The sequence below is a fragment of the Miniopterus schreibersii genome, assembly GCF_964146895.1.
Source record: "Miniopterus schreibersii genome assembly, chromosome: 2".
Lineage (NCBI taxonomy): Eukaryota > Metazoa > Chordata > Mammalia > Chiroptera > Miniopteridae > Miniopterus > Miniopterus schreibersii.
The window spans coordinates 81008819-81152997 of NC_138102.1; the positions used below are offsets into that span (position 1 = coordinate 81008819).

The 144179-nt window shown below is 36.1% G+C and overlaps 1 protein-coding gene and 3 pseudogenes across 4 annotated transcripts; 3 read left to right on the forward strand and 1 right to left on the reverse strand.

Annotated features, from left to right (window-relative positions):
- Window positions 1–6144: 6144 nt before the first annotated feature.
- Window positions 6145–6477, reverse strand: LOC308552456 (transmembrane protein 263 pseudogene; annotated as a pseudogene). The gene has a single exon. The product of its transcript is annotated as a transmembrane protein 263 pseudogene (transcript).
- Window positions 6478–10843: 4366 nt separating this feature from the next.
- LRRC63 (leucine rich repeat containing 63) lies at window positions 10844–97279 on the forward strand (the record flags this gene model as incomplete). Its single annotated transcript, XM_081127744.1, has 9 exons — window positions 10844–10928; window positions 20713–21384; window positions 21860–21928; window positions 38971–39122; window positions 54405–54503; window positions 63543–63679; window positions 82935–83018; window positions 87227–87466; window positions 97123–97279. 9 exons carry the CDS (start codon window positions 10844–10846, stop codon window positions 97277–97279), a joined length of 1695 nt encoding a protein of 564 aa, XP_080983870.1.
- On the forward strand, window positions 58560–59136 carry LOC308553541 (ataxin-3 pseudogene; annotated as a pseudogene). The gene has a single exon. The product of its transcript is annotated as an ataxin-3 pseudogene (transcript).
- A 2909-nt stretch (window positions 97280–100188) lies between the features above and the next one.
- On the forward strand, window positions 100189–101986 carry LOC308552458 (cell division cycle 7-related protein kinase pseudogene; annotated as a pseudogene). Its single transcript has 2 exons — window positions 100189–100237; window positions 100782–101986. The product of its transcript is annotated as a cell division cycle 7-related protein kinase pseudogene (transcript).
- Window positions 101987–144179: the final 42193 nt, after the last annotated feature.

The following is a 144179-nucleotide window of genomic DNA, read 5'->3' on the forward strand; positions in this document are numbered from 1 at the left end:
GTGCTGGCGAGGGTGTGGAGAAAAGGGAACCCTGGTACGCTGCTGGTGGGAATGCAGACTGGTATAGCCACTGTGGAAAAACAGTATAAAGTTTCCTCAAAAGATTAATAATTGACCTGCCATTTGACCCAGTGATCCCACTTGTAAGAATATATCCTTAGAAACTCAAAACACCAATCACAAAGAACTTATGCACCACTGTGTTCATAGCAGCACAATTTACAATAGCTGAGATGTGGAAACAGCCCAAGTGCCCATCAGTAGATGAGTGGATAAAAAAGCTGTGGGACATTCACACCATGGAATACTATACAGCTGTATAAAAGGATCTTTTATCCTTTGGCACAGCATGGAGGGAACTAGAAAGTATTATGCTAAGTGAAATAAGCCAGTCAGAGAGAGACAAGTGCCACATGATCTCACTTACATGTGGAATATAATAAACAAAATAAACTGATGAACAAAAGGGATCCAGAGACATAGAAGCATGCAGCAGACTGAGAGATCTCAGAGGGAAGGTGGGGAGGGGGAAGTGAATGGGGAGAGGTTAATCAAAGAACTTACACATTTATAAGCATAACCCATGGACACAGACACTGGTCTGAAAAAGGCCTTGTGGTGGGTTGGATACTGGGTGGAGGGGATCAATGAGGGTAAAAAGTGGACATCTGTAATATTTTCAACAATAAAGATAAAGAAACTAAAAAAAGAGAAAATAATAATGATCAGAGCCGAAATAAATGACATAGAGACTAAAAAAAATATGAGTGAAAACAAGAGCTTGTTCTTTGAGAAGATAAACAAGATTGATGAGCCTTTAGCCAGACTTATCAAGGAACAGAGAGTGGGGACCCAAATAATTAAATTAGAAATGAAAGAAACGATGTAACAAATAACATCACAGAAATATAAAGGATTGTAAAAAATTACTTTGAGCATCTATATACCAACAAAAGCTGGATAACCTGGGCAAAATGGACAAATTCATAGAAACATACAATCTGCCAAAACTCAATCAGGAAGAGTCAGAAAACCTGAATAGGCTGATAACACCCAATGAAATTGAAACTATGAAAAAAAAAAATTCCAGTAAACAAAAGCCTTGGACCAGAGGACTTAACAGGTAGTTTTATCAAACTTTCAAAGAAGAATTAACACCTATCCCCCTCAAACTTTTCCAAAAAATCCAAGAGGGAAGACTCCAAGCTGTTTTTACAAGGCCAGTTTTATCCTCATTCCAAAATCAGATAAAGACATTACAAGAAAGAAAATTACAGGCCAATCACTCTGATAAAAATAGGTGCTAAAATCCTCAACAAAATATTAGCAAATCAGATCCAGCAATATATTTAAAAGATCATACATCATGGCCAAGTGGGATTTGTTCCAGGGATGCAAGGCTGGTACAATATTCTCAAATCAATAAATGTGATACATCACATAAACAAATTGAAAGACAAAAATCACATGATCATATTGGACAAAATCCAACACCTGTTTCTGATAAAACCTCTTAGCAAAGTGGGAATAAAGGGATCATAACTCAATGTAATAAAGGCCATATATGACAAACCTATAGTCAACATCATACTCAATGGGCAAAACCTAAAAATATTTCCCTTAAGATCAGGAATGAGACAGGGGTGTCCGCTTTCACCACTTTTATTCAACATAGTACTAGAAGTCCTAGCCACAGTGATCAGACCAGAAGAAGAAATAAAAGGCATGCAATTTGGAAAGGAGAAAGTAAAACTGTCATTATTCACAGATGACATGATATAATACATAGAAAACCCTAACGACTCCACCAAAAAACAACTAGACTTAATAAGTGAATTCAGCAAAGAAGTAGGATACAAAATTAACACCCAGAAATCGATGGCATTTCTATACACCCATAATCAACCCTCAGAAAGAGAAACTGAAAAAATCCCATTGACCATTGCAACAGAAAAATAAGATACCTGGGGATAAACTTAACCAAGGAATTAAAAAGACTGCACTTGGAAAACTACAGCACATTGGAAAAAGAAATTGAGGAAGATACAAACAAATGGAAGAATATACCATGTCTATGGACTGGAAGAATTAACATCATTAAAATGTCCATACTTCCCAAAGCAATCTGTAGATTGAATACAATTTCTATTAAAATACCAATGGCATATTTTGCAGATATAGAACAAATACTCCAAAAATTTAATGGCACCGAAATAGACCCCGAATAGCCACAGCAAATTTGAGAAAGGATGACAAAGTTGGAGGGATCACAATAGTGAATATCAAACTATACTACAACGCCATTGTAATCACAGCAGCCTGGTACTGGCACAAGAAAGGCATATAGATCAGTGGAACAGAACAGAGACCCAGAAATGGACCCACACCCATGTGATCAATTAATATTTTACAAGGGAAGTAACAGCATACAATGGAGCATAGATAGTTTCCTCAATAAATGGTGCTGGGAAAATTGGACAGGTATATGCAAAAAATTTAAACTAGACCACAAACTTATACCATACACAAGAATAAACCTAAAATGGATAAAAGACTTAAATGTAAATCACAAAAACATAAACATTCTAGGAGAAAACATAGGCAGTAGATTCTCTGACATCTCACATATCAGTATTTTCATGGATGCATTGCTTAGGATAAGGGAAACAAAGGAGAAAATATATAAATGGGACTACATCAAACTAAAAAGCTCTGTACAGCAAAGGAAGTCGTCAACAAAATGAAAAAGGAACCTACTGTAGGGTAAAACATATTTGCCAATGATACAGCTGATAAGGGTTTAATTTCTAAAATGTACAAAGAACCCATGCTATTCAAAACCAGGAAGATAAACAATTTAATTATATAGTGTGGAAAGGATCCGGACAGACACTTCTCCAAAAAGGACATACAGATGACCAATAGACATATTTTAAAAATGCTCAGTGTCACTAATCATCAGAGAGGTGCAAATTAAAACAAAAATGGGGTATCACCTCACACCTGTCAGAATGGCTACCATCAATAAATTGACAAACAAGTGCTGGTGGGAATGCAGACTGGTGCAGCCACTGTGGAAAACAGTATGGAGGCTCCTCAAAAAATTAAAAATGGAGCTGCTGTTTGACCCAGCTATCCCAATTCTGGGAATATATCCTAGGAATCCTGAAACACCAATCAGAAAGAATATTTGCACCCCTATGTTGAGAGCAGTGCAATTTACAATAGCAAAGATCTGGGAACAGCCAAGTGCCCATCAGTAGATGAATGGATAAAAAAAGCGCCGTGATACATTTATAGCATGGAATACTATGCAACTATAGAAAAGGAAGCTCTTACCCTTTGAGACTGCATGGATGGACTTGGAGACTATTATGTTAAGCGAACTAAGCCAGTAAGAGAAAGACAAATATCACACGATCTCACTTATGTGTGGAATCTAATGAACAAAATGAACTGACAGAAAAAATAGGTCCAGAGGTATGGATGCATGGAACAGAATAACAGATCTCAGTGTGGTTGGTGGGTGGGTGGTGCTAGAGGGCAGGAAGAGATTAATCAAAGGACATACGCATATATTCATAACCCACAGACACTGACAATATATAGGGAAGGCCTGTGGTGGGGTGGAGGTTGGGTGAAGGAGGGAAAAAGGCAGAAAATGGGAGACATCTGTAATACTGTGAGCAAATCAAAACAAATAAACAAAACAAAAAAATAAAATCCTCAATGAAAACACACAAAATAAATGCATAAATTTTAGCCTTTATGCTGGTGAAAAGTAAAGACATTTCCCAGTATACATATTAAATAATCAGGTAAATTCAAATCAAACAAATACCTCTTTCTTAAAAGCATTTCAGTGTCCTGGGTTACTGTGGGGACTCAGTTTACCCAGTGTATACTCAAAAAGAACTATTCATTTTTAATTATTTTATTTTTATTTTTATTGTGTGTGTTTTTTACAGTCAATGAAAGTCTATACTTAGAAATTCAGGTACAAAGCACAGTAGAGCCGGAGACAAGTTCTCCACTACCATCATTTAGATAATTCTTTGTGTTCATCTATTAATTTTGGATTTAAAAACCCTTTGCTAATTAATGACATCTGACCAGATATACCAATAAGTATACCTTAATTAATACATGAAATAAGTGACCATTTAATTTCTGATGACTTGAACTCCTTAATGACATTTCAATTTTATAGATTGTAGAAAGGTTCAAGAACCTTTGCAGATTTGCTTAAAATCCCTGCTGGTATTTAGGAAATCTTCAAAAAGTTATATTCTTATTCATTTGTTAATACATATTATTAGTGTAAAATTCTTAGTCATTTGCAAACAGACATTTAAACTTTGGGTGTTGGAGTGATCTGTTTTAAGTTCTCAGGGATGTTATTTGACTTATTTACTCCAGAGCATCATACCTTTCCTTCCCTTCCTTGAAAGGAAAACAAAAACAAAAACAAAAAACAAATACATCTGCAGAATGGAGGCAAATTTCCAGACTTAAGTATAAAGAAAACTAAGATTCTTTAGGCTTGGAGTATAACCCTTAGTTAAGAGGGCTGCCTACACACACACACACACACACACACACACACACATATACACACATATATATGCCACTTTAAAAATTTTTATGAAACAAAAGATGAATTTCAGCTAAGTCATATTCTTTGAGATATGATGAGATATGTTAAGACATGACACACTTATCATCCATAATCAAAAACTTCAATTCCCTACCTGAAGTTGACTTGGAAAATGGTACAAAGTCTATAACTGCTTTAAAGAATGGTAAGATAACATATTTTAAAAGCCTACAAACCACTGAAAACATATGTATATATATATGTATATACACACATATATACATACACACACACATTCAAAACTAATCTATGGAGCCCATTTCATTCCATTTAAAAGTCAGTCCCCACATATTTGTGGTTCCTCTACTATGTTTTTAAAAAGGAATAGTTTAAGCCATCCTAGAGATAACATAGGTGTGAAGAATTATTTTTATATCTTGGATGTTCTAGGTAATTTTTAATAATTTACAATTATTTATTTATTCCTCTTTAATCTGAAACTCTTTCAACATAGTTTTCTGACCAGCACAGAAATGTTCCTTAGGCATTATGAGGTGTATTGATGATGGAACATGAACCCAGGTTGAAGCATAAAGTTTGGTTATAAGTACTAACAGTTAACAAAATGTTAACAAGCACTGTCTTATCTGTTAAGAGTAAGAAATGCCTTTATCCCACAACTTCCAAGGTTCTTAAGAAGGAAACTAATTTCACAAACAACTTTTAAGAGAATCCATATATAATTCGAAGAACTACACATTAGGGTATTAGAAAAGATGTTTTCTTTTGTAAGGCATCAATGATTAAATTAATATAATGCATATCTAACAAAAGATGGTTAACACTCTGGATCATAGAACTATTCATCTTTTCTTTGAAATTTCTCTAAATTCTGCCCTGGTCAGGGCACGTACAGGAGGCAACAGATCCATGTTTCTCTCTCACATCGATGTTTCTCTCTCTCTCTGTCATCAATATAAAATATATCCTCGGGTTAGGATAAAAAATAAATAAATAAATAAATAAATAAATAAATAAATAAATAAATAAATAAATAAATAAATAAATTTCTCTAAATCCTGTAACTTTTACCAGATCAAATAAAAAAAAGAATACCTCTTGGCCTAATCAACTATAATTATTTAAAAACATACACCCAAAAAAACCTAAGACATCTAAAACTATTAGTCATATCAAAATTACAGTTTATGTAGCTCAAGGTTCCCTTTTTAAGGGGCAGCTGAGTTACCCAGCGCATTATACATATGGAACTGTGAAGATCGTCCACTAAATTCAACTTTCATATTTTCAGTTAAACTAAAAAACTTAGAGTAGCTATTCAAATATATCATATGTTCATTTACACCTGAATAAGTGTAACATTTTGACAGATAAAAAGCTGGTATTTAAGTATGAGAACTCTTTATACCCTGTGCTAGTATTGATCTTCTCTTTTTTAGATGGAAGGCAGTCATCAATACTTTCAACACAGCAGTTTAAAAGATAAAAGTCCAAAACAGTGAACTTGTAGTCCATAATTTAGCAATTCAATGAATGCTACGGGCATCATAATGCTGTGGCAAGTGTCTCTCCATGTGTTGGTCAGATTTGTCTTTCTTCTTTCCTGTTGAGAGCACTTTGTTTACAACAGCCCACCCAGCAGCTGAACACCTCTAGCCGCTGCAGACACGCACGCCCCTTTCAACAGCCCCAGTCCTAGGGAAGGCACAGTTGTAATAGCTATTTTGGTCACCTCCAGGCTTTCCACCAACCCAAGCCACACAACCAGCGGTGGCACCAACAACTCCGTCTGTAACTCTGAAGATGCCCCAGGTTGCACGGGACAGCAGGCCTGGTTGCTGCTGTGGGTGATCTTTCATTGAACCTTCTGTTGGTTCGTCACTAAGGTAAGATGGGATTTCTTGATGTTTATCTGCCTGGTTCAGGATCTCCCGGATGGCGGGTGGGGGGCGCCGCCTGGGGCTGGGCAGGGGCAGAGAGAGGAGACAGCACCTAAAAGAGCCCGGGCGGCCTGAACGGCTGGCACAGCCCCCTGCGGCTGCGGGCTGCGGGCTGCGGGGACCAAGACCCGCCCCAAGCGCTGGAGCCGGAAGACGGTCTGAGGCGGCGCCCACTTCTGGCTGCCCACCTGGTGCCGGCCGACCCGCCTGCTCTGCGGCCACCTCTATTATTTTTAAAATAGCTTCTAAAAACTAATGAGTATCAAAACAAACTACTCCAGATATTTCCATAATGTAAAATTTAGATTAAATCTACACCGACCAAATTGCTTAGTGTATATCTCTGTTCTGTTTTAAAACAAATAAAGGAGAGGAGAGGTATATATCGAAAATATTGAAGATTTCTTGCAACAATTTCTACAGTTTCCCAAAAGAGCTGTCTGTGTCCTTTCCACAACAGTGAATCTGAGATTCCCCAAGTATTCCCCATTATTTAAGAAAATCAATAGCATTACTTGCGGGGTGCCTAGGGTTGCTTTTGCATAAGGCTTTTCATATCATTTTAGCAACATAATAAAAACAAAAAAGCAGAATGTGTATCCTTGGTGCTCACTATTACCCTGGCCTCCTTAATACAATGTGCTAAAGAATGAAAGTGTTGTGATTCAGTTTGACAAGATTGTTAATGTGGCTCTGCAGCTTGCAGTGTTAATGGGACAAATAAATAAGCTGTAATACTCATCAGGTAGACTCTCAAAATCAAAGAGAGAACTATATTAATTTGAAAGATTATTTTTTTTAAAGGAAATTGAGGTAGTAATATTTTCAAAAATAATAAAAATAAATTAAATTAAAATAATAAAACAATCCATATTGACTCTGATTTGTGCCTTCTAAATCCAGTCTTCATTTGTACATCATTTCTATAGATGAAGCAAGTAAGATATGTTAGAATAACTGATATATACATAAAAAACACACCAAACCATGGATTTTTATAATAACCGCTTCATTTGCCTAAATGGTGCTAATAGACGTACTCAGTAGTAGAAGACAAAATATCCACACCTAAGGAGGTTACATATTAAAAAGCTGTAGGTTGTGTGTGCCTGATAGTACTTGCTAAAGGAAATCTGCAGGGAAGAAATTAAGAGCATAGGAACTGAAAGGTTAAGGTTGGTGGTGCCAGGGCAAGCTAAATAGCCATCTCAGATGGTGGATAAAGAAAAATTGAATTTATTTAAGGAAAGGGGGGTGGGGGATGGGGATATCTAAAGGGAAGGGCTACACAGCACTGAGTCAAAGGTTATTGGGTCCATGACTGCAGCAAAAGTATACTTGGGGCAGTGAAACAAGAGCATAGAAGAGGCAACAGGAGAACCTAGGCTGGGTTGCTTTGGCTCACTGAGAAGTCAGAGAGAGGGGGGCCTTGGAGAGGGTCAGGGTCTAAGCCCCGGAGGAGCTCCCTATTGCTCCTTCAGTTGTAAGTCTCCTGGGGTCCCCTCAAAGGGAAGAAGGGGATGAAGATGGCACTGGTGTACTCCCTTGGCAGGGAGGGCTCATTGGGTTCTTTGTCCTGAGCGTATATATCTTTTTCTTGCAAGTGGGAATCCTAGGGAAGGTCTCAGGTCAGTGTTGCAATAGAATATTTATCAGCTTTCCAGGTGTGCTCTTTCAGAGTCGTGGTCTCGACTGATTGGTTGGTGCCAGGGCAGGGGGTCATTAGTCAATGTATCTGGTCCTGAGGCAGCCATGGCGCCACTTGTCTGGTTTTGCTGCTTTTCTGAGCCTGGAGCTGAAATACAACTGAGACCTAGATGTTATCTTTAGGGAGGAAACTCTCCAAGGGTCTAAACTGCTTAACCAGCAATATGCTGGTAGAGAATACGTTACCCTGGGGATAAGGTTCTTGTTTTCCCAGTTTGCCCCTTGCTAGGCACCCAGGGCTTCCTGCCCTGGTGAGTTTCTGTACCTGGGTTTCTGTACCTAGCTCATCTATCAGGAACCTGACTCAATTTCTATATTGGGACATATACATTTTTATGCTTAAAAATATGAACATTTTTCACACTTATAAAATATGCACAACAAATATTACTTGAGAAAAAATCTAGCAATCAGACTTGCCTATTGTCAACTTTCTTGTCTTTCTGAGAAGCTAATCAATCTATGAAATAGGCACAGGCAAAGGGGAATAAATTCATAATTTGAGGAGGCAGTCTAGTTGGAACACTGTAATCTTACAAGGAAATACTATGCTAATATTCTAAAGGAAAACACCGTGGATAATACTTCCCAGAGTCTGATGAAATACTTTTTCACTTCTTCATTGACTATTTTAAAATATATGCTTGCTTTAAGGAAGAAAAAGGAAGACTTGGTTAGGGAGTAAATCTTGAAAAATCCCCAAATCTATACAGAAGTCTCTCATCTTTCAACTCCTGTTACTAAAGTCTCAACACTTGCACTTAAAAAAAAAAAAAAAAAAAAAAGACTGGAAGGGAGCTCCATCTAGTTTACTTTCTGAGTTGGGTACATACCTACCTAATTAGTTCTTTCCCGCGCTTTCGCCCTCAAATCTCTAGAGCCACATGCACGTACAAGCAGCACACACGATGTATTATTGATCAATGTACCTGTTCGCAATACAGGTTCATCAGCGCTATGAGAGATGAGACAAGTTACAAAACGAATGCCTATGACAGTGAGAAACGGGTTTCTTTTAAAGTCCCGCTTGGATCCTTACCCTATTCCTACACAATTCCTTTCATCCAGGAGCTTTAAAGGATCAAAAAGACAAGAGTTTGTATCAAAGGAACAGAAAGAAAACATAATATTGGCTTTCCAGGGGCACAGCGAACTCAGCAAGCTGACGGGCTGCGCGGACGCACAGCATGGAAGGATGCCCGCTCCGCCCCACCCCCGGGCTAGGTGCAGTCCGGGAAGGAAGCCAAGCATCGTGGTCACTGTCACTAAGAGTAAAATAGTGAACCGGTTGTCACGGGCGGTTCCGCACAGCAGCTGCAGGCGGAGGGGGCGTCTCCTCCAGCCCTCGTCGCCCGCGGCCTCCCTGGCAGCCCCCCAGCGGGGCTGCGAAAGGGGCCTGGGCTCCCCCCGCACCCCACTTTGGGGCGGGCTGCCGCCAGGACCCCGCCCACACGCGCCCCCCCCTTCCACAGCGCCCGGCGCCCGGCTCCGGCGCCCCCCGCCGGCAGGGGGAGGGTATGGCTTCCGGTTGCCAAGGCGAGTCCCCCGACTTCCGAGCGCCCCGCCCTGCGCCGCCTGCTGCTTTCTCGTCCCTCAGCGTCGGGCCGGCGGAGCGGCCGCCTCGCTCGCCCAGTGTCTCTTCGCCTGGCTCCCAGGAAAGGGAGGCAGATGGAAGGGCAGAGCCGGTCGTGTTGAGGAGCAGCCGATGGCCCTCAGCCTAAGGGTGGTAGGAGCCCAGTTTCCAAGCCCCTCTCCAGATAATACGGAGGGAGAATAACCGTCACCAAGAGGGAAGCACCACCGGGGGCGTACCTTGAACGCTTAGTTCACAGTTATCTTTGGGGGTAAAACGGCCCATTTTTGCAGCTCCAAAGCGTTTCCTCCTAGACTGTCAACAGAATAGTGATGCACCAGGCACTTTGATGTTGCCCTGAAAACTAAGTGCCCATTTTTGGGGTCTATCTTCTGGCATCATTTCTAAACAGTACGAATTGGGACAGAAATCCTGGACAAACCTCATTGCACCAAAGACCATCTTATTTTTGGATTACGTAGTTATGGCCCCAGCTTTAGTGATTGAAATTTAAAATAAGTCATTATTACAGAAAGAAAACAACTCAGATATTGTGAGTCTTCAGAGCCTATCATGGAGGGGTGACTTTCTCATCTTTTGACCAAAAACTTTTTCCAAATTTATAAAGTGGTAACGTTTTGGAGGTAGAGAAAAAAAAGTGTCATTTCTACTGTTCTGTATTTACTAGCTGAAAGAGCACTGGCATATTGAACTTTTTGCTAACATGGAAATTTTAGAATGATTGGTAATAGCATACATACTTAAAAATTCTGTATTGATTATAAACCTAAATTTTGCCTAGATTCTCTATAGAAGTTTTAAAGGATTATTTTCTTACCCTCCTTTTCTTTCATAGAAATTCTGCTTAGATTCACCCAGAATGATTTTCATTAAGATGTAATCTAGATTCGAATGAATTATTTTTCAACGACGATTCAAACATATTCCAAAGCTTTTCAATCCTCAACTAATAGCTGTGAAAAACAGTGCTTATTATTAATTAAAATGCAAAACCACCCACCACTTCTTCGAAGACCTTTACCTCCAAAGCTCCCTAAGCTGCCTTTATATAAGAAGAAAGTCCATACGGGTATGTATGTTAATCAGATATGTTATTAACTATTTTTCATAGAAAGTTCTCAACCTGCACAACTCAGAATCACAATAAAGACACTAATAACCAGTAACTGATAAATGTTTGTTGTAAGGTGATAGCATCCAGTTTAACTCTACAGGTACAGCTAATTCTCATTATTTGTGGATTCAGTAGGTAAAATTTACCTAACTGCTAAAATTTTTTGGTAACATTCAGATCAGTATTGTTCTGTATTTTCTTTTTTAACTCAATACTATATCATGAAGAACACTGCAGAGCAGCATATAGCGCTCCTTCTCATTCCTTTTATAATAGGTGAAACTGTGTGCAGGAGAAGGGTATATATGGTGTGTATATGGTAACTCTCAGTTATTCTGGATATGCTCAGGACAGTGAGAACAGAGATGTTCCCAGCTGAGGTTGCACAGGATATATTCTGCCTTCTTGTTTCAGCTGTCATACTATAAACAACTGTCCTTTCCCTAGCCTATTTAGTGCCATGTTTTTTTTAATATTTGTGCTTTTTGTTGGTGATTTTGCTGCCTAAAATGCCCCCCAAGCACAGTGCTGAAGTGCTGTCTAGCCTTCTTAGACACAAGAAGGCTGTGATGTGCCTTACAGAGAAAAACATGTGTTAGATGCACTTCCTTCAGACATGATTTACAGTGTTGTTGACCATGAGTTCAATGTTAATGAATCAACAATATATGTTATATAAGTTGTCTTTAAAATAGCAACACATATAAAACAAGATTATGTGTTGATTGGTTGTTGATAATGTTGAGACCAGAGGCTTGCAGGAACCTAACCTTATTTTCCCTAGGAGCCATGGCTCAGTGCTGGGTAATTCAGTATTCACTGACACTTTATAGAACAGGTTGGCCACAAATGACATGAGTTGACTAGTTATGAGCACAGGATTAGGAACTGGAGATATAGTGAGCAGAATAGGCCTGCCAATTCTTTTCATTAGTTACCCTCTGGTGGGATCAAGTAATTACATATGTAAATGTAAAATTGCCTTGTGATAAATTCTCTGAAGTAAATAGGAGCCATTTTTATAACTATAACTTTATACAATACCTTTAATCCTCTTATCTGTAATAGTATCTATTGACTTGGTAAAATTATCATATGTCATTTTCTTTCCCATATTTTGGTTTCCTCTCCTACCTGATTTTAGCCGATTGTTTCAATTATTTTAGTGTCAATTTGTACTTTTAAAATATGCTTAGTCTATAACTTGATTTACAATGTTAAATTATTATCTCTTGATCCATGGCTATTAAAGATGTTTAAATCAACACACCTATACTTCCACCAATTTCCTCTCCCACTTTCCCTACCAACTTTTGTTATATCATTTCTATGTTATCATTTCTACATTTCTATAATTTCCTACATTTACAAAATGTTCTGTAATAGATATAGCCACAGTTATGTAGATTCACTGCTCACTATCAGATCTTTTGTTGTAGTTTTTCCATTCGCCTTTTGATTGAAATTTATGCTCTAGTATAGAATTTCTTACTATTGAAATTTTGGGCAGGTAACTCATTTCTGTAGGGGGTGATTCTATTGCTTTTGGTACCTTGGAGATTCTATGACCTTGACTATTATTAATCTTATGTCTCCAAAGGCTTTTGGCAGAGTGCTTTGCACATAGTGAGAGTTCCAAATATTTGTTGAATAAGTGAATTAATACTTAAAATGACTGAAATGTAGTTTATAAAAATGAATACTCAAACACAAATAAATCTTTGAAATAAATATCTACAATTTGCATACAATGCTAAGTGCCGTAGAGAATTAATGATATGATTGATCTGGTCCCTGCTTTTCAAGATCTTTCAAGACCATTAACTAAGCTTTAAAGATGAGATACACATAAAATAAGAACCTTAAATAGCCATACAAAGCAGCATAGAATTAGTGTCCAATTAATAGTAGAGACAGTAGTAGTTCATAGATGTGAAAAAGCACTAGAGCAAGAATGGTACTTGAACTAAGGCTTGAAGAATTAGTAAAAGTGGAATGAAATATGTTTATTTATAGAGGACACCTGTGTAGTTTTTGCCAAGGAGAGTCCATTGGAAAAATAGAAATTTAATATACCAGAAAAAAAGAAAAGCAATCACGGGGAAATGTGTCAAAAAATAAGGAAGAATGGAATTGAGAAGACATATCATTTTAATTGGGAAGATTTTACTAAATATCTCTTTCCTCTTCACCTAGTCACCTAGAGTGCCTTCATTTATGCTTCCATAGTATCCCAGAGTTACCTCTATTGAGCACTTATACTCATTCTCTAGTATAACTGTTTACCTGCCTAGTTTCTATACTAAATTGTGAGATATTTGATTGTAGTAAGGTTAGTTCTGTGTGATTGTACCCTCAGCACTAAGTGTACAGCTGGCACGTGGTAGGTGTTAAATGTTTGTTGAATTAACAAGAACAGTAAGTGTGGGTTTTATTAATCAAAAAAGATGGATTGCATAAAGTTTAAGGTACATTTTGAAAGAAGAAAATTATTTAAATTGGTTAGTAAGAGAAAGTATTCCGCACAGTTTGACCAACATAAGAAATAAAGTTATAAATGAGCAGTATGACTTTGTGATTGTCAGCAATAATTGGAGTACCTAAGGGTTCTTGTGGGAAAGTAACCAGTCATCACACACAAAGTTAGGAGAAAGGGATCCAGTTCACATAGATTTTTTTTTTTTTTACCAAACTAAAAAACCTGAATTGTCATTAATATGATTCAGATAATTTGATGAAAACACTATAAAGTTATGCCAAAATATCAAGGGAAAATTTAAGCTGATGTAGACTAGGATGAAGGTAGTGAAAATCAGAAGGAAAAATCTGGGGTTTTTTGATGACTTAACTATGAAAGAAGGTTAAAATGCAATAGTCTTTGTGAAAGTACTTTATAAACTATAAAACCACTCTGTAGTGGTATTTAGAAAAATGTTATGATGCTTGTAATACTTCTAACTTGGTGCACAATTATTTACTGACTTTCAGCAACCTGGAATGATGTAAAATGCCTTAGAATAGGTGTCCAGGGATATGAATTTTGGTCTTAGCTCCAACACTATTGTGATGTATGGCTTTAGCAAGTCATTTAGTCAATGGATCTCATCTTTCTATTCTGAAACAACAGAACTTAATTAGATCACTGATTTTCAGTCCTTGTCTCCACTCTAAACCAAATGATGATGGTACACAAGTCCATGAGAACAATAGCTTGCTTCTTCAGTAATTTTCATGGTGGAAAAGGAAAGAGGGCATGCCTTTGATGGACTCATCTGCAGCCTGGACATTACTGAGGAAAGAATCTGTGAGCTTGAAGATAGGCCAATTAAAAATTCTCAAATGTTTTGAAATGCAAAAAATAAAAAGAATGAAAAAAACAAAAAAGGCAAAATAGTCAAGGCCTATGGGAAAATTACAAAAGGTATAACATATGTATAATGGCTATACTAGAGGAGATAAAAAAGTGAAGAGTGCAGAAGAAATATTTGAAGTAATAATGGCTGAGAATTTTCCAAAATTAATGACACACCAAACTACAGGTCCATAAAGCTCAGGGAACACTTACCAGGAAAAATAACAAAACAAACAGAACGAACAACACTTAGGCATATTACATTCAAAATGCAGAAAACTAAAGACAAAGAAAAAGCCTTGAAAGAAGTTGGGGGTGGGGGGTGAATATTTATTTATAGAGAAAAAAAAAAGAATTACATTGGATTTCTTGTCAGGAACCATGCAAGCAGGAAAAGAGTAGAGTGAAATATTTAAAGTGTTGAAAGAAAAAAACTTCAGCAAACTAAAATCTATAAACAGTGAAACAATCCTTGAAAAATGAAGGAGAAATATAGATCTTCTCGGACAAACAAAAGCTGTGAGAATTGGTTGCCAGTAGACCTGCCTTGTAAGAAATGTTTAAAAGAAGTTTTTTTTATGTTAAAAGAAGGAAAATCAGTTTTATCCTAGGTTTCATCACACACACACACACACACACACACACACACACACACACACCACAGGAAATAATATAGGTCAGAAACTCACATCTACCTAAGGAAAGGAAGCATGTCAAAGAAAGAGTAAGTGAAAGAAAATCAAAACTTTTACTTCTTTAGTTCTTACTTAATCTCAGAGTTAACTGTTTGTTCTAAACAATAAGAGCAACAATGTATTAGGTGATTTTAACATAAGGATAAATGAAATGAATTACAGCAATGTTATAAGGATTAGGAGGGAGGAATTGAGAATAATCTGTTAAAAAAATACCAGCAATACTCATTAAGTAGGACAGTGTTATTTGAAAGTGGACTTAGATTAGTTGTAAATGTATATTGCAAGAGGAATCTTGTGTAAGAAAACAAAACCAAACCTCATCACCAGTAAACTTTAGGGCAACCACTTAAGAATGTGAGTGAAAGAAGGGAGGGGGGAGAGAATGGTCACAGCCCCAAGATAATTCTGTTTAGTATTTTAAGATAAAATTTAAGTTTTTGAAATATCACTGAATTTGTTGATTCATAAAATAAGTTCTTAAATATAGCACAATTTTAGAATGTTTTAAAAGTATAATTGATATGCTAAAAGAGGAGAGAAACTAAGGAGCTGGAGAGAAACTGAATCATAAAGTGTTCAATTAAAATCAGAAGAGGCAGAAAAATAAGGGAAGATTTTTTTTAAAGAAGCAAAACAACTACAATGAATAAAAACTTTACAGATGTGGCAAGTATTAGCCAAGTATGTTAATAATTCAATAAAATGTGAATAGTCTAAGTACAAAAATTAAAAGACAAAAACTGTCAGAAGAGGTACAAAAACAAGGCCCATCTATATGTTGTCTATAAAAAACTTATTTTAAATATAAAAACGCAAATAGAGTAAAAGTAAAAGGATAGAGAAAGATATACCATACTAACACTTATCAAAATAAAAGTGGAGTTGATATATTAGTTTTAGACAGAGCAGCCTTGAGAACAAGAAAAATTAGGGATAAACAGGGGCAATACTTACTGATAAAGGGATCAATTATCTAAGAAGACATAACAATCCTTAACTTATGTGCATCTAAAAGAGTGAAAACATTTGAGATAAAAACTTCTAGAATTGTAAGGAGAAACAGAGAAATCAATTATGATAGTTGTAGGCTTCCACACCCTTCTATCAGTAATTGACAGATCCAGTGGGCAGAAAATCACTAAGGATATAGTTGAAATGAATAGCACCTTCAGTCAACTTGATCCAATTGCCATTTATAGAATACTTCATTTAACAGCAGAAAATGCATTCTTCTCAAGCTCACATGGGACATTTACCAAGACAGACCACATTCTGAGTTATAAAAGAGCAGAAATCATATAATATTTGTTCTGAGAACATAATGGAATTATACTAAAAAAATTAACAAAAGATATCTGGAAATACCAAAATATTTGGAGATTAAACAACTCACTTAAATAGCACATGGGTCAAAGAAGTAACAATATTTTTAAATGTTTTGAACTGAATGAAAATGAAAGCACAACAAAATTTGTGGCATGCAGCAAAAACAGGGTTTACAGGTTGTGTTTTGTGTTGAATGCATATATTAGGAAAAGAAGATTGATCTAAATTAAATAATATAAAAAGAAGAACAATGTAAACCTAGAGCAAGCAGAAGAAAAGAAATAATAAAAATTAGAGCAGAGTTCAATGAAAATTAAAAAAAGGAAATCAATTTAAAAAATCAATAAAACCAAAAGCTACTTCTATGAAAAGGTTAGTAAAATAATAAAACTCTAACTAAACTAAACAAGAAAAGAGAGAGAAAAAACAAATTATTAATACCAGAAATGTAATAGGGTTCATCACTTCTGATTCCATGGACATTAAAAAGAAAATAAAAAACTATAAACAACTTTTGGCCCACACATCTGGCAACCTGGATGAAATGGACAAATTCTTTGAAAGATATAAACTACCAAAACTCACACAAGGAGAAATAGATAATCTACTATAAATAATCTTTATTTTAAAAAATTATCTAATACTATAGGCCTATATCTTTTAAAGAAATTGAATCAGTAATTAATAACCTTCCAAAACAGAAATTACCAGGTTCAGATAGGATCACTGGTGAATTCTACCAAACATTTGAAGAAGAAATTAAATAAATTCTCTACAATGTCTTCCAGTAGATAGAAGCAGAAGGAATACTTCCTATAAAGATAGCATATACTAATACCAAAACCAGACAAAAACATTACAAGAAAAAGCTATAGACACATATCTCTCGTGAACACAGATGCAAAAATCCTCCACAGAATATTAGAAAATTGAATCCAGCAATGTATAAAAATAATTATGCACTACAACCAAGTGGGATTTATTCTAGATATGAAGACTGGTTCAGCATTCAAAATTCAATCAATGTAATTCATCACATCAATAAGCTAAAAAAAGAAAAATCACATTATCATATCAACAGATGTAGAGAAAGCATTTGTTAAAATCCAACATGCATTCATGAAGAAACTCAGCAAACTAGAATAGAGAACTTTCTCAACTTGCAAATAAAAATCTAACCCAAATCCTACAGAAACCAGGTGCTTTCCCCCTAAAATCAGGAATAAGGAAAGGGTGTCTTCTCTCACCACTGTTACTCAACAATTGTACTAAAAACTCCTAGCTAATTCAATAGGAGAAGAAAATGAAATAAAAGGTGTACAGGTTGAAAAGAAAGAAATGGGACATTTTTTCTTTGTTCTATGTAGAAAAATCCCAAAGAATCAACAAAAGAACTCCTGGAAATAATAAGCAATTAAAACAATGTTATAGAATATAAGATTAATATATAAAAATTGCTTTTCTATATATAAACACTGAACAAAGAGAATTTGAAATTCAAAACAATATTAATGTAAATTTACAATTTACATTAATATTAAACACACTACAATTTATTTAAGCATGACTCTAACAGTACAGGGTGGAACAAAAGTCGGTTTATAATTGTTCATATGGAAAATAATACCATAATAATAATATATGTGCAAGATTGATATGAGAAAAAGTATAAAATTGTGATGAAAAACCTAAAAGAAGATCTATAGTAATGGAAAGATATTCATGAATAAGAAGACTTAATATTGTTAAGATGTTCTAAACTTCATCTATAGATTCAGTACAATCCTGGTGAAAATACCAGAAGGTTACTTTGTGTACATTGACAAAATTATTCCAAAGTTTATATGTAAAGGCAAAAGCCCTAGAATAGTCAATACAGTACTGAAGTAAGTAAAGGAAGTGGGAGGATTGTCACTACCCAATTTCAAGACTTTATAGTAATACAGCTACAGTAATCAAGACAGCGTTATATTGAAAAAAGAATAGACATATAGATCAATGGGTGAGAATACATAGCTAAGAAATAGACACACACAAAAATAGTCAACTGATCTTTGACAAAGGAGCAAAGATAATTAAGTGGATAAAGTATAGAATCTTCACAAAGGAGAAAATAAACAAATGGGACTACATCAAAATAAAAAGCTTCTGCACAGCAAAAGAAACCATCAACAAAACGAAAAGGGAGCCCACTGTATGGGAGAACATATTTACCAGTGATACATCTGATAAAGGGTTAATATCTAAAATATATAAGGAACTCATACAACTTAAAAGAAAGGCAAACAATCCAATTAAAAAATGGGCAAAGGACTTAAATGGACACTTCTCCAAAGAGGACATACAGATGGACAAGACACATATGAAAAGATGCTGAAAGTCATTAATCATCAGAAAGATGTAAATTAAAACCACAATGAGGTATCACTTTACACCTGTCAGAATGGCTACCATCAACAAATCAACAATTGACAAGTCCTGGCAAAGATGTGGAGGAAAGGGAACCCTAGTGCACTGCTGGTGGGCATGCAGACTGGTGCATCTACTATGGAAAACAGTATGGAGCTTCCTCAGAAAATTAAAAATGGAACTGCCCTTTGACCCAGTGATCCCACTTCTAGGAATATATCCTAAGAAACCCAAAATATCAATTTGAAAGAATCTATGCACTCCTATTTTCATAAAAGTGCAATTTGCAATAGCTAAGATCTGGAAACAGCCCAAGTGCCCATCAGTAGATGAGTGGATAAAAAAGCTGTGGTACATTTACATCACGAAATACTATGCAGCTGTAAAAAACAAGGATCTCTTACCCTTAGGGCCACCATGGATGAAAATGGAGAGTATCATGCTAAGTGAAATAAGCCAGTCAGAGAAAGACAAGTGTCACATAATCTCACTCATATGTGGAATCTAATGAACAGAATTAACTGATGAACAAAATAGATACAGAAACATAGAACCATGGAAGAGTCTGAGGATATTCAGAGGGAAGGCAGTGGTAGGGGAGTGGGTGGGGAGAGATTAATCAAAGAACTTATATGCAAATATGCATTGCCAATGGACACAGATAATAGTGTGGAGAAGGCCTAGGGGTGGGGTGGGGCCTGATGCTGATTGGAAGGGCTCAATGTGGGGAAAAAAGAGGACATCTGTAATACTTTCACCAATAAAGATAATTTAAAAAAAAAATTAAGGAGTTTAGAGTTAAGGTGAGAATCGGGTATCAATCTCTGAACACTCCTGAAATGCCAGGAAATACAGATCAAGTAATTTCAAGGATTCTCTTTCCTTTTTCCAGTTTGAACACAGTACTGGGTGAGCCAATATATTTTTGCTATTCTGTAGATATTGGTAGGCAAGGTGGGTAGGGGAATAGTGAGGTTTTATTTTCTCCTTATGGCATATAGTCTGTTGTCTATAAATGGTTTTCTGAGAATTCCCCCTCACTTGGATTGTGGTGCTGGGGGGTGGGGGGTTATCTTTCTCAACCCATCACAGGGAGGGAAAGAGAAAGATCAGGGAAACACATAACACTAATCAGAAGAAATCCTCTCACTGAACCCAGATTGAGCTTAGCCATGTCTTATGTATAGACAATAGGGAGGTGAGAATTAGACTTTTTTGGGCCATCTCTTTGAAGTAATGCCTTAATGAATCTATTATCTCCTTATTGGAATGTAGAGGTCCTCATCATTTATTGTACTCAACTGAGAAAATAGAAAATAAATGTCATTTAACATTCTGTCACATAGGAAAAATAAAACATTTGATGTAGTGAGGTACCTAAAAATATAAGCACAGTGCATTTTCTGGATTTAAGAGAGAAAATAATACTTACTTTTGGAACCTAAATGAACTTGTGGTACCTTGTAGACAGTAACAGAATGTTATCATGTTCAAAACACACATTGGTCTGACATCTGGCATTGAAAAGAAATGTAATCTTTGCTCAAAGAGTTTCAAATAAGGAAGAGATGATGATATATAGTAAACATTTATCAAGATTATTTTTATCCATCAGTATTGCCAGAGTTTTAGTGGCAACTGCTCAAAAATCTCTTATATACTCTACTTTTTTCTCCATCAATTCTGTGTGTTTTTTTTCCAAGCGTAAACTCCCTACCATCCATAAATCTAATACAATTTAGCCTCTTCACATCTCCAATTATTCATTCAAACTTTATCTCAGTTAGTTAAACAAAAGTCCTGATAGCTGAGTGAATATATACAGAAATATTTCTAGAAGGTGAGAAAGGGGTGAGTAAATAAAGCTATGAGTGCTAAGACATTATAGTTTTGTCCCTGACACCTTGATGAATATAATCAAATTGTGCTTTTTCTTTTTCTTTTTCTGGTTTAGCCAAGACTGATAAAATTGAGCCACCACATGAGAAGTTTGCTCAAGATGAAACCACTTTAGTTGAAAGAGATAAAACAAGTTTTCCTTCTGTTGTTTCAAGACAGCAACCACAAACCTCTGTCAATATCCAAACTCTCTCTCTCAATTATAACATACAAAGCAGAGTGGCTACTATTTCAACACCTCACAAATTTAAGAATGTTTATTGGAGCATTCCAGAGACTGCTACTGGTTCCATATTTTTTCCAAGTTTTCATCCAGCTTCCAGACGAGTCTTGGGAAAAGAAACAAATCAAATGGAAAGATCAAGAAAACTGAAAGATAAGCCATCAAAAATAAGAACAACTTCTGTTGATAACATGCTGAAAGACATTCTGATTTTTTCCTCAGAGTTCTCCAAACCTTCAAGTGCCCCTTCCCCAGTTATCACTCCCAAACCCAAGGAAGTTCACTCTGAGTATTGCAGGACCTATACTTTTAAGCACTCTCTGATAGATTTAAGTGCAACAACGCCAAGACGTCTCCCAAGAACTATGCCTGTTCAAGCAAAAAAACATCAGCCTGACCATTTACAACAAAATACGATGGTGATAAATATTTCTACTTTTCCTGGAACTATTATCATACCAGCAGCAGTTTTACCAAGAAAACCTCATAGACAGTCTGAAATAGGTATATCCATTTTGAACATGGTCTGTAATAATGTGGTTGAGAAAAGGGAAAAGAAAGGCATGCAAGCAAATGGTACCCCCCACTTGAGTTTGCAGAGTGGAATGGTAGTATTGCTCTTTGCCTATACATTTAATGTATGGGTCAGAATGGTCAGAATGCGGTAACAGAAGTTCTGACCTTGCAGGTCTGCTAAGGCCAAACTGGGTACTCACCCAAATGGTGGTTGTGGGAAACAGATAAGGGAGTTCAAGAGATCAAAAAATATAAAGGACAGTGAGAATAAGGACTCATTCAGGAGGTAATCTAGATGAACTCTAGAAGCAGAATGTCAATGCTATGGAATGCCTTTATAGACAGATTACCATAGATAATTTTAATTCATTAAAAGATGAACAATTATAATGAAATCATAACAGCCTCAACATGAATTTTCACAAGTATCCAAAGATTGTTCCATTTTTTAAATTTTTTCTAGAAACTCATTTATCAGAAAATGAAAATCTAGAAATTGTTCCAAAGCAAAGCACGCCAACTTCATTTGAAGGTAAGTGCTATGTTTATGCCATTCTTTCAAAAACTGTATGTAAGATTATTTTGCTATAAAAGTATTCATGATTTTGTGTGTTTGTGATTCACACATATATCTCACCTCATTTTCATTTCCTTAAGTCGTTTACTCAGCAACTTATTTTTAAGTATTGACTATAAATCAAACTTTGTACTGATGTTGGGAACATAAAAGCTGCAATATTTTTATTTTTTATTTTATTTAAAAAAAATATATCTTTAATGATTTCAGAGAGAGGAAAGGAGAGGGAGAGAGAGAGATAGAAACATCAATGATGAGAGAGTCATTGATCGGCTCCCTCCTGCACGCCCTTGACTAGGGATTGAGCCCACAATCCTGGCATGTGCCCTGACCGGGAATCGAACTCTCATCGCCTGGATCCTAGGTTGACGTTCAACTGCTGAGCCATGCCTGGCTGGGCTGCAATATTTTTAAATGAACAGGTACATATTTTAAAATAACACAATGACTTCTGGTTTTGTCCAAGATTGAGTAACTTGTATTGAAAAGCCCTTTCACCAAAATCATATACTAAAACTGCCCAAAATATACAACATATCTCATAAAGGTATTGGAGATTAACGATCACAGAGAAGACTACAGTGGCTATGAGCCTTAAAATAAGGCAAACCTATGAATGAGTTCTACATTTACCTTGGCATTTTGCCAGGGGCATTTGTTGGTTTATAGGATAGAGCACAAATAGAAATTCATAGTACTACTGGATTGAGGTGATAGCAATCAGACTTTAGGACTGCTAATATAGCTGGGACTTGAGGGGGAAAATCTCAGAGAAGAGACAACTGAATCCAAATATCTGCAAATTCCTTTAAGGGTGTTGGCTGATTTCTAAGCTGTGCAAATACAGGAAAATACTCTAAGAAACATAGCTGAAAACATCAGCTGAGATGCTAAAAAATGGCACAGATTGTCACAGTTGCACAGGAGACAGTTATTGAAGTTCAAGTTCTGCCAAAGTGAAGGGGCCTTTGTAAACACCGTGGGTTTTCATTTGAAGACTGAGAGAACCCATGTCTGAGGAATAAGAATGATGTTCTACAAGAAAGGACAAAACTAAATTATATAACTCCTAATGAAGTTCAAAACCAATTATAAATCAGAGTGATACCTTGTGCCTAATCAAAGAAAACCTAACACTTGGTAGAGAGAGATAGCATTGTCCAGTCCCTTTAAATTTTCATCTTCAATGTTAGCATCAAAATGAAATTTTATAAGGGATCTTAAAAACAGGATAAAATGTGTGAGAAACCAGTAGAAAAAACAAACAATAGAAACAGACCCATAGATTCAGATATTGAATTTTTCAAACAAGGATTTAAAAACAACTATGATTATTATATTCAGGAAATTTTTTTCAAAGCTGGAGAATTTTCCCAAAGATTGTGATATTTTATTTTTAAAAATAATGATCAAATAAAATTCTAGAACCAAAAAAATAACAAAGTGATTCAATAGATGTCTTTAATAGGAGATTATACAAGGAACACTTCAATGATAGAACTTTCTTTTTTTCTTCAGTTTTACAGAGATATAATTGACATATAACACTGTATAAATTTAAGGTATACAACGTAGTTATTTTATATAACTGTGTGTGTACACACACAAACATACATGCATACAGCGTGGAGCAAAAGTCAGTTTACACTTTGTTCACATGAAAAATAATACAATAATTAATAAATAATAATACAAGAATAAACTCTGGGGGAGGAAAAATGGCAGCATTCTGACAAGAAGCAGAGCCCCCTTGCTCCCAACCACAGAATGGATTTACCACTAAAGTACTGCATAACAAGATTGGAAAAACAAGAGAGATATACCTGAGTGGACAAATTTGAGTAAGGAGCATTAAAGAAGCATCATAGAGTCTGGTAGAAAGGGGGAGTTCTCCCTGAAGCCAGTGCTGGGCTGCAAGGCCTGAGGGTTAGAGGCTGCAAAGCTCCCTCCCCTTGGGAGTGTGAACTGGCACACAAAAGCAGAGATCTCAAGCCTGGAACAGAGGAGAAGGGAAGGAGAGCCCATGCGTGGAGGGCAGAGAGAACCAGGGGAACAGTGTGCCTATGAGGAGGGGACCACAACTGCCCAGTGAAACAAATCTTCTAATGGCGGCCATGACAAGCATCTTTCACACCAGGTGCTGACCATAGGAAAGGCTGTTGCACAGTGTATGGCTCCCAAATATAAAGGGTCTGGAGGGCTGCACTAAGCAGCCACCTACAGAGACCCTCTGCTATTCTGTAAGGCATTGTGTAGATCCCCAGAAAACATTTGAACTGTGTGGTGTGGGGAAGGAGAAGAGAGATCTCCTGCTCACAGGGAAAGCCTGGAGACACCAGTGGGGAGGATCAGGACTCTAGCTACCAGAGCTGCTGGTGGGGTGAATTGGAGATTTTTGACCTCCACCGAGGGAAACTGGGATAGCATACACTACACTGGGTCCCACTGGGTTACATTACAAAATCCCACCCCACAAGACTGGGAGACAGCAAATATATCTAAAATACAGATACAAACACTAAGAGTCACTAAAATGGGGAGACAAAGAAACAACCCCCAAACTAAAGAAAAGGAAAAATCACCAGAAAAAGGCCTTGATGAGATGGAGTTAAGCAAGTTATCAGAAATAGAGTTTAGAGTAATGGTTATAAAGATGCTCAAAGAAATTAATGAGAAACACAAGACAATGTGAAGGTCCAGGACCATAGTGAAAACATGAAAAAAGAACTAGGTATGATAATTAAGAGCCAGGCAGAAATGAAGAATACTATATCTGATATCAAGAATACACAGAAAGGAAATAAAAGCAGGCTCAATGAAGCAGAGGATAGAATAAGTGACTTAAAAGATAAGGTAGAAAAAATTACTCCATCAGAGCAGCAAAAAGAAAAAACACTTTAAAAGCATGAGAAAAGTCTAAGGGAGCTTTGGGACAACATGAAGCAAAACAACATTCACATCATAGGGGTTTTGGAGGGGGAGGAAGGTGAGCAAGGAATAGAGAACTTGGGGGAGGAAATAATGACAGAAAAATTCTCTACACTGGTGAAGGAGAAAGCCATACAGCTTCAGGAAGCACAGAGGGTTTCAAGCAAGACGAACCCAAAGAGACCCACTACAAGACATATCATAATTAAAATGGCAAATGTTAAAGACAAAGAGACAATATTAAGGGCTGCAAGAGAGAGACAAGCAGTGACCAATGAAGAAACCCCCATAAGGCTGAGAACAGATTTCTCAACAGAAACACTTCAAGCCAGAAGGGAGTGGCGTGAAGTTCTCAAAGTAATGAAAAGCAAGAACATGCAACCAAGATTTCTTTATCCAGCAAGGCTCTCATTTAAAATTGAAGGTGAAATGAAGAGCTTTCCAGATAAAAGAAGGATAAAGGAATTCAGATCACCAAACCAGCACTGCAAGAAATACTAAAAGGACACTTTAAGAAGAAATATTTAGGGAAAAGTACATCAGCATAAAGGGGAAAAAATGGCATTAAATAAGTATATATCAATAGGAACCTTAAATGTAAAAAAGAATTAATGCTCCAATCAAAAGACATAGGATAGCTGACTAGATAAAAAAACAGGATGCAAATATATGCTTTCTACAAGGGACCCATTTGAGAACAAGAGATTCACACAAGTTGAAAATGAAGGGATGTAAAAAAATATTTCATGCAAATGGAAACCAAAAAAAAAAAAAAAAAAAAAAAAGCTGGAGTAGCAATACTTATTTCTGACAAAATAGAATTAAAAAGAAAGGTCATAACAAGAGACAATGAAGGTCAGGTCATAATACTAAAGCAATCAAACTAAAGGAGAAAATAACCCTTATAAATATACCAACACCCAATATGAGAGCACCTAAATATATAAAAATTCTTTTGGTGGACTTTAAGGGGGAGATTGACAGCAACACAATCATATTGGGGAAATTTAACACCCCATTGTCATCATTGGACAGATCATCACAACAAAAATATCAACAGGGAAACAGAGACCTTAAATGACACACTAGAGCAAATGGATTTAATTGATATATTCAGAAAATTTCATCCCAACGCAGCAGAAAACCCATTCCTCTCAAGAGCACATGGAACAATCTCAAAAATAGAGCACATGTTAGGGCACAAAGCAAGTCTCTACAAATTCAAGAAGACTGAAATCATATCAAGCATTTCCTAGATCACAATGGCATGAAACTAGAAATCAACCACTATAAAAAACTCAAAAACATTCAAACACATGGTAGCTAAATAGTATGTTACTAAAGATTGATTGGGTTACCAATGAGAGCAACGAAGAAATCAAACACTTTCTGGAAAAAAACAAAAATGAACAGACAACAACCCCAAATCTATCCTACACTGCAAAGACAGCCCTGAGAGCAAAGCAGTACAGGCATACCGCAAGAAAAAGCTTTACTAAACCATTTAATACAGCACCTAAAGTATTAGAAAGAGAACAGCAAGAAAATCCCTGAGGAAGTAGAAAGAAGGAAATAAAAAACAGAGCAGAAATTAATGATATAGAGACTTAAAAAACAATACAAAAATCAATGAAACCAAGAGCTGGTTCTTTGAAAAGATAAATAAGATTGAAGAACTTTAGCCAGACTCACAAATAAACAAAGAGAGAGGACCCAAATAAATAAAATCAGAATGAAAGAAGTGATATTAAGAACTGACTTAATAGAAATACAAAGGCTTGTAAGAAAATACAATGAGCAACTATATGCCAACAAACTGTACAACATGTATGAGATGGACAGATTCCTAGGAGCATACAATCTTCCAAAGCTGAATCAGGAAAAATTAGGAAAACTGAATAGGCCAATAACAACTAATGAAAATGAAACAGTTATGAAAAACTCCCATAAAAAAAAAAGTCCTGGACCAGATGGATTTACAAATGAGTTTTACCAAACATTCAAAGAAAAATTAATACTTATTCTCCTCAAACTATTCCAGAACATTCAAGAGGAGGGAAAACTCCCAAGGTCTTTTTATGAGGCAAGTATTATTCTAATCCCAAAACAAGATAAAGACACTACAAAGAAAAAAATTACAGGCCAATGTCCCTGATGAACATAGATTCTAAAATCCTGAACAAAATACTAGAAAACTGGATCTAGCAATACATTAAAAAGATCATACCCCATGACCAAGTGGGATTTATTCCGGGGATGCAAGCCTGGTGTAACATCCACAAATCAATAAGTGTGATACATCACATAAACAAAATGAAGGACAAAAATCATATGATCATATCAATAGATGCAGAAAAAGCATTTGATAAAATCCAGCATCCATTTCTGATAAAAACTTTCAGCAAAGTGGGAAGCAAGGGATCATACCTCAACATAATAAAGGCCATATATGACAAACCTACAGCAAACATCATGCTCAGTGGTAAAAAATTAAAACCATTTCCCTTAAAAACAAGAAAAAGACAGGGTTGTCTGCTTTCACTACTCTTATTCAACATAGTCCTGGAAGTCCTTGCCATAGCCATCAGACAGGGAGAAAACATAAAAGGTATCCAAATTGGAAAGGAAGAAGTAAAGCTGTCATTATTTGCAGATGACATGATATTCTACTTAGAAAACCCTAAAGGTTCCACCAAAGTACTATTAGATTTGATAAATGAATTCAGCAAGGTAGCTGGATACAAAATTAACATCTGAAAATTGATGTCATTTTTATACACCACCAATGAACTCTCAGAAATAGAAACTAAAAAACCAATACCACTTACCATTGCAAATAAAAAAATAATATACCTAGGAATACACTTAACCAATGATGTAAAAGAGCTGTACTCAGAAAACAACAGGACACCGAAAAAAGAAAGAGAGGAATATATAAACAAGTGGAAGAATATACCATGGTCATGGATTGGAAGAATTAATATCAATTAAAATGCCCATACTACCGAAAGCAATCTATAGATTCAATGCAATTCCTATTAAAATACCTACAACATATTTCACAGAGCTAGAACAAATATTTCAAAAATTTATGTGGAACCAAAAAAGACCCTGAATAGCACAACCATCTTGAGAAAGAAAAACAGAGTGGGAGGAATCACATTACTGGATATCAAACTATACTACAAAGCCATTGTAATCAAAACAGTCTGGTCTTTGTACAACAGGCATATAGATCAATGGAACAGAGAAGAGACCCCAGAAACAGACCCACTCCGTTATGGTCAGTTAATATTTGACAAAGGAGGGAAGAGCATACAATGGAGTAAAGGCAGTCTCTTCAACAAATGGTGCTGGGAAAATTGAACAGGTAAATGCAAAAAAAAATAAAACTAGATCACCAACTTACTTCATACACAAGATTAAATTCAAAGTGGATAAAACTCTTAAATGTAAGTTATGAAACCTTAACAGTCCTGGAAGAAAATATAGGCAATAAAGTCACAGATATCTCATGTAGTGGAATTTTCACTAATACATCTCCTAGGGCAAGAGAAACAAATAAAAATAAACCAATGGGACTACATCAAATGAATAAGCTTCTACATAGAAAAAGAAATCAGCCTGAAAATACAAAGGAATCCCACAGTATGGGAGAACATATTTGTCAATGATGCATCTGATAAAAGGCTAATTTCCAAAGTGTGCAAAGAACTTATATAACTCAACAAGAGAAAGACAAACAATCCAATTGAAAAATGGGCAAAAGCCCTGAATAGACAATTCTCCAAAGAGGACATGCAGATGGCCAAGAGACATATGAAAAAATGCTCAGTCACTAATTATCAGAGAGATGCAAATTAAAACCACAATGAGGCATCACTTCGCACCTGTCAGAATGGCTACCATCAACAAATCAACAAACGACATGTGCTGGCTAAGATGTGGAGAAAGGGGAATCCTTGTGCACTGCTGGTGGGAATACAGACTGGTGCAGCCACTATGGAAAACAGTATGAAGGTTCCTCAAAAAATTAAAAATGGACTTCCCTTTGATCCAGGGATCCCACTTCTAGGAATATATCCTAAGAATCCTGAAACACTAATCATAAAGAATATATGTACCCCTATGTTCATAGCAGCACAATTTATAATATCTAAGATGTGGAAACAGCCCAAGTGCCCATCAGTAGATGAGTGGATCAAAAAGCTGTGGGACATTTACACCATGGAATACTATGCAGCTGTGAAGAAGAATAATCTAGTACCCTCTGGGATAGTATGGATGAACCTGGAGAATATTATGCTAAGCAAAGTAAGCCAGGCAGAGTAAGACAAACATTGAATGATCTCACTTATATATGGAGACCAAAGAACTTAATAAACTGATGAACAAAATAGGTTCAGTGACATGGAAGCAGAGATCAGACTGATTAACCTCAGAGTGAAGGTGAGGGTGGTTTGGTGGGTGGGTTGGGAGAGATAAACTGAAGAATTTATATGCATATATACATAACCCAAGGACACAGACAATAGTATGGTGAGTGACTGTGGGTTGGGGGTTGGGTGTGGATGGAAGTGGTCAATGGTGAGAAAAGAGAACATCTGTAATATTTTGAAAAATTAAAAAAAAAGTAATTTAATTTAAAAAAGAATAAACTATTTTGAGTATTCACAACTGTAAACCTACTTATATTGCACTGTGTATGATTACCACAATTAGTTCAGTTAACATTCAGCACTTCACATAGTCATAATTTTTTTCTTGTCATGAGAACTTTTAAGATTTACTCTCTCAACAACTTTCAAATATAGCAATAATATGAATTTCTGAACTCACTACTTCTTCTGTTATCACCATCTGTGACATAAGTTATCTTCTGGATCTTTTCCATATCATAAGTCTAAATAAGTCATGCTGCCATATTTGATTTATTAAATTTTTTTCACCCTGGTGGTCCCCTCTTTGAAAAATTTTAGGTGAGTTTAGGGGCCCTTAGATTCTTCAGTGATCTGTCAGGCTATTTCTAACCACCTCCTTACCTAATCTCCCTCCTTTCCCCTCAAAACCAAGTGCTTGGGCTTAGACTGTGAAGGACCCAGTACAGATTTATGTCTTAACTCACTCTTCTCCTTGCTCCATTTCCTTTCCTAAGACAAGGAATCTCTATGGCATGCCATACATCATCCTTCTTTATTCTGTGGTTAGCTTTCACACCTATTGATCTGAAACAGGCACATATGGCCTATTTTAGAAGTTAAAAACTGAACATTGTTTTCTTTGTTTCAGGATTTGTTATGAACTCTCTCTGCAGCAATATCATAAAAATTACCTAGATTTTAAAATATGTTGCTGCAAATAATTAGCAAAAATGGCTGGGAAAGTAAAAAATATTTAATAAAATTTCAAAATATTTTCTTGCCACACTTGGGTGTATACTTGGACAAGCCATTTTTTTTTTCTGTTTTAGATATCCTTTATTTTTTATTATTAAATTTATTGGAGTGACATTGATTAATAAGATTATGTACGTTTCAAGTGTACAATACTATAATACGTCATGTATATATCGCATTGTATGCACTTCACCCAAAGTTTACTCTCCTCCCATCACAGTGTATTTGTCCTCCTCTACCTTCTCCAACCTCCTTCTACCCTCTTTCCCTCTAGTAACCACTATACTGCTGTGTGTTGTCAGTGTGATTTGTTTGTTTGTTTTATTTGTTCATTTGTTGCTTTATGTTTTATATCCCACATATAAGTAAAATCATATGAATCTTGTCCTTTTCTAAATCTGATTTATTTCAGATTTAGCATGATACTTTCAGTATCCATCTATGTTGTCTCATAAGGCAGTATTTTATCTTATGGCTGAGTAGTATTTCATTGTATATATGTACTACATCTTCCTTATCTAATAATCCATCTAAACACATTTAGGTTGTTCCCATGTCTTGGCTACCAGGAATAATGCTGCAATGAACATAAGGGTGCATGTATTTTCACAAAATGCTTCAAATTTGAGGGGAGATAGATATCCAGAAGGAGGGTTTGGTTACTCTTTCTTAATTTTTTTCAAGATCCTCTATACTGTTTTCCATATTGGCTGTACTAACTTACATTATCACCAGCAGTGTATGAGGGTTCTTCTCAACATTCTCTCCAACACTTGTTATTTCTATTCTTGTTGACACTAGCCATCATAACTGGTGTGAGGTAGTACCTCATTGTAGGTTTGATTTGAAATTGCCTTATAGCTAGTAAATTAAGCATCTTTTCATATATTTGTTGGCCATTTGCCTGTTCAGGTCTTCTATCCATTTTTTTTTTTTAATGAATTCTTTGCTTTTTGCTGTTGAATTGGATAAGTTCTTTATATATTTTCGGTATTAGTGCCTTATTGGAAGTATTGTTTGCAAGTATGTTCTCACATTCTGTTGATTGCCTTTTTAAAAAAATATTATTTATCTTTATTGTTGAAAGTATTACAAATGTCCCCTTTTTTCCCCATTCATCCCCTCCCCTCTGCACCCCCCCCCATGCCTTCACCACACTATTGTCTGTGTCAATGGGTCATGCATATATGCATATAAGTTTTTAAGTTGATCTCTCCACATCCACCTACTTTTGCCTTCCTCCTGAGATTTGTCAGTACGTTCCATGCTCCTATGTCTCTGGAATGATTTTGTTCATCAGCTTATTTTGTTCATTAGATTCCACATATAACTAAGATCATGTGATATTTGTCTTTCTCTCACTTGCTTATTTCGCTTAGCATAATACTCTCCAGGTCCCACTATGCTGTCTCAAAGGTAAGGAATCCTTTGTTTTATAGCTGCATAGTATTTCATGGTGTAAATACCTGAGAAGATGCTTGATATGATTTCGATATTCTTGAACTTGTAGAGACTTGTTTTGTGTCCTAACAGGTGCTCTATCTTTGAGAATGTCCCATGTGCACTTGAGGAGAACATATATTCTGCAGCTTTGGGGTGAAACGTTCTGTAAATGTCAATAAATCCATCTGATCTAGGGTGTCATTTAGAATCAGTTTCTTTAATTTTTTTGTCTGGAAGATCTATCCAGTAAAGTCAATGGTGTGTTAAAGTCCTCTACTATGACTTTATTGCTGTCAATCTCTCCTTTAAAGCCCTCCAGAAGTTCATTCTTCCTTCCTTCCTTCCTTCCTTCCTTCCTTCCTTCCTTCCTTCCTTCCTTCCTTCCTTCCTTCCTTCCTTCCTTCCTTCCTTCCTTCTTTCTTTCTTTCTTTCTTTCTTTCTTTCTTTCTTTCTTTCTTTCTCTTTCTTTCTTTCTTTTCTCTTTCTTTCTCTTCTTTCTTCTTTCTTTCTTTCTTTCTTTCTTTCTTTCTTTCTTTCTTTCTTTCTTTCTTTCTCTCTCTCTCTCTCTCTCTCTCTCTCTCTCTCTCTCTCTCTCTTTCTCCTCCCTCCCTCCCTTCCTTCCTTCCTTCCTTCCTTCCTTCCTTCCTTCCTTCCTTCCTCCCTCCCTCCCTCCCTCCCTCCCTCCCTCCCTCCCTCCCTTCCTTCCTTCCTTCCTTTCTTCTTTTTTTCCAGCCTGTGTGAGTCCTTTGTTCTGAGGTGGATCTCTTGTAGACAACATATATTTGGGTCTTGTTTTCTTGTCCATTCAACAATCCTATGTCATTTAATTGGAGCCTTTAATTCATTTATATTTAAGGTTATTATTGATAGTCATAAAGAAGTGAAATGGCAATGGATTAGTACCTGTGTTTCTCATTTTCTCTATTTCAACTTCTTAATACAGCAGTCCTTTTTTAAATTTCTTGCAATGCTGGTTTGGTGGTCATAAACTTCTTTAGCCTTGTTTTGTCTGGGAAGCTCTTTATTTCACAATCTATTTCTAGTGATAGCCTTGCTGGATAGAGTAGTCTTGGTTTCAGATCCTTGTTTTGCATTACCTTGAATGCTTCATGCCATTCCCTTCTGGCCTGTAAAGTGTCTGGTGAAAAATCAGCTGACAACATTATGGGAACTACTTTGCAGGCAACTTATTGCTGTCTTTAATATTCTCTCTTTGTCTTGAATTTTTGTCATTTTAATTATGATGGCTCTGGGAGTGTGCCTCTTTGGGTTCTTGCTTGGGACTCTCTGTGCCTCTGGAACTTGTGTGACTTTTTCCTGCACCAGGTTAGGGAAGTTTTTCTGTCATTATTTCTTCAAACAGGTTCTCTAAGCCTTGCTTACTTTCTACATCTTCTGGATCTCCTATGATGTGAATATTGTTATGTTTCATGGTGTCCCAAGGCTCCCTTAAACTGTCCTCCCATTTTTGTTTTTTTGTTTTTGTTTCTCTGATTGAGTGATTTTTTTCTACCCTGTCTTCTAATGTGTTGATCCATTCCTCAGCTTCCCTTAATCTGTTATTTACTTCTTCCAATATTTTTCTTACTTCTACTATGTCATTTTTAATTTCCTTCATAGTTTCCATTTATTTTCTTATGCTGTTGAACATCCTTATGATCAGTATTCTGAACTCTATATCTGCTAGGTTGCTTATCTCCATTTCATTTAGCTGTTCTTCTGGAGATTTCTTTTGTTCTTTCATTTGGGACTTGTTTTTTTGTCTCCCCATTTTGGCCATGTATTTGGATTTGTTTCTATATATTAGTTAGATTTGCTAGGACTCTCAGTCTTTTAGATGGTCACTGGTGCAGACCAATGTCAGATGCTTCTTGTGACTGGCCTTGAGTAACCTGTTTGACGTTTTCTGTACTCCACAGCTTGTGGTTTTCTCTGCTGGGGCTGGGGGTGTTTGGACAGGACCAAGATGTGCATCAAGGTCTGCTTTGCTAAGCCCTGGATCCAGAAGCATATCAGAGAAGGATTCAAAGCACCCAGAGGTTGTTATTCAGTCTCTTAATGAGCCTCAGGCTGTAGAATCCTCACAAGGTGGGGTGAAATGTTTTCTAGAAGGATGGTGCAATTGCTTCCCTCCCAGTAAAGAGCAGTTTGGAAGGTAAATGTCTGCCTGAGAAAGATGTCCTCTGCCTTATGGGGGAATGATGCTGCACAGGAATCCAGATGCCTGCCCTCTGAGCTCTACTCCCCAAAGCCAGCAATCCTGGACTCTCCTCACACAGCTCTAGTTCACACTGCCCTCTCTCTGCTTGAGCCCAAGGTGAGTGGCTGCACATAAAACTTTGTACATTTGCCCTTTAAGAGGTTACCTGCACTTCCAGCTGTCTCTCCCTGGAAGATGTAAACTCTGCTGCTTTTCACAGCCAGATGTTATGTGGGCATGTTTCTCAGTTCTAGTGTTCTTGAATGGGAAGCCCAGCTTGGGGGTTATACCCCAGAGTTGTCAGTGGGAACTCCCAACAGTTGAGATATCCTTTCAGGCCTTCAGCTGCTTCCTGTGGGAGCCCAACCAGTGCTCTAGGGCCTTTGCAATTCCTACCAGTCTCTATGTGGTCTCCACTTTTCCTCTTTGGTTATGAGAGTGCGCTCCAGCTAGTTTTCAGTTGCTGTTGACTAACCAGGATGTTTTTCTATGTTTCAGTTGTAATTCCAGTTTTGTCCTGGGAGAGTGTCAGTGTAGCTTCCACTCAATTCACCACCATCTTAGAATCTCCGTTGGTTGCCTTTTATTTTGTTGATTATTTTTTCTTGTTGTTTATGGGTTGCTTTTTTTTTTCCTATGCAGAAGCTTTTTAATTTGATATAGTCCCATTCATTTATTTTTACTTCCCTTGCTTTGGGGGCCATACTTATAAAATCCTCTTTGAGACCAAGTTTCATAAGTTGAGCACCTATGTTTTCTATGTATATAATTGTTTCAGGCCTTATATTTAGGTCTTTGTTCCATTTTGAATTATTTTTTGTGTATGGGGTCAAATAGCAGTCTAGTTTTATGCTTTTGCATGCGACTTTCCAATTTTCTCAGCACCATTTATTGAATAACTTTTGTTTTTCCATTGTATGTTTTGGCTTTTTTCTTTTGTCAATAATTAGTAGTCCATATACATGTGGGTTTATTTCTGGGTTCTCAGTTCTTTTCAGTTGGTCCATGTGTCTGTGTTTCTGTCAATACCATAATGTTTTGATTATTGTAAATTTGTTGTATAATTTGAAGTTAGGGAGTGTGATAATTCCATCTTTTGTCTTTTTTCTCATGATTGCTTTGGCTATGCAAGGTCTTTTGTGGTTCCATTGAAATTTGGTGATTTTTTATTCTATTTCTTTGAGAAATGCCAATGTGATTTTCATGGGGGTTGCATTAAATCTCTCTATTGCTTTAGGTAATATGGCCATTATTACTATGTTGATTCTTCCAATCCATGCACTCAAATATCTTTCTATTTCTTTGTATCTTCTTCACTTCCTTTCAACAGTGGCTTGGAGTTTTCAGTGTATAGGTCTTTCACATCCTTTGGTAAATTTGTTGGTAGGTTGTTTGTTTTTTAAAAATATATCTTCATTGATTTCAGAGAGAGGAAGAGAGAGAGAGTTGAAAAATCAGTGATAAGAAAGTCATTGATCAGCTCCCTCCTGCACTCCCCCAACTGGGGATTCAGCCCACAACTTGGACATGTGCCCTGACTGAAAATAAAACAGATCTCCTGGGTCCTAGGTGATGCACAACTGCTGAGCCATGCCTGGCCATGTTATTGCTTGGTGTTTTAACCTTTTTGTTGCAATTGCAAAGGGATTTTTTTTTTCTCCTTTTTGGAAATTTCATTGTTACTATATAGGAACACAATGGCTTTTTGTACATTGATTTTGTATCCTGTAACTTTACTGTATTTGTTTATTGTTTCTAATAGCTTTTGGTGGAGTCATAAGGGGTTTCTATATAAAGAATCATGTCATCTACAAAAAGTGGCACTTTTACTTCTTCCTCCCAATTTGTATATCTTTTATTTCTTTCTCTTGTTTGATTGCTGGCTAGGACTTCCAGTACTATGTTGAAAAACAGTAGTAAGAGTGGATGGGCATCCTTGTCTTGTTCCTTATCTTAGAGAAAAAGCTTTCAGTTTTCCACCATTGAATGTGATATTTGTTGAGGGTTTGTCAAATATGGCCTATATTGTGTTGAGGTACATTCCTTCTATTCCCACTCTATTGAGCATTTTAATCATAAATGGAAGTTGTATCCTGTCAAGTGTTGGTTTGGGTTTTTTTTTTTTTTTTTTTTTGCATGTATTGGGATGCTCATATGATTTTTATCCTTTATTTTGTTAATGTGGTGTATCACATTGATTGATTTGCATATGTTTAACCATCCTTGTTTCCCTGGAAATAACACCATTTCACCATGATATACTATCTTTTTAGTGTATTGTATTTGATTTTCTATATTTTGTTTAGGATTATTATATCTATATTTATCAGAGATATTGGTCTGTAATTTTCCTTTTTGTGTGTTGTCCTTGTCAGGTTTTGGTATCAAGATAATGTTGGCCTCATAAAATAAGTTGGAAAGTATTGCTTCATTTTGATTTTTTGGAAGAGTTTGAGAAGAATAGGAATCAAATCTTTGAGTGTTTGGGAGAATTTACTGGTGAAGTCATCTGGTCCTGGACTTTTACTTGTTTGGAGATTTGTTTTTTGTTTTTTAAAAATATATATAACTTTATTGATTTCAGAGAGAGGAAGGGAGAAAGAGAGATAGAAACATCAATTATAAGAGACCTGTCATTGATCAGCTGCTTTCTGCACCTCCCTCCACCCTGCCTGGGGATAGAGCCCACAACCCTGGCATGTGCCCTGACCAGGAATTGAACTGCAATCTCCTGGATCCTAGATCAACACCCAACTGCTGAGCTGGGCTGTTTGGAGGTTTTTTTGAATTACTGTTTCAATTTTCTTAGTGTCAATTGGTCTATTTAGTTTTACCAGTTCTTCATGATTCAGTCTAGGAAGGTTATATATTTCTAAGAACTTGTCCATCTCTTTAAGGTATTAAATTTGGTGGCATATAGACTTTCATAGTATTCTTGCATAGTTCTTTGTATTTCTGTGGGGTCCATTGTAACTTCTCTTTCATTTATGATTTTGTTTGAGTCTTCTCTTTTGTCTTTAGTGAGTGTTGCCATAGGTTTGTCATTTTATTAATCTGTACAAAGGACTATTTGTTCCATTAATTTTTCTATTGTCTTTTTGTTTGCTATGTCATTTAATTCTGCTCTAATTTTTATTATTTCCTTCCTTCTACTGACTTTGGACTTTGTGTGATCTTTTTCTAGTTCTTTAAGGTAAAATTTTAGGTTATTTATTTAAAATTTTTCTACTTGTTTACTTTATTTTATTTCATTTTTCCATCACCATTTATCCCCCCATACCCTCTTCCACCTCTACCTCCCACAGTCACAACACTGTTGTTCATGTCCATGAACTCTTTCTCTTTTTCTTCTATTTTGCTCAATTCCTCCATCTCCCCCACTGCCCTGCCTCCCTTAAGACCAGAGTTCTCTATATATATGAGTTTGTCTCTATTTCACTTGTTAGTCCAGTTTGTTCATTAAATTCTACATATGAGTGAAATCATATGGTGCTTGTCTTTTTCTGACTGGCTTATTTCACTTAGCATAATGTCCTCCAGGTCTCTCCATGCTGTCTCAAATGGTAAAACTTCTTTCTTTTTATAACTGAGTAGTATTCCATTGTGTGATCTACTCACTTACTGATGGACACTTGAGCTACTTCCAAATAATGTTGCAATGAACATCAGGATGCATATATTCATTTGAATTAGTGTTTCAGGTTTCTTTGGATAAATTCCCAGAAGTGGAATAGCTGGATCATAAGGCAGTTCCATTTTTTATTTTTTGAAGTGATTCCATACTGCTTTCCACAGATTATTTATTTAATATTTTTCTTGTTTTTTGAGATAAGCTATAATGATATAAACATCCCTTTTATTATTGCTTTTGCTCTATCCCCAAAATTTTGATATGTCATATTATCATTCTTATTTGTCTTTATGAATCTTTTAAATCTCTTCTTTTATTTCTTCTTTGACCCAGTCATTATTTGGTAGCATGTTGTTTGATCTCCACATATTTATGTTTTTTCCACTTTCCTTTTGCAGTTGATTTCCAATTTCAAAGCATTGTGGTCAGAATATATGCTTGGTATGATTTCAGTCTTCTTAAATTTGTTGAGGCTGGCTTTGTGTCCCAACATATAGTCTATCCTTGAGAATGTCCCATGTGCACTAGAAAAAAATGTATTTTCTGGTGTTCTGGGAGGAAGATCTCTGTAATATCAATTATGTCCATTAGGTCTAATGTGTTATTTAAGACCAATATTTCCTTATTGATTTTCTGTTTGGATAGTGTATGGATAGCTGTAAATGGGGTATTTAGGTCCCCTGGAATAATTGTATTTTTGTTAGTTTCTTCTTTTATTTCTGTTAGTGGTTGCTTTTTATATTTTAGTGCTCCCAAGTTGGTTGCATATATATTGAGAAGTGTTATTTCTTCTTGACCTATTGTCCCCTTTATCATTACAAAATGTCCATCATTGTCTCTTATTACATTTTTATCTGGAAATAAATTTTGTCAGATATAAGTATGGCTATACCTGTTTTTCCCTGGATGCCATTTTATTGGAGTAACATTTTCCATCCTTTCACTTTGTTCTATGTTTGTCTTTGTAGCTGAGATGTGTTTCATGAAGTCAGCATTTTAGCTTGGTTTTGTTTTCTATTCAGTTCACTACTCTGTGCCTTTTAATTGGTGAATTCAGTCCACTGAGGGTGATTACTGATATATGAGGACTTCATTTTATCTTTATTTTCTGGTATTGCTGTGTCTCCATTATTTCTTTTCCATTGGGTTTATTTCTGTTTTAGTTTGGTGGTCTTCTATGATGTTTTCCTCCATTTCCTTTTTTGTTATGTTTGGTGTTTCAGCTCTAAATTTTTTTTTTTTTTGTGGTTAACATTAAGTTTATGCAAAAGAAATATTCATATATATAATAGTCTTATTTCTTTTGATTTCATCTTATCTCCATTCACCAATGTAAGTTCTTTCAAATTTCACTCTAAGTGATGACACATTTGTTTCATGTATTCTTTTGTTTATTTAGGTATTAAATCTAGAAAAGATGATTCAGAGGCAAAAGTTATGCATGGTGAAGGTTTTAAGACTGTTGCAACAAAATATGAAACAATAACAGCCATGACCAACCTGGCTGTAGTAAACTGTCAAATATATGGAAGAAATGCACTTAATCTTAAGGTATGGTAGATCTTTTTAATGGCATGTTTTTGTTGTATTATCAATTATTTTTGCTTTAAGTTTCTTAACTTAAGCTAGTGTGCATAGTATTAAAGAGATCTTTCTTGTTACAGTAGAAATTTACCAGGAATATGTTAAAATTGCATCTCTAAAACTATCTGCCTAGTTTGCCTTCATTCCAGCTCTTAAAAATGCTCATATCCAAAGCAATTATAGTGCTTTCTTTATTACCTGGCATGATTTAAAAAGTGGTATTCAGAATTATTATATTTTTAAGTTATCAACAATTTTGCCGTTTGTGCAACTCTAGCACCAGGCTAGCTTTTCACTGAACATAATCACAGTATAATTAATGACAGTAATAACAGTTACCATTTATTAAACACCAACTATGTGCAAAGCAAATGTTACTCTTAAAATTCATAATTCAAGACAGAAACAATAACCTTATAATTTAGCAAAGTAGGTATTATAATCTTCATTTTACAGATGAGAACACTGAAACTCAATGAAAATAACTTGCACAAGATCACACAGCAAGCGACAGAGCTTGGGTTTGAACCTAGAACTCTTTGACCTCAAATCTATAATATTTTATATTAAATTTTGTTTTGAAATAAGTTCAAATTCATTAAAAAAGTACAAAAATTGGAAAAGTTACAGGAACAATTTTTTTTGGGGAAATTAAGACATTCAAAAATGCCTATGTATACTGATAAATTTTGAAAACTATGTGCATGCTCAGGGCAGGATGCATTCTCAAAAAAGACCTGAGAATACCCTAAGCTTCTAGCTCTGTTAATCTCTAGGTGCAGCACAAATGGGAAGTAAAAACTAAAGCTGAGTTTTAAGTGGCTTGGGTAAGCACTGAAGGGATGTCCTTTCATAGAGCCAATCTGAAATAATCTGACAGAAGTATTGTTCTTTCTCTCTCTTTTTCTGTGTGTGTGTGTGTTCAAAGAAATCTCTGTCAAAACAGTAACTTAACACAAGCTAAAGGAAAAGACATTTCAAAGAAAACACATAAAAAATAGAGACAACAGAAATAGTTTAGAAAAATCACTAAACAAACCAACAACTATAGCCCACAGCAAGCAACAAAAACAAACTTTAAAGAGGAAGGAATCTGATTTTTATAATTACTACATTATAATATTCAAAGTGTCCAGTTTTCAACAAAAAATTTTAGAGCATGCAAAGAAAAATAAATATGGCTCTGAACAAGTTAAAAATGGTCTCTGAGGAAGCATTGAACTTACTAGAAAAACACTTTAAACCACCGTCTTAAATATGCTCAAATAGAGCCCTGGCCTGTGTGGCTCAGTTGGTTGGGCATCATCCCCTGCACTGAAAAGGTTGTCAGTTCAGGTTGTAGGTTCAATCCGGGTAGGGGTGGTGCAGGAGGTGGCTGATCAATGTATTGTTCTTACATAAATGTTTCTCTCTCTCCCTTTACCTTCCTCTCTCTCTAAAAGTCATTTTAAAGAAATGTTTAAATAGTTAAATAAAATCATGATCAGGAAGTTAAAGAAAACCAAGAGACTGGTGTGTGATCAGAGATTATCAATAAAGATATAGATATTACAAAAAGGAACCAAAAATAAATTCTGTATCTGAAAAATACAATTACTGAAGTGAAAAACTCACTGGAAAGTTTAAATTGTAGATTTGAACAACTAAAAGAAAGTATTAAAGAACTGGAAGATAAGTCAATTGGAATCATCAAGTATGATGAAGTGAAAGAAAAAAGAATAGAGAAAAACAAATAGAGTCTAAGGGAACTGTGAAACACCATCAAGTGTTTGATTATGATTAAATTTGATTAAAGAAATAAATCTATACATCTAAGAAGCTCAACAAACTCCAAAAAGAATAAATTCAGATGTTCAACCAAGACACATTGTAATCAAAATATCAAAAGCCTTAGAGAATCTTAAAAGCAGCAAGAGAGGAGTGATTGTCATGTATATGGGATCCTCAAAATTAAGGACCAATTTGTCATCAGAAACCATGAAAACCAGAAAGGAATGGGATGGCATTTTTAAAGCAATGAAAGAAAAGCAATCTCTCAACCAAGAATTCTATGTCCCACAAAACTATCCTTCAAAAACAAATGAGAAATCACGATGTTCCCAAATAAACAAAAGTTTAGTGAGTTTGTTACTTGTGTATACTTGTTTCATATGAAATGCTAAAAAGAGTACTTCAGACATTAGACAGCAATTCAAAGCCTCAAGAAGAAATAAAAGACTCTGGTAAAGGTAAAAACATAGACAAATATAAAAGTCAATATTATTCTATTTTTAGTTTGTAAAACTTTTAATTTCCTGTATTATTTAAAATACAAATGTATAAAACAATAATTATAAATTGATGTTAATGTATAGGTATAATTTGTGACAAAACAACATAAACTCTGTATGAGAGAAGAAGATGGAATCATACTAAAACAAGTTTTGTGTGCTATTGATGTTAACTTGACATCAATCCAAACTAGATTGTTATAAATTTAGAATGTCAGTTGTAATCACAATTGCAAACACTACTAAGAAATTACCTTAAAAATATACATGTAAGGAAATGAGAAGGAAATCAATATAGCATATTATAAAAAAATTAAATAAAAACCAAAAAAGCAGTAATAAAGTAAACAAGAAACAACAACAAAAACTTTTTGGAAAAGAAAAAACTATGGAGACAGTAAAAATATTAGTGGTTGCCAGGTATGTGGGAGAGCAAGAGTGAAAAATGAATTAGAGGAACACTGGGGATTTTTAGGGCAGTAAATTTACTCTGTATGATACTGTGATAATGGATACATCTTATTTTAGGTTTGTCAAAACCCATAGACTATACAACAGAAAGTCTTAACTCTAACATAAATGATGGGCTTAGGTTAATAATAATGTACTAATGTTGGTTCATTGACCATACCAAACATATTGATGTGTGAGATGTTGATGTTGGAGGAGGCTATGGAGAAGAGGTATGTGGAGGAAATAATAAAAATTAAAACATATAAATAGAGAGTAAAAAAGCAGTAAAGAGAATCAACAAAACCAAAAGTTAGATCTTTGAAAAAAATCAACAAGTTTGACAAGTGTTTAGCTAGATTAAGAAAATAAAAAGAAAGGAGATACAAAAACTGAAATAAAAAATTAAAATGAAGATATTAATGTTATCAGTGGAAGTGGGGCTCTTGAGGTACCACTGGAATAAGAATTTCCAGAGGCCCCATGGGAGGATGAGATATTATAGAAAGATTTATTTCTATGGAATCAAACCCCAGAGTTTCCAGGGTCTGCCTCCTTTAGTTCCTCTACAGAAGTCCCATTTTGCTTTTAGCAGAGCTAAAATCAAAACCAGTATCCAGAGTTTTTGCTCTATATTAGGGCCTAGTCCAATCCAGCATCAGGCTAGCTTAGTTTGTGTTTCCTGCTACAATCCATCAGTCCATTGCATGTGGGATCTGCATGGAAGGAACACAAGCAGGAGCAAAGCCAAAGGAACCAGAGAGCCAAGAGAGCCACAAGCTGAGAGAGAATTCCTTTGTTTGGGGGATTATGCATCCCCCAATTTTTGCAGGATTGCAATGGCCTTGATTCTCTAGACAATGATCTCTGTTTCCAGTTATGACTGACAAGCAAGTACTTTCCCTATGTCACCCTGGCTCACTGTGAATGTGCCCATCTTCCCCTTTGTCCAGTCCCTACCCTTAGTAATCTGCAGGGAATGGGCCAATGATTCCCTGAGGAGTGTGAAATTGCAGCTTCCTGGTGAAGCTGCCCAAATGACATACCTATAATTTCTGGCTTTCACATTTCCATTTCTATTATTAATAACTAGCTAATTACAATGGCATCATTACTAATGGCCTTACAGAAAAAAAAGTGATTATAAGAGAATATTATAAACAATTGTATACCAACAAATTAAGTATCCTAGACAAAATGAAAAATTTTCTAAAAAAACACAAATTACCTAACATGACTCAACAACAAATAGAAATCTGAACAGACCTATAATAAATAGAGTGAATAAATAATCAAAAAACTCCCCATTCTTAGGTGCTTTCCAAAAGTGACCTGATTAACATAAATCCAACTGTGGAAGAAAGGGGCTTTGTTATGAATAACAAGGCATTTATTTAACCTTTATGGCTCTGAAGCAATTTCAGGAACTGAAGACAAGAGACTAATTATTATGATAAAAGATATATCCGTTGCTCTTATTGCTCAGGAAATTCCAAGGGTTTGGGGAGCTGTGAGTCAAGTACCATAGGTGAAGACCAAATATATGTAAGAATGACCAAATATACATTTCTTGTAAACCAAACTATCACAATCTCTAACACATTTTATGCTGTCAATGTAATCCAGATACCAAAGAAAAAGACACCACAACAAAACCATAGACCAATATCCTTTATGAATATAGATGAAAAATATCAGCAAAATATTAGCAAACTAAATTTGAAAAAATATTAAAAGGATCATACTTGATGAACAAGTGACATTTATTATTGAAATGAAAAGATGGTTGAACATAATAAAATCAATCTATGTATTAAAGCACATTAATAAATGAAGGGAAAACACATGATTCTCTTAATTAAAACACAAAATGTATTTGCCAAATTCCAACTAAAAAAAGCCACAGAAAAGAGAGCATCCAAGAAGAGTAGAATACTAGCAAATCTATATGATTGTGATGACATGAATATAATTACATACCATACTTATAAGTGGAATCATACAAGGAGAAGTAAAAGATTGTGGTAGAACAAACATTTCAAGAAATAATTGCCGGAGCCCGCCGGCAAAGTTGAACGGTCCTGAGGAAGGGGTGAGGATGGAGAAAAGACAGACACAAAAAAGATGGGATCGGGAGGACTGCAGCTCGTGACTGCTGCAGCCCCGAGTTTATTTTCCAAGCTCAATTTGTACCGGCGCTGTTGTTTTTGCTGAATAGCACCCTGCCCCGCATTCCTTCCCCTTGCCCGATACAAAGTAGTTCTCTCCAGGCTGCACAAATACACTTTCAGTGTAAACGTCCTGTGCCTCCTGCAGGAGCTCAGACCTTGGTAACTATCTTTGTCTCGGCTTCTAATGGGAACTTTTTGGGAAGGATTGAGTCCTTGGCCTGGTATGTGGCTTGACTGTCCCTTAACCCTTCAGGCCAGGGCCAGCTTCCTAATAAGCCTTTCTAGAATTTAAGGCAGCAAACTAAATTAGAATTGCCTTGGTGCCTCAAGGTCTGGGTCAGGGAGCAGGGGAGCACATCTGCAGCTCACCCAGGCACTGTGCCTGGGGCCACAGCAGCTCACCCACATCTCCCAGGGAGCAGGGGAGCACAACGGCTCCCCACAAATAATGACTATAAATTTTTCAATATTGATCAAAGATGGTAACCCACAGATACAAGAACATCAGTGAATGCCAAACAAGATGAATATAAAGCAAATAGCCACTAGAATACCATATTCAAATTTCAGAAAACCAAAGGTAAAGAAAACATTTTTAAAACTGGATAAGGTAGAAAAATATATACCAGGGAGAACAATACAAATAATGGCTGCATTCTCATCTGAAACAATGGAAGCCAAAAGAAAATGGAACGACATTGGTCAAGTACTAAAATAAAATAAAATTTCAACCCAGAATTCTATAGCCAGCAAAAATATCCTTCAAAAAATGGATATATAATAAGACATTTTCAGACAAAGAAAAGCTGAGAACATTTCTCTCCAGTAGATCTCTTCCGCAAGAAATGTTTAAAGAAAGTCTGAAGGGAAATGATATCAACTAGAAACCTGATTATGCAGGAAAAAATAATGGCACTGTAAAAAATATATAAATGGTATGTCAGTAAATAGAAATAACCTATTAAAAAATCTTTACATCTCTTTAACAGACTACTGAGGGGAGTAGAGCCAAAATAAAAATAAAATATTTGGCAATAGTATTACAAAAGGCTAGGAGGGGCTAAATGTATGTTTCTGTTGTAAGGCTCTTATTTTCTTCATGAAGTAGAATATTATTTGAAGGTTGGTTGTGATAAGTGAAGGTGTGTAGTGTGATATTTAAAGAATCCACTGTAAAAAAACACTAATGGGAATAACTAATAATTTTTAAAAGTGAAATAAAATCTTAAAAAATACTTGTTTACAAAAAAGCAATAGAGAAGCAAAGAATAGATGGGACAGATACAAAACAAGCACCAAAATGGTAAACTGAAGTCTAAACATAATAGTAATTATGTTAAATGTAAATGGGCTAACCATTAAATACAGGTTATCAGGCTAGGTAACAAAGTACAACTCAATTATATGTTATTTACAAGAAATACACTTTAAATATAAAGGCACTGATGGTTAAAAATAAAACTGTGGTGAAAGATCTAGGCATTCATTATAAAGCTGTTTTGGCTATATTGTCACACAAAGTAAAAGATAATGCTAAAGGCAAAGAGTATTTCCAAATATAAGGAGAGAAATTTCAAAATGTTTGCAGGACCAATGCATCAAGAAGATGTGACAATCTAAATGTGGATAGATGTGATCAGAATACTTCAAAATTCATAAAGTAAAAATTGACAGAACTAAAGGAAGAAATAGACCAATTCACAACCATAGCTGGAGATTAGAGACACAGAATTAATGCACAAGTAGTCAAAAACAATTCAATAAAAATATAGAAATCCAGAAGTAACTCAATCAACCAATTTGACCCAGTTAATATTTAAGGAACCCTACACCCAACAACTGCAGAATATAACTGTTTTTAGGTGCACATGGAACAATCTCAAAATGGAATACATGTTGGGCTATAAAACATGTCTTGAAAATTTCAAAAGATGGAAATATTACAGAATTTGTTCTCTGCCCACAAAAGAATTAAAACAGAATCCAAAAACAATGAGATGTCTAGAAAAGTACTAAACATTTAGTAATTAAACAACACACTAATGACAAGAAAATTTTTTTTAAAGAAAACACAAAGGAAATTAGAAATATTTCAAACTGATTGAAGACACAACATATCAGAATTGGTAAGAAACAGCTAAAGGAGTCTTTAAAAGGAAATTTATAAATTTAAATGGATATATTAGAAAACAGAAAAGGTATAAAAATCAGTAATCTATACTTCCATCTTAAGAAGACAGAAAAAGGAAGCATTTAAGATCTTGTTTCCCAGTATGCCATCAGTTTGGTTCAAATAAGCTCTTAAAAAAATTCAAAAGAAGAAATAAAGAGAAGGAGGAGGAGGCAGTAAAAGGAGCAAATTAAAGCCTAAGTAAGTAGGGAAATGGAAATAAGAATGAAAAATCAAAGAACCAGAAAATGTACAAACAACATAGAAAAGAATCAATGAAGCCAAAACTTGGTTCTTTTAAAAGATTAGAAGAATTATTAAATCTAGAACATGACTGATTAGTGAAAAAGAATGAAAACTCTAAATACCAAGTTCAATTTTAAAAAGGGGGAAGTCACTGCATTCCCTACAGACATTAAAATGGAAAATAATAAAATATTAAGAACAACATTTTCCCAATAAATTCAACAACTTTAACAAAATGGAAACATTAAAAAAAAAACACAACTTGCTGAAACAGGGACAAGAAATATAACATTAGGTAGTCTTGCATCTATTTTAAAAAATCTAATTGAAATTTTAATTAAAAGACTTTGCACTGAGAAAGCTCCAGGCACAAAGGACTTCACTGGTGACTCTATCAAACACATAATAAAAAAAAATACCATTTTACACTCCCTCTTTAAGAAAGTAGAGGGAGAAAGAACACCTGCTAACTTATTTTACAGATATGTATATTACAAGAAAGGAAAATTATAGACCAATATTTTTCATAAGTATAAATGCAAAAATCCTCAACAAAATATTAGCAAATTAAATCCATCAATATTAAAAATTAAAAATGAAGATTAATGTATCATGACCAAGTGAGGCTTTCCCAAGAAATTCAAAGTTGTTTTAATATTTGAAATCAATGTTTATTCTCAACAATATTATCTTAATAGATGAAAAACTTGAGAAAGTTCAACATCCATTTAAGATTAAACATATAACTCTTTACATAAGCTAGGATTAAGAGGAAATTTCATAATCAAGGGTGTCTACAAAAAATCTGCAACCACGTCACACATAATCAATAAGGATTGAATACTTTTTCCCTAAGATTGGAAGAAAGACAAGAAAATTTTTCCCTTCATTTTTATTCTACATTGTAATGAATGTCTTAGCCACTTAAGATAAAGAAGAAAAAAACATAAAGATTGAAAAGGAAGAAGTAAAGTTTTCTTCATTGCCAGATAACATGATTGTGTATGTAGAAAATCTTAAAGGATCTCAAAAAAAATCCTACTAATAAATAAATTTAGCATGGTTGCTGGAAACAAAGTCAATATTTTAAAAATTGAGACAAGTGTGATCAGGGGACAAATTCATAGGGGCCTTCTATAATTCTTCCTTTCACATAATTAAAAAAACTAAAACAGAAGACTTCAATAAATCTTTTACAAGAGATGATATGCTAATATGAATATGGTCATCACTGATTTTCAGCCTTTCCTTTTCTTATGTATATAATTAAGGCAATAATTTTTTCTGTAATCATGCTTTTAACTGCATCTCCCAAGGTTGCTTCATTATCCCTGAACACTTTAGTACATATTCCCTGCAAGCCAAGACATTCTCCTGCATAACCACAGAGCAGACCTTCAAAATCAGAAAATTAATATTGATTCATTCATTTCTGTATCTAATTAAATTGAGAGGTCTAAATAAAATTTTGCTGATTTACCCAGTAATGTTCTTTATAACAAAATATTAAAATCCAGGGTAACATGTTGTACATAGTTGTTTTAGTTTTTTTCAGCAGGTTTGTTTCCAGCTTTCTTTGACTTTCATGAGTTCAAAACTTGAAGATTACAGGCCAGTTATTTTGTAAAATGCTCATTAGTGTGGGTTTGTCTTATATTTTCTCATGATTAGATATAGGTCATTCACCTTTGGCATTAATATCTCAAAAGTTTTTTCTCATTCTATCTTATCACATGGTGCATAATTTCAATTTATCCCAGGGCTAATTATGTTCACTGATGACTTGTTTAAAGTGGTATCTTCAGAACTGTTACTCTTTTTCTCTCTGTACTTAATGAGTATATTGTGGTACTTGGAAACTGTGCAAGTAATTCTATTTCTTATCAAACTTTTAATTTATTTATTCATTAATTTACACCACTATTTTATTTGATGAGTATAATTTGCTATACTATTATTTATCTTTATTCATTAGTAAAAGCCCAGTCAAGTTGGTTTCCGTGTACTTTTCACATATCTCCATCATTCTTCCAGGCTTATCCTATACTCTCCCTGCCCTAGCGCTATAATCTGCCATTTCTCTAAGGATTCTGGTTATTTTTAATGGGCAATCCAAGATCTGGGCACTAGGTGTACTCATTGATATTAGGGTTTTATTGAGTCTTTCAGTGGGCAAAGTTAGGTAATAGGTGTGCATACAGGTGCACACACAAGTAGTACATCCGAGTCTAATATAACACTACAAAAATTGCTCTAATTTTTTCTTTTGTTAAATATGTAACTCTCTTCTCCAACAATGAGAAATTTGGCTTCCATTATATTTACATTATATATTCATTCAGCCAGTATGTAACCATCCTGGTTTCTTTTGCTGTCATCCCTCACCCATGTGTACTCTCTCCTTTCCTTGCTTGGGATCTGAAACAAGCTTCTACGTTGACATCCTCCTCACATTATTTGGGTTCTGTCCCCCTATACTGAAATTTCTCACCTGTGGAAGTCCTCCTTGCTAGAAGTTCTACTTAAGTAACAATGGATTTTGTCCAGGTGTTCTTTTCCTGGCCACATAGATGTCTTTTGTTTTGGCTAATTTTTGTCTTTGAATTTAAGCAGCTTTACTGTGATATGCCTAGGTGTATTAGTTAAAATATTTAACTTCCTATGGTTCATAGCATTTTTTGAATATATGGCTTTATATCACTCATCAATTCTGGCAACATTTTGTCAGTATCTCTTCAAATATTACTCCTGCCCCACTCTTCATGTCCTCTTTTTATTGTAATTCAGATGCATGTATCTAAAACTTTTTCACCCTGCCCTTACCCTTTTTCCTGTATTTTCCTTTTACTCTCTGTCCTTTTTCTGAGTATTTTCTTCTTATCTAAATTCTAGCCTAATTTTATTCTCTTTTCAGCCTTGTGAAATTTGCTAAGTCTTTGATTTTTGTTATTTTATAATCTAATTTTTTTATTTAAATATTTTTTATTTAAAATTTTACTTTATTATTTAAATTTTTGAGCCTATTAATCAGTTATTTTATTTTTAAAAAATTATTGATTTTTACAGCGAGAAGAAGGGAGAGGGAGAGAGAGAGAAAAACATCAATGGGAGAGCAAGACCTCCATCTGTTGGTCTCCATACCCCACCCCCTGGGGATCTAGCCCACAACCCAGGCACATGCCCTGACCTGGAATTGAAACAACAACCCCGTGCACAGGAGACATCCAACCAACTGAGCCACACCCTCCAGGGCACAGTTATTTTTTAATACATCGTATACATCCAATATGTGGATTCTCTGTGGACCTGTTTCTATGGTCTGTCATTTCTCTTGATTTTTGTCCAATTATTGTCTTTTTTCATATCTTTTTATTTTTTGGTAGATGTTGTATAGAGGGAGTTGGAGGACCTTGATGATTTCTTCTTCCAGAGAATTTTTTATTGTTGCTTCTAGAAGACAGAGAAGCTAGGGAACATTCATCTTAATTCAGTCAGACAATAAGCTGGTTTAATGCGGGCTACACCCTTTGCAGAAGTTTTCTGTTAACCCCTTCTCTCAGGGCAGTAGCCTTTCAGCCATCTCATACCAAGTCTGTGGCCCCACCTCCTTGGTAAACCCTGAATTCCATGTTTTGTCTCCCTAGCCCTATTAAACTAGTTATAGTTCTTTTTTAAAAAAATATATCTTTATTGATTTCAGAGAGAGGAAGGGAGAGGGAGAGAGAGAGAGATAGAAACATCAATGATGAGAGAGTCATTTATTGAGCCTGAAACCCGGGCATGTGCCCTGACCAGGAATCAAACCCCGATCACCTGGATCCTAGGTCTACACTCAACCGCTGAGCCACGCCCGGCTGGGCTAGACTAGTTATAGTTCTATTCAGATTCTTGACAAAAGTTTTGGTTTAAGCAAAAGTCTTTTTGAGAAAAATAGTGTTGAGTTGTGTTTATCACTCTGAGATTTCCTTCTCTCTGGAGTTTTGGCTTATTAAGTTCTAACTACCTTTGTAATTCCCCAAGTGTTTATTGTATTGTGTTTGGTTTTTATTTTTGGTTTTAGTAGAATAATTGGTTTGAAAAAAGGTCAATAGTAGAAGTGAAAAAATCAGTTTATCTGGTTGTAAAGTGAATTCTCTTAAATCAGAGATTGTCAAGTTTTTTTTTGTAAAGGGCTAGTTAATAAAATTGTAGGCTTTGAGGGCTACATGTCTCTGTCACAACTACTCAACTGTGTTGTATAGTACAAAAACATTCATATACAATAGCTAAACTTACAGCATAGCTGTGTTCCAATAAGAAGTTATAAAAAAAAACATGTGGCCAACTGTATTTTGCTAATCCCTTCTTTAAATGGGGGAAGAATACAACTTTTAAAAAGATGGTAGGATTTAGTCAAGAAAACATTTATTTCCACAGCCATCAATATTATTTTTTAAAATATTGGACTCCAGAATAGGATCTTGAGTTCTGTAGGGTGATATAAAAGAATTAAAAGTCATAATTTCTAATCTATCTCAGGGACTCATTAAAGAAACAGATTTTATATAAATAAAAATGTATACAAAACAAATGTACTGATTAATATAATATAGACTAAGTGCATAAGTGCTTAAAGGTTACTAGTTCAAAAACAAATAAAGCTGTTTCAGTCTCTTTATTCCTCACCACTAGTCTTGTTACCTTCCCTATAACTTCCCAATTTGAGCAAATATGAATGTGATTTGAATATGAAGGTGCCCTTCAGTAGTCAGGATGATAGGATGGGGTCCTGCCTCCCGGGAGAGCCAGCTCTTTGACAAACCCTCCACCCTATTAATAAATCACCATGATATGCACTACTTCTTTCACATCTTTTATACTAAATTTATACTATACAAAAGAATGAATGGATCTCTCATTTTCACCTATAATCTTGCCTACCTATCAGTAAACCCAGACTTTCATTTAATCTGAAGAGGATTTGAACTTGAAGATTAAAATCCTTTGTTTGTCGTTTTCTGTTCTCCAGACATAAGCCCTGACTTCCACCTCAGCCTCTTTTCTAGCCTTCTTATTTTCAAACCACTATTTGAAGCCCCCCCACCCCTAATGTACCAGGCTGCTTCTCACCTCATCTGCACTTCTTATTTTTTCTGGGAACTTTTCCCTCGAGATCAAGTAAAATCTTGATCATAAAAGTCAGCTCTATTATAATAGCTTCTTCAATAAATATTTCCAATTCCTTATTAATCACTATAATCACTATATTTTAAAAGTGTTTATTGAGAAAGCCTTCACATTATTATTTAGTTCTTCACATCCCTTCAATGATAAACACAGCAAACAGATTTTATGATGGAGAGATCTAGTGTACCTGGGGTACGCAGGCTTAATGTTTGTTATATCCACAGTCAAGGTCCCTGGGATTCCATGAGGCAAAGCAAAGGCCCTAGACATTCACCTATTCAGCCAATATTTATTAAGAACCCACTATGTACCAAGGTAAACTATGTATCTCACTATGTATCAGTGTGCAAAACAAACAAAAAAGTCTATTTCATGGAGCTTATACTTTAGTGGGGTGAGATTATTCAGTACATATAGTTATATGTATAGCCTGTCCTATGGTGATAAGAGCTATGAAAAAATGAAGCAAGTGGAGGGTCAGGAAGGCGTCAATGGAACACTGGTTTGAGAGGTTGCTATGATGTGTTGGTCAGGAAAGGCCTTTTTCATCAAATGATTTATGAGTATACAGCTGGCTATAAGCATATATAAGGCTATAAGCATATATAAGACTATAAGGCTGCTGACTGAGGTGAGAAGATAATTCTTGGGAATAGATGGGGGGGAAACTATCCAGACAGAAGGAAATGTAAAGGCACTAGTTATGTGAACACACTAAGCTGAATGATTAGAAACTGTACCAGATACATTTCTGCTACATAATTTAGTGTGTGACTATTTCCACCAAGAAGAGAAAAATGTTTAATAACAGAAAGAACACCTACTTTTGTTAACTACCAACACATAAACATTTACAAATATCAATAATTTATTAAAATGTCAGTCTTGAAACCAGTACTGTCAATTCTAAGATTTTTTAGCCATGAACCTTTCATTTTTACATAGCGTATGCCATAGACTAACGCCTGGTGACAATATGTCCCTTCACTGAAAGCTTAGGTTTGATTCTCCATCATTAGAGTTCCTTGGTTCATTCAGTTGGTCACTACTGATTTTATGATCCTTAAAAACAAAATGTTCCAGCTTTCCTGAAGCATTAAATATACTTGGGGCACTGGTCATGCTTCAGTCAATTCAGGTTATGACAACACAACATAGATTGAGTGGCTTAAAAAACATTTTGTATTACAGTTAACATGGTGAGAAAGTTTAATATTGAGGAGTTAGCTGATTTTGTTCCTAGTGAGAGCCCTCTTGTTCATGGCTGTCTTCTTGTTGTATCACCCATCACATGGCAGAAAGAGAGAGAGAGAGCACACTCTGGTCCCCTCCATTTCTTGTAGGGCTCCACCTTCATCAGGGCTCCACTAGTAAGACCTCATCTAACTCTAATTATCTCCCAAAGACCTCACCTCTACGAAACATTACATTGGGAATTAGAGTTTCAACATATGAATATAAGGGGACACAAACATTTAGTCCATAACAAGACATAAGTTTTCCTCTTTCAGAAATTTGTATATTTAAGCAAGAAATTTTATATAGATATCAGGTTAATAAAAGATAACAGAGAAATTTAAGTGATGGCGATGATGTGGTCTCTCGGTTCTTGACTTTGTACAGGAAAAATTTCGCATTACGAGTCCAGGTGATTTTGAGAGTACTTATTAAAGCTGAGGACAGTGAAACAAAGGAAGGACTTAAGATAGAAGAGGAAAGATCATAGCCACAGGAGTGAGCCTAAGTGGAGCTGTTTTGGCTCTTTGGAAACATGAGGAAGAGTTGAGCCTGGGCGTGGCCGCCTTGGCCCTTTTGAAAGAAAGTCACAGAGGCAAAAGAAGCAAGCCAGCTGGACTGCATAAACACAAGAAATAAGTTACAGAGGCAAAAGAAGGGCCACTGAAGACAGGTTCTGGGGGTTAGCCCAGGATGAGCTACTCCCTGGTTGTAATATTCCTGGGAACCTTTAGAGCTTAGGAGAAAGAAAAGCAGACACAAACCTGAGGAAAGAAGTGGGGAAAGGCCACAGGCACGAGAGAGAGAGAGAGAGAGAGAGAGAGAGAGAGAGAGAGAGAGAGAGAGAGAGAGAGAGAGAACTGGGTCCTTTGCCTTAAGAGGTTTTATCTGTTTTCTAAAGGCAAGAATTTTAGGGGAGGTCTCAAGGGAGAATCTCAATAGAATATTCATCAACTTTCCATGTGTGTTCTTTCAGGGTCATGGTCTCCACTGATTGGTCAGTGTTATGGTAGGGAGTCATTGATTAATGCTTAAGGGAGTGGTGGTACAAGGGAGAAGGAGGCAGGTGAGTCAGGGTGCTGAATAAGGCCAGTTTGAATTAGCTGCCTCAGTTTCCCCATTCAACTTGCCAAGGAATTTTCCTCACTTCTTACTATTCTGTCTCAGAACTAGAGCCATGAAAAAATCCAGGTGGTGAAAAGAAAAATTAAATACAAAATACATTTAATTACTTATATTTCAACTTGTAGTGAACACTTAATAAAATGTTTGCTCATTATTAATTGATGTGCTTGTCACACACGTCACTATACTTATTACATACATACTTACTAGTGTTTCTATTTTGTTTATATCTTTTACATATTTAAGAAATTATTATCATGACTGACTAAAAGGAATGAATGGAAGATGAGTATAGGCTTATTAGTGTATTGTGTCAACCACTGTCACTCAGAATATGTGATTTTTAAAAATCTTGTATAAAATACTTTGTGCATTGTTAATAATTAACCTTTTATCTCTTGTCACTTTCTTTTAGGGATTTTTTATCCTGAATTGTCCAGACTTAACACCTTTGGCTTTCCAATTGATATATCTTAACTTATCATTTAATGATATCAGCTCCTTTCCCACAGAAGTAAGTCCATTTTTATTATTGTATATACTGTAATAATTTTTATTATGAATAATAATTATAATAAAAAATAGGCACAGGATACCCTGGAGTTAAAATATGTAAATATATTTTGGATAGCATCCCAAAAGGCTTATTTTCAGAACTACAAAAAGTACAGTACTTTCTTATGAAGTCCCATGACATTATCTGCAAAAACTGTAAAATAGCCAGGCTCTCAAATAGTTCTCATAATTGTACTGTGTATAGGAAATAACTTATTTTATTCTTCTAAGCCTGAATAAAACCTAAAATAAACCTATTTATGTGTTAATCAGAAGGTTTAAAAACAAAGTTTAGTGACCAGGTAATATGATGCTGTAACAAGTTTTAGTTATCATAGGTCAAAATAAGATATTCTGCATAATAAAACATATGTAGAATAATCACATATGGGAATGAGGTAGTTCATTGTCATTTTAAATAAATGGGTCATTATGAGTAGTTAGGACAGATTATGTTTTCTGTGTCTTTATACAGTTCATTGGTCACTTCCTTTTTATTTCAAATATATAGTATTAAAAACATTCTTCATAATTTCTCTGCAATAAAATATATGTGTGTGTGTGTATATATGTGTATATATATATATATATATTTGTCTTTATTGTTGAAAGTATTACAGATGTCCCCTTTTTCCCATCTTGACCCCTTCTACCTACACCACCCTACTGTCTGTGTCCATGGGTTATGCATAATATGCATATAAATTCTTTGGTTAATCTCTTCTCACTCACTCACCCACTCCCACCTTCCCTCTGAGATTCCTCAGTCTGTTCCATCCTTCATTGCCTCTGTATCTATTTTGTTCACCAGTTTATTTTGTTCATTAGATTCCACATATGAGTGAGATCATGTAAAACTGAATCAGGAAGAATTAGAAAGCCTGAATAAACCAACAACAACTGATGAAATCAAAGCAATAATCAAAAAGCTCTTAGCAAACAAAAGCCCTAGTTTGGATGGCGTCACAGCAGAGCCCCACCAAGCATTCTACTTCTTACTACAGCAGACCCTTTAACATTTCTTGCATTGCTGGTTTGGTGATAAACTCCTTTAGCCTTGTTTTGTCTGGGAAGCTCTTTATTTCACCATCTATTTTGGATGATAGCCTTGCTGGATAAAGTAGTCTTGGTTTCAGATCCTTGCTTTTCATTACCTTGAACACTTCATGCCATTCTATTCTGGCCTGTAGAGTTTCTGATGAGAAATCAGCTGACAGCCTTATGGGAGCTCCTTTATAGGTAACAGATTGCTTTTCTCTAGCTTCCTTTAAGATTCTCTCTTTGTCTTGGATTCTTGGCATTAATTAGTATGTGTCTGGGCATGGACCTCTTTGAGTTCTTCTTTCTTGGGACTCTCTGTGCCTCCTGAACTTGTGTGGCTTTTTCCTTGAGCAGGTTAGGGAAATTTTCTGCCATTGTTTCTTCAAACAGGTTCTCTATCCTTGCTGACTTTCTTCACCTTCTTGCTTTCCTATGATGTGAATATTGTTACATTTCATGTTGTCCCAGAGCTCCCTTAAGCTGTCCTCCTTTTTAATTGTGTTTTCTTTTTGGTTCTCTGATTGATTTTTTCTACCCTGACTTCCAATTCACTGATCGGATCCTCAGGTTCTTCTAATCTGTTTATTCCTTCCAATGTATTCTTTATTTCTTCTGTGTCATTCTTAATTTCCTTCATAGTTTCCATATCTTTTCTCATGCTATAGAGCATCCTTACAATCAGTATTCTGAACTCTCTATTTGCTGGATTGCTTATCTCCATTTCATTTAGCTTTTCTTCTGGAAAATTCTCTTATTCTTTCATTTGGGGCTTCTTTTTTTTTGGTCTCCCCATTTTGGCTGCCTGTTTGGGTTTGTCTCTATGTATTAGGTAGATCTGCTAGGACTCCCAATCTTTTGGATGGTCTTTGGTGCAGATCAATGTAAGATGCTGTTTGTGACTGGTCCTAAGTACCCTGTTTGGAGGCTTCAGCAATTCACAGCTTGTGGCTTCCCCTGCTGGGACTGGGTGCTTTTAAAAGGACCCAACTGCACACCAAGGTCTGCTTTTCCTAGCCCCAGGTCCAGAAGCAGATCAGGCAAAGACTCAAAGCACCTAGAGATCCACCTTTACCTGCAGGCTGATTGTTATTCTCAGTCTTTTAATGAGCCTCAGGCTTTAGACCAAAGCAAGGCATAAACTTTACAGGGTAAGGTGAGAGGTTTTTCAACAGGGTGAGGCAGTTGCTTTTCTCTAAGGCAAAAACTGCATGGATGGTCAAGGTTTGCCTGAGAAAGATGTCCTCTGCTGTATTGGGGAAAAACTCAGCACAGCAATCTGAGCCTTATCTCCGGAGACCCCAACCCTGCCTTCTCCTCACACAGCTCTAGTCCATTCTGCCCTCCCTCTGCCAGAGTTCAAGGTGAGTGGCTGCCATGGAATTTTGTGCATTGGCTCTTTAAGAGAGTGCTTGCATTTCCAACCATCTCTTCCTGGAAGACAGAAACCCAGCTGTTTTTTACAACCAGATGTTTTGTGGATACCTTTCTTAGTTCTGGTGCTCTGGGCTGGGAAGACCAGCTTGGGGTTTAGACCCCAGAGTTCTCAATGGGAACCCCCCCAAAGCTGAAATATCCCTCCCAACATTCAGCTGCTGCCTCTAGGGGCCTAGCCAACCCTCTTGTGCCTCCATACTTCCTATCAGTCTCTAAGCAATCTCCACTTTACATCCTTGGTTGTGAAGGTTCTCTTCAGCTAGTATTCAGTTGATTATTCAGGATGTTTTTTCTATATTTTAGTTGTAATTCCGGTTTGGTCCTGGGAGAATCACTGTAGCTTCCACTTAATTCACTGCCATCTTTGAATCTCTAGTAATATTATATTTTTATTTTTACTAGAATAACAACTCTTTTATAAATTTCACTAGGGCAAATTGACAATAATTTCCAAGCAATATAGGTTTTTTTTTATGTTAATTTTAACTTTTCTTCTAAATAGTTATAGATGAGGCCTTATGTCTTCCAAGCATACTCTATCCATTAAAAGAAAAATTTATAAATATAAGAGAGCTCTTTAGATGTAAAATTTAAAGTGCTCACTTTTTAAAGTGATAGAAATCAATAGAACTTGTCATTAACATAAAAAACTGTGTTATAAAACTATAGATAAAATATTCCAACCAGGATGGTAATATCCAGGCTTGGAAGGGCTGTACTGGGGGTAAGCTAATGATACCTATTTATCAGCATAATGTAAATGCAATCAATAGAAGACCAGAGGCTGACATAAATGTGGTGACTGAAATTGTTACAAGTTTCATGGAAAACTCAAGATGGTAGACTAAGGCAGAAGACGGGCTCTATTAAAATTGTTTTGGACCAAAAAAAAAAGGAAAGCAGAAATGGTAAACAAGAAGGTTGATATAACAAACCCTGTAAATATATACTCGGTCTTTTTTTTAAATCTTAGATTCTTTAAAAACACATAAACAACAATAATTATAATAATGTGTTGTTTATCTTCCATGAGAAACAAGAAGACACATTTTGTGTTTAACATTGCTTGAATAATCTATTGCAATGATAATATTTTAGTCTTGTGGAATTATCTTTCATTGAACATCAGCTAGATAAAGAAGATAAGAAATGGCAGAAGGAGGAGTTACTAGTGAAGACTATCACACATTTTTACAGCAGCCTTCTGGAAAAATGGATGATAGTGGTTTTTCTCTATTTAAGTTATAAATAATGCCTTAAAAGTGTGGGTTTTACAACTAATCCCATTTAACAGTCCAGCATATAAGAGGCTCAGGATCAATCCCATGAAAGATTATTTATATTCCATTAATAGAGAACACTGGTTTACAGTTAAAAAATTAGAAAAACAATGGTTCAACTTGAATTATTTCTTGACAGGTTCAGAATTAATATCAAATACATATCTTGCACTTTTCTTGGATCAATTACAACAGGAGGTTGTTCTACATTTGTTGTTAAGGGTGACCTGCCAGACTGTGAAGCTGACCAACCCCTGCAGATGATCAGGGTCCAACACATGCGTTGACCAAAAGTTATTGGAGAAGAATTAGTACAACTAAAATAACAGAATCCAGAAAACAAATCTGGAACAAGTCTTAGAAGGAGATGAGTCAGGAGTGTTAGATAAAGATGAGGGTGTTTGCAGCAGGCTTTGGAACTAAGTCACCAACAGATTGACATGGAAGTTGAAGAAGCAGATCTCTCTAGGGCTATTCAGCTCAGTATACAAGGTAGTTGCAAAAATATATCTCAAGATATTCCACAGACATCAAGTACACATCTTACTTCAGAAGAGCTATGGAAAAGAAGAGAAGCCTACTTTGAAATGCAGCAGCAGTAGCAGCAGGATCCACCAGGACAGCTTTCACACCCATGTGAAACACCAACTACAAGTTCTGGAACACTTGGCAGTGATCTTGGTGATGATGAGTGAAGAAGACATGCTTCAGGCAGTTGTCACCAGGACCTTAGAAACTGTTAGAAATAGTTTCATAACAAAAGAAAAAATAATACATTTTACAAAATCTTTAGACTACTCGTACTTTCCAACATTACCCTGCATGACTAAAGCATAGGGTCCATTTTGATAATATATCAAAGAGAACAATGTTTATCAGGCGAAATAAGACTTTTAACTGGGTGGTTTTCAAACAAAAAGGTGAGAAAGTGGAAAAATGAATCAGTTGTAGGACTAAATAATGCTCCTTCAAATACTAGTCAAAGAGGCATTCAGCAATTAAAGAAATTTAAAATCATTTTCTAAATATTCCTTTTTCATTTTTGAGTGTGAAATATCTAACATGTCTAAAATTAGGACTTTTGGGGGGCCCTTTTTGTAAACCAACTAATAAGCTCTTGCTACAGAACATTTTCCATACAGTTTGTTTTCTTTTCCTCCCTTCTATGTTGGTAATTTGGCTCATTTTCATCACTTAATAGTTGATTCCATGTCTCATTAACTAAATTAACCTTTTAGGACAGTGTCTCTTCTCTATGTTGATAATAGTAATGATTCCAGAAAAATAAATGTTCTCCCTCCAACCATGTATTGTGCACTTGGGTGTCTTCTCATGTTATTGTCTCTGATTACAATTTATCTGCTACCTTGTTTTTGTTATTTTTCTACAACTCTTTTAAAAGATGGTAATCTTTTGTGAGGTTTTGCTTCTTAAGCCCCCCACGATGGGATCATTATTTCATAATTCTGGTGCATTCCTAAACTCCGAAATCAGCTTTGCACACGTTTTTAAGAACAAATGAGCATTAAAAAAATAATAATGTATTGTTAGGTCTGTAACATATATGGATGTAGTATGTATAACAACTACAGTGCAAAAAAGGAACACGGAATAGAGCTATTTGGGAACATTTGCATATCTCACTGGAATTAAGTTAGTGTAAATCTGAAGTAGAGTATGATAAGTTAGATGTTTATTACAACCGCTAAAACAATTGCTAAAAAAAATAACTCAAAAGAATGTGGTGAAAAAACCATTAAGGTAATTAAAATATTATACTAACAAATATTCAGTTGATGCAAATGAAGGCAGTAAAGAGCAAATGAAGCATGATATATAGAAAACTAAATGCACTATATGTAAAATGGCGATGTAAATCCAGTATGTCAATAATATTAAATGTGAATACATCAAACAATCCAAAGGTACAGATTGTCAGACTGAATACAAAAATCAAGCTTCCATGACATGCTGTCTACAAAAGATATACTTAAGATAATAGATACAAAGAGGTCACAGGTAAAAATGTGGAAAAAATATATCATGTAAACAGCAACCATAAGAAAGCTGGAGTGACTATACAAATATGAGACAAAATAGATTTTAAAACAAAAGTTACTAGAGATAAAAGGGGACATTTTGTCAATCTATCAGGATAATATAATTTTATATATATATATATATATATATATATATATACATATACACACATATATATATACATACATATATATACAAATATATATGGCCACAGAATACAAAAACTGAAATAATTGAAAGAAGAAATTAGAATTTCAACAACAATAGTTATAAGCTTCAATATCCCACTTTCAATAATGCATAGGAAAACTAAGCAGATCAACAAAGAAATAAAAGTCTTGAACAACACTATAAATCACTTAGACCTAATAGATCTCTATGGGACACTTCAACCAATAGCAGAAGAATACATAATTCTCAAATTCACGTAGAGTATTTTCCAGGACAGACCATATGTTAGGTTACAAAGTAAATCTCAATACACTTAAACAATTGAAAATCACAGAAAGTATATTTTTGGCCACAGTGTAATATAATTAAAGATCAACTGATTTCTTTCAGTATAACTGAAAGAAATTTGGAAATATATAAAAATTAAGCAACACATTCTTAAATAACTAATGATTCCATTAAAAAAATTAAAAGGGAAATTAGAAAATACTTTAAGATGAATGAAAATGAAACGACAACATACCAAAATTTATGGGATACCTCTTCACCAGTGCTCAGAGGGAAATTTATAGCTATAAATACATATATTTAAAAAGAAATATCAATAACCTAATCTCCCATCTTAAGCCACTATAAAAAAGAGCAAACTAAGCCTAAAGAAAGAAGAAAGTAATAAAAATTAGTACACAAATTAGTGAAATTAAGAATAGAGCCCAGCTGGGTGTGGCTCAGCAGTTGAGCATTGACCTAAGATTCTGGTCAGGGCACATGCCTGGGTTGTGGGCTCAATCCCCAGTTGAGGGCCTGCAGGAGGCAGCTGATCAAAGACTCTCTCATCATTGATGTTTCTCTCTTTCTCCCTCTCCCTTCCTCTCTCTGAAATCAATAAAGATATTTAAAAAAGAATAGAAAAACAATAAACAAAGATCAAAAAAACTGAGTTGATACTTTAAAAGATCAACAAAATTGACTAACCTTAAATAAACTTACCAAGAAAAAAGAAGACCTGAGTTACTAAAGTTAGGAATGAAGGAGTGGATATTACTACCAAACTTACAGAAATAAAAAAGATTTAAGAGAATACTACAAATAACTGTAAACAAACCAACTAGATAACTTTCACAAAATGGGCACATACCTAGAAAGACACAAGAAAGGACTCAAAAAGAAATAGAAAATCTGAATGTCTCTAAAAAGGAAAGAGTTCAATAGTAATTTTAAAACTTTCCACAAAGAAAATTCCAGAACCAGATAACTTCCTTGGTGAATTTTACCAAACATCTTAAGAAGGATTAGCACCAATCCTTTACAAACTCTTCAAAAAAAAAAAGAAGAGAAGGGAAAACCCCAATTCAAACTAGTAAAGCAGTAATACTCTGATACCAAACTAGACAAAGATATGGAAAGAAAAACAAACTACAGAACAATATCTCTTATGAATATAAATGCAAAAATTCTCAACAAAATGCTAGCAAAACAACATAGAAAGAGAATTTTACACCATGACCAAGTGATGTTTATCCTGGGAATTCAAGGTTGGATAAACATACAAAAATCATTCAATGTGATATAACATTTTAACATAGTAAAGGGGAGAAACCATACAGTTATCTCAATAGAGACAGAAAAAAACATTTTACAAAATCCACCATCCTTTCATGGCAAAAACATTCAATATCTAGAAATAGAGGTGATGACTTCAACTTGATAAAGGGCATCCTCAAAAAACCCACAGCTTATATCACTTTTAATGATGAAATACTCAAAGTTTTCCTCCTAAGATCAAGAACCAGATGAAGATGTATATTCTTGCCACTTTGTATTTAACATTGTACTAGACTTTCTAGCCAAGGAGATTAGGCAAAAAAGAGAAATAAAAGACATCAGATTTAAAAAGAAAGTTAAACTATCTCTAATTGTAGATGACATGGTCTTATATATAGAAATCCTAAAGGGATTCACTAAAAAAAGAAAATTAGAACTAATGAATGTTTTCAGCAAGGTTGTAGTGTACAAGATCAATAAACAAAAATCAATTTTATTTCTACAAAATAGCAACAAACAATACTGACAATAAAGTAAGAAAGAAATTTTATCTACATGAAAAAGAGTAAAATTTGGGGGAGCAAATTTAACAAAAATGCAAAACTTATACTGTGAAAACTATAGAACATTGTTAAGCAATTAAAGGCAACCTACTCAGATGACAAGGCATCCCATGTTCATGGATCTGAAGACTTAATATTTTAAGATGGCAATACTTCCAAATTGATCTACAGATTTATTGCAATCCCTGTGAAAATTACAACTGTCCTATTTTGTAGAATTTGACAAGCTGACTTAGAGTCTGTAAGGAAATGCAAGGGATTCCAAATAGCCAAAGCCATCTTGGAAAGGGAAAGACAAACTTGGAGGACTTAACTTCTAATTGCAAGAATGAGCATGATTTATTCCACCAATTTAGATCTTTATGATTATAAAAAGGTTTAATTTAGTGTTAAAGATAGTTAATGTAAGATCTTATTATGATTCACCAGAGAGAAAGAAATATATTAATCAAGTAAAGATCATAAATTTAAGTGGTATATTCTAAATTTTATATGAAAAGTCAGTGTGTATGAGTACTATGATGTGAGAATGAAACAACCTGGTTATGATAACTCATTGATTACTTAGATTAATTCCACTTATATTTTTGGTTCTGCAGACACCTCCTTCCTCCCTCCTCCTTTGAGTAATTGTCTCTTATGAAACCGTAGGTTGATTAAATAAGATGACTTTCCCATTTAGAAAATAGTGCTGTACACATGAGTCAAGTGATATGTGTACAGCACTATTTTACATATCATGCATATTATGCTGGTCAGTTATTTTTAAAGCTTTCCAAAGGTATTTGATATATGTGATACATACAATTAATGTTACTATACTGACTCTACTACTTTAGTTTAAAGGGTTTATAAAATGTAACAAATAAGAATTTGTATACTTTGTTATTCTACTCATGTTTGTTTCTCTTTTCTGTTCCTCAGATATTTTGTCTTAAATATTTACAAATACTGATCCTGAGAAATAATCCTATCAAAGTAATCCCTTCTGAAATTCAACAACTTAAGTACCTTAGAGTTCTCAACATTGCCTTTAATTTGATTATGACTCTTCCTCCTGGGTAAGGTTGACGATTTGAAATTATAAACATAGAAAATGAAGAGCTTATGATTTAGAAAAGGATCAGTTCCCCCTTTGAAAGCAGTTAGCAACTTTTTAGCTATTTAAAAATTCTTTTTAGCTATTTAAAACAATGACTTGTTTTTCATTGTTGTGTTAAAAATAATCCTACCAACCACATAGATGGCAATTAACCATTCTCAACTTCAATTTTCTAATGTGTGAACATAAAGAAATTAGTCTTTATGATATCTAAGATCCTTTAAACTCTAATAGGAATGTTGATATTTGGTTTTAAAAGAGATGGCTTTTCCCCACACAATTATTTAATTACTAATAAAAATTAAAATCAAAACATTTATCAAGTGCAAAAACAATATACCTCTTCCAGTAAATGTTTAACTAATTGAATGTAGGTTAAGGACAAAGGAGCAGGGACCCTTAAACAGCTGAACAATATTTCTCAAAGAAGATTCTTGTACTAATTAAGGAAGTGCATCAAAATTCATTTCTAAAGTTCTTCATTGAGCACAGTTTGTAATTAACAATCCAACAAATTCTATATTCATAAACTTTAACATTACTTAGTCATTTAAAAGAATAAAAAAGTATGTAAAATATTATACCATTTCTGTATAAAAATGTACATATACAAATCACACATTATAAATAATATGTAAAAAGAAAGAATAAACATTAAGGCAGTAAGAAAATTGCATTATGAGAATTTTATTTCTGTTTGATTCATCTATATTTTTCCACGGTAGCATAAATTGTATTTTCCCTACCTTGATAATAGAATCAGCCATTTCTCTAAAAAAACACCGTTTTTGTTTTTTTTAATCCTCACCCAAGGATATGTTTTGATTTATTTTAGAGAGAGGGAGAGAGAGAAACAGCAATTGATTGCCTCCCACATGCACCCCCACCAGGAATTGAATGCAAAACCTGAGTATGTGCCTTGCCCAGGAATTGAACCTGCAAGCTTTTGGCACGTGGGATGATCCTCCAAGCAACTGAGCCACACTGGCCAGGATCCTGTCTTCTTTTTATTGAAGAATGATATTTAAAAACTGATATCTAAGTATTGAATGTCCCCATTGCTATTGGGATGACATTGCTTATAGAGACTCTCAGTGAACTGAGCTAAGTAATATATATACGTACTAATCTGTGTGTACACATATCTATAATTATTTCTCTGTGAATGTTTATTTATACACATACCTATATATACACACATGCAACTATATACCATACATATATAGACATATGTACGTATATGCATATAAACAAATTAATACTGAATAATCTACAATCATAATCATATACTTTATATAACCATAACTCATTTAAGCAAAATGTAAAAATGCTTAAAGCAACTAAAACCTGATCATAATTACCTGGTCAACATTTTTCATTGCTTAGACATTAAGCAAATTAGTTTGAATTATTGGTTATAAACTAAAGTTTTAAGGAGACCTCACACTTGTCCCCATGACTATCATCTGCAAATTAATCCACAAATGGTGAGTGTTGGTAAGGATGTGGAGAAAAGGGAACACTTGTGCACTGTTGGTAGGAATGCAGATTGGTGCAGCCACTCTGGAAAACAGTATGTAGTTTACTCAACAAAATTAAAAATGATCTGCCTTGTGACCCAGTGTTTCCATTCCTGGGGATTTATCTGAAAAAATCCAAAACACTAATTTGAAAAAATATATGCAACCCCATGTTCATTGCAGTGTCATTTACAATAGCCAAGCTATGGAAGCAACCCAAGTGCCCATAAATAGGCAAGTGGATAAAAAAGCTGTGCTACATATATACAATGGAATATTATTAAGCCATAAAAAAGAATGAAATCTTATCATTTGAGACAGTATGGATGGACCTAAAGGGTATTATACTCAGTGAAATAAGTTGGTCAGAAAAATACAAATACCATATGATTTCACTGATATGTGGAATCTAAAGAACAAAACAAATAAAATTGAAACAGACTCATAGGCACCGAGTGAGACCTGATGGTTGCCAGAGGGGTGGGAGTTGAGGGACTGAGTGAAAGATGGGAAGGTGCTGGTGGAATAGGTGAAAAGATGAAGGAATTAAGAAGTATAAAATAGTCATAAGATTGTAAATACAACATATGAAATATAGTCAATGATATTGTAATAACTATGTATGGTGTCAGATGGGTACTCAATTTATCAGGGTGATCACTTAGTAAGTTATATAATGTTCAACCCCTGGGTTATACACCTGAAACTAATATAACATTGTATATCAACTATAATTGAAAAAAATTATTAAAAACCAAGTTTTAAGGAGGTATTTCTCAAAAATATTAGTTTCTAAAATAAAGCAGTACATCTTTATTAAATACCATGGATATGTATACATATCAAGGGATGATTGACAGCATATTGAAGCCAAGAATTAAAAACATATTTGGAATTATGGTAATAATAATAATATAATAATCATGGGAATTAACTTTATTGACCTCAGAGAAGACTTAGAGCAAGCTCTGATATAGGTAATAATGTTCATTTGCAGAGCTTGTTAAATGTAAACTCACATAGAGGAAACTTATACAGTGTAGAATGAAGGTGTTGAATTCTTTGCAGTTAAAGGTTATTGTCAGAACTTTAGCTTGTTGAGCAAAGAAGACCCAATGTAGAGTGGCAGGACTAAGGGAGCAGTAACTGGATAAAATTGAGTGAAGTGCACTGAACCAAATAATTATGTAAGTGGATATCATTACTGTTACAAGTAATTGCACTGATATACTTTGAATATTATATTTTCATTTTTGTAATTAATTCAGTAGATATTTGTGAATTATCTACTGTGTGTTCCTAGGAGCTCACCATCTAAGGGAAAGGCAGACAATTGAACACAATTAGGTAAAGTAAAATAATGGAGATGCACATTGTAAAATTCCAAACAGTGGCATGTAACCCAATCTAGCGAGTCAGAGATGGCTCCCTCCAAAAGATGATACTTGATCCAAATGTAACTAAGTGTGAATTACCCAGGTTAATAGTGAGAAATAGCAAGAGGTAGTATGACAAATTATAGGGTGGATATTTTTTTAAATAAAAGTAACAACGTATACAAACAAGAGAGAGATGAAGCAGCATATATAATGTGGGGTGGGAATTACAAGTAGTTTGCTGTTTTGGAAGCTTAGAAAGCAAGGCCAAATGGTAAGAAATTAGAGTGGTGATATAGGCAGGGACCAGATTGTCTAAGGGCCTTGTGAGCTAAGGCAAATAACTTGTATTGTATGCTATAAGCAGTGAGGTTCTATTAAAGGGTTTCCCAAAGAAGAGTGGTAGATTCAGATCATTGGTGGATTTTAGCTCATGGTGGTGGCTACATGTGAGGTGATAAAACAAAATAGAAGGCAACCAGCTGGCAAGTTATTACAGTAGCCCAGGCAAGAGTTAAAAAGCACTTCTAAGGCAATGATAGCACAGAGAAGAAGGAACAAACTGTTAACTAACTGAGGTAAAATTTGCCAGATCTGGTATTGATTAGACATAGAGAGTATGGGGAATGGAGGAGTCAAAGGAAAAAAAGGTCAACATTACTCCAAGATTTTTAGTTAGAGTGAAATAATTCAATAATGTAAATATATATTTTGACTATTTACGTAATACTGAGCTTTGTGCTAAGATTTGAGCTTAAATTGATAAATGAAAAGGGCATTATTCTTTCTCTTATGGAATTTAGAATCCAGGAAAAGACAAGAGAATTTTTAACAAACACCACAATAAGAATATAAATATAAAACATCCTAAGGGCTTATAAATGCAAAGATCAATAAGAAAGATGTCAGAAGTGGATCCAAGATGGCAGTGGAGTAGGTGGAAGGCACATTTACCTCCTCCATGACCAAACAAAAATTACAACTAAATTATAGAAAAATCAGTGTGAATAACCAACTGAAGACTAGCTGAACAGGTCTGATAACCAAGGATTTATAGAAGAAACCACATTGAGACTGGTAGGAAGAGCAGAGATGCAAAAAGGGCTGGCCCTGATCCAATGGGCATTAGTTGAGATCTGGAGGGATATCTCAGTTGCAAGGGTTTAGCCTGAGAAGCACAGGGTCTCAACCCCAAGCCAGGCTTTCAAGCCCAGAGCACTAGAGCCAGGAAAAGGTGCCTACATAATATCTGGCTATGAAAATCAGCAAGGATTCTGTCCACCAGGGAAAGGTGGTAGTCCTAGAGACACAGAGAGACACAGGCACCCTCTTAAAGGGCTAATGCACAAAATGTCACTCCCAGCCACTCACCCTGCATTCCAAAGAGAGGGCAGAACAGACTAGAGTTGTGTGAAGAACAACTGGGGTTTGTAGCTCTGGGGATAGAGCTAAAGGGACAGCCACCAGGATCCCTGAGCTGAGTTCCTCTCCCATACCACAGATACCATCTTTCTTAGGTGAAACACTCCCTTCCAAGTTCCATCAGCCCAGGGAATGCAAAAGTCTCACCCTCTGGTCTACCTGCCACCTCACCCTTCAGAGCTTGTGCCCTGCTGAAGAGTCAGTTGCCTTGGCTGAAGTGTAGAGGTCTGGGCAGACTGAGGGAGGTGTCAGTAACTGAGTTGTGTGGCTTTGAAGTAGGAGCAATTCCCTTCACTTTCCCGTGACTCTACTGACACCTCCCCTTCATAGGAGATCTGCTAGCCCCAGTTGCCAGGTTCCTGGAAGCCCCACTCTCCTGACTCCTGATGGCTCCACCATGCTGAAGACTGGGCAGATTATAGGATGGACAAATTGGTGTGGCTCTTGGACAGGAGCCACTCTCCTCACCTTCCCTTAAGCCTGACCAGCACCTCCCCATCACCAGAGATCCACTAGCCCCAACCTCCCCACTACTGGAAGCACTTTCCTGCTGAGATTGGGCTCTGAGATGAATCTGGGGCAAACTGAGTTTTGTAGCTCTAAGATAGGGGCCATTTTTCCCCTCACACACCCAATTATTGCAGGGCTCTCCCTTCACACAACCAAATTTTGATCTGTTCAAGCCTGAGAAACTCTGCTAACCCCACCCTGACAACTCCCTGAGACCCTTCCCCACCATAAAAATGTGTGAACACCCAGTGCATGGCAGCTAGACTTGGTACACCCTGAGACATTTGCTGAGCACCCTCAGACTCAGCACTGGCTCTAAGCTTGAACCTGTATCAATCTGGTGAACACCACTCATCCTTACCTTTTGACTCGCTGAGAACCTACATAATGCAACTCAGGTACTTCCAGAGGTTCTTTCAGACTGAACCTAACAGGCAGTCAGCAGGCAGAGGCAGGTGAAGGTGGCTCTCGGGGTGTCTTGGGACTTTTGCTGACCTTTCCCTGGGTCCAGTGCTCATAAAACCTGGCCTTGGTGCATAGCTTGGTCCTTCTTATACACACTAAGGCCCAGAAGAGACAGCCACAAACCATGAATTGCTTTATAGCTTTAAACAGGTTGCCCAGTGCTAGTCACAGGCAGTGTATGACATTGACTTGTACCAGAGTCCTTCCCAAGAGGTCCCAAAAACAAAACACCCAGAAGCCAGCATCAGACAACATGAGGGCAGGATCCATTTAGCTTCACAAGGGCCACATACAAAGGGAGAACTCAGCAGCACCAGACCCTGTAAATGTTGCTACATGTGGTCAACAACTACACAGAAGTTCATACAATATGGTCCAGGTTGGTCCTTATAGTCAGCCTGGCTGAGTGTCGAACCACACATGAATGGGCCTATATCAATCCATATGCAATTACAACAAGTGGTCCCACAAAACCTATACAAGGAACATGCCTATATCACCCAGCTAAGGTGATAAAGAAGACTATACCACTGGGTCACACAGCATATCTACCATATAAGGCCACCCTACTGAGACTGCAAGTCACAGAAGATTTACCTAATACATAGAAACAAGCACAAAGAGGAAACCAAAATGTAGAGATAATAAACATGCCTCAAATGAAAAAACAGGAGAAATCTCCACAAAAAGAGAAGAATGAAATGGAAGCAAGCAATTGATCAGATATGGAATTCAAAACAATGGTTATAAGAATACTCAAGAAACTTAGTGAGAACTACAGCACTCAAAAAAGGACATAGAAAACATGTAAAATAATCAGTCAAAAATGAAGAATACAATATCTGAAATGAAGAATACACTAGAAGAAATAATCAGTAGGTTGAATGAAGTAGAAAATTAAATCAGCGATTTGGGAGGTAATGTAGAAAAACAATCAGAGCAACAAAAAGAAAAAATAATTTAAAAAAATGAAGATTGTCTCTGGGACTTTTGGGACAACAAGAAGCATGACAACATCTTCATCATAGGAGTACCAGAAGAAAAAGATAGGGAGAAAGGGACCAAGAACTTATTTTAAGACATAATGACCAAAACTTTTCCTGACCTGGTGAAGGAAAAAGACACACAAAACCAGAAAGCACAAAGAGTCCAAAACAAGATGAAACCAATGAGGCTACACCAAGACACATCATAATTAAAATGACAAAAGAAGCAGCAAGAGAAATTTACCTACAAAAGAGCTCGCATAAGACTGACAGCTGATTTCTCAATAGAAACATTTCAGGCCAGAAGGGACTGGCATGAAATGTTCAAAGTGATGAAAAGCAAGGACCTACAACCAAGACAACTTGACTATCACTTGAAATTGAAGGAAAAATAAAGAACTTCCTAGACAATAAAAAGCTAAAGGAGTTTGTTACCCCCAAACCAGTATTAAAAGAAATGTTAAAGGGTCTGCTAGAAGAAGAAGAGGAAGAAGAAGCAGAAGCAGAAGCAGAAGCAGAAGAAGAAGAAGAAGAAGAGGGGGAGGAGGAGGAAGAGGAGGAGGAGGCTTCGAAGGAAGGGAAAAAAGGAAAGAAAAAGGAGGAAAAAAGACAACAAAGCAACATAATTAAAATAATAAAATGGCAATAAATAAGTACCTATCAACAATCACTTTTGAAATTTTTAAAATTTTTTATTATTTTTTAAAATAAGTTTTTATTTATTTTTGTGAGAGAAGAAAGGAAAGAGAGATAAAAAATATCCATCAGCTGCTTCCTGCATGCCCCCTACAAGGAATCGAGTCCACAACCCAGGCATGTGCCTTGACAGGAAATAGAACCAATATTTTTGGTGCATGGGATGACTCTCAACCAACAAAGTCACACTTGCCAGGCATCACTTTTATGTAAATGGCTTAAATGCTCCAATCAAAAGATATTGGACAGCTGAATGTATATAAAAAAAGGAAAAAGAAAAAAAGCGACTCATATATATGCTGTCTACAAGACACCACCTCAGAACAAAAGATACACATAGGCTAAAAGTAGAGACAGAAAAATATTTCATGCAAAAAATTTTTTTATAAAGCTGGGGTAGCAATACTTATATCTGACTAAATAGACTTTAAAACAAAGATTATAGTAAGAGACTAAAAAAGACACTACATAATGATAAAGGTAGCAATCTAATAAGAGGATATAAACCTTGTAAATATTGATACACCCAACATAAAAGCGCCTAAATATATAAAGCAAATCTTGGTGGACATAAACAGGCAGATCAACAGTAATACAGTCATAGTAGGGGCTTTTAACACCCCATTGACATCAATGGATAGATCTTTTAGACAGAAAATCAACAAGGAAACAGCAATCTTAAATGACACATTAGATCAGATGGATTTAATTGATATCTTCAGAGCATTTCACCCCAAAGCAGCAGAATATACATTCTTTTCAAGTGCACATGGAATGTTTTCTAGAATAGACCACATGTTAAGACCCAAAACAACTCTCAATAAATTTAAGAAGACTGAAATTGCATCAAGCATCTTCTCTGACCATAATGGTACAAAACTAGAAATCAATCTCAAGACAAAAAACTGAAAAAAAGTGAAAAAAAACAACCATGAAGACATGGAGGCTAAACAACATGTTACTAAACAATGAATGGGTTAACATGAGATCAAGGAAGAAATCAAAATCTATCTTGAAACAAATGAAAATGACAACACAACAACCCAAAACTATGGGACACAACAAGAGAAGTCCTAAGAGGAAATTCATAACATTACAGACCTATCTCAAGAAACAAGAAAATTATCGAACAAACAATCTAACTTTACACTTAAAGGTACTAGAAAAAGAACAACAAACAGGGCCCAAAATGAGTAGAAGAAAGGAAGTATTAAATATAAGAGTAGAAATAAATGAGTCTGGCAAAAACAGTACAGAAGATCAGGGAAACCAAGAGCTGATTCTTTGAGAAAATAAACAAGATTGACAATCTTTTAACCAGACTCATAAAAAAAAAGAGAGAGAAATGACCAAAATAAATAAAATCAGAAATAAAAGAGAAGTGACAACTGACACCACAGAAATATAAACAATTGTAAGAAAATATTATGAACAACTATATGCCAACAAACTGTACAATCTGGATGAAATGGATAAATTCCTAGAAACATTCAATCTTCCAAAAGTAAATCAGTAAGAATCAGAGAATCTGAATAGACAGATTACAACTAATGAAATTGAAGCAATAATAAAACTCCCAACAAATAAAAGCCCTGGACTGGATAGTTTGACAGGTGAATTTTACCAAACATTCAAAGAACTAACACCTATCCTTCTTAAACTATCCTAAAAATTTGAAGAGAAAAGAAGACTCCCAAGCCTATTTTATGAGACCAGGATTATCCTAATTCCAAAACCAGATAAAGACACAATAAAGAAAGAAACTTATAGGCCAATATTCCTGATGGACATAGATAAAATTCTCAACAAAATATTAGCAAACTCAATCCAGCAATACATTAAAATGATCAAGTGGGAAATATTACATTTATTACATATCCACAAATGAATTAATATGATACACCTTATAAACAAAATGAATGATAAAAAACACATAATCATATCAATAGATGCAGAAAAAGAATTTGATAAAATGTAGCACCCATTTATGATAAAAACTCTCAGCAAGGTGGGAACAGAGGGAGTAAATCTCAGTGTAATAAAGGGCATGTTTGACAAACCCACAGCCAACACCTTAGTCAATGGGCAACAGCTTCGGTCATTTCCCTTAAAATTGGGAACAACACAGGGATGTCTGCTTTCACCACTCTTATTCAACATAGTACTGGAAGTCCTAGCCACAGCAATCAGACAAGAAGAAATAAAAAGCATCCAAATTGGAAAGGAAGAAGGGAAACTCATTATTTTCAGATGACATGTTACTGTAGAGAACCCTAAAGATTCCGCCAAAAAACTACTAGAATTGTTAAATGAATTCAGTAAAGTAGCAGGATATAAAATAAATCCAGAAATCAGTTGCATTTTTATACACCAATAATGAACTACCAAAAAAGGAAACTAAGAAAACAATCCTATTTACATTTGCCACAAAAATAAATAATAAATAAGTGAATAAGTAAATAAATAAATAAAATACTGTGTTCATGAATGGGAAGAATTAATATCATTAAAATGTCCACACTACCTAAAACAATCTAGAGATTCAATTTAATTCCCTCGTTAATACCAATGGCACACTTCACAGAACTAGAACAAATATTTCAAAAATTTATATAAAACCACAAAGACCCTGAATATACACTACAAGCTTGAGAAAGAGCAAAGTTGGAAGTGTCTGATATCAAACTATCTGATATCAAACTATACTACAAGTCCATAGTAATCAAAAGAACATGGTTCTGGCATAAAAATAGACATATAGATCAATGGAACTGAATAGAGAGCTCAGAAATAAAACCATGCCTCTACAGTGAATTAATATTTGAAAAAAGAGTCAAGAAAATACAATAAGGGAAAGGCAGTCTATTCAATAAATGGTATTTGGAAAACTGGACAGGTACATGCAAAAAATGAAACTAAGCCACCTACTTACAACCTACACAAGAGTAAAGTCAAAATGGATTAAAGGCTTAAATGTTAGGCTTGAAACCATAAAAATCCTAGAAGAAAACAGGCAGAAAATTTTTGGACATTTCTCATAGCAATATTTTTTTTGATATATCTCTTCTGGCAAGGGAAACAAACCAACCTACCAACAAACAGAAAACAAATGGAACTACATCAAATTAAAAAGTTTTTGCACAGCAAAGAAACCATCAACAAAATGAAAAGACAGCTCACTGAATTGGAGAACATATTCACCAATGATACATCTGATAATGGGTTAATAGCCAAAATTTATAAAGAACTTATAAAACCCAATAAACATATAAAAAACACAATCTAATTAAAAATTGGGCAAAGGACCTGAATAGACACTTCTCCAAAGAGGGTATACAGATGGCCAATAGACATATGAAAAAAGGCTCAAAGTCAATAACCATCAGAGAAATGCAAATTAAAACCACAATGAGATTATCATCTCACACTTGTCAGAATGGCTATCATCAATAAAGCAGCAAGTGTTGGCAAGGATGTGGAGAAAAGGAAACCCTCGTACACTGTTGGTGGGAATGTAGATTGATGTAGCCACTGTGGAAAGCAGTATGGAGTTATCTCAACAAATTAAAAATGGAACTTTCCTATCAACCAGCATTTCCATTTCTGAAAATATATTCAAAGAAACTCGAACACTATTTTCAAAGAATATATGTATCCCTATGTTCATTGCATAATTATTTACAATAGCCAAGGTTTGGGAGCAGCCCAAGTATCCTTCAGTAGATAAATGGATAAAAAAACTGTGATACATTTACACAATGAAATACTACTCAGCAGTAAAAAAGAAGGAAATCTTACCTTTGCAACTGCATGGATGGACTTGAAGAGTATTATGCTAAAGTGAAATAAGACAGTCAGAGAAATACCATATGATTTCATTTATATGTGGAATCTAATGAACAAAAATAAACTAAGAAACAAAATAAAAATAGACTCATAGATAAAGAGAACAGACTAACAGCTGGGTGAAAAAGATGAAGGGACTAAGCCAAAAAACAAAACAAAAACTAAAACTAAATACCCATAAACCCTAACAGTATGGTGATTACCAGAGGGAAGGGGTATGGGTGGAAGTAGAAGAGGGTATAGGGGGGATAAATGCTGATGGAAGGAGACTTTACATGGGATGGTGAAAAACACAATACAATATACAGATGATGTATAACAGAACTGTACACCTGAAACCTATAGAATTTTATTAACCAATGTCATCCCAATAAATTCAATAATTCATAAATAAATAAATAAATAATAAATTAATAAATTAAAATAAATGATGTCAGGAGGGACATAAATAAATTGAGTCACTAAGACAGACTCATTTGAGGAAATGGCATTTAAGCAGAAACTTACCAGGTCAAGTATGAAGAATATTTCATGCAGTGGGAATAATTATGTGAAATAAATAAGAGGTTGGTCTCTTCAAAGACTGACAGCCATTATGGTTTAGGACACAATGAAATTAGAGTGTGGCCTCAGGTGAAAGTGAAATGAGAAACCATTGCTAGGATTTTAGCAGGCAAGTGACAAGATTAAAGCTGAGAAGGTTTGAAGGAAGAGAAATAATAAATTCAGTTTTAAATTAACATGTTGTTTTTGAGTTGTGGTGCTGATCACAAAGTTGGAGATAAAGATTTTGAACTATCAGCATACAATAAGTGAAACCAGAGAAAATGTGTAGAGGAATCTTCTGAGGAGATATTCCTGGAGAAACACCAATGTTTCAAGTATGGACAGAGAAAGAGAAATTATAAAGGGTAAGAAAAAAATGTTCAAATTGCATAAAGCAAACCAGATGCATCATGCAGGCCAAGCAAGAGAACTATTTCAAAACTGAAAGATGAAGAGCAGTGTCAAATACAATAGAAAATCTCAATAAGATTAAAGCTGAGAACAGTTTCAGTGGAATGAGAGGAACAAAAGCCAGTTTAGGGTGGGTTTAAATGGAATGGGAGAAGTAAAATTGGTAATAGAGTGTGAAGACCACTCTTTGGAGAAAATTGGGTGCAATAGGGGGGAGAGAGATTAGATGAAAGCGAGAAAGAATGTGGAATATTAGAAAAAAATTGTTGCTGTTATTTGCTTTCTACGAAAAAATTTTTATGAAAATTAAGGCGTATTCATAGGATAATGGAAAGGAAACAGTAGGGAATAGAATTTAGCTGACAGTGCAAAATTTTGTGGGAGGTGAGAGAGAAAAGGGTCATGGGCACAGATGGAGATGTTGGCCTAGAATAGGAAGATTAATCATCCCCTAAAAGTGGAAAATTTGCAATTATATGGGTAAGAAAATAGAAAATTTATTCAGTCAACAAAGAGTCACTTAGCTCCTATATGTATCAATTGAGAAAGATTACTCTGAAATGACTTAAAATAATCTTTAAGAGCAAGAAAAGTGAAGATTGAAAAAAAGCTTTAAAGACAGTGTGATGATTTGGTGTTAATATTCAGAGGAATGCCAAAGAGAATAAAGTACACACAAAAAAATGAAAGTTTGACAGACAATGATATGGGCTTAGCTGAGACTGGAAATGATGAATTTGTAGTGGCTCTAATCTACATTAATGTGTACTTTTCTCTAGTAGCTCTCAATCACTCCTGCATAAGGGAGAGAAGGTAGATCTTAGCCTCAATAAAAAACCTTCTATGAGAACGTCCACAGCAGTTTTATTTACAGTAGCCTGGAACAGGAAACAATTCAAATGTTCATCAACAGAAAAATGGAAAAACTAATTGTTTTACTCACAATAGCCAAAAGGTAGTAACAACCCAAATGTACATTAACAGATTAATGTATAAACAAAATATGACACATACATACAATAGATTATTCTTCATCTGTAAAAAGAATTAAATTTTGGTATATACTACAACAAAAATGATCTTTGAAAACACTATGCTAAGTGGAATAATTCAGACATAAAAGGACAGATACTGTATAATTCCACTTATATGAAGTATCTAGAACAGGCAAATTCATAGAGACAGAAAAGTGAATAGAGGCTACTAGGAGTTGGGGCAGGGGAAAGAGGGAAAACTGGGGAGCTATTGTTTAATGAGTATAGAATTTCTGTTTGAAATTATGGAAAAGTTATAGAAATGGATAGTGGTTGCATAATATTGTTATTATAAGTAATGATAATAAATGGTGCACCTGGAAATCATTAAAATAGCTGATTTTATGTTATATATATTTTACCACAATTTAAAAAACATAATTAGCACCCTGGATTTTTCCCTCTTTCCTCCTATTTTTCTAAAAAATTTTTGAGGTATAACTTACGTAAAATAAAATGCACGATCTTAGGTATAAAGAGTTTAACAAATGTATACACATATGTAACCATCATCCAGAACAAGATATTGAGCATTCCCATTACCCCAAAGTTCCCTCGTAGACATTTCCAGTCAGTCTACAGACTTCTGACAATATAGACTTGTTTTCTTGTTCTTCAAAAGCACATAAATTTATTCATACAACAAATTGGTTTTTGTGTATGTGTGTCTGGCATCTTTAACTCAACATAATATTTTTGAGATTTATCCATGTTGTTGTATGTATCAGTATTCCATTCCTTTTTAATCATGGCTAGCATCCCATGGCCTCCCATTTCAGCAAAAGCCAAAAATAGAGAAGGGATTATCTAGGACAAAACTTATATCTCACTGAATGAATTCCCATGACATACATGGAAGACTCACATGGTTCTTGACATTTATATACCAACAGAAACAATACCAGCTTTGATAAGAAAGAACAAAGAGTGTAAGAAATGAAAAAAAGACTCTGAGACTCTCAAAATTCTATGGTCAGGAAACAGACTGGTAAAACTAATGTGTGCGAACTCTAACCAAATGTGTGCTAACTTTCATGAAAATAAAAAAAAGGGAGGCTGACTCAGAGGGTGAATTCAGAAATCCATGAATATGAAACCAGCTGTTCAGAAGGTCAAACTATTATCCTAGGGGGCAGAACCAAGAGCTAGTAGGGCAGAAACTTGAAACCAGAGAGCAGAGCTGTGAACTGCAGATGATTGTTTCCAGGCCTTAAAAACAAATGGAGTTTATCCAGCTAGATTTCAAATTGCTTGGGATCAATATTCCTTTTTACCTTCCATTTTATCCCTTTTGAACCAAAATGTCTATAACTGTTACCCTATACCTGCCTCACTATTATATTTTAGGAGCAGATAACTTGTATTGTTAGCTTTACAGACCCACACCTAAAGAACTTCTGCGCCAATAGATGAATTATACCTGGAGCACTATCAATATTGATTTAGTTGACAAAACTTGGAACTTTTGAGATTTAGGTGATATGTTGGACTTTGACTTGATGCTGTAATGGGATGGGACCTTTGGGGAACTTGGGATGGGTTAGTGTATTTTTCATGTGGGAAGGATGTGATTTGTTAGGGGCCAGAGTGGGGACTGTGATAGACAGCACAATGGTCCCCAAAGTTGTTCACATCCTAATCTCTGGAACATGTGAATATGTTACATTACATGGTAAAAGTAATTAAAGTTGGAGATGAAATTAAGTTTTCCAGTAAACTGAACATAAAGTAGATTACCTTAGATTGTCTGGGTGAGCTCAGTCTAATTAGATGAGCTCTTAAAAATGGGATACGGAAGCAGAAGCATGGATGAGAGAGAGACAACGTGAGGATGTGACTTGCTGTTGCTGGTTTTTAAATGGAGGAAAGTGACTGAGTCAAGGAATGTGGCAGTTTGTAGAACCTAGGAATGGCCTTCAATTCACAGCCAGCAAGAAATCAGCACCATCAGTTCTACAGCCAGAAGGAGCTGAATTCTGCCAACCACCTGAATGATCAAGGAAACAGATAATCCCTAGAGTCTCCAGATGGAATGAAACCCTGCTGCTGCCTTCATTTTAGTATGGTGAGACCCATGCCAGACTTCTGACCTATAGAACTTTTAAGATAATAAATGTGTCATTTTAAAGCACTGAGTTTGTGTTACAATTTGTTACGGCAGCAATGGAGAACTAATACGAAGACAGTCAAATATTTCTACTGTTTGGGGGATTACATTCTTACAGGGAGAGACAGTCAATAAATAATATATATAATAAATAAATTACATAATATGTTAAAATGTAATAAGTAATACAAAAAAGTAAAAGTTAGAAGAGGAAAGGGTGATGAGAGTACAATTTTAAAGGGGTAGTTAGGGTAAGCCTTATTGAAAAGAGGACATTTGAACAAAGGGGGGTTAGCAGTAATTTAGCAGTTAAAATAAAATATAGCAGTATTTTCTTAAGTAAAATAATTGGTTACCCAACTTGTTTGAAATCATAGTGTTAGAATTTAAACTAAGATATATACTTTTTCAAGATTTACTCAACATAGAAAAAATGGTCGTTTATTTTATTGGCTAAGCATTGTATTTTAAAGATTGTCTTTTCCTATTTTTCTCATTCTTATTCTAAATTTTTCTTATGGTTTTCATACTTAAAAAAATATATATATTTCTCCCAAGATATATTATTTTGGAAACTTCTCAAAGTTTTTCTAAAAATGTAATGAATTCTTTCACTATTTCCTTTTCTAACTAGAACTTTCTAGTTTCATGAGACTCAAAGTGACATAGTAGAAAAAGTTAGGTACTATCTGAGGCAAGCTCTGCATCTTGGATGCCACAAACTTTGGCAAGCTGATGACTCACTCAACTTCAGTTTCTATCTGAAAGGTTAGAAAAATTGTTCCTATTTGCAAGGGTGTTATAAAAAATCTAATAAAATCTTGTGAATTTCTTCATAAATTCTATTAGTTATTTTCACAGATTTCTCCCCTTGATCTAAATTTCTAAAACAAAATAAAATATCCAATATGTTTAAAATCATGTAACAGTTGATTGTTTCAACATAAGCCAAATAAAAGTAAATAGGGGAGAAAATCTATTTGGTTAAAGCAAAAATTCACTGAAGCCTAAATTTTTGCTCCTGATAGTTTGCTTTGACCTGCTTAGGGCAGAAAGTATGAAGCAACATGGAGACAGGAAAGCCCAGAGTTCAGAGGAAGAAAGAACTGGGTTCTCATCTAGGTAGGCCCCTTACAGTTATGCCCCTTATCATACCTGTGTAAAGGTAGAATCCACTCTCCCATGTTATGTTTGGAGTTTTGTAACCATGAAAAGATCTTTAATTTGCCTCTTAATTATTTTGTAAAATAAAGATAATAAATTATTTTAAAAATCCAAAAGGTTTCTTCTTTTTTCCAAAACTTTGAGATAGAAAAGACAAGAAAAAGAAAGGAAAGAAAAAAATAAAAAGAAAGATAAAATACACATTTTGGTGATGTCATCACCCCGTTAGTGAACAGAAAAAAGCACATATTTTTTAACAAATATTATTTGCTGCAAAAACAATTTTTTAGACTCAGCCTGTATCTTTATCTTTTTCTCAATGTATAGCAGAATAAAAATGACATAGAAAATAGCTACTTTAAACTAGCAGAATCAAGTTTTTGTCTTATTTATGTTATTCTATTTGATTTAATTAGCAAGCATGTTTTCTGGGAAAGACAAGCTATTTAGAACAAAAAAATCTAACAGCGCACATGAGAACCGAGCTAATTCTGGTACTGCATACATTTATTTTTTCATATTGTTATTGGTTAAAGAGGGATTAAATTCCTTTGTATCCATATATCTGAAGAGAAAAGATAGCTACATTTAATTTCATACTAACTTGGTAAGTGACTTAACTTCTTGCAGCTTCCATTTTTTTATCTGTTAAAAATAACAATAATCTTGCAGTGGTACAGTGAAAGATAATTTCAAACTACCATAAACACATAGTAATAGTAGGCTCTCAATAAATGATATTTAGATTGCTGTGGTAGTGATTAATGTTATTTTATGTAATTATTAATGCTAACCTAAACTTCCAAGCAGTCAGCATGGTTCTAGTTTAAGTACCTCCTTGCTCAATGATGTGCTAATGAATAAAGCAATGAAATAAATGTAAAACAATCTAAACATCCTAAAAATTGACATAGATTTGGTGCTAGTGGGGTATAGAGTATCAGACCAAACTGAGGACATCTAAACAGATTTGCCCTCTAAAATCACATGTAGGGGAAGGGGTAGGAAGGGGTGGAACAGGTCATTGGGGAGAAAAAGGGACATCTGTAATATTTTAAACAAAATTTTAAAAAAATCACATGTATATGACAAAAATTTCAACTCTAGAATTTATGTAGTTTCTTAATAAACTTCTTCAATGCCGCCTACAATTCCTACTAAACATCACAATCAACAGGAATTATCATCAATGGTGAAAGTCTAGAACCACACTAGTTTGCCAGTCCTGAAGTGATAAGGGAAGACAAAATGGTTTTTAAAACTTCCTGAGGCAAGGAAATAAAATAAAATAATTTTGAATTAAAAACAAACAAAAACAGGTGATGTTAATATTTTCTTTACAGAGGTGATATGATGTCTGAGATGACCACTAAATTGAAAAGGCATTTGTTTTACTTTTCTATTCAGTCTCATTAATTTCTCAGAACAAATAATTTTAAATGAATTGGGGACACCATTCTTATAGTCAACTGTAATTTACTAAGCACTTATGATGTACTAGGTGCTGTACAAGACCTTGGTTATACTGAAATGTAAAATTGAATCCTTGGCTTCCAGATCTCCTAGTTTAGAAGACAGACATTTACTACCCAATGTGTAAGTTTTATGACTGAGCTAAAGAGAGAAACAGAAGAGGCTGCTCATACAGTCTGAAGATTTGGGAAGAATTCCTTGGAAAAGGTGATATCTGAGTCAAGACTTTAAAAAATGAAGACGACTGAAAAGTCAAGTTGGGGCAATTGCATTTGGAAATATGTGAGAACTGGCTAATTCAGGGAATTTTAGCAAATAAAGGCTGGATCATAGGTGAATGTGGTGGAGTGGGACAAGTAGTCTGGGGCCAGACCATGTGGACCATTATATGCACACTAAGATAGTAGAAAGTTAATGAAATATTGTGCTCATATTGCTTTCTATGCAAGTAATTTTTCATCTTTTATTTATATGGGAAAACAGGAAGATATTTGAGAACAGCATATACAAAGCAGGAATATTTACTAGGGATTTTGATAAATGTTGTATTTAGCCCTTCAATTTCAGTCTTCAATAAGCAACTGCCATTCCCAAACCTCAAAACACAGGGCTCTCTGTGTTACAGTCTTTGTGATTTGGGGCTCTTCTTTCTAGTACATGCTTAGCTTAATGGAAAGGAAGACCAAAGATATTCACTAGGAAAATCATAATGCAACTGCACTGGGTTGAACAGTGTCCCTCAAAAATTCATGTCAGGCCCAGCCGGGCGTGGCTCAGTGGTTGAGCGTCGACCTAGGAACCAGGTGATCGGGGTTCGATTCCCGGTTAGGGCACATGCCCAGGTTGCGGGCTGCAGCCGATCAATGACTCTCTCATCATTGATCTCTCTCTCTCTCTCTCAATCTCTCTCTCTCTCTCTCTCTCTCTCCTTTCCTCTCTCTGAAATCAATAAAGATATATTAAAAAAAAAAATTCATGTCAGTGCAGAACCTCAGAATGTGATCTTATAAGGAAATAGGGATCTTTTCAGATGCAATTAGATAAGTTAATATGAGGTTACTGGATTAGGGTGGGCTCAAAATCAAATAAATTGTGTCATTACAAGAAGAAAATATGCAGAAAAAGGCAGTGATTGGAGTTATGCTGTCACAAACCAAGGAACACCAATGATTGCTAGCAGCCACCAGAAGTGAGGAGACACAAGGGATAGTTTTTTCTGCAGAGCCTCCAGAATGAACCAAGCATTCTAACAACTTGATTTCTAACTTCTGACCTCATGAACTGTGAGAGAATAAATTTCTATTGTTTTAAACCACCCAAATTGTGGTAATTTGTGATTTCAGCCCTAGTAAATAAATGCAGCAACTAAAAAAAAATATATATCTAAATATTGTTAGGAATTTCTCAGGTGACTTTTTCTAGATGGGACTTTACCTATACCAAACATTTCAAGCCAGTCTTAATAGACAGATGAATAATTTTTAGGAAATCTTACTTTAATTATACCATCTATAATGTAGAAAAGTCTATATAAATTTCAAGATCTTAGAAAAATATTAGTTTCCCTCTATGTCTACCTATTTACACATGTATTTTTTAAGCTTAGTCATGACAAATAGGTAATCATTTTTACAATTTATTTTCTCTTTGTACTTAAGGTTATTTTCTTTGCTCCACCTTGAGGAACTTGATATTTCCTACAATAGTATTGCTTCTATTCCAAATGAAATCCAGAAACTCAGGTATTTTGGGAGTAGTAAGTACACACAAAATCATATCCCTCTGAAATGTATATTTGGTGATGATGGAGAAAATTCAGTTCCTTCATTTGTTTAATAACCATCAAACATATGTGAAACATAAAGTTTACCAAAATGTAATTTGAATGATTAGTGTACAGTATTTTTAGGACATAACATTTTCAGTAATTATTTAAAGAGCAATACTGATGACCACTTAGTAGAATGAAAACCTACTTTTGTCCATTTTTTCATGTGTGCCCCTATTGTTCTTATCAGTTTTATTTTACTTTTTGTAAGGAGATAGATATAGATAAAATGCTAATCATACACAATGTAATTTTAATACTAAGCTCTGATTCTCATATTATTATTTTTTTAAAATATATCTTTATTGATTTCAGAGAGAGGAAAGGAGAAGGAGAGAGAGAGAAACATCAATGATGAGAGAGAGTCATTGATTGGCTGCCTCCTGCAGGTCCCCGACTGGGGATGGAGCCCACAACCCGGGTATGTGCCCTGACTGGAAATCGAACCTCGATCACCTGGATCCTAGGTCAAGGCTCAACCGCTGAGCCACGCCCAGCCGGGCTCTCACATTAATTTTTAAAAAGTCTCTGAAGTTTATCTATGTCCTTCTAGGTCAGTACTGAACTATTTTGATTATAACTTTAGAATAATTTTTAATAACTATTAGGGAGATTAGATTTCCATAATAGTCTCTCAACCATTCTCTTTAGATCATGATCTTTGAGATATTTGATATAATTCCACACCTCTCCTCACCCCAAACGCATAAACACAACATTAGGATTTTAATTGGAATTGCCTTGAGTTTACATATAAATTTTTAAGAATTCACATTTCTGATGATAATAAATCTTTTTGCCCTAAAACATAGTATATATTTTTTTATTTGTTCAAGTTTTACATTCTTCATAAGAATTTGTGACTCACTTCACATAGTCTTTTATCTTCTTACTAACCTTTCTAAGTATTTTATAATTGTGTTGCTACTGGGAATGTAATATTTTCTCTAATTTTTATTTCTGACTATTGCCAGTACAGAATAGGGAAAAGCTATGTACTTCTTTACATTAATTTTAAATCAATTATGTAACCAAATAATCTTATTAGTTTTGGTTGAGTTTTACTAGATTTTCTTTGGTTTTCAAGAAGCATAAACTTATCTTCAACAAAATGAGATACTTTTGTCTCTACTTTTCTAATATTTATACCAATTATTTAATTTCTTTGTATTTTATTAGGGAAATTGAAGCTGTTCACATTTATAATGACTGATATATTTATTTTTTTGCCTTCCATTTTACTTTGTTTTTACTATTTACTTTCTCCTTTTCCTATTTATCTTTAATATTTTTTTTCAAGATTTTTTTCCCTTTTTTTCTTCCTTGTTAATTTTGGAACTCTACTGTACTTTCTCAGTCTCTTATTAGCTATCATCCCTTTCCACAAACTCACCCCCCACCATCATGGTCTGTCTCCTCACTGCTGCGTTCCCCCGATAGCTGAGACCTTTAGAATACTTTCATCTTCCTGCTTTCCTGCATTCTTTCCCAATGAATTCACCCCTTATCTAATTATAGGCTTTGCTGAGGCAATTTAGGAACTTTTATTTCAGATTCTCATTAGTATTTTTCCTTTCATTCTGTCTCTTTACTTAAAGAATATTATTAGCACTTAGATCTCACAAGCTTAAGAAATAAAACAATGTCTCCCATGGGTGGGCAATCTCACATTATAGCCCTTTTCACAAGCAGTCTCCACCCTCATATCCTCCTCTGGCTTCCAAAGTTGCAGGTAAGGTACCTGTTGCCAGTTTAATTTCTTTTTCTCTTTAAGTGGTTCTTATTTTTATCTGGAAAGACTATGATTTTCTCATTATCCTTGATCTTCAGAAATTTGGTCAGATTATGCCTAACAGTATGTCTTTTGTTATAACCTGTTTAAAAGTGTTCTGCACCCAATTCCACTCTGGTAGGGAGGCACATCAACAAGCAATTCTTGGACATCAGCTGGGTGTACTACAATTCAATTCAATTCTGACACTATCTAATTCAAGATAGCATTAGATCCCACAGGTGAAAGGCTGGGTCCCACAAGACTGCCTCCCACTTCAAATGCCAATAGCAAGCCCAGGTTATTGCCTGTACTTCTGCCTGCCTTGTAAACCAGAGGTTCCCACAATCCCTCTTCTGCTATAATTAATTTGCTAGAGCAGCTCACAGAACTCAAGAAACCTATTTACTCTCTAGATTACCAATTTATCACAAAGGATATATATTAAAAAATACAAATCAATAGCCAGATGAAGAGATACATAGGGTGAGATCCTGAACAAAGTAGCTTCTGTCTTTGTGGAGTTTGGGGCTCAACACAGTGGCACATTGAAGTGTTCTGGTTCCCACATCTGGAAGCTCTCTGAAACCCTTCCTTTATGGTTTTTATGGAGGCTCTATTACATAGGCAAAATTGATTAAAGTATTGGGCATCAGTGATTGATTCAACCTCCAGCTCTTCTCTGCTCCCCAGAAATCAGGGAGTGGGACCAATAGTTCGACCCCTCTAGTCATGGTTGGTTGTGCTGGCAACCAGTCCATCCTCAGGTGCTTTCCAACAGTCACCTCATTAACATAAAACTAGTTGTGGTAAAAAGGGACTTGTTATGAATAACAAGACACCCATTTCATTTTTATGGTTCTGAAGCAATTTCAGGAACTGGGGAGGAGACCAAATATAACAGATGTTCCCGTTGCTCCTATGGCTCTAAAAATTCCAAGAGTTTGGGGAGCTGTGATACAGAAACTGTGGGTTAAGGACAAATATGTATGAGAAATATATTTTGGTCATCTGAGTGGACAAATCTATGTTTCCTATAAATCATGATATCATGCCTGTTTTTCTTGGAATTCACTGAACTCTTGTAATCAGCAATCTATTTTGAATAATAATAGCCCTGCTGGACAGAGTAGTCTTGGTTTCAGATCCATGCTTTTTACTATCTTGAACACTTCATGCCATTCCCTTCTGGCCTGTAGAGTGTCTGCTGAGAATTCAGCTAACAGCCTTATGGGAGCTCCTTCATGGGTAACAGATTGCTTTTCTCTTGCTGCCTTTAAGATTCTCTTTTTGCCTTGAATTTTTGTCATTATAATTATGATGTGTCTGAGTGTGGGCCTCTTTGGGTTCTTCTTTCTTGGGACTCTCTGTGCCTCCCAAACTTGTGTGATTTTTTAATTTATTACCAAGTTAGGAAAGATTTCTGCTATAATTTCTTCAAACAAGTTTTTTAATCCCTTGCTCACTTTCTTCACCTTCTGATACTCCTATGATGCAAATATTTTAGGTTTCATGTTGTCCCACAGTTCCCTTAAAACTGTCCTCCTGGTTTTTAATTGTTTTTTCTTTTAGGTTCTCTGATTGAGTGATTTTTTCTTCCTTGTCATCTAATTTTCTGATCCAGTCCTCAGCTTCCCCTATTCTGCTGCTTATTTCTTCCAATGTATTTTTTATTTCTACTATGTCATTCTTAATTTCCTTTATAGTTTCCATATCTTTTTCATGCTGTTGAATATCCTTAAAATCAGTATTCTGAACTCTATATCTGCTAGATTGCTTATCTCCAATTCATTTAGCTCTTCTTCTGGACCATTCTCTTGTTTTTTCATTTGGGACATTTTTGGACTCCCAATTTTGGCTGCCCCTTTTGGGTTGTTTCTATGTATTAGGTTGGACTGCTAAGATTCCCAGTGTTTGCCTTAGGAAAATGGTTTTATATGTCTTGTTTGTTTTTCTCTTCTGGCTGCTCTGTCTTCGGCTCAGGTCTAATAGTAGTCTGAGTACCATCCAGAGCACTGAGAGTGTTAGTGGTGTAGCAGGAGGAGGTTTTTCTGCTATGTTTGTGATTATTATTTCTTTTTGTATAGTAATGATATGTTGCAAAGACCGAAAATACAAGCTTAATTCTACTACTCACACAAATGCTTATTATTATTATTTTTTTTCCAAAATAATATATTGGTTCAGTTGCTTTTTAAGTTAATTTTCTTTATTCTAAGTAAGTACTTAAACACTTGTCTTTTATCTTTACTAAGTTTTGTAGTAATTTTCAGGAACATTGGAACAGAATTTTGCTTCTGTATTATAAATTGCATAAATGCCTTTTAAAGTATGGTTTTCTTTATTTGCAGATCACTTAAAAAATTGGTTGTTGACGGGAATGACCTGACATCTTTTCCATCTGGAATTTTGAAGCTTAACCTAAAAAAAATCCTATTTGAAAATAACTACACTCATCCTATTCTTTGGAAAGAGAATTCTTTGAATAGTCCACAGCGTCTTACTCAACTTACTTCTTTGTTCTTTTTGAAAAATAATCTGTCTGATTATTATGATGTGATCCCAGTTGAAATTCAAATGTTACTAAACTGGTAAGTAAATTCTGAAACTCTTTTAACCAAAATTCACTGTTAAGCATTTAAAATTTTCTTTATTACAGGCTGAGATGACAGTTTTACTGTAAATACACACACACACACACACACACACCTTGCATCACACACTACACATCAAAACATACACTCAATTCTTTAAATTTCTCTTTCTGGCTCTTCAGGCATAAAAATGTTGTCTGAATTCAGCCTGTCTTCTAACAGTGTAAAGTTATTACTTAAATCTAATGTGAGATACAGATTGTTGAGGTGTAGCTGGCAACATCTATACAGTTGTATAAATCCTGTCTATGAATCACTACAGATGTAAAGTGCATTCTTAAAAAAAAAAAAAAGAAGAAGAGATTCTTCAGTCTCAGGCACACTGTGCAGGGAAATTATTTAGTTTATTCTAACTTTTTAGAGACCAGGAATAGAGCAGAAATATACAGAAAAACTTCTTTTACTCTGGGCTCAATGGCCAGTGTGAGACTCATTGCCTAATCTCAGGACTAGGGTTCTTAAACTGCACACACTTTCAGTCTACTCAGGCTTATCTACTATTTCCCTTAGATGGTGTAAAACTATTTTTACTGCAGTACTGATCATCAGTGCTTGTATTATTATTTTACTATTATTATTATTGTGTTCAAAATATTACAGAAGACAAAAAATTTTTCTCCTCATTGACCCATTCCACCCCCCATCCCCTCCCCAGTCCTTCACCACAACATTGTCTGTGTCTTTGGGTTATGCATATATGCATATAAATTCTTTGGTTAATCTCAACCCCTCCACCCACGCATCCCCCCTCTACCCCTCTGAGATTCATCAGTCTGATCCATGCTTCTATGTCATTGAATCATTTCTGTTTATCAGTTTATTAAGTTCTTCAGATTCTACATTTCGGTGAGATCATCTGATGTTTGTCTTTCTCTGCTTGGCTTAGCATAATATTTTCCAGGTCCCTCCATACTGTCCCAAATGGTATGAGATCTTTCTTCTTTACAGCTGCATCGTATTCTATGGTGTAACTGTTTCATGCTTTTTGGTCCACTCATCTTCTGATGGGCACTTGGGCTGTTTCCACATCTTAGATATTGTAAATTGGGCTGCTATGAACATAGGGGTGCATATATTCTTTATGATTAGTGTTTCAGGATTCTTAGGATATATTCCTAGAAGTGGGATCACTGGGTCAAAATCAGTTCCATTTTTAATTTTTTGAAGAAACTCCGTACTGTTTTCCATAGTGGCTGCACCCATCTGCATTCCCACCAGCAGTGTACTAGGGCTCCCCTTTCTCCATATCCTCACCAGCACATGTCATTTGTTGATTTGTTGATGGTAGCCATTCTAACAGGTGTGACATGATACCTCATTGTGGTTTTAATTTGCATCTCTCTGATGATTAGCGATGTTGCTCATTTTCTCATGTGTCTCTTGGCCATCTGTATGTCCTTTTTGGAGAAGTGTCTATTCAGGTCCTTTGCCCATTTTTAAATTAGATTGTTTGTCTTTCTCTTGCTGAGTAGTATGAGTTCTTTGTACACTTTGGAAATTAGCCCTTTATCAGATACATCCTTGGGAAATATGTTCTTCCAAACTGTGGGGTTCCTTTGTATTTTGAGGTTGTTTTATTTTGCTGTGCAGAAGTTTTTAGTTTGATGTAATCTTATATGTTTATTTTTTAATTTTTTTCCTCTTCCCTTAGGAGATGTATCAGTTAAAATTTCACAATGTAAGATGTCTGTGACTTTACTGCCTATGTTTTCTTCCAGGATTTTTATGGTTTTGAGAGTTACATTTAAGTCTTTTATCCATTTTGAGTTTATTTTTGTGTATGGTAAAAGTTGGTGGTCTAGTTTCATTCTTTTGCATGTACCTGTCCAATTTTCCCAGGATCATTTATTGAAGAGACTGTCTTACTCCATTGAATGCTTTTGACTCCTTTGGTAAATATTAACTGACCATAATGGTGTGGGTCTATTTCTGGGGTCTCTGTTCTGTTCCACTGATATATTTGTCTGGTGTTAGACCAATACCAGGCTGTTTTGATTACAATTGCTTAGTAGTAGTTTGATACCTGGTAAAGTGATCCCTCCCATTCTGTTCTTTTTTCTCAGGATGGCTGCAGCTATTCAGGGTCTTTTTTGGTTCAATATAAAATTTTGGAATAGTTGTTCTAGCTTTGTGAAATATGCTATTGTATTTTAATAAGAATTGCATTGAATCTATAAATTGCTTTGGCTAGTAAGGACATTTTAATTATATTAATTCTTCCAATCCATGAGCATGGTATATTCTTCCACTTGTTGATATCGTCTTCTATCTCTTTTTTCAGTGGCCTGTAGTTTTCTGAGTACAGGTCTTTTACATCCTTGGTTAGGTTTATTCCTAGGTATCTTATTTTTTTAGATGCAGTGGTAAATGGTATTCTTTTTTCAGTTTCTCTTTCTGAGAGTTTATTGTTGATGTTTAAGGATGCCATCAATTTCCAGATCTTAATTTTGTATCCAGCTACCTTGCTGAATTCATTTGTCAAATCTAGTAGTACTTTGATGGAGTCTTTAGGGTTTTCTATGTACAATATTATGTCATCTGCAAATAATGACAGTTTTACTTCCTCTTTCCCAATTTGGATCCATTTTATATATTTTTCCTGTCTGATGACTGTGGCAAGGAGTTCCAATTCGATGATGAACAAGAGTGGTGAAAGTGGACATCCTTGTTTTGTTTCTGTTTTAAAGTTTAGTTTTTGCCCATTGAATTTAATGCTGGCTGTAGGTTTGTCATATATAGCCTTTATTATGTTGAGGTATGATCCCTCTATTCCCACTTTGCTGAGAGTTTTTATCAAAAATTGGTGCTGGATTTTGTCGAGTGCTTTTTCTGCATCTATTGATATGATCATATGGTTTTTGACCTTCATTTTGTTTATGTGATGTAACACATTTATTGATTTGCGGATGTAATATGAGCCTCGCATCCCTGGAATAAATCCCCCTTGGTCATGGTGTATGATCTTTTTAAAGTATTTCTGGATCCAGTTTGCTAGTGTTTTGTTGAGAATTTTAGCATCTATGTTCATCAGGAATATTGGCCTGTAATTTTCTTTCTTTGTAGTGTCTTTATCTTGTTTTGGGATTAGGATGATGCTGGGCTCATAAAAAGAGTTTGAGTTTTCCCTCCTCTTGAATTTTCTGGAATAATTTGAGGAGAATAGGTGTTAATTCTTCTTTGAATGTTTGGTAAAACTTGCCCATAAATCCATCTGGTCCAGGACTTTTGTTTGCTGGGAGTTTTTTGATTACTGCTTCAATTTCATTAGTTGTTATTTGCCTATTCAGGTTTTCTGCCTCTTCCTGATTCAGCTTTGGAAGACTGTATGCATGTAGGAATTTGTCCATCTCACCCAGGTTGTCCAGTTTGTTGGCATATAGTTGCTCATAGTGTTTTCTTATGATCCTTTGTGTTTCTATTGGGTTGGTTGTCATATCTCCTCTTTCATTTCTGATTTTATTTATTTGGGTCCTCTCTCTTTGTTTCTTGGTGAGTCTGGTTAAAGGTGCATCAGTCTTATTTATGTTTTCAAAGAACCAGCTCTTGGTTTCATTGATTTTTTTTTTTTTTTGATTTTTTTTTGGTCTCTATGTCATTCATTTTTGCTCTGATCTTTATAATTTCCTTCCTTCTACTTTCTAGGGCTTTCCTTGCTGCTCTTGTTCTAGTTCTTTTAGTTGTTGTGTTAGGTGGTTTAGTAGAGCTTTTTCTTGTTTCTTGAGGTATACCTGTAACCCATTCATTGTTTAATAACATGTTATTTAGCTTCCATGTGTTTGAATTTTTTTTTTATAGTTGTTGAATTCTAGTTTCATGGCATTGTGATCTGAGAAGATGCTTGATATGATTTCAATCTTCTTGAATTTGTAGAGACTCCCCTTGTGCCCTAACATGTAGTCTAGTTTTGAGAATGTTCCATGTGCACTTGAGAAGAATGCGTATTCTGCTGTTTTGGGATGAAATATTCAGTAAATATCTATTAAGTCCATTAGATCTAGTGTGTCATTTAAAGTCTCTTTCCCTGTTTATTTTTTGTCTTGATGGTCTGTCCAGTTCTCACAGTGTGTTGTTAAAGCCCCCCACTATGATTGTGTTGCTGTCGATCTCCACCTTAAAGTTCACCAAGAGAATTTTTTATATATTTAGGTACTTCTATATTGGGTACATATATATTTATAAAGGTTATATTCTCCTATTGCATTGATCCCTTTAATATTATGTAGTGACCATCTTTGTCCCTTGTTATGGTCTTTTGAAGTCTATTTTGTCAGAAATATGTATTGCTACCTCAGCTTTTTTTTCCCATTGCATGGAATATTTTATTCCATCTTTTAGCCTCTGTGAATCTCTTGCTCTCAGGTGGGTCTCTTGTAGAGGTGCTTGTATTATTGATTTAACAAATATTTGTTGTTTGCCTAAGTAAAGTACTTTCTCAGGAATGTATAATTTACCAATATTGACTCTGTAAAAGACAGAAAACCTGAACAGATTAGTAACCACTGAAGAAATTTAAAAAGGTGATTAAAAATGTACAAATAAAAACTAATTAGACCCCAAAATTTCCAATTTTATTATTATTATTTTTAATCATTATCCAAGGATATGTTTATTGATTTTAGAGAGAGAAGAAGGGAAGAAAGAGAGAAAGAAACATCAAAGTGAAAGAAAAACATCATTTGGTTTACTCTATAACTCACCCCAAATGGGTTATATAGCCTGCAACCTAGGTATGTGCCCAGACTGGGAATTGAACCTGCAACCTTTTTTGGTTGATGATGCTCCAACCACCTGAGCCACCCAGCTGGCTGGGGCCAAAGTTTCCAGTGTTAATGCATTGAGATGTCAGTGCTCATGAGATCTGGATGCACATAAGAAAGTAAGAAAATTTCCAAGGACAAAAAAATTTATTTTTAAATTAAAATTTAACTAGTAAGTGGTAAATAGATATGAGATCAAGAGACTTGAATTCACCACAAATGTTTTTTGAGAGAATGCACTCAATTTAGACTTTGAATAGTTCAAAAAATTAAGTTTAAATAAATATTATTTTACAATTTAAAGAAATTTCCAAATATATGAAAAAACAAGCTACTTAGATTAAAAGTCAGCAAAAACATTAAACAGATACAAATCTCTTCAGATATAACATCTTAGTTTTGTTTACAGAATATGAAATAGCTACTTTAAGTGTTTAAAGAAATAAAACATAATTTCAAAATTGCTTAAGGAACAAAAAACCATCAAATATGAACAGGTAAGTGTGAAAAATAAATTTTAAATAAAATGAAATTCTGGAAACTAAAAAATGTAATAGTTTATATTAACTTGGGTTAAACAAAGGATACACACATGACTAAGTGAAGATTTAACATACATAGAGTCCCAGAAAGTGAGAATAGAGAGAATGTTGGGAGTTGTTGTTCAATGAGATAATGACTATAAATTCTCAGAAGTAATCAAAGATGTAAATTCACAGACACTGAAAGTTCAATACAAACTAAGTAAAGCATCTTTGTAGTGAAACTGAAGATCATCAAAGACAAAAATGATTAAACTATCATTTAAAATTGGAGAAGAAATAAAGAGCTTCCCTGACAAGAAAAAGGTAAAGGAGTTCATTACCACCAAACCAGTATTACAAGAAATCTTAAAAGGATTTCTTTAAGAAGAATAAAGAGCCCTAGCCAGTTGATCAGTGATTAGAGAATAGGCCTGAAGACTAAAGGGTCTCAGATTTGATTCCGTTATAGGGCATGTACTTCAGTTGCAGCCTCGATCCTCCTCCCATATTGGGGCACATGCAGGAGGCAACCAATCAATATCTCTGAAATCCATGTTTCTCTTTCTCTTTTCCACTCTCTGAAGAGCAATGGAAAAATCCTCAGGTGAGGATTAAAAAAATAATAAAGAAGAAAAAGAGAAACATAAATATGTATAATAAAATGGCAATAAATACATACTTACCAATAATCATTTTAAATGCAATTGGATTAAATACTCCAGTCAAAAAACATAGGGCAGCTGAATAGATGAGAAAATTATATATATATATATATATATATATATATATATATATACACACACACACACACACACACATATATATAATATATATATGTTGTCTACATATATATATATAATATATATATATATGTTGTCTACAAGACACCCAGTTCAGTTTGAAAGGCACGCATGGGCTGAAAGTAGAGGGATGGAAAAAATGTCATGAAAATGAAAATGAAAAAAAATCTGTGGTAACAATACATATATACCAGACAAAATGACTTTAAAATAAAGGCTATAACAAGAGACAGAGAAGAACCCAGCAATTCTATTTCTGGGTTTTTATCCAAAGAAACCCAAAACATTAATTTGAAAAAACATATGCATCCATATGTTCATTATTTAAAATAGCTAAGATATAAAAGCAACCTAAGTGTCTATCAATAGATGAATGGATAAAGAAGTGATGCATATATACAAAGGAATATGATTCAGCCATAAAAAAGAACAAAATCTTGCCATCTGCAACATGGATAGACCTAGAGAGTATTGTGCTGAGTGAAATAAGTCAGACAAAGAAAGACAAATGCCATATGATTTTGTAACCTGTGGAAATGGGATCCTTTCACAGAGTTGCAAAGAAGGCATTCCAGGGACCCACTTATGGGGGGTTGTGGTGTGGGAGTTTTATTGTAGAAGCAAAATCAAAGGACTGCTCCTGGGTTCTCAATGTCTCATCTCAGTCCATCACTCAGTGAAAAAAAACTCAACCTTTTCTTTATCAGATCCAGAGATAGGGCCATTGTCCAGGCATTTTGGGCCATTGGTTCAGTCCATGTCTCTCAGTGGCACTCTGCCAGGTATTGTGCCCAGGCCTGGGCCAGTATGCCCCAGACCCCAGGTTACTGCTAGGGCTTCATGGTTGCTATAGACAGAGAACACGTGAACCAATGAGTCAAGCAAGTGAAACTAACCAATCAACTCCCCAATTTTTTGTAGGCTTGTTATGAGTCCACCCTCTAACCAATCTATTTCCTAGATCTTCTGGGGTTCTGTGTCCTTTATTCAGTACGATCTTTTTCCCAGGCTAGATGGATCCTTTTCCCAACCATCCTTTATGGTTGCCACCTTAGTTCCTACCGTGTATGCCTCATAGTAGAAACACCTACCCCTGCTCCACCTTGACTTCTACTGGGCATGTGCCCAACAGAAGAATTTCTCCTGCTGTTTTTATCCCACCCCCCCTCTGCCTCCATATACCTGTTTTAGGGGATTAGGTCCGCAGAGCAGAGGATGCCGTGGGGTGTGTGTGATGCTATAACTTCCTAGTGAAATAAGCATGCTTATGCTCTCTAATTTATTATGCTTAATAATGTCTGATTCCCTTTGCTCCTTTCCTTTATTAATATTTAGCTGCCTACACTAATAATGTCACTTAATGTGAAATCTAGAAAAAACAAAATAAACAAACAAAACAAACAAATTTATAGATCCAGAGAACATTTTGATGGTTGCCAGATGCAAGAAGGTTAGGAGAATAGGTGGAAAAGGGGAAGGGATTAAGAAGTACAAATTGGTAGTTACAAAATTGTCATAGGCATGTAAAGTATAGCATATGGACTATAGTAAAAAATATTGTAACAACTATATATGGTGTCAGATGGGCACTAGATTTATCAGGCTCTTTCATAAGTTATAAAAAGTCTAATCACCATGTTGTACACCTGAAACTAATATAATATTGTATGTCAACTGTAATTGAAAAATAAAATATTATTTTTTAAAAAGAAAAAATATTTGGTCTGTGTACCCTTGGAATTTCCTGAGTGATGAGAGTGTCTCTTATTATGTTTAATGGGCTCCTTTCAATACTACCTGAGTTTGTGCAAATAAGGTGGCTTCTGGGAGCCCCTAGATAGTTTCAGGATGGGGAATGGTTGCCAGAAGATCAAGCTTTGATTAGAAGGTTGAACTTTCAACTTCACCCCCCTCCACTTCATGGAGGGAAAGAGAGAGGTGCTGAAGATTGAGTCCAACCACCAATGGCTAATTATTTAATTAGCATGCCTATTTAATGAAACTTCCATAAAAACCCCTAAGCAACAGTGTTCAGGGAGCTTACAATTTGGCAAATATATCTGGTGCCTGAAGAGAGGCACACTCCAATTCCACTGGGACAGAGACTTCTGCACTTAGACCTCACTTCCTCTGGCTATTCATTTGTGTCCTTTATTATAAACAGTAATAGTATGTGCAGCATTTCCAGAGTTCTGAGTGTTCTAACAAACTATCAAACCTGGTGAAGGGGCATCACTGGAACCCCAAATTTGTAGCCAAGTGGAGAAAAGGGTGGTAACCTGGGGATCCCCTACTTGTCACTGCATCTGCAGTAAGGGCAATATTGTAGAACTGAGCCCTTAAACCTGTAGGGTCTGGCACTTACTCCCTGTAATTAGTGTCAGAATTTAATTGAATTGACTTTTAGGACACAAAGTTGGTGTCTGCAAAAAATAAAAAGTTGGTTGATGTCAGAAGAAACCTCTAACAAATATGTAGTTTGCATGTTTTAATCATCATGTAAATATCACAAAATATGTCATTCTTCAACTTGTTTTTTATTCTAACATATTTTTAAGATTTATCCATATTTATTTTATATAGCTTTAGTTCATTAACTCTTGTATAGTTTTCTTCAGAATGACTATTTCTAATCCATTCTTTCTCCTGCTGGTGAACACTTGAATTGGTTCCAGTTTTACTGTTACTAAGAAGTCAGCAATAATGATTTTAAAGAATATCTCCTTATGCAAATTTGCAAGTGTGTCTAGGTCATAGAGTATGTGTACCTTCAACTTAATGTAGAAATTGCCAGATTCTCTCCAAAGTGATCACACCAATTTGTATGCTACCAAAAAAGTATCAGAGTCCCTGATAGTCTCATACAAAATTTTGTATCGTCTGACTTTTGCATTTTTCCCATTTGATTATTGTGAAATGATATTTTTTTGCTATTTTGTTTTGTATTCTCTGATTACTAATGAGTTTTAGAAGCTTGTCGGTGTTCTGTGGATATTCAGTTTTTTTCTGTGAATAGTCTGTTCATGTACCAATGTTAATGTAACTAATGGGTTGATGTCCTTTTTAAAAAACTGAATTGTGAACATTTAAAAATATATATGGACACTAATTCTTCACTAGTTTATGTTAATCCCTTTATTTTTAAAATAAAATTTATTTTGAATTATAAAAATAACATTTATTATAGAAATTTTTGAAAATACAGAAAGACATTATAAAGAAATTTAGAATTGCCTGTGATTACACTATCCAAGGATAATTACTGTTTTCCATTTGGGATCTATCTTTAGAGTGTTTTCTTACTATGAATTTATACTTTTTTATTTTAAAAAACAAGATATCTACTAGCATTTAATTGTTCATTTGTGTATGTCTTAGTTCCTCAATTAGATGCTAAGATCAATAATGATGGTCATATTTTCTACTACAGTGAGTCTTACATAGCATCAATAAAATATCTTTTGTTTAGTAGAAATTTACTATATATTGATTTAATGTTTCTTTCATTCCAGCACATCCAGATGTGAATGGTGTCTTGGTCCCAAGTTTGATGAAGATTATCGTGTCATCCAATCCTGCAATGTTTTCGGAGTGACACACCTTCCTGTTATGTTTCACGTCTGTTCTTCTTCCTGCTATAGGGCAGTAATCGAAAACAGCTCTGTTTAAGATAGTATTCCTGGTAAAATAGTATCTCTAAATTCTGAGTTGATGATCATACAATGATTTTTGAATCCCACTTTAAAAGCCACTAAAGTTTTTATATATAGTAATTCATTTCTTTGAGAGTACAGGTTCTGTACGAAGACATTAGTGTTTTCTCATGTGAATCTTCTTTGTAATCCTAGCTCTTATGAAAGTTTGTGATTGTTAGGGAATTCTTGCAGAATAAATTAATTAAGAAGGATTAATGCAAGTTTTTGGATTTCAATAAATCTCTATAAAATGTCTTTCAGACAATATTTACTATAAAAAGAAAAATGTTAGAATCCTTTGCAAAAAGGATTTATCTTAAAACTGGCCTTTTCATGCACTCATTCTAAGTGATAACATTTCAAAGTCATCAATGCGGTTTTGCCTCACAGAGCTTCATAATGATGTATCCAAGTTCTCGACATTTGTTCATTTCTGTGGAAATTTATCCAGTGCCAATCATCTAAATTGTGGATTGCTCTTGGGAATAAAATTTAATTCCAGCCCTGGAAGGTGTTGCTCAGTGTTTAGAGCATCGGCCCACACACTGAAGGGTCACAGGTTTGATCCCTGGACCTGGAGGGGTGCATGCTGGAGGCAACCAATAATTGTGTCTCTCTCACATTGATGTTTCTCTCTCTCCCCCTTCTCTCTCTCTTCCCTCCCTTTCACTCTCTCTAAATATCATGGGAAAATATCCTTGAGTGAGGATTAACAAAAAATAAATAAAATTTAATTCCAGCCCTATATTTACTTGTTTGAATTTATTACCAAGGCTCTTAGAAAACTGGTACAATGTCTCACCCATATTGACCTTCATCTCATGAAGCCTGGTGCATAAGCTAGTGCCAGCATTCAACAGGCCTTCAGTGATAGCCTGGCAAGAAAATACAGTAAAACTTACACAAGAGGCTTTAAGATTTAGTATTTGTCAAGAAAAAGGTAAACAAGTATTTTGATATAACAATTTGTAAATAACTCTGCAATAAACGTAAGGGTGCATATATTCTTTCGAATTAGTGTTTCAGGTTTCTTTGATTATATTTCCAGAAGTGGAATTGCTGGGTCATAAGAAAGTTTCATTTTTAATTTTTTTTTTTAAGTTTTCTTTTTTAATATATCTTTATTGATTTCAGAGAGAGGAAAGGAGAGAAAGAGAGAGAGAAACATCAATGATGAGAGAGTCATTGATCGGCTGCAGCCCGCAACCTGGGCATGTGCCCTGACAGGGAATAGAACCCCGATCACCTGGATCTTAGGTCGAAGCTCAACCCCTGAACCACACCCGGCCGGGCTCATTTTTAATTTTTTGAGGTAACTCCATACTGCTTTCCACAGTGGCTACACCAATCTGCATTCCTACCAACAGTGCACAAGAGTTCCCTTTTCTCCACATTATCGCCAACACTTGTTTGTAGATTTATTGATGATAGCCATGCTGACAAATATGCAGTGATATCTCATTGTGGTTTTAATTTGCATTTCTCTGCTGTTTCGTGATGTTGAGCATCTTTTCATATGTCTATTGGCTAGCAGAATGTCTTCTTTAGAGCAGTGTCTATTTAGGTCCTTTGCCCATTTTTTAAAAAAAATATGTCTTTATTGATTTCAGAGAAGGGAAGGGAGGGGGAGAGAAAGCAATAGAAATATCAATGATAATAGAGTCGTTGAACAACTGCCTCCTGCACGCTCCCCACTGGGAGTCGATGCCACAACCCAGGCATGTGTCCTGACAGGGAATTGAACCACGATCTCCTGGATCATAGGTTAATGCTCAACCACTGAGCCACGCAGGCAAGGCTTTTGCCCATTTTTAAATTAGATTGATTTTTTTATGTTGAGTTTTATAAGTTCCTTATGAATTTTGCCCGTATCAGAAGTATTGGCAAATTATGTTCTCCCTTTCAGTGGGCTGTCTTTTCATTTTGTTGATGGTTTCCTTTGCTGTGCAAAAACTTTTTTATTTGACGTAGCCCCATTTGTTTATTTCTTCTTTTGTTTCTCTTGCCCGAGGTGATCTATCAGAAAAAATATAGCTATGAGAAATGTCTGAGATTTTACTGACTATGTTTTCTTCTAGGATTTTTATGGTTTCAAGTCTAACATTTAAGTCTTTAATGAATTTTGAGTTTATTCTTGAGTTTGATGTAAGAAGGTGGTCTAGTTTCATTTTTTTGCACACATCAATCCAATTTTACCAACACCATTTATAGAATAGACTATTGTTAGCCCATTGCATGTTTTTGCCTGCATTTTCAAATATTAATTGACCATACAGGCATGGATTTATTTCTGGGCTTCCTATTTTGTTCCATTGATCTGTATGTCTGTTTTTATGCCAGTACCATGCTGTTTTGATTACTATAGTCTTGTAATATAGTTTGATATCAGGTAGCATGATTCCTCCAACTTTGTTCTTTTTTCTCAAGATTGCTATGGCTATTCAGGGTCTTTTGTGGTTCTGTATAAATTTTTGGAATATTTGTTCTAGTTCTGTAAATATGCAATTGGTATCTTGATGGGAATTGTGCTGAATCTTTTGATTGCTTTGAGTAGTATGCATCTTAAGGATGTTAGTTCTTATCCATGAACACAATACATGCTTCCACTTATTTGTATCTTCTCCAATTTCTTCAGTGTCATATAACTTTCTGATTATAGGTCTTTTAGATCCTATAATTTATTCCTAGGTATTTTATTCTTTTTGAAGCAATTGTGAATGAGATTTTTTTTTTTAGTTTCCCTTTCTGATAGCTCATTATTGGTGTATAAGTAATGCAACTGATTTCTGGATATTTATTTTGTAGCCTGCTACTTTACTGAATTCATTTATTAGTTCTAGTAGTTTTTTTGGTGGAATGTTTAGGTTCCCTATATACAGTATCATGTCATCTGAAAATAATGACCATTTTGGAGTAGCTCAAGTGCTCATTAGTAGATGACTGGATAAAAAACGCTGTGATACATTTACACAATGGAGTACTAAGCCATAAAAAAAAGGAAATCTTATCTTTTGCAAACAGCATGGATGGGCCTATAGAGTATTATGTTAAGTGAAAATTGCCAGTCAGAGAAACACAAATACCATATAATTTCATTTATATGTGGAATCTAGTGAACAAAATAAACTAACAGACAAAATAGAAACAGACTCATAGATACAGAGAGCAGATTGACAGCTGTCAGAGGAGAGGGGGGTTGGGGACCTGGGTGAAAACGCTGAAGTTATTAAGCAAAATAAATAAAAGAATAAATAGCCTCTTAGACACTAACAGTGTGGTATTTACCAGAGGTATAGGGAATTGGGGGAGAGTAGAAGAGGGTAAAGGGCAGATAAATGGTGATGGAAAGAGACTTGCTTTGGGGTGTTGAACACACAATACAATATACAGGTAATGTATCACAGAATTGTACATCTGAATCCTATAAAACTTTACTAACCAATGTCACCCCAATAAATTCAATTAAAAAAAATTAGTACAGGAATATATGTTTAATCTGTTCAAAGCTTTGAAATGCTTTCATCAGTTTGGTATTGTTCACCATGATGTTAAGCCCAACAATTTTTTATATGATAGAATCCTGAATAAGTACTTCTTGGTAGACTTTGGTTTAGCCTAAGGAATCTTTGATGCAAAAATAGAGCTTCTCAAATTTGTCCATTTAGAAGCTCAGCAGGAAACTTGTTCAGAAAATAAATTTCACGTAATCACTGGAAACAAGGTTTCATTGAGTGGCCCAGCAACCCACCACAAAAAAGCTCTGTTAAAAGGCCCTGCACAAATACACAGATTAAACAAGGAAAAGATGGAAAGCATGGATCTGTAGGCCTTTCTAGCACACTGTGTTTAGAGGAAGAAATTTCAATATATACAGCTCCATTTCACACGAGAGCCCTGCAGTGAAATTTGTGAAACATGGATGTATTATCTAGAAAGTTAGCAACAAAAATAAGACTGTTTTCCCAAACGATACAAATAGTAATGTAATGAAGAAAACTACCAGTTCTGGCCCAGCTAGCCTCACCTGTGACTGTTATGCAACAGATAAAGTTTTCAGTATTTGCCTTTCAGGGCAGCAACAGGTTGCCCTTAGGGCAGATACACCAGGATCCAGAGGCCTTAACAAGTGCCCCAATCAAACTACAGCAATTAACATGTAGCCTGCGGGTGTCATATTTCTTACTTTGCCTCATGGATGATATCCATTTTATAAAGCAGGTGATGGTTTAACGTGTTTGGCTCAAATTATGACAATTTATGAATTAGCCAAGCTGCTAAAACCTTTGGTAAATCAATATTGTATAGCAAAGAAATTTCAGCACAATACTTGAGAAAACTCTGTGAGAAGCTCAGTGTTATAGATTCTTATACTCTCAAATTAACAACTGATGTACAATGTACAAGGGCCTGTTTTTCATGACCCAGCTTTTTCAGAGAAATCTGACCATAAAGTTTCTCACTTCATACAAACACTTCAAGTACAGCTCTCTGGAATTAATTGCATAAAGTGAACAGAAATGGCTGTGAGGATCATTTTGATGCATATACTACCAACCTAAAAGTTTTGGGCAAGGTATCTGATGAAGCTTATGACCTGCTTGATAAACTTCTAGATCTTAATCCAACTTCAAGAATAACACCAGAGTTTGGATGTGAATACCCTGTCTCTATTACTTGCTAAAAGTAAATAAAACTGCCTTGTTATGGTAGGCAGCTATTAGAGGAGAGCTTGGCTGGCCACTTCAGAAGGGTGGGCCAGGCGAGGCTACACAGAGGACGGCAGATGAGGGTGCACTGGGATCCAGGAGTGCCCCGCAGACCCCAACCAGCTCCCCTGGATGTGAAGGCAGGCTGAAGGCTGTGGGGATATCCAGACTTCCTGAGAAGTGGGTGGTGCAGCTCCCTGCTCCACACTACCATAGATAGGGAGCAGCAAGGAGTCTCCTCCGTTGGCCAAAATGGCTTAGGGGGAGGTTCTTACACCCAGTATACCAAAAGATGAATGGCCAGGGCCCAAGCACACCAAAAGCTAGAAGTATGAATGGATAGGGCCCCAGTTGCCAAAAGTTAGATAGATGAATGGACAGGGCCCAAGCAGCCGAAAGTTAGCAAAATAATTGGATAGAAAAAAATAGCCCTCCCCTTGCTATCTCTATAAGAACCTTGGACTTCAACAGGAAGGGGAGATGATCTTTGAGAAAGGAGTTTACCATTATCCCAGGTCATGCACCTGAATAAAGTTCTCTTTTATTTGCACCAGCACCTGCCTCATGAGTTTGTCTTTTGTTGTGGCAGGCAGCCGAACTTGCGTTTTCACTTACATTGTGACAAAAAGAACAACAGCAGAAGAAGATTTGTTGCATCCTTTTAAAAAAGATATGAACTTGGAATTCTTTTTTTAAAATTTAAATTATTTAATTTAATTTAATTTTTTTAATTTTAAATTTCTCTTTATTGTTGAAAGTATTATGAATGTCTCCCTTTTTCCTTCATTGATCCCCTCCACTTTGTACCCCTCCCCCCAGGCCTTCACCCCACTATTGTATGTGTCCATTGATTATGTATATATGCATACAAATTCTTATCTCTCTGCCTACTCACCACCCTGCCTTTCCTCTGAGATTTGTCAGTCTGTTCCATGCTTCTATGTCTCTGGATCTATTTTGTTCATTGGTTTATTTTGTTCATTAGATTCCACATATGAGTAAGATCATGTGCCATTTGTCTTTTCTGACTGGCTTATGCCACTTAGCATAATACTCTCCAGGTCCCACCATGCTGTCTCAAAGGGTAAGGGATCCTTCATTTTTACAGCTGCATAGTATTCCATGGTGTAAAGGTCTAAGAAGGTGCTTGATATGATTTTAATCTTGTTAAACTTGTAGACACTTGTTTTGTGTCCTAATCTGTGATCTATCTTTGAGTGTCCCATGTGCACTGGAGGAGAATATATTCTCCAGCTTTGGGGTGAAATGTTCTGTAAATGTCAGTTAAATCCATCTGATCTAGGGTGTCATTCAGAGCCATTGTTTCCTTGTTGATTTTTTGTCTGGAAGATCTATCCAGTAAAGTCAGTGGTACGTTAAAGTCCCCTACTATGACTGTATTGCTGTCAATCTCTCCTTTATAGTCCTCCAGAAGTTTTTTCTGTTTTTTTACAGCCTGTGTGGGTCCTTTGTTCTGAGGTGGGTCTCTTGTAGACAGCATATATTTGGGTCTTGTTTTCTTATCCATTCAACTATCCTATGTCCTTTAATCAGAGCATTTAATTCATTTATATTCAAGGTTATTATTGATAGGTACTTATCTATTGCCATTTTATTTCTTTATGCTTATGTTTCTCATTCTCTCTATTTCAACTTCTTAATACAGCAGTCCCTTTAACATTTTTTGCAATGCTGATTTGGTGGTGGTAAATTCCTTTAGCCTTGTTTTGTCTGGAAAGCTCGTTATTCCACCATCTATTTTGAGTGATAGCCTTGCTGGATAGTTTCTTGCTGGAGTTTCTTGGTCTCAGATCCTTGTTTTGCATTACCTTGAATACTTCATGCCATTCCTTTCTGGCCTGTAAAGTGTCTGGTGAGAAATGAGCTGACAGTCTTATGGGAGCTCCTTTGTGGGTAGAAGATTGCTTTTCTCTTGCTGCCTTAAGATTCTCTCTTTGTCTTGGAATCTTGGCACTTTAATTACGATGTGTCTGGGCTTGGGCTTCTTTGGGTTCTTCTTTCTTGGGACTCTCTGTGCCTCCTGAACTTATGTGACTTTTTCCTGCACCAAGTTAGGGAATTTTTTCTGTCATCATTTCTTCAAACAGGTTCTCTAAGCCTTGCTTACTTTTGACCTCTTCTGGCTCTCCTATGATGTAAATATTGTTATGTTTCATGGTGTCCCAAAGCTCCCTTAGACTGTCCTCCTATTTTTTTAATTGTTTTTTTTTTCTTTTAGGTTCTTTGATTGAGTGATTTTTTTCTACCCTGCCTTCTAATTTGCTGATCCAGTCTTCAGCTTCCCCTATTCTGCTCTTTATTCCTCCCAATGTTTTTCTTATTTCTACTATGTCATTCTTAATTTCCCGCATAGTTTCTATATCTTTTTTCATGCTGCTGAGCATCTTTATGATCAGTATTCTGAACTCTATATCTGCTAGATTGCTTATCTCCATTTCATTTAGCTCTTCTTCTGGAGAATTCTTTTGTTCCTTCATTTGGGGCTTGTTTTTATTGTTTCCCCATTTTGGCTGCTTGTTTGGATTTGTTTCTATGTATTAGGTAGGTCTGCTAGGACTCTCAGTCTTTTGGATGGCCTCTGGTGCAGACCAATGTCAGGTGCTGTTTATGATTGGCCTTGAGTACCCTGTTTGAAGTTTTCTACACTCCACAGCTTGTGGTTTTCTCTGCTGGAGCTGGGTGTGTTTGCACAGGACCAAGATGTGCATTAAGGTCTGCTTTTCTAAGCCCTGGGTCCAAAAGCATATCAGGGAAAGATTCAAAGCACCCAGTGGTTGTTATTCAGTCTCTTAATGAGCCTCAGGCTGTAGAAACTCCACAGGGTGGGGCCAGAGGTTTTCCAGCAGGGTGGGCAGTTGCTCCCCCACCCCTAGGCAAAGCTGTTTGAAAGATAAATGTCTGCCTGAGAAAGAATGTCTTCTGCCTTATGGGGGAATGACAGCCCAACGGTCCAGATGGGTGTCCTCTGAGATCTATTCCCTTAGCCAGCTCCCCCCCCATCCAGTTCTCCCACAGCTCTAGTCCATTCTGCCCTCCCTCTACTGGAGCCCAAGATGAGTGGCTGCACACAAAACTTGTGTGTTGGTCCTTTAAGAGGGTGCCTGCGTTTCCAGCTATCTCTCCCTGGCAGACAGAAATCTGGGTGCTTTTCACAGGCAAATGTTATGTGGGTACCTTTCACAGTTCTGGTGCTGTAGGCTGAGGGGCCCAGCCTGCAGCTTAGGCCCCAGAGTCCTCAGTGGAAACCCCCCACAGCTGAGCTATCCCTCAGAACCTTCAGCTGCTGCCTCGGGAGCCCAGCCAGCACTCTAGGGCCTCTGCACTTCCTACCAGTCTCTATACGGTCTCCACTTTTCCTCCTTGGTTATGAGAGTGCTCCCCAACTAGTTTTCAGTTTCAGCTGATTATTCAGGATGGTTTTTCTATATTTTAGTTGTAATTCCAGTTTGGTCCTGGGAGAGTGTCAGTATAGCTTCCGTTCAGTCTGCAGGCAGCCTGGATCCTCCTGAGTTTGTGATTATTATTCTTCATTTAATGTTTCCTGTTGTGTATTGTGAGGTGAGGTGAAAGAGTTTTATGCATAGCCATAACTTCTTGATTAGACACCAGGGAAGGATGAATATTTATTTTAAAATTTTAATATTAGATTCCCGACAGATTGTGAAACAGGTGCCTGGGATAGTTCTTTGGATTAACAACATTATCTTTGAGTTAGACTCCTCCAAGGAGAATCAGCGCTTCAGTTTCCCTAATTACTTGTCATTCCCATATGCAGGAAAAGGAGACTTTTTTGCCTAGTACATAGGGGTTCAAGGTGCAAGTCTTAAAGTTAATGGATGTATTAGAAATTAAACAAGTCAAAAAACTTATTTAATTCATTTCTTTGAACTATGAACTATGTGTACTTTTAAAAAACTCAACCTGTTGCTGGTCCTCTAACAATTCTGTAGGTTAAGACAATTTCCTCTTCTAGAGGTGTATTTATTTATACCTTTTATGACCACTAAAACAATAAGAAAATATTTGGGGGACATATCACTGAAAATTGAATTGACTTTATCCATTTTTTAAAAAAAAATTTATTGATTTTTAGAGAAGAGGAAGGGAGAAGGAGAAAGAGGGAAACATCATTTGGCTGCCTGCTGCATGCCCCCTACTAGGGATTGCGCCCACAACCTGGGCATGTGCCCTGACTAGGAACTGAACCAGCAACATTTCTGTGCATGGGATGATACCCAACCAACTGAGCCACGCCAGCCAGGGCTAATTTATCCTTTTTTAAAAAAATTTTTTTAAAACATCCATTTTTTAAGGTATTTTGTGAAAGTAAAAAAAGTATGCATATATTTTCTCAGTTTCCTGCCTGCTTGTCATTTTTATTTGAAATGTGTCATTTTTTTACATTAAGGTTTTAAATTTGAGGTTGTAAATTTAAACCACAAGAATTAACATAGATGAACCTAGGGGACATTATGATAAGTGAAATAAGCCAGACACAGAAGGAAAAATACTGCATGGTGTCACTTATATGTAGAATCTAAAAAAGTCAAGTTTACAGAAGTAGAGAATAGAATAGGAATTACCAGGGGTGGGGGTTAGGGAAAATAGGGAGATGCTGGTTAAAATCAATCTATTCTTTTATATATTTTTTTTATTGCTAAGTTTAATAAGTCCTTTCCTACTCCCAAAATTACATAAATATTGACCTATATTTTACTTATTTTGCATTTTAATCTTTGATTTATCTAAAAATTACCTTAGTATGGTGAGGTATGTTTCTAAAATTCAACTCTTTCTAAAAAACTAGGAAGTTGTACCCTCCTTCATTATCTGATGAATACCCCCTCCCCACCTATGTGAAATGCCATGTTTATGACATGTTAAATTTTTTGCATAGCTGGGTCTGATTTTCTCTTCCTTTTTGCTCCATTTAACTTGTCTAGTGATGCCAACACCACACTTTTATTTCAACTGAAATGACATCTTAATGTACTTAGTTTATCAAGTTCCCATTCACTGCTATCCTTATGCAATACATTTTAGGTATTCTCTGCCTTTATTTTTATACAATAAGTATTACAATATTTAAAATTATTTTGTTTTATCCCCTCATTGCAAATAAACTATTTTGGATTTTGGTTAGAATTTCAAGAAAGCTTATGTCTACACAATATAGTCTCCCTGTCCTGAAACATATATGTAACTTATATTAACTTATATTCATTTATGTAATAACAATGATAATGATAATTATAATTCAGTCATTGGGGAACTTGCTTCTGTATGACCTATATTGTTTTTTATAAAATGTCTGCATCTTATTTGAGAGCAGTAATAATAGATATGTATTTACTCAAAAAGTATAATTTTCAAGCTCAGAGTTTTTATCAATAAATCTCCAAGGAATACTCTACCTTGCTCTGAAAAGCTGGATGCCAGCTCTACTTGTCTGCTTTGTTCTCTTGGCACCATTAGAACGCCGTGGACTCAGCCTGCTTAGTCGGCTATGGTGAAAGCCCCTTTTGTTGGGGATTGTTATTTCCTGCTTGGAATCCAAGGGAGCAGAAATATGTACTGCCCCTTATACATCACAAGGGATTAAATGTCCCTTGGGCAACAGACACACAGAAGTCACTCACATAGTTCCTGGCCATGTAGCTCAGTTGGTTGGAGCATTATCCTGATATGCCAAGGTTGTGTGTTTAATACCCAGCCAGGGCACATACAATAATCAACCAATGAATGCATAAAAGTGTGGAACAACAAACTGATCTCTCTCCCTTCCTCTCTCTCTCCCAAGTAAAATAGAAGAAGAAGAAGAAGAAGAAGAAGAAGAAGAAGAAGAAGAAGAAGAAGAAGAAGAAGAAGAAGAAGAAGAAGGAGGAGGAAGAGGAGGAGGAGGAGGAGGAGGAGGAGGAGGAGTGGGAGAGGAAGGAGTCACCTCTCATTGTGTCACTGTGTAACCATAACTTGCCCAAAGAGGCAGTTCTTTATTTCATACATCCTGATCCTGCACTCTTTTTTTTTTTTTTAAATCCTCACCTGAGGATATGTTTATTGATTTTAAAGAGAGAGGAAGGAAGAGAGCAAAACATCAATGTGTGAAAGGAGCGTGGATCAGTTGCCTCCCACACACGTCTGGACCAGGGATTGAACCCTGAGCCTGTACACTTCATAATCTGACTCCATAAACTGCATTTCCTGCAAATGCCTTATGAATGATGATTTGGAGATGATTCCATAGTGTCACTGTCTGCTACAGATATCAGGGTTGGGGATGGGAAAGTGCCAGTTGTCAACCAGGGCAGCCAGAGCATTCTCCAACCCAAGCTCGTGCAACTGCAACGAACATTCCAGGTGGTACCACCCAGGGCCTCTGCTTACTGCAAGAACATGGGTCAGGTCCTGAGGTGCTGAGGTTTGCTTGGTTAGGAAGACCAGACAATTGTTCTGCTCTGCAATGGTGAACAGGCCCTCTACAGGCCAACCACCACCCTCTACTAATGCTTGATCCCTCCTAAACTTATCTCCTCTCACTTGCCAGGAGTGTAGTTGACACCCAGTTGGAAAGGCCAGTCAGGGTTGCATGTGTATGTGGAGTTGTTCTAGCAAGCAGACAACTCACTTGGGCAGCCATGATGGGGCAGGGATATGAGGGGATGAGAGTTGATTCCTTCCCCTCCCAGCACCCCAACTCAGGGTCCTTACTTTCAATAAGGTCAAGAAAAGCAGAGGTCAGAGGTTGACTGACTTGCTCAAAGCTCCTCAGCTCATTACAGTATTGATAAAGCAACTAGTGCAGGACCTGGCACAGAGCAGGGGCTCAGAAAAGGTTAACTCTTATTTTTAATGTCAGAATGCATCTCCTCAAGCCCATCCCAATTTCCCCTTCTATGCCATGATGACTGCCTTCACGCACATTATGACTTATTCGCCTTTTTAAGTAAGTTTTAAACACATATTTCTCCAATTTCTTCTATTTTAAAATGATCAACACAATGATGCTTTCAATTGATTGAATGTTAATTGAGGATCTCTGATTATTTTATTTATTGTTTTCATTACAGTTAGGGGAGGAGAAGGATATAGAGATTAATGACAAAAATTGATTCTATTTTCTCCAAGTTCTGCTTAATTAAGCACTTCTAATCTTTAAATAGGATTCTTTGGCTAGCAAACAATGCAAGTGTTTCAAATGTAATTAATGTCAGAAATCCAGAGCTTCGTAAGTTAAGAGTGCCAACCACTCCATCTAATCACTCTTTTCTAACACATTAGTAAGTCCTATTTTTCATCAATAAGAAATGCTGTATGTTTGGTCAGAAAGTGGTTGTTAAAGGACATGTGTGTGAGAGGCCAAAGCATTCACAGTGTTCTTCTGCTACATACCTCTGAGGAGGCCTGATGATTCACTGTTTTGTAGTAACCAAAAGAAAATGAATAATAATCATATTAACTATATTTGTGTAAAAATTTCAAACTAACGTTCCCTGTATATGCCATTTTTTTCTCCAGTGATTTATTGAGCACCTACTAAATACCAGACAACATAAAATATAGGTCCTCTGGATAAAGTACAATGTGGAATGTTCTACAACAGAGGGGTGCCCAGAATGTCATAGCAGCATAGTGAAGTTGTACAAAGCCAATCCTGGGGATTAAAAAAAGACTTCCTGAGGGTGCATTAGTCAAAACAAATGAACAGGGTAACAGTAGTATCCCACTTATCCGTGATTTTGCTTTCCACTGTTTCAGTTACTTGCAGTCAACTGCTGTTTGAAAATATTAAATGAACAGAAATAAACAATTCATAAGTTTTAAATTACTCCATTCTGAGTAGTGGGATGAAATCCCACTTAATCCTTTGGCCACTGTCTCCACTTAGTAACCATCTTGGTTATCGAATTGACTGTCACAGTACTGCAGTGTCTATGTTCAAGTAACTCTTATTTTACTTATAATGGTCCCGAAGTACAAGAGTTGTGATGCTATGATATACCAAAGAGAGGCTATAAAGTGCTTCCATTAAGTGAAAAGGTGAGTACAGTACAATAATATATTTTGAAAGACAGAAACCACATTCACATAACATTTATTATAGTATATCATTGTAATTATTCTATTTTATTATTGTTGTTGTTAATCTCCTACTTTGCCCAATTTATAAATTAAGTTTATTATAGGTATGTCTGTATAGGAGAAAAACATAGTATATATTAGGTTCAGTATTAGCCACTGCTTCAGGCATCCACTAGAGGTCTTGAAACATATCCCCCATAGATAAGGGGGTACTACTATACTGTTGTAAATTGTACAGCAAAAAATTATGGGAGATAAGGCTAGAAAAATCATCAGGGTCAGGGCCATGCCTAAGAAGGCCATTAGCTGCTGAAGAGAAAGATTTTAACAGAAGAATAAGATGATTAAATGTTTATTTTAAATAGATTAGGAAATTCAGTGAAAGTGTTAAGGTTTCTAAACAGTAGTAGTAGGGAGGAGAATTTTAAAGAAATATTTAAAATATAAAATTGGCATATAATATGTAGAGTGTGGTGGAGAGAGGGAAGTCTCTAGAATGATTCCCTTCATTTCTATTTCATAGGAAGAAGTATGAAAAAAATCCTTGATTCACTTGTTAATTCACTAAGTTTGTAACTTTGTCATAGAAAAAAGTTAGATTTATAGAACTGATAAAATATTTCAAAACTATGTAGGTTTTAATTCATATTGTGTTCTCATCTGGGCACTAAAGTCCACTTTATGCAAATATCACATATAAACAAATCTGGATTTGTCAAACAGAATAAGGGGGACAATTCTCTTTACAAAAGGATTCTTTTTTGTGTAAAATAAATCATTTATTATAATTTTTTGTTGATGCTATTGCACATGTTCCCCATTTCCCCCCCTCTACCACCTCAACCCAGCCCCTGACAACCCCCTCCCCTGGCCTTTTCCACATTGTTGTCTGTGTCCATGGGCTATGCATATATATTCTTTGGCTAATCCCTTCACCTTTTATCCAGTGCTCTCTCCCCTAAGTCCATTCCCCCTAAATCCCTCCCCTCTGAGATCTGTCAGTCTGTTCCATGTATCCATGCTTCTGGTTCTATTTTGTTTAGCAGTTTATTTTGTTCATTAGATTCCACATATAAGTGAGATCATTTGGAATTTGTCTTTCTCTGACTGATTAATTTCACTCAGCATAATACTCTCCAGGTCATCCATGCTGTCACAAAGGTTAAGAGATCTTTCTATTTACAGCCATGTAGTATTCCATTGTGTAAATGTACCACTGCTTTTTTATCCACTCATGTACTGATGGGCACTTGGGTTGTTCCCAGATCTTGGCGATTGTAAATAATGCTACAGTGAAGACTGAGGCACATATATTATTTTTGTTTGGTGTTTCAGGATTCTTAGGACATATTCTCAGAAACAGGATTACTGGGTCAAATGGAAGTTCCATTTTTAATTTGTGAGGAGAAACTCCATATCCTTTTCCACAATGGCTATACCAGTCTGCATTTCACCAACAGTGGACTAGGGGGTCCCTGTCTCCATATCTTTGTCAGCACTTGTTTGTTGATTTACTGATGATGGCCATTCTGGCAGGTGTGAGGTGATACCTTATTGTAGTTTTAATTTGTATCTCTCTGATGATTAGTGATGTTGAGTTTTTTTCATGTGCCTATTGGCCATTTGTATGTCCTTCTTGGAGAAATGTCCATGTAGGTCCTTTGCCCATTTTTTAATTGGATTGTTTGTCTTCCTGGTGTTGAGTAATATAAGTTCTTTATCTGTTTTGGAAATTAATCCTTTATCAGATGTATCATTGGCAAATATGTTCTCCTATGCACTGGGTTACCTTTTCATTTTGTTGATGATTTCTTTTGCCATGCAGAAGCTTTTTATTTTGTGTAGCCCAATTGGTTTATTTTTTTGTTTGTTTGTTTCCCTTGCCCTAGGAGATTAGAGCAAAAAAATATTGCACCAAGAGATGTCTGCAATTTTACTGCCTATATTTTCTTCTAGGATTTTTATGGTTTTGTGACTTACATTTAAGTCTTTTATCCATTTTGAGTTTATTCTTTTGTATGGTGTAAGTTGGTGGTCTAGTTTCTTTCCTTTTTTCTTTTCTTTTTCTTTTTTGCATGTACCTGTCCAATTTTTCCAACACCATTTATTGAAGAGACTGTTTTACTCAATTGTTTGCTCTTGCCTCCTTTGTCAAATATGAACTGACCATAAAGGCATGAGTCAATTTCTGGGCCCTATGTCTGTTCTATTGATCTATAAGCCTGTTCTTGTGCCAATACCAGGCTCTTTTGATTGCAATGGCCTTGTAGTATAGTTTGATATCAGGTAATGTGATACCTCCAACTTTGTTCTTCTTTCTCAAGATTGCTGAAGCCATATGGGGTCCTTTTGGGCCCCATATAAATTTTTGGAATATTTGTTCCAAATCTGTGAAACATGGCATTGGTATTTTAATAGGTATTGCATTGAATCTATAGATTGCTTTGGATTGTATGGACTTTTTTTTAAAAAATATATCTTTATTGATTTCAGAGAGAGGAAAGGAGAGGGAGAGAGAGATAGAAACATCAGTAATGAGAGAGTCATTGATTGGCTACCTCCTGCACGCCCCTGACTAGGGATCGAGCCTGCAACCTGGGCATGTGCTCTGACCGGGAATCGAACCCCGATCTCCTGCATCCTAGGTCGACACTCAACTGCTGAGCCACGCCCAGCTGGGCTGTATGGACATTATAATGATGTTAACTCTTCCAGTCCATGAACATGATATATGCTTCCACATGTTTGTATCTTCCTCTATTTCTTTCTTTAGTGTCTTATAGTTTTCTAAGTACAGGTCATTTACCTCCTTGGTTAAATTTATTCCTAGGTACCTTATATTTTTGTTGCAATAGTAAATGGAATTGTTTTCTTAGTTTCTCTTTCTGAAAGTTGATTACTGGTATATAAAAATGACAACTTCTGGATATTAATTTTATATCCTATTACTTGGCCAAATTCATTTATTACATTTAGTTGAGTTTTGGTGGAGTCTTTAGGGTTTTCTATGTACAATATCATGTCATCTGTGAATAATGATAGTTTTACCTCTTTTTTTTAATTTGGATGCCTTCTTTTTCTTCTTATCTGATTACTGTGGCTAGGACTTCCAGTACCATGTTGAATAAGAGTGGTGAAAGTGGACACCCCATCTTGTTTTTGATCTTAAGGGAAATGCTTGTAGTTTTTTCCCATTGAGTATGATGTGGGCTGAAAGTTTTTCATATAAGGTCTTTATTATGTTAAGGTATAATCCCTCCATTCCCACTTTACTGAGAGGTTTTTAAAATAAATGGGTGCTGGATTATATTGAATGCTTTTTCTACATCTATTGATATGATGATGTGATTTTTATCTTTCATTTTGTTTATGTGATGTATCACATTTATTAATCTGGGAATATTGTACCAACCTCGCATGCCAAATAATTCCCACTTAGTCATGCTGTATGATCTTTTTAATGTACTGCTGGATCCATTTTGCTAATATTTTGTTGAGGATCTTAGCATATATGTTCATCAGGGATACTGGCCTATAATTTTCTTTCCTTTGTAGTGTCTTTATCTGGTTTTGAAATTAGGATAATGATGGCCTTGTAAAAGGAGCTTGGAAATTCCTTTCTCTTGAATTTTTTGGAATAGTTTGAGAAAAACAGTATTGGTTCTTCTTTAAATGTTTGGTAAAATCCACCTGTGAAGCCACCCAGTCCAGGAGTTTTGTTTGCTGGGAGTGTTTGGATTGCTCTTCAGTTTCGGTAGTTGTTTATCAGTCTATTCAAGTTTTCTGATTCTTCCTGATTCAGTTTTGGATGATTGTTTGTTTCTAGGAATCTCCATTTCTCCCAGGTGGTCCAATTTGTCGGCATGTAGATGTTCAAAGTATTTTCTTACAAACCTTTGCATTTCTGTGATGTCAGTTGTTACTTTGCCTCTTTCATTTCTGATTTTATTTATTTAGATCTTCTCTCTTTGTTTCATGATGAGTCTGGCCAAAGGCTCATCAATCTTGTTTATCCTTTCAAAGAACCAGCTCTTGCTTTCATTTCTCTTTCGTATTATTTTTTTAGCCTCTATGTAATTTATTTCTACTCTAACCTTTATTATTCCCTTCCTTCTACTTATTCTAGGCATTTCTTGTTGTTTTTTTAAATTCTTTTAGTTGTAGGGTTAGGTCGTTTTTGTAGATTTTTCTTGTTTCCTGAGTCTAACCTGTAATGTTGTGAACTTCCCTCTCAGGACTGCTTTTTTTTGTCCCATAGATTTGGGGTTGCTATCTGTTTATTTTCATTTTATTCCAAGAAGTTTTTTATTTCTCTTTGATCTCATTGGCAATCCACTCCTTGTTTAATAACATGCTACTTAGCCTCCATGTGTTTGAATGTTTTGAGTGTTTTTCTTGTAGTTGAGTTTTAGTTTCATGCCATTGTTTTCTGAGAAGATGCTTGATATGAGTTTCATCTTGAACTTGTAAAGACATATTTTGTGTCCTAACATGTGATCTATCTTTGAGAATATTCCATGTGCACTTGAGAAGAATGTATATTCTTTTGCCTTGGGATGCAATATTCTGTAAATATCAATTAAATCCATCTGATCTAGTGTGTCATTTAAGGTCACTGTTTGCTTATTGATTTTTTTTGCCTGAAAGATCTATCCAGTGAGGTCAGTGGGGTGTTAAAATACCCTCCAATGACTGTACTGCTGTCTATATTTCCCTTAAAGTTCTCCAAGATTTTTTTTTTTTTACTTAGGTGCTCTTAAAGTAGGTGCATATATGTTCGCCAGGGTTATATCCTCTTGTTAGACCGATTCCTTTCATATTATACAGTGACTTTCTTTGTCTCTGGTATGGCCTTTGTTTTGAAGTGTATTTTATCAGATAAAATATTGCTTCCCCCACTTTTTTTTTTTCATTTCAATTTGCATGGAAAATTTTCCCCATCTTTTCACTTTTGTCCTGTGTAAGTCTTTTGTTCTGAGATGGGTCTCTTGTAAACAGCATATATATGGGTCATGATTTCTTTTTCATTCAGCTACCCTGTTTTTCTATTGGAGCATTTAATCCATTTACATTTATGGTTATTATTGATAGGTGCTTATTTATTGCCATTTAAATTCTTTATGCCTATGTACCTCTCTTTATACACATATTTTTTTTCTTCTTACAGCAGTCCCTTTAATATTTCTTGCAATGCTGACTTGGTGGCAATAAACTCCTTTAGCCTTTTTTGTCTGGGAAGCTCTTAATTTCATCTTTAATTTTGAATGATAGTCTTGCTGGATATAGTGGTCTTGGTTTCAGATCCTTGATTTTCATTACTTTGAATATTTCATGCCATTCCCTTCTTGCCTGTGTGTTTCTGTTGAGAAATCAGCTGACAGTCTCATGGGAGCTCCCTTGTAGGTAACCAACTATCTCTCTCTTGTTGACTTTAAGATTCTTTCATTGTCTTTAAAGTTTGCTATTTTAATTATGATATGTCTTGGTGTGTGTCTTTAGGGATTCAGCTTGTTTGGAACTCTGTGTTTCCTGAACTTGTGGGACTTTTTCCTTCACCAGGTTAGGGAAGTTTTCTGTCATTATTTCTTCAAACTGGTTTTCTACTCTTTGCCACTTTCTTCTCCTTCTGGCATTCCTGGGATGCAGATGTTTTTTCATTTCATATTGTCCCAAAGTTCCCTTAAACTGTCCTCATGCTTTGTAAGTATTTTTTCTTTTTGCTGCTATGATTGAGTGACTTTTTTCTACCTTGCCTTCTAACTTGATGATTCAGTCCTCTGTTTCTTCTAACCTACTGTTAATTACTTCCGGTGTATTTTTTATTTTAGCTACGTCAGTCAAAATATCTGATTGGTTGTTTTTCGTGGCTTTTATGTCCTTTATTATACTGCCAAGCATTCTAAAAACCATTACTTTATACTTTGTTTCTAATAAATTGCTTGCTTTCACTTCATTTAGTTGTTTTTCTGGAGATTCTGCCTGTTCATTCATTTGGGGCCTGTTTCTTTGTTTTCCCATTTTTGCTGTTTCTTTGTGTTTATTTCTGTGTATTGGATAAGACTGCTATGTCTCCCCATCTTGGTGGGATGACCTTCTTGTGTGACCTGGTCTTATAGTCTCCTTGGTCCACTGAGCTGTGTGCTCTAGGAATGTCCCTTATGTAAGTTATGTGGGCTGGCCTGTTGTATTTGGGTCTTGATTGCTGCTGTCCCATTCATAGGTGAGCTTAGTCCTCTGGCTTGCTGACTGTGAGGCTTAACCTCAAGCATGTCATGCCTACTGTTATACAGGTGCTAAGAGAACAAAACAAGCCAAAAGAAGACCAAACTGAAAATAACATATGCAAAAAACACAAAACAAAAAACTAAAGAAGAATACTAAAAGACATGGGACCAAAAGAATTAGAGGGGGAAAAAAAGAACTGAAAAAAGAAAACATAAAAGAAAAGAGGAAAGAGAAAAGAAATAGTACAAGAATAAAAAATAAAAATGATAATAATCATTTTTAAAAATAATAATGAATACAATGAAATATAGAACAGGAAAAGAAAAGAGAAAAGAAGAAAAAAATAAAGTAAAATAAAATAATTAAAAATAAACATAATAACATAAAAGATCAAGAGAAAAAAAGAATAGAATAAAAGGAAAGAGAGACATACAAGATATGTAAGAAAAAAGAGAAGATAGAAAAAAAACTACACCTTTGGATTTGCTATTTGTGGAGTTCTCTAGATTTTGCTCCAATATTGTTGAATCTGGCCCCTTGATGTGCTGATCCTGGGCATTCCCAGAAGTTCTCTGGTGCAAGCCAATGTGAGTTGCTGTCCCTGCCTGACCCTTGGCAACCTGACTCAAGTACAGCAGGCAAGACCCCAAGTAGTCTGATGAGCAGGGCCTCCATATCCCCGGGACTACCTCAGGTCTCACACCTTGAATGTAACTACTGAGCTGCTCTCCCTTGCCCCACTGAACTGTGCTCTGTGAGTGTATCTAGTCCTGGCCAGGATGGTTTGAACAGACTGGTGCTTGGGGTTGTGCCCATAACTTCTAAGAGGGGGAGGGTGGACACTGCCTCTCCTTCCAATGCCTCAGCTCTGCCTGGCCCAATAGCAACCCCTCCATGCCACCTCAAGCAGAGGGGATTTTTAAAAATAAAAAAATTAGCCCCGCTTGGCACTCTGACCTTTCAGTGTGGCTGGCCCTTGCTGGGCAAGGCCTCACCCTGGCTCCAGCTAGGCCAAGTGTCAGAGTCTGCTGCGCTGGCAGACTCAGCCACACAGGCACAGATTTCCAGCCCAGAGCTGTTCACCCTTGCCTCGGGTTGCAGCAGGGCAGAACAGAACCGGCCATTCCACAGGTGGAGGAGGGGGCACCTCCCCTGTGCTCGAGGTGGGCAGGACCAATCCTCTTGCCTAGGCCACACTGTCCAGCCCATCATCCTGCTCTCCACCAAAAGTTCTTCCAAAGAACAAAGGATCCTTCAGATTAACTGTTGGGGGAACCGGTCAGACTCCTCCCCAGCCCTGACTTCTGCCATGTGGCTCCTCTCACAGACACAGACTGGGAAAACTAATCAGGCTAGTGTTATAACAAAGCAATCATTCTTTGCCTGGGATGGTACACCCTGAGTCTCCCAGGTGGAGCGAATCACCACTGATTCTCACCACCGAATGCTATGTGGGCTCCCCTTCCCTTCTCTTTTGCTGTGGATTGGGGATCTCTGCATGGGGCTGTGACCCTCACGCTCCCATGGAGCAGAGGCCCCACCTTCCCTCTGGCTTCCCGGCCACGCATTCTCTCTTCCTCTCCTCCTCCGCCCTCTCTGTGCTCCCCACTCACAATATTTCAGATCGGGTATACTTCAACTGGTTTTTGAAGCCGAATGCTCTCCAGCTACAGAACCAAGCACCTGCCTATCTGACTTCTAGACAGAAGCATCCCCAGGAGACAGTCCCCAAAACTTAGCTCTTCCTGGCTCCCAGCACCCATGGGCCACCAAATCAAGCAGGAGGAGCCAAAAATAAGCCCTGCTCAGCACTCCAACCTCTCTGCATAGCTGGTCACAGCAGGGTGGGATGAAATTACCAACACTGCCCCATTCCTCTGTGCTGGGAAACCTAGAATGATGGGGCAGACTGAGCAGTTCAGCATTTGGGGAGACAGGTGCCACCCATGCGCTCCGGTGAGCAAGACAAATCCTCTTTCCCAGGCCACACAGTTTAGTCACTGACTGGCTCTCTGCCCTAAGCCTTCCCTGGGATACCAATCTGTAAGGGTCAGAAACTTCAGCTAAGCAATGAAAGAGCAGGGTTGGGGAAGGTAGTGAGGGGGACAAGTCCAGCTGATCACAGTTCCTACTTCACTGTGAGCATGAAGCCTGACACAGTACTGTTCTCACTTGTTTAGCTTGGAGTGTGATTATTAAACTGGACTAGTTGCTTTGTTGCTGTTCTTATAACTCAAAAGGGCTGGAAGGACTTCTGGACCTTCCAGAGAAATCAAGCAGAGGCTGGGAAAGAACCAGTCCTTGGAAGAGGTTATAAAGGGCTATGGAGAGAAGGGATGAAGTTACTCCATGCTGAAAAGAAGCCACATGCTAAGCTGACTAGCTCAGGGAAGGCCTACGTGGCAGTCTTGCAAACTCAGAGACCTAAAGTAACCACAAATAATGGTCTGAAATTTAAAAAATTTAAATTAAAAAGCAGTTTATGATGGATAGTCATGTCTTAGGCCGGTATCTTCCCTGACAAAGGTCAATCTTTACCTTAACTGAGCCTGTCTTTTGTCTTTTTGCATCTACAATAACATATCATTGGAATGTCAGAGTAACTTTCCTTTTTCTGGACCCCTCAAAATACAGGCACCTCTCTGGGGAGACCACAAATCCCCTCTTTGTTAATGACTTAATTGTTGACTGTTAACTGTCCTGTACCTGCCTAAGTAAAAGAAGTGTGTGCTGCCCTAGCAGGTTTGGCTCAGTGGTTAAAGCATTGGCCCATGGACTGAAAGTCCCCAGGTTTGATCCCAGCCAAGGGCACGCACCTTGGTTGCAGACTTGATCCCAGGCCCTGGTCAGGGTCATGCGGGAGGCAGCCAATCAATGTGTCTCTCTCACATTGATGTTTCTCTCTCTCTCTCTCTCTCTCTCTCTCTCTCCCTTCCATCATAAACTGCTTTTTAATTTAAATTTTTTTAATTTCAGACCATTATTTGTGGTTACTTTAGGTCTCTGAGTTTGCAAGACTGCCACGTAGGCCTTCCCTGAGCTAGTCAGCTTAGCATGTGGCTTCTTTTCATCCACAAGGCTCTTGATACAGAAAACCAATTTGCTTTCTGGAAAATGTGTGCCCGATTCATGGACAAACCCAGCAAGCTACATGAACCTTTTCACCATACACTCACCAAAACACCGAGGAGTGCTTTTTAAAATACTTAATCATTTGATAGAGGAAAATGGTGCCTTTATTGTAGCTATTTTAATTGTCTTTATTTAAAATTCCCTGTTTTCTAATGGTATAGTTATGTAATACTTCTGAATTTTGTGGGGAGTAAATCCCACATAAATGGATTAAATGCTCCACCATTTTACCTGGAGCCAGCTTTAGATATTTTACTTTAAACAGGAAAGAAAAAATTAGACAAGGATGCTGCTGAAAGGATCCCATACTTCTAGAGCTTGTTCCAAAAATAGACCAGCTTCTTTGCTCAGGAACCAGGAAGAAGCTAGCTCTGTTCCTCTTCTCAACAGCCAGTGTGCCAGCACCAGAGAAACTGAGAGCAGCAGCCCCAAGTGATCAGAAGTATGTGGGCATATCTGTGTCAAAATTAGGTTGTGCCTATTCTGCTATTTCTCCTTTTCCTGCATAATCTCATCACTGAATGGTCATGTTTTGGTGCCTCCACATGCTGAGAGTTTTATGCAACTTAATGCATATGTGGCTATCACATACCTGTGCTTGAGTATGAGGAAGTAGGTCAAACAGGAGCTCACTCCTGCTGCAGAGCCTTTCACACTGCATCAAAAGGGTTGCATCAGACAGGATGGTGGGTGTTGCAAGGGGCAGAGACCACAAACCGTCTGTCACCACCTCCAGGCACCATGAAACCTCATTGTTGCCTCCCCCTCAACCCTTTCCTGGCAAATAGCATCTGACACATTGCCAGAGGGCAGTACTTTCTGGAAAGACTGCAGCTTTAAATAGTCTACGATTAGGCAAGGGAAAAAGAAAAAGCAGATTATCAGCTATTGTACAATTAAATTTCCAAGTGTGATTGCACCCAAATGCAAACCATTGATTTTTATTCAGCCCTAAGCAGGGTTGAAAGAAATTGAGAAGCGAAAAGAAATTGAGATGCAGGATGAGAGAGGCTACAGTCTCAAAAGAAGCAGCCTTCCTGCTTCAGCAGATTTGTGTTAGAGCAGCGATGTGTCCTTCAAAAAGCTATAACTCCCTAAAGGTGGTGTAAAGATGCTCAAGGACAGCAGGAACAATGTTTAGACGAAAGATGTACTCATTTCCTATAGCTTCTGTAACAAATTACCACAAAACAGTGGCTTAAAATAACACAAACATTATCTTACAGTTCTGGAGGCCTGAAGTCTGAAACCGATCTCACTTGATTAAAGTCAAGGTGTCAGCAAGGCTGCGTTCCTTCCAGAAGTTCTAAGGAGAGAGTACATTTTCTTGCCTCTTCTAATTTCTAGAGGTCACCTACATTCCTTGGCTCATGGCCTCATTCCTCCATCTTCAAAGCCAGCAATGCCAGGCTTCCTCACACTGCCATCTCTCTGATTCTTTGTCTTCTATCTCCCTCTTATAAGAAACCTTGTGATTACACTGGGCCCACCCAGATGATTCAGGAAAATCTCCCTCTCTCAAGATTGGCTGATTGGTAACCTAATTCCATCTGAAGCCTTAATTCTCCCATTGCCATGTTATATAGCATAGTCACTCTCAGGTTCCAGGGATTAAGACAGAGACATCTTTGGGGGGGTTCATTGTTTTGCCTACCATAAGAGAGGGCCTGAGCAGCAGGTTAGGTAGGCATCCTACATTCTTGGCATCCTACATACTTTATGGCTCTGATTTTCATATGACTTATTTACACTTTAGAGATCTCTCTATTCTTGTCCTACTACCAACAGGCTTCCTCTGCTTACTCAGTTTTTGATTCTTTGTAACTTTGGCTAGAACATGGCCATGGCTTTTTATGACCTCTGATTTACTATGTAGCACCTCTTCATTCTCTTAAGTTCAAATTTCCAAGACAGGATTTGATTAGCCCGATTTATTTTAATGTACTAGAGGTTGCTGACCAGTCAATGGATTGCCTTCCCTCAGGTCAGGTGCCCATTCCTGATCAAATCAGCAGAGGACAGGAAACAAGCATCACATGCCACAAGCTGTAGCTTCCATATCACTGACTGGGCAGGGAATGACATTTGTGCAAGGTTGTGGAGGGACAGCTTCCTGTAGCAGGAAACTTGGGCAATGCAGATGTCAAGAGAAACCAGCCTTGTCTTCAGACAGACTTTGAAGATTGACAAGTTAGTGACTTATTTATTGTAACCTTAAAATTTTGTAATTATTTGTTTAATGGGCAAAAACAAAACCAGTATTAAAATCAGAAATGTGAAACGTCACTTTGGTGCATTTGTAAAAGCCTGATGAATCAGAATGCAAAGAGGGTAGGATCTTTCTCAGTTAATAATAATCATTTGATATATGAGAATTTATTGAGCACTTACTATGCACCAACCATAGTTCTAGATCTGAGATTCCAGAAGCAATAAGATAGATGTAACCCCTGCCCTTTTGTATATCAACTATTGACATTTAAACTATTAAAACATTCTAGTCTATTCTCTTAAGTAGATCAAGCAGAATTGATTTGTTTGAGGGTTTTTTGATGGCTGAAAATGTTAAAGATGATCTTACTGAAGATCTATATAGACCAAGACAATAGAAATAAAGAGGACAGGGGCAGTAAGACTGACAATATACTTCCCACAAGGTTCTTCAGGAATTTGCTATTTAAAAATATAATTTGTTGAATTAGCTTCTTTGGTCTTGATTTGTATCATTCTTCTATATTAAACATATAGAGACAAAGAGAACACATTGAGGTTTCTGTGAAAATTAATTTTGAGTTTTATTTTAAGTGATTTTCATTTTTACTCATTTTAATTACACATAATACAAAAGTTTTGGTGATATTATCCTTAAAATTTCTAAAGTATATGTACATAGTTTTAAAACTTAAAGGTTCTAAAGTCTTATAATGAAATCCCTAGCCCCCTGTTGTGTCTCCCCAAGTTCTATTCCCAGCAGCAACCAGTCTCCACTTTTCTAATTCTTTTTGTTTTTATTTACCTCCATAGTTTCAAACAATATGCTTAAACTGTAATTTTTTGTTTTATTTATTTTAATAATACATTTTTCTTTTCTGCCATGGTAGGAAAAAAGTCTAACTTACTTATTGCCTATCCCTACCTCCCCTCCTAACATTCTTTCAGTGTGATGATGGCACAACTTTTTATAAAGTCTAATATCTCCTTCAGTGACTTGTGCACTATGCCTAGGCTTCTTTATCACATAATTCCTCATTTTTCTTAGCATAAGAATTTGCTTTGTTTTTATCTGCCAGATATTTTAGGTACCTATAGCTAATTTTTTATAGAAAATTAAAAAAAATACTCTTTCATTATTGTCATGAGCTCATCACTAATATTTTCCAGACACTCAAACATATCAGCTACTTGTGGTTTTCCCTGGAGCCCTCTGCTCTCTTACTCCACGCTGGACTGTTTCCTGCCCAGACCTGCTGCACACATTTTATCCTCTCATTTTCCTTCACTGCCATCTCAGGACTTTTTTTTGCCACTCTCCTGTGTTATAGTCTAGCTTTTGTGGACCTATGTCTTCCTCTTTCTTGGTTTACTCCTTTATTTTAGACACATTCTCCAGTAGTTTCCTAAGAAAGTGTAAAAGGAAGATCATTGAGGGCTTTGAAAATGCCTTAATTCTAACCTCAATGTATAGCTTACAGAATTCTGGATAAAAGAGCAATGTCACTCAGCATTGCTCCATTGCCTCCTAATTTTGATACTACTACTCAAGGATCTAATGCTGGTCTGACTCATGATTTTCACTCTCCGGAAGCTTTCAGACGCTTTGTTTTTTGTGCTCATAATGATGAGCTTTGGTGTGGGTCTTTTTTCATTTGTTGTAATGGGCACTCAGTAAGTCCTGTTACTTGGAAACTCAAGTCCTTCAGTGCTGAGAAGTTACCTCATTGTATTGCTTTGATGGTTTCCTGCCCTGTTTTCTCCTTTCTCCTTTATGAAACTCCTATTAGCTCATACTGGATATTTTAGGCTAATTTTCTCCCATATTTTTAATTGCTTTACTTCCACTTCTACTTTATGTGATTTTTTTTCTTTTCAGTATTATCTTTCAACCCTTAACTTTTTTGGAAATGTATCATTTTTAATCTCAAAAACAGTTTTCTTCTTTTGATTATTTTTATAAGTATCTCATTCTTGTTTTGGATACAATATTTTCTCTTGATTCAGTGGGAATAATAGCTGTTTTTTTTTTAATTTTTACTTATTTATTTATTTTAAAATATAGCTTTATTGATTTCAGAGAGAAGAGAGGGAGAGAGAGAGAGATAGAAACATCAATGATGAGAAAGTCATTGATCCGCTGCAGCCCGCAACCCGGGCATGTGCCCTGACCGGGAATCGAACCCTGATCGCCTGGATCCTAGGTCGATGCTTAACCACTGAGTCACGCCCAGCCGGGCTGGGGGGGGTTTTAAACCTTTTATTTTGAAATAATTATAGATGGGCAGGAAGTTGCAAAAATAATACAAGGAGGTAATGGTCACATTTCACGTACTTGTAACTCAGTATCAAAACCAGGAAACTGATACTGGTACAATGTGTGTGAGAATTTCTATGTCATTTATTCACATAAGATACATCACCACAAAGATCACCCTTGTTTTATCGCTTGATAATCTCACCTTTCTTTCTCTTTCATAGGATATTAATTTTTTGTTTTTGTTTTTATTTTTTTTCTGTTTTCAGCATGGTATGTTTCCTCTGTGATCCTTCTTTCATTCTTTATTGCTATCTCTTTTTCGTTTTGGAAGTTACCCACAAATGTCTGGTGATCTTGCCCTTCATTCATATTTAAACATGGAGCTTACTGCAAGCTCTACTGTGAGACTCTACTGTGTGGCATCTCACCACAGGAAGGTCAGTTTCGCAAGTTCCTTTATCATTGGAGGGTCCTCCAGTGTCAGTACCTAGGATCTTTTATCTAGGTTCATTAACAGGCTTCAGAGAAGATTTTTTAAATTTTATCCCTAAGGATGAGGAGGACTGTAAGCCAAGGCTGGCAATTTCCTGAAAGCAAAGTGTGGGAAGGGGACTTGAAGGCCTATTATACTACAGGCAGGTTTTCACTTAATTCCCTTGTTTTCAATTTGTGTCCCATCTCTCCCCACTTCTCTTCACTGTGATTCTCCCAAATTTCTAAAGTTCTGTTTCTTTAGAGAATAAACTTCTAATGTCTGAGAGGAGGGAGGGCAATTGCCTAGCTTCATGAGGATAGGAGAGGATGCCTAACTGCTTCACAGACAGACTCCCAGCAAATCCCTCCTTCTTAGCCTCTGCCGCCTGGCGTCTCACACCTGTGTGGAGCCTTCCATTGGTCTGGGGAGCGCTTGGCTTCCCATCACACTCCCTCCCTGCACACACTAACAAATCCTCCATCACCCAAATTTTTAAAAAATTTTCTCACATTCAATGCTGTTTTGTATCCAATTACTTTGTCATCTTAGACTGTTTTACTTCCTTTACAGTCTGTTTAATAGGATTCTAGGAGAAAGGGAAGAAGAATAGGTAACGTGCCATGTTTATCAGCATGCATCAATCTTTTGGTAAAAAAAATTTTTTTTAAATATAGTAATTTATAAATATAGAAATAACAAGAGAATATATTTCAGAAAATATATCACAAAAAATTAAGATTACTTCAAGTACCTTAGAAGATAAGTAATATTTTTTCTCATTTTTCTTTAAAACTTTGTTGTGTGGTGTATCTTCTTCCACATATATTTACCCTCATTTGCTGCTATTGCAATATCAATGTTGTAAAATTTATCAGGATATGGGAGGGAAGGTAAGTTGAAATGAGCTCCAAACAGTATGTACCTTTTGCCTCTAGAGTTAATCACCCCTCACAAAATACACCAGACCCATAGGGCCCTTTGTTTGGGTCCTTGGCAGATGACTTGAATAAATGATTATTTTGTCTGCCGTTGTCTTCTTTGTCTTCTATAATCCGGGCTGCTCCTGATTGACCATTGTCCAAGGAAATGCCAGAGTGGGAGAGACCTGAGTACCAGGATTATTCATTGAAAAGTTAGTTTTGAAAGATATAAGTAAGGTGTCCAGAAGGTTGAAGACTGGCAATGTGTGAAACGAGAGAAACCTTGTCAAGGAGAGGGAAGTCAGCAAGAATGAGAACAAGAGAAAAGTGGACACTAATGAAAAGAAAGACAAAAAGGAGTGCAGAAGAGAAAACTAAAAGCAATACGATAGAAAGAACATAAACCAAATAAGAAGAAAGATAGGACCACTAACCAACAAATATCAATCTGAACAGAATTGAAGTTAGCACATTCATTCGCGTAACAAATAGCCAATAAATATCTATTGAGCACCACTTATGTACAAGCTCTGTGTAGGAAGGAGTAAAATAGACTGATAAAAATGTTTTTTAAAAACAAGAGAAAAGAAAATATTAGATAGTAAGAATTAAAATAAGGTAAACTTGCCCTGGCGGGTGCGGCTCAGTTGTTGAGCGTCATCTCATGCACTGGAAGGTCTCGAGTTTCATTCCTGGTCAGAGCACATGCCCAAATTGCAAGTTCAATCCCTGATTGGGATGAGCATGGGAGGCAACCAATTGATGTTTCTTTCTCACATCGATGTTTCTCTCTCTCTCCCTCTTCCTTCCATTCCCTCTAAAATCAATAAAAACATAAAAATAAAATAAGGTGAAGTAGTTGAGTAACAAGATGTCTCAAGGTGGTGGTGTTTAAGCTCAAATTTGAATGACAAGAGGAAACCAGCCCTGCAGAGATCAGGGCAGGTAATTAGCAAAAAGTAAATTAGAAGCATGATGAGATATCACTTTACACCTATCAGATTACAAAAGTTTAAAAGTTAAATGATACCAACTTAGATCAAGAATGTAGATCAGCAATTTTTCAACCTTTTTCATCTCATTGCACACATAAACTAATCACTAAAATTCTGTGGCACAACAAAAACTGTTTTTCCCCAATCTGACAAATTTTTTTTAAAAAGGTATAATTTTGATTCATTCACACCAAACAGCTATTGTTGCATTGGCTGTTGTCATGTCTTTATTTCACAATCTAAAGGAAAAGAGGTCAGTGCCCCTGACTAAATAGTCAGGTACTGCATGTTTAAAAATTCTGTAGCATATCAGTTGAAAATTGCAGATATAGATAAATAAGAATTCAAAAAACAAAACCCAACCATAGGCTACCTTTGCTAAGCTACAAAGATAGTTAGACTCAAAGTGAAAGGGTGGAAAACGATTCTCCAAGCAAATAACACTCACAGAAAAGCAGGTGTAACCATACTTATATCTAACAAAATATATTTCAAGACAAAAAGGTAACAAGAGACAAAGATGGACATTTTGTAATGATAAAGGAGACACTACATCAAGAAAATGTAACAACTTTTAATATATTACCACTCAATCAGGAAACAACAAAGTATATAACATGACTAACATAACTAAAGGGAGAAACTGACAAAAACACAATCATGGTTGCAGACCTCAATACTCCATTGACAGCTCTACAGAGATCATCCAAACAGAAAATCAATAAAGAAACATCAGCCTTAAATGACACATTAAACCAAATGGACATAATTGACATTTACAGAGCCTTTCATCCTAAAACATCAGATTATACATTCTTTCCAGCGCACATGGAATATTCTCAAGGATAGTCCATATGCTGCATCACAAAACTAGCTTCAACAAATTCAAGAAGATTGAAATTATACCAGGCATATTCTCTGAGCACAATGCTTGAAATTAGAAATCAACTGCAAAAAGGAAATAAAGAAACCTACACATACATAGAGATTAAACAACATACTATTAAAAAATGACTGGGCCAGCCCAGTCAGTGTGGCTAGCAGCTGAGCATCCCAGTTTGATTCCCAATAGGGGTGCACATGCCTGCATTGCAGGCTCCATCCCCAGTAGGGGGTGTGCAGGAGGTAGCCGACTGATGTTGATGTAGATGTTTCTATCTCTCCGTCCTCTCTTTCTATGAAGTCAATAAAAACATATTAAACAAATATTTTTTAAAAATGACTGGGTCAAAGAAGAAATAAAAGGTGAAATCAAAAGATACATAGTGACAAATGAGAATGACAATACAATATATCAAAATTCTTGGATTGAGCGAGAGCAGTAATAAGAGGGAAGTTTATATCATTACAGGCTATCTCAAGAAACAAGAAAATCCCAAGTAAATGAACTAACACTACATCTTAAAGAACTAAAAAAAAAAAAAAAAAAAAAAGTACAAAAGCAAACCAAAGTCAGGAGGAGAAAGAAAATAATAAAAATTAGAGAACAAAAAAAGACTATACAAAAAGTTAATACAACAAAGAGCTGGTTCTTTGAAAAGATTAATGAAATTGACAAACCGCGGGATAGACTCACTAAGGAAAAAAGAGGAAAGACTTATATAAACAAAATCAAAAATCAAAGAGAAGAAGCCACCACAGATATCACAGATATACAAAGGATCATACTAAAATACTATATACCACCAAATTCAATAAGCTAGAGGAAATGGATCAGTTCCTAAAAGTATATAATCTTCCTAGACTAACTCACAAAGAATTCAAAAATCTAAATAGACTGATCGGTGGTGAGGAAACTGAAACAACCATCAAAACCCTCCAAAAAAATAAAAGTCCAGAACCATATAGCTTCACTAGTGAATTCTACCAAACATTCAAAAAATATTTAATACCTACTCTCCTCAAACTTTTTAAGAAAATTAAAGAAGAAGCAATACTTCCCAACACCCTTTATGAGGCCAACATAACCCTGATTCCAAAACTTGGTGAGGATAACACACAAAAAAGAAAACTACAGACCAATATATCTGATGAATATGAAGCAAAAATCCTAAACAAAATACTAGCAAATGAAATACAACAGTACATTAAGAAAATAATACATCACAATCAAATGGAGTTCATTCCAAGGGCACAAGGATGGCTCAGCATAATGCAAGTCAATCAATGTAATACACCACATTAATAAAAGAAAGGATAAAAATCATATGATCTTATTAATAGATGCAGGAAAAGCATTTGATAAGATACAACATCCATTTATGATTAAAACACTCAATAAAATAGGTATAGAAGGACAATACCTCAACAGAATAAAGGCCATATATGACAAACCCTCAGCTAATATACTCAGTGGTGAAAAACTGAAAGCTTTTCCTCTAAAATCAGGAACAGGACAAGGGTGCCCACTCTCACCACTCTTATTCAACATAGTTCTGGAAGTCCTAGCCAAAGCAGTCAGATAAGAGAAATAAAAGGCATCCAAGCTGGGAAGGAAGAAGTAAAAGTGTCACCTGTTGCAGATGACATGATTCTGTATATAAAAAACCTTATAGACTCCACCAAAAAACTATTAGGAAAAAAAATACAGTAAAATTTCAAAATACAAAATCATTTACAAAATCCACAGCTTTCCTATATACTAACAACAAAACTTCAGAAAACAAAATGAAAAAGAAGACAAAAAACACAAACACAATTCCTTTTACAATCGCAACCAAAAGAATAAAATACCTAGGAATAAACTTAGCAAAGAGTGTGAAGGACTTATATACTGAAACTATATAATAAAACTATAAAGCATTATTAAAAGAGATTGAAAAAGACACAGTGAAATGGAAAGATCATATCTTTCCATGTTCATGGATTGGAATCAACATAATTACAATGGCCATATTACCTGAAGCAACAGACAAATTTAATGCAATTCCCATCAAAATCCCAGTCATATTTTAAGGAAATAGAGCAAAAAATTATCAGATTTGTATGGAACCACAAACAACCCCAAATATCAAAAGCAATCTTGAAAAAAGGACAAAGCCGGAGGTATCACACTACCTGACTTCAAGTTATACTACAAAGTTATGATATCAAAACAGCATGGGATTGTCAGAAGAACGGACACACAGAACAAAGGAACAGAATTGAGAGTGCAGAAATAAAACCATATCTAAATGGGCAAATAATTATTGACATAAGAGCCAAAAACACACAATGGAGTAGAGGAAAATTCTTCAGTAAAGGGTGCTGGGAAAATTGGAAAACCACATGCTAAAGAATGAAACTAGATTACAGTTTTTCCTAATATACAAAAATTAATTCAAAATGGATCAAAGACCTGATACAATAAATTATAACAATCTGAAACAAATTTTTTAAATGTATCTATATTTTTGAAAGTATTACAGATGTCCCCCCTTTTTTCCCCCACTGATCTCCTCCACTTTGCATCCCCCAAGGCCTTTACCACACTATTGTCTATGTCCATGGGTTATGCATAATATGCATATAAGTTCTTTTATTAATCTCTCCCCTCCCACTCCCTCACCTCTACCTCCCTTCCCTCTGTGAGATTCCTCAGTCTGTTCCATGCTTCTATGTTTCTAGATCTATTTTGTTCATCAGTTTCACATATGAGTGAGATCATATAAAACTGAATCAAAGAATCAGAAAACCTAAATAGGCCAATAACAACTGATGAAATCGAAGCAGTAATAAAATAAAATAAAACTCCCAGCAAATAAAAGCCCTGGTCAGGATGGATTCCCAGTGGAGATTTACCAAGCATTCTACTTCTTATTACAGCAGCCCCTTTAACATTTCTTGCAATGCTGGTTTGGTAGTGATAAACTCCTTTAGCCTTTTTTTGTCTGGGAAGCTCTTTATTTCACCATCTATTTTAATAATAGCCTTGCTAGAGAGAGCAGTGTTGGTTTCAGATCCTTGCTTTTCATTACCTTGAACACTTCATGCCGTTCCCTTCTGGCCTATAGAATTTCTGAAGAGAAATCAGCTGAGAGCCTTATGAGAGCTCCTTTGTAGGTAACAGATTGCTTTTCTCTTGCTGCCTTTAATATTCTCTCTTTGTCTTGAATTTTTGTCATTTTAATGATGATGTGTCTGGGTGTGGGTTTCTTTGGATTCTTCTTGGGACTCTCTGTGCCTCCTGAACTTGTGTGATTTTTTCCTTCACCACGTTAGGGAAGTTTTCTACCATAATTTCTTCAAATAGGTTCTCTATCCCTTGCTCACCCTCTTCACCTTCTGGTATTCCTATGATGTGATTAATGTTACATTTCATGTTGTCCCACAGCTCCCTTAAACTGTCCTGTTTTTTAATTGTTTTGGGTTTTTTTTTGGTTCCCTGATTGAGTGATTTTTTTTCTACATTGTCTTATAATTCACTGATCCATTCCTCAGCTTCCACTAATCTGCTGTTTATCTCTTCCAATGTATTCTTTATTTCTGCTCTGTCATTCTTAATTTCCTTGATAGTTTCCATATCTTTCTCATACTGTTGAGCATCCTTACAATCGGTATTCTGAACTCTATATTTTCTAGATTGCCTATCTTCATTTCATTTAGCTCTTCTTCTGGAGAATTCTCTTGTTTTTTCACTTGGGGCTTGTTTTTTTGTCTCCCCATTTTGGCTTCCTGTTTGAATTTGTTTGTGTAAATTAGTTTTGCTAGGACTCCCAGTCTTTTGGATGGTCTCTGGTGTAGATCAATTTCAGACACTGTTTATGACTGGCCTTGAGTACCCTGTTTGAAGCTTTTATCAATCCACAGCTTGTGGCTTCATCTCTTGGTGCTGGGTTTGTTTGGAAAGGACCAAGATGCACACCAAGTTCTGCTTTTCCAATCTCTGGGTCCAGAAGCATGTTAAGCAAAGACTCAAAGCACCCAGAAGCCAACCTCTGACTGTACACTTATTGTTATTCTAAGTCTCTTAATAAGCCTCAGGCTGTAGACCAAAGCAAGGCATAAACTCCAGAGGCTGGGGTGAGAGTTTTTCCAATATGTGGGGCTATTTCTTCCCCTACTCTCTGAGCCAAAGCTGCCTGGATGGTAAAGGTCTGCCTGAGAATATGTCCTCTCCAGTATGAGAGAATGACTCAGCACAGGAATCCAGCTGGCTGCCTTCTGAGCTCTATCCCCAGAGCCAGGATCCCTAGATTCTCCTCACACAGCTCTAGTCCACTCTGCCCTCCATCCACAAGAGCTCAAGGTGAGTGGCTACACATGAAACTTTGTGTGTTGGCCCTTTAAGAAGGTGCCGGCACTACTAGCCATCTCTCCTTGACAGACAGAAACCCCACTGCTTTTTACAGCCAGTTGTTATATGGACACCTTTCTCAGTTCTGGTGCTCTCGGCTGGGGACCCCAGCTTGGGGTTTAGGCCCCAGAGTTCCCAGTGGGAAAGCGCCACAGCTGAGATATCCCTTCGGACCTTCAGCTGCTGCCTCTGGGAGCCCAGTCAGCCCTCTTGTGCCTCTGTACTTCCTACTAGTCTCTATGGGGTCTCAACTTTACATCCTTGGTTATAAGGGTGTTCTTCATCTAGTCTTCAGTTGATTATTAAGGATGGTTTTTCTATATTTTGGTTGTAATTTGATTTTGGTCCTGGGAGATTGTCATTGTAGCTTCCACTTAATCTACCACCATCTCTGACACAATAAATTACATAGAAGAAAATATGGGTACTAAATTTATGGACCTTAGTTGTAGAGAACATTTTTTGAATTTGACCCCAAAGGCAAGGGTAGTAAAGGTAAAAATAAATGAATGAGACTGTAGCAAACTTAAAAGCTCTGCATAGAAAAGAAACTGACAACAATACAAAAAACAAAAACAAAACCCCAACTGAACTGGAGATGATATTTGCAAACAACAACTCTGACAAAAGGTTAATATCCAAAATATATAAAGAACTCATACTAAACACCAAACAAACAAGCCAATTAAAAATGGGTAGAGGACCCGAAGAGGCACTTCTTCTAAGAAGACATACAAATTGCCAATAGCTATATAAAAAGATGTTAAACTTTACTAGCTATTAGTGAAATGCAAATCAAAACTACAATGAGATATTACCTCACAGCTGTTAGAATGGGTATTATCAACAAGACAAGTAATTACAAGTATTGGAGATTATGGAAACAGTCTAGAGGTTCCTCAAAAAATTAAGAATAGGGAGAAAATGGGAGACACCTATAATACTGTCAACAATTTAAAAAATTAAGAATAGAGTTACCATATACCCAGCAATGCCTTTTCTGGGGATCTACCCAAGAAACTCGAAAACATTTATTTGCAAAGATATATGCACCCTTGTGTTTATTGCAGCATTATTCTTGATTCCCAAGACATGGAGACAACAAAAGCGTCCTTCAATAGAGGATTGAATAAAGAAAATGTAGTACATATAGATAATGGAATACTATTCAGCCATAAGAAAAGATGAAATGCTGCCATTTATGACAACGTAGATGTATCTTGAGAATATTATGCTAAGTGAAATAAATCAGTCAGAAAAAAATTAAGAACAATGTGATTTCACTCATATGTAGGATATAAAACTGAAACTCATAGACACAGACAACACTATTGTGGTTACCAGAGAGAAGGGGGTGGGGAGTAGAGAGCGGGGGGTAAAGAGGTCCAAATACTTGGTGACAGAAGATATTTGACTTTTGGTGGTGGACATACAATGTAATATACAAATCATGTATCATAGAAATGTACACTTCAAATCTATATGATCTTATTAACCAATATCACCTCAATACATTTAATTTTAAAAGAAAGAATTCTCATTCATTGCTGATGAAAGTACAAATTGGTACAACTATTTTGAAAATGATTTCACGTTACCTAAAAAAATTTTGAAATACTTACAGCCTAGAACCCAACAGTTCACACCTAGATATATACCCTAGGGAAACTCTGACACCTGTGTATTAGGAAATATGTCCCAGAAAATGTGTAGTTCTGTTGTAATTGTAAAAAAGGGGAAACCTCAAATGTCCACCAGTTGTAGAATATAAAATGGATAATTACATCTTGGTATTTTAATGAAATGAAATACTATATAGCAGTGAGAAAGGAATAAATTCTAGCTTCAATCAACATTATTATAAATCTCAGAAACATAAAACAGACTGAAAAAAACAAGTGACAGAAGTAGTGTGATTTTATTAACATGTAGTCTAAACAATGTATTGTTTAGAGATACAAATGAATGTGTTAAAACCATAAAGAAAAGCAATAAAATATTTCAACACTAAATTCAGGTTAGTGTTTATCTCAAAAGGAGGAGGAAAGGGGCTGGGATTAGGGAGGAAGTCTCAGAGTTGATAGTAAATGATTGATGACTGGTGAGTACACATGTATAGGTATGTTGTTTTTCTTTAAACAAAATATGTATTATAAATATTGTATGTATTCATGAATTAGTCATTAAAATTGCTTTTAGCCCAAAACAAAACAAAAGCAAGGAGAATATTCCAGGCATAGAAAATAACAAGCACAAAGGCTTTAAGTGGGAAAAGCTAAATATTTTCCAGGATATGAACAAAGGCCAATGTGGCTGAAGCAGAGTCAACGGGGACTGGGTAGAGAAAAGTAATGTCAGAGGAGCTAGAATATGTAGTGTTAGGGGAGGGAGGGAGAAATAGAATAGTGGGGCTAACTATAGTTTTAAGAAATATTAATCATGCTCTGTTAACCGTAATTGTTTTGTTCTGATGAAACAAACCACATTCTGACTTATCAGAGAACTGCCTGTCATCATGGAAAGTTTAACAACCTTGTTGCCAAAACAATGGAGTCTCAGAGACACCCGCCCTTTGTGACCCCCAGCCTGTATTGCCTGTAATCTGTAACCATTTTACCCATTCTTATTCCTTTTGCTCACTTCCCCATGCTTATAATATCCATTTTTATTTCTTTTGCCTACTTCCTAATGCAATCTTTGTCCTTCTACTCAATATAAGCAGCTGGCTTATTGGGGGGTGGGGAGAGGGAGAGCATTTTTGTGGATGACCTGCTGTTCTCCCATGGTACCGGCAATATTGGAAAATAAAAACGCTCATATACAATTCAACAGTGTCTCTGTTTAATTGGTTCAAGTAGTGACAGGCAGCCCAGACTCATTCATTGTCCAATTTCAGTAAGGTGACTGAAGATGGAAAAGTAATAGGACCAAGATATAGAGGAGCTCAATAATTCTGAAGAATTGCTAGAGTAAGGATAATAGAGTTCTCCAGAGAAATACAACCAATAGGATATATATTTTAAAAAGTATTATGAAGAATTGGCTCACATGATTATGGAAGCTCAGAAGTCCCACAATTGCCCACCTGCAAGATAGAAGCAGAGGAAATCCAATTGTATAATTGAATCCAAGGCTGAAGTCTTGAGACCCAGGGTAGCCCATGATGTAAATCCCAGTCCACAGGCAAGAGATTAAATGACATGACCCAATGCAAATAATGAGGCAGAAAAAAGGGGGTGGAGGTGGGGAGTGAATTCTTCTTTTTGTTCTATTCAGGCCCTCAACTAATTACACAATGCCCATCTACACTGGGGAGGAGAATCTACTTTACTGAGTTCACAAGTTCAAATGCTAATCTTATCTGGAAATACCCTCACAGATACGCCCAAAATAATGCTTAATTAGATAGCTGGTCACAGTGGAGTAAGTGATCTGAAGGTCAAAAGATGGTGCCCAGACAATAGGAGACTTAGAGCTGAGATTTCAGAGGTGATGCAATTATTGGTGATGACAATGTCACAAGTGTGATTTTAGGAGTAGATTGATACATTATGGTAGAGAAATAAAACACCATGGGTCATAAATAAGTGATTTAATACCCACCCCATCCTCAAGTATAGCATTCTGGGACTTAAACTTTTCTTTTAATTCAGAATCTTTCTGGGTTTTTTTTCCCTCTTATAAAAGGAAAGTGAAAGTAGATTTAAGGTCATAAAAAAAGAAAAAAAAACCTTGGCCAAGGGCTCATCACTTGTTTTTTAATGTTTTTACTGCCATGAAACTGTCCATATTTGTGTCCTCCAATCCAAACAGACCTTCACTGCCACTTAAAAAGTGAAGGATATAACCTAGGATATGTTAAACTGTTTCAGTGAACAGAGTTTATAAAAGGCCTTCTTTTTTAGCACTTTCAGTTTATCACATTTGGTGGACATTTCATATAGGAATGATCTGTGTATGTAGTTTATTTTTAAAATGATCCAATGCTTGTATATTAACAAGATTTTTAAAAAAATAAAATTGTATAAAACAATGTTGATGTAAGAAACTTGTAAAGAATTTTTATGAGTTTATTTGAGCCAAACTGACAACAATTGCCAGGAAGCAAAATCTAAACAAATTGAGGAAATGCTCCATAGAATGGCAGTTTTGCACCTTATTTTATACTTTACAATGAAAGGGGAAGCTATAAGGGAGTTACATAAATCCATCGGTGATAGAGTAGGGAAGCAGGAGAAAGCAAAGTGGAGATATCTCTGAGATTGGCTAAAAAGTAAAAATGATAGACACATCTTTTACATTGGTGGGCATAGGATAGTTAACAATTAACATTTACAGCACATAGAGATGGTATTTGGAGAACAAGATAACAATGAGGGTTTTTGTGTCCTATTGTTCTAGTAGGAGATTGTGTCATAAGGGTTCTGGGATAATTACTCTGACATTCTGAAGGTATGTTATCATATATGCAAAAATATAATAGACAAGCTCAGTTAAGATAAAGATCTGCCTTTGTCTAGAAAGGCACCGGCCTAGGACATGACCACCCACCATGACTCTCTTTTGGTTAAAAAGTTCTAATTTCAGATCAGCCTATGTGGTTACTTTAAGTCTCTGAGTTTGTACAGCTTGCCATGCAGACATCCCCTGAGCCTGTCAGGTTTAGTATGTGGCCCCTTTTTTGTCCACAACATGTTTTTTTAAGTTAGTGTTTCTGTCTTACCATCCAAATCCATAGAGAATGTACTTAGAGTTCTTTTCCCTGCCATTATGTTGGTTTTGTAAGTCAAACTCACTAGCTCCACATTTAACCTCCTATGACTTATAGCTGCAAAATTGATGATTGGATTATGTCATTTGCAGGGTCTCTTCTGACTCTAAAATCTGTGGCTCAGAAGTTCCTAAGAAATAAGAACAAGGGTGCAGGCAAAGCTACCTGGGCTTCCAACTAGATTTGAAAACATTCTGAGGCAAGGCTGAGTCACCAGTGCCCTCTTGTGGGGAGATCTTACACCTAAAACCACCACAGCACCTTGAGGAAATTACAAAATCAAACAAAACCCTTAAGTAATAATAATTACCATTTAATTGAGGGCTTCCTAAGTGTCAGATGCTGATGAACAAACTTCACACACATTACCTTCCTTAACCCTTACAGCATCCCTGTGTGATGGATGGTGCTGTCACTACCAGCATAGAACAGAGAAAATTGGAACCTGAGGCTGAAGCAACTTGTTCAAAGTCATACAACTGTCCTATGCATGGTAGGATATTAGCAGCATTTCTGGCCTCTACCTACGAGATGCACTGGCAGCCCCCTTTCTCAAGTCTTGACAGTCAAAAATGTCTGTAGACATTGCTTAATGTCCCCTGAGGGGCAAATGGCCCCTGGTTGAAACCACTGCTTTAGAAGATAGAATTCTTTTCTTTTGTTTTTTTATTTAATTTTTTAAAAATATTTTTCTTGGTTTCAGAGAGAGAAAGGGAGAGGGAGAGGGAGAGAAACATCGATGAGAGAGTCGTGCCTCCTGCATGCTCCCTGCCGGGAATCAAGCTCAAAACCTGGGCATGTGTCCTGACCAGAATCAAAACGAGATCTCCTGGATCATAGGTCAGTGCTCAACTTCTGAGCCAGGCTGGCCAGGCCCATAGAACTCTTTTCTTGATGGAGCAAAGAAAGGACCAATATTCCAGGGAACTCACTTCTGGAAACACTGATTTAGTTCATTTCTGCTCATCATATAGGCAAAGAAATGAAGACCCAGGGAGGCAAGGTGACGCATGTCAGTCATATAACTTGAGTGATGCATATAAGAGATATCTTTCCCTAGATCTTTGGGCTTCAACCCTATCCTAGCTTCTCTTGTGTGATGCTGACAATGCAGGCTGAGGGTAGGGTCTGGAGACAGCCCTCACTCTGCAATGAGGCCCTATGTCACAAGTGCTGTTTCACAGATATTCAAATATTGTATTTTTTCTTCTATTGATGCAGCTCATGGACCCAGGGCACTTAGACACTCCCTGAAGGAAAGACCAGCCTATGCAAAGTTCTAATGTAATGTCTGTTTTTCAATGAAAATAAGGGAGAAGCTATGTTCAGGAAGAGTTTGTTTTCTTTGTGAATTTCCCAACAATGATAGTGCTTGGAGCGAAAATGGATATTTTGTGTCTCTTTACCCCCAAAGAACATTGAAATAGGGTGGATTTCCATTTACTGAGGCTGATTTTGTTACCACAGTTAGGTAACTATTGATGGGAAAAGAAGCAAAGGGGGAGACATTGTTGAGCGTATTCAGCTGAGAAACAGAGGCCTGTTTGCTTTACTAGGAAGCTACAGCTTCACACTTCCCCCTCAGAGAACCACCAGTCCATTCCCTGCAGATCACTGGGGGAAGGGATAAAGCAAAGGGGGAGGTAAACACATGCTTAAAAAAGTCAAAATGGCACAGGGGGGAGTGTTGACCATAGAGGCCTGCAAGTCTAATCTGGGAAAAAAATCATTGGGTAAGGGGTGGGTCCCAATGCAAACCCATGAAAGTTTGGGAAGCTGATTAGTTATTTTGAATAAGCTTCTGGTTCCTCCCAAGCCTGAGAATACACAATACCAGGTGAACAAAGAAAATCTCTCTCCCTTGCCTGCGCTCACCTTGCTTGTTCATGTTCTCTGCTGCTCAGAAGCTCGCAACTATGCTGGTCTAGTGGTCATCTGGGGCCCTTGGAAGGCCACACATACTCCAAAGGACTATGAAGCAGGAACTCTGGGCAATGGCCTTTGCCTTGGCCTTGCTTTCTTTGTGGTGAATGGAGAGAGATTGGACATAGTAAAGCTAGGAGAAGAACTGTTTTGATATTACATCACAAATAACCACCTTGCCACAGAATAATCTCCCATGCATGAATCCTTGAAATGTTTATCTCAAAATCCTGTGGAAGAGCCTGTTTCCTACCGACAATGACTTGAATGTGGAATTTGGATAGGTGGTCTGAGGAAACTCTGAGAGTACAAGCTGTGCTTTCTGAGAGTGCTCAAGCAGAGGCCAAATCCTGAAGTCAGGACCTCGCAAGGGTGGGAGGCTGGACAAGGTGCAAATTTAGTTCCTGCCCTGTCTTTACCTGTGCATGGAATACAGCATATTCTAGATGCAGGGACACACCTTATGCCTCTCTCAGTCCACTTCAACTTTGGGTTTTGACCACCTAAATTCTACTCTTGGGAAAGCAAGGAGATATTTTGTGCCCAACTGCCATGCCTTTGCATGTCTGTCTACTCTTTGTTATTTAAGGCTCAGAATCAATGTCACTTCCTCAGAGAGAACTTTGGCCATTCATTATAAAACATAAAACCTCAGCCTCTACCACAAATTAGATGCATAATAAATAGTTATTTCATTCTTTTTTTTTTCCTAATTCTCACTTGAGGACATGCTTAGAGAGAGGAAGGGAGAGAGAGAGAGAGAGAGAGAGAAACATCATTGTAAGAGAGAAACATCGATTGGTTGCTTCTGCATGTGCCCCAATCAGAGGTTGAACCCACAACCCAGGTATGTGCCCTGACCAGGAATCAAACTGGTAACCTTTTGGTGCACTGTGGATGACACTCAACCAACTGTGCCACTCTAGCTGGGCCAGTTCATTCTTTTTAAGAGATAGCATAGTTTCTGGTGCTATTGACAAAGAAAAAGCCAGAAGTATAAAGAATTATTGTGTAAGTCCTCACCTGCCTCCAGCTATGAGGTTGGTATAGTACTGGGAGAACATATTAATCTGTTAGCATAAGTTAGTATAGCTGGGAAGACTGAGGGAATAGTAATAAATGGGGGAGTTTGGTTGTGTCAATGTAGCACTGAGTTTCTTAGGACAAGAAGGCCTAGTGGAGCCCGAGACCTCGTTAAAGGAACTGGGCTACACCAAATGAAGGCTGGAGTCCATCCATAGTCCCCCCTCAATACCCACACATGTTTATCCTTATAGTTACCGACAGCTTGGGCACCTCACTGCTACCACAAACCCATGTTTATAAATGCAAACACCTCCAGATTATCTCAGCTTTCTCCTCTCACACTAAAAGTCAGAGAGGGATCACAGGCATAAAAACCACAAAAATATAACTCTTCATAAATTATAAATCACCTTCTTGATGTCCTCATCAGAACAGTCTCTACACTTTTATGGGGTATCTTTTAGAAGATAACACTTGAATGGCATTTTACAGGTTGTAAATATTTTCACGTACAAGGTCTCAGTGATAACTCATCACATTCCTTATAGGTGAGTGGGTCACAGCTCTAACAAGCAACAAAACCCAAATTATATTCACAAGACATGAAAATTGTTAGGTATTTATTTTTTGTAAATCTGGATCCCAGTAAGAGGAAGCTTAAAAATGTCACTTTTCACTACCTAAAGCTCAAGTGAGCAAGTCACTGAGAAAATTTGTTAACTTGGAAAAAGTCACTGAGTAGCCTCTGATCACTTGGTGTGCATGCTTTGCTCCTGGAAATAGGTGTGTTTAGTACTACTCCAGAGTTGGAGTAGTAATCTAAAATTGGACTCTCTAATTATATACAATTCATTCTCCAACAAGTTTTCATTCAAGGAACCCTCTTTCCAGGACCTATATATACAAAAGATAGATATCTATTTTTAAATCTCTGGGAATATAATTTGGGTTTTATTGCTTGCTAGGCCTGTGATCCATTGGACATGTCATATATGAAATCTTTGAGCTTCATGTTTAGAATGAAATTAATAGTGCCTCACCTATAGGGGTTGTGATGACTTATTAAATTTCGTATTTTGTACATGAAAATATTTTCAAACTATAAAATCTCATTTAAGTGTTATCTTCTATTAGATAACACTTCAATAATGTAGTTGAGCCTAATTCAGTGACAGGCTTTAAGAGCTAAATTGGGTTTTTCTTGAGGAGGAAGAAATTCCACTATAGACTGCAGCTTTAGCTCCTGCCTAAGAGTGCCAGCTCTTTCTGATGGCCTGCCCTATAGGTTTCATATTTGCTAGCCAGGCTCACAATCATGTAAGTTAATTCCTTACAGTCAATCAACAAACAAACACTTGTGTGTATGTGTGTGTGTGTGTGTGTGTGTGTGTGTGTATACTACTGGTTTTGTTTCTCTGGTGGAGCCCTGACTGGTACAGTGACCAAGAGCAGCTTCCTCCCCAGATGGTGTCATCTTCTCTCTTGTTCACCCATGGTGAGTGCTGCTGCTGCAGTGCCAGACAGGGCAGGCCTTGGTACAGATGTCAGCCAAGCAGTTGGGGAGTACATTGACATTCTAATTTTAATGTTGGCTTTAATGTCCAAATTTCTATCTAAGGAGCTGTCATAAATCTTTAAGAAAAAGACTAAAAATTAAGTGGAAAATGGGTGATGAAACAGACAACACACAAAATAATATTTCATGAACATATGCTAAGATGCTCAGTCTCATTTGTAATTAAAGCAATGTGAATTAAATCACTGAGACATCATGTTTCATATATCAAGCAAAGACTTAAAAGAATAGTGGTAGATATTTGTGGTTTATTGCATGTCATTTGTACCTCAATATAGCTCTAAAAACATAAAATAAAAAAAGAATGGTGTTTGGGAAACTGATGAGAATGGAAGTTCTCAAGCGCGGCCAGGGCACATATAAATTTTCATTATTTTAGGAAGGCAATTTGGCAACAGTCACAAAAATATTAATTATACTCACACTTTGACCAGCAGTTCCATTTCCTAAAATGTATATTAGAGCAAAAATTTAAACTGGTGCCAAAGGAGCAGCTAGAAAAAAACAGAAGAAGGAAGAAAAGAAGGAAAGAAAATCACCATTCTAAGGAAATAATTAGACTGATGATAAAGGCATAGATATAATAAAATTGATCCTAGGGTATTTATAATAGCAAAAAATTAGACAAAAAAAATTAGTCAAATAAATTATAGTAGAACCACAGGAGAGGATATGTTCAGGCATTAAAATATCTATCTGGATCAATGTGAATTGTCATGGAAAGATAGCCAATATTATTGTTTGAGGAAAATATGGTTCAAAACAGAATTTATTGTATAATCCTTTTTTATAGGTATAGAAAAATAGATAACAAATAGGTATACATTTTCAAACTTTTTGGATTTTTAGAGTGAAAATGAATGACTTTTATAATCAGAAATAATAGTATATTACCTTGCCATTTAGAGAAAAATTACAACAAACAATAATAAATAAATATTGTCATCTTTCAATTAAACAGAAATTGAACTGATGCTCTAATATATTGATTTAGGACTTCCTAAGGCTCGAACAGAGCCTCAGGGGCCTGAAGAAGAGAAATACTTCTCAAGGGCGAGAACTAGGGATAACGGTCCTGAAAACGTCTGATTTTACCTCAGGGCCCTGAATCACATAACTGAGAGTCTTGCTCTCTTCATTCACTGTGAAAAAGTTTAAGTCAAATCTGTGTTCTGTTCAGCAAATCTGTGTTCTGTGAAGTAGCTTGCACTTGCATTTTGCATTCTAACTTCAACCCTGAATTCATAGTATATCTTCTCCTTTTATTTTATCTTCACCCAGATTTTCTCCCTTATTTTTACATTAAGGATTCATTAATTAAATAGGTATTGAGTATCTGGTATGTGCCAGATTACACTGAAACAGAATCAAATATTCATGATCTCGGCTCTCAGTTTAAATGCTATTGGGGCAGCCATTGTCAGAAGTGAACAAATAAGGTAATGACTTATGTTTAATTATGATTTGTGTTTAATGGTATGTCAAAGTAAGAAGAAGTCCCACTGAGATAGAGTGGCTCAGGGGAACTGCTCCAAGTAGTTGAACTGAGTTCTGGGGTAGGGACACAGCCCAATATTTGCATGTAGGAAGCATGGGGAAAGAACAGAGGACAGTGCATTGTGACGCAAGGAGTTCCTGTCTTCTGGAAATGGAGAGGAGAGCAACGTGGGTAGAGTACATCCATCCAATGAGAGAGAGGTAGCTGGGGTAGGGTATTCAAGATCTTGGCAGCTGGTTAGAGGAGCTAATACTCTGAAGGCATTTTACAAGCATCTTTAAATGCTTTTTTGAACATTAACAGGAATATATGGAAAAAACAAACTTTAATTCTCTATCTTTTCTCCATAGTAGCAGTTCTCAAATTTGACAGTCACAGGACCCCCTTACACAGGTGAAAATTATTAAAGACCTGAATATTTTCTTATTAAGTGGACTGTATCTATATTTAGCATTTTAGAAATTAAAACTAAGAAAATTTTACAACACAATAATATACAAACTATGCTATTTTCTATTAGCTGGTGGAAAGATGATGTCATTACATGTCATATGGCTTCTGGAATAATCAGCAATGCTTTTGTGAGGACAAAAGAATAAAAAAGAAAGTAATGTCTTAGTATTATTGTGAAAATAGGTTTGATACCGCAGTTTCCAGAAAGAGTCTCAAAGACCCCCTGGGAATTTCTGGCCCACACTTGGAGAGCTACTACTCTATGGCAATCTGAATGCACATCTACTTCTGTATGTCCCTGAAGCCCTTCTAACGCAACAGTAAAACAAGGTCTCAAAAAGAACAGTGACGGGGAAAAGGGAAGAGATTAACTAAAGAACATATATGCATATACGCATAGCCCATGGACACAGACAGTAGCGTGGTAAAAGCCTGGGGAGGGATTGGGACTGGGTAGAGAAGGGCAAAGGAGGGAGAAATGGGAGACTTCTGTAACACTGTCAACAACAACAACAACAAAAAAAACAGTTAAGGGATCATTTTAAAGCTATCAACTCACAAGAACAGAAAGAATGGGGGAGGCAATATTAGCAACAAAACTTTGGGAACGGGAAAAAAGTCTGTATGTGCGGTAACTTCCACAATCTTGGCCCAATCTTCCTTTTCTGTGTTGTTTTCTCCACAGCACAGAGCTAGAGGAGGGGGCTGCAGGTGCACTGAGAGCTTAGCCTGAGGGGCTGGAGGCAGGGGCTTTAGTAGGGGCATCCAGGATCAGCCCTGCCCCAACTGTTTGGCCATCTGGGCACTAAAGTAGAAACACCATGTCATACTGTCATCAACTTCAGGACGGGGCAGAGAGGAGGTGGTTAATAAAGGAGTTAATCTATTTGGAATCAAGTTTGGTCAGAAAAAGGCAATAAATTCTGCATGTGTTTGTGCCTGTGTCTGTGATATATATGGAGTATTCCCTAGAATACACATTGGAGAAACTTCTCCAGGATCCCAGGACTACTCCAAGAGGGAAGGAGAGCATCTGGAAGTGTTTGTGGTATGAGGCCTACGCCACTCATGCCCTGCCTGAGGAAGAGCTACACTCAAGCATTTATATCAAGTCATGCTTCCGAGCCAAGGAGAGACTGAGAAGCTGGAATCAGAAAGCCAATTCTGATTGCTGCAGAAATTGTCAACTTTTTAGGCTACAAACTTGTCTAGAGCAGGCACTAGATCGGATTTACACCTATGCCGAAAGCCTGGCACAAGACAGATGCTCAGTGATTGATTTTTAAATTGACTTCAACGCAGGAGTCACCACTGAGTTGCTGGGGGTT